The 124,208-nt window shown below is 42.3% G+C and overlaps 11 protein-coding genes and 2 long non-coding RNA genes across 19 annotated transcripts in view; 10 read left to right on the top strand and 3 right to left on the bottom strand.

The window, feature by feature from the left end:
* The window catches only part of LOC148404014 (uncharacterized), a 7,834-nt gene extending 2,534 nt beyond the window's left edge, over positions 1-5,300 (top strand). Inside the window, exons 2-4 of one of the 3 annotated variants that reach the window (XR_015853490.1) lie at positions 1,441-1,530; positions 3,203-3,312; positions 4,608-5,300. This is a non-coding gene — a long non-coding RNA (uncharacterized LOC148404014). Of the gene's footprint in view, positions 1,531-3,202; positions 3,313-4,607 lie in introns of all 3 variants that reach the window. The other 2 variants (XR_015853484.1, XR_015853494.1) reach the window with 2 other exon arrangements.
* Positions 5,301-16,887: 11,587 nt separating this feature from the next.
* On the bottom strand, positions 16,888-20,853 carry rhogd (ras homolog gene family, member Gd). Its single transcript, XM_088358294.1, has 2 exons — positions 20,771-20,853; positions 16,888-20,191 (listed from the first exon to the last, which is right to left on the bottom strand). Exon 2 carries the CDS (start codon positions 20,160-20,162, stop codon positions 19,587-19,589), a length of 576 nt encoding a protein of 191 aa, XP_088214420.1. The 5' UTR covers positions 20,163-20,191; positions 20,771-20,853; the 3' UTR covers positions 16,888-19,586.
* A 1,367-nt stretch (positions 20,854-22,220) lies between these two features.
* fhdc2 (FH2 domain containing 2) lies at positions 22,221-30,256 on the bottom strand. Its single transcript, XM_088358085.1, has 12 exons — positions 30,054-30,256; positions 28,711-29,192; positions 28,155-28,216; positions 26,555-26,657; positions 26,288-26,373; positions 25,951-26,051; positions 25,669-25,739; positions 25,481-25,588; positions 25,239-25,309; positions 24,926-25,043; positions 24,686-24,850; positions 22,221-24,612 (listed from the first exon to the last, which is right to left on the bottom strand). Exons 2-12 carry the CDS (start codon positions 29,146-29,148, stop codon positions 22,741-22,743), a joined length of 3,195 nt encoding a protein of 1,064 aa, XP_088214211.1. The 5' UTR covers positions 29,149-29,192; positions 30,054-30,256; the 3' UTR covers positions 22,221-22,740.
* An 8,903-nt stretch (positions 30,257-39,159) lies between these two features.
* On the top strand, positions 39,160-41,244 carry LOC148404011 (uncharacterized). The gene is made up of 2 exons (XR_015862042.1): positions 39,160-40,082; positions 40,981-41,244. It is a non-coding gene; the product is annotated as an uncharacterized LOC148404011 (long non-coding RNA).
* A 4,165-nt stretch (positions 41,245-45,409) lies between these two features.
* Positions 45,410-57,222, top strand: ogt.1 (O-linked N-acetylglucosamine (GlcNAc) transferase, tandem duplicate 1). 3 transcript variants are annotated; one of them, XM_088356499.1, is made up of 22 exons: positions 45,410-45,789; positions 46,550-46,700; positions 47,841-48,084; positions 48,202-48,270; positions 51,493-51,609; positions 51,695-51,774; positions 51,905-52,100; positions 52,205-52,345; positions 52,432-52,532; positions 52,666-52,819; positions 53,055-53,156; positions 53,266-53,445; positions 53,672-53,830; positions 53,953-54,042; positions 54,142-54,267; positions 54,374-54,544; positions 54,640-54,756; positions 54,934-55,104; positions 55,383-55,535; positions 55,626-55,878; positions 55,980-56,103; positions 56,193-57,222. In XM_088356499.1, the coding sequence occupies exons 1-22, from the start codon at positions 45,753-45,755 to the stop codon at positions 56,371-56,373; spliced, it is 3,117 nt and encodes a 1,038-aa protein (XP_088212625.1). In that variant the 5' UTR covers positions 45,410-45,752; the 3' UTR covers positions 56,374-57,222. The 3 variants fall into 3 exon arrangements, with proteins under 3 accessions (XP_088212625.1, XP_088212546.1, XP_088212697.1); XM_088356420.1 differs by having other exon boundaries at positions 46,520-46,700; XM_088356571.1 differs by lacking the exons at positions 45,410-45,789; positions 46,550-46,700; positions 47,841-48,084; positions 48,202-48,270 and adding an exon at positions 48,337-50,185.
* Positions 57,223-57,894: 672 nt separating this feature from the next.
* atp5po (ATP synthase peripheral stalk subunit OSCP) lies at positions 57,895-59,882 on the top strand. The gene is made up of 7 exons (XM_088356690.1): positions 57,895-58,002; positions 58,277-58,327; positions 58,423-58,533; positions 58,608-58,737; positions 58,814-58,926; positions 59,021-59,107; positions 59,614-59,882. Exons 1-7 carry the CDS (start codon positions 57,934-57,936, stop codon positions 59,722-59,724), a joined length of 672 nt encoding a protein of 223 aa, XP_088212816.1. The 5' UTR covers positions 57,895-57,933; the 3' UTR covers positions 59,725-59,882.
* A 436-nt stretch (positions 59,883-60,318) lies between these two features.
* On the top strand, positions 60,319-62,211 carry LOC148404008 (uncharacterized). The gene is made up of 2 exons (XM_088356805.1): positions 60,319-60,516; positions 60,698-62,211. Exon 2 carries the CDS (start codon positions 60,701-60,703, stop codon positions 61,367-61,369), a length of 669 nt encoding a protein of 222 aa, XP_088212931.1. The 5' UTR covers positions 60,319-60,516; positions 60,698-60,700; the 3' UTR covers positions 61,370-62,211.
* A 145-nt stretch (positions 62,212-62,356) lies between these two features.
* Positions 62,357-76,332, top strand: LOC148404007 (histone-lysine N-methyltransferase, H3 lysine-36 specific-like). Of its 2 annotated transcripts, none has more exons than XM_088401450.1 (24): positions 62,357-62,521; positions 63,238-63,396; positions 64,461-65,218; positions 66,622-66,763; positions 66,848-67,020; positions 67,207-68,821; positions 68,899-69,023; positions 69,536-69,767; positions 69,845-69,936; positions 70,385-70,477; positions 70,548-70,736; positions 70,816-70,908; positions 71,010-71,133; positions 71,214-71,414; positions 71,721-71,900; positions 72,107-72,263; positions 72,476-72,681; positions 72,754-72,866; positions 72,989-73,258; positions 73,346-73,462; positions 73,791-73,932; positions 73,993-74,099; positions 74,394-74,592; positions 75,074-76,332. In XM_088401450.1, exons 3-24 carry the CDS (start codon positions 64,478-64,480, stop codon positions 75,844-75,846), a joined length of 6,084 nt encoding a protein of 2,027 aa, XP_088257576.1. In that variant the 5' UTR covers positions 62,357-62,521; positions 63,238-63,396; positions 64,461-64,477; the 3' UTR covers positions 75,847-76,332. The 2 variants fall into 2 exon arrangements, with proteins under 2 accessions (XP_088257576.1, XP_088212450.1); XM_088356324.1 differs by lacking the exon at positions 62,357-62,521 and adding an exon at positions 62,550-62,691.
* A 239-nt stretch (positions 76,333-76,571) lies between these two features.
* On the top strand, positions 76,572-80,971 carry slu7 (SLU7 homolog, splicing factor). Its single transcript, XM_088388671.1, has 15 exons — positions 76,572-76,709; positions 76,869-77,031; positions 77,250-77,403; positions 77,474-77,554; positions 77,645-77,809; positions 78,443-78,508; positions 78,602-78,733; positions 78,808-78,905; positions 79,011-79,078; positions 79,217-79,356; positions 79,565-79,726; positions 79,803-79,904; positions 79,997-80,074; positions 80,305-80,451; positions 80,521-80,971. Exons 2-15 carry the CDS (start codon positions 76,877-76,879, stop codon positions 80,698-80,700), a joined length of 1,728 nt encoding a protein of 575 aa, XP_088244797.1. The 5' UTR covers positions 76,572-76,709; positions 76,869-76,876; the 3' UTR covers positions 80,701-80,971.
* Positions 80,972-81,116: 145 nt separating this feature from the next.
* Positions 81,117-84,234, top strand: c1qtnf2 (C1q and TNF related 2). 2 transcript variants are annotated; one of them, XM_088388691.1, is made up of 3 exons: positions 81,117-81,980; positions 82,238-82,371; positions 82,587-84,234. In XM_088388691.1, the coding sequence occupies exons 2-3, from the start codon at positions 82,296-82,298 to the stop codon at positions 83,210-83,212; spliced, it is 702 nt and encodes a 233-aa protein (XP_088244817.1). In that variant the 5' UTR covers positions 81,117-81,980; positions 82,238-82,295; the 3' UTR covers positions 83,213-84,234. The 2 variants fall into 2 exon arrangements, with proteins under 2 accessions (XP_088244817.1, XP_088244810.1); XM_088388684.1 differs by having other exon boundaries at positions 82,114-82,371.
* A 157-nt stretch (positions 84,235-84,391) lies between these two features.
* On the top strand, positions 84,392-98,725 carry ccnjl (cyclin J-like). Its single transcript, XM_088390694.1, has 6 exons — positions 84,392-84,698; positions 85,171-85,279; positions 90,012-90,222; positions 95,411-95,710; positions 95,779-95,938; positions 96,209-98,725. Exons 2-6 carry the CDS (start codon positions 85,211-85,213, stop codon positions 96,726-96,728), a joined length of 1,260 nt encoding a protein of 419 aa, XP_088246820.1. The 5' UTR covers positions 84,392-84,698; positions 85,171-85,210; the 3' UTR covers positions 96,729-98,725.
* A 589-nt stretch (positions 98,726-99,314) lies between these two features.
* On the top strand, positions 99,315-100,048 carry LOC148404003 (gastrotropin-like). Its single transcript, XM_088384582.1, has 4 exons — positions 99,315-99,474; positions 99,545-99,705; positions 99,772-99,861; positions 99,935-100,048. The coding sequence occupies exons 1-4, from the start codon at positions 99,357-99,359 to the stop codon at positions 99,992-99,994; spliced, it is 429 nt and encodes a 142-aa protein (XP_088240708.1). The 5' UTR covers positions 99,315-99,356; the 3' UTR covers positions 99,995-100,048.
* Positions 100,049-101,834: 1,786 nt separating this feature from the next.
* Positions 101,835-103,136, bottom strand: LOC148404002 (gastrotropin-like). The gene is made up of 4 exons (XM_088391678.1): positions 102,982-103,136; positions 102,740-102,900; positions 102,534-102,623; positions 101,835-102,449 (listed from the first exon to the last, which is right to left on the bottom strand). Exons 1-4 carry the CDS (start codon positions 103,046-103,048, stop codon positions 102,366-102,368), a joined length of 402 nt encoding a protein of 133 aa, XP_088247804.1. The 5' UTR covers positions 103,049-103,136; the 3' UTR covers positions 101,835-102,365.
* Between the last annotated feature and the right edge of the window lie 21,072 nt (positions 103,137-124,208).

Raw genomic sequence — 124,208 nt, 5'->3', positions numbered from 1 at the left:
AACACCGCTCCATAAACAGAACTGAAAAAGTCTTTAGGTACTAAACAGAAACTCTCCAGGGTACGCACATTAGAAAACTTCTCATCTTTACTTTTGCGCTTTTGTTGGTAATAAGACAGCAAATCACAACCAGTAGGTAAAGTGAGAGTGATGATAATAGCATTGTAAAAATCCATAAGAGCTAGCAATACTCATTAAACGCTCTGGACAGAAATGTCCACAGCAGTTAAGCATGTCCTTGGGACTGTTTATATCACATTTACAGGTTCAAAGTGTACAAATGTAGGACAATTTACCAGTATGTTGCATGGTCTTCTGCTTAGCAAATGTTGTTGTGTTCTAATAAACCCTTCTAGGTCATTCGACTAAAGCAGAGCGATTGCAATCCAAGATAAATGGTTTGATTTGAGTGTTTTCTGTTTTACAGCTAGTTTGAATTTACAGTAGAAGCCCGGAACCCGACGCTAATTTGGTCCAGAAGGAGCGTCGAGAAGCGAAGCAGTTGAATTCCAAAGCAATTTGTCTAAAACAGTACATAAAACTAAAAAAACAACGAAAATACAATACAGCAAAAGCTTGGAGCCCAGCTTAAAGTTAAAGTCCCAATGATTGTCACACACACAACTGGGTGCGGTGAAATTTGTCTCTGCATTTAACCCATTCCCGAAGGGCGCAGTGAGCAGCAGCGGTGCCGCGCCCGGTAATCATTTGGTGATCTAACCCCCCAATTCCAACCCTTAATGCTGAGTGCCAAGCAGGGAGGCAATGGGTCCCATTTTTATAGTCTTTGGTATGACCCGGCCAGGGTTTGAACCCACAACCTTCCAGTCTCAGGGCGGACACTCTACCACTAGGCCACTGAGCCTGGGTCATCCCCAGGGTCTCCTACCGGTGGGACATGTCCGGAACACCTCCCCAGGGAGGCGTCCAGGAGGCATCCGGATGAGATGCCCGAGCCACCTCATCTGGCTCCTCTCAACGTGGAGGAGTAGCGACTCTACTCCGAGTCTCTCCCGGCTGACCGAGCTTCTCATCCTATCTCTAAGGGAGAGCCCCTTCAAATCAGACGAGTAAAAACTGATCAAATATTTTAAAAAAAGATACTATTAAAAGTGAAGAAAAGTTGAGATTCTAGTAATGACACACAAATTTGATGCACAATTTGTCTTCGCGAGCCACATAAAATGATGTGGCGGGCCGTATCTGGCCCCCGGGCCTTGCGTTTGACACGTGTGATATAAAGGCTTGTAAATGAGGCTCGCCCAAGTGCTTCTTTTTGGTGGCTAATGCTTTTTTGATTTATTGCCATGTTCTTAGTTTGTTTGGTTTTGATTTGGACTTTGGGTTGTTTACCTTGTCCCTTCCTTGTGTTTCTTTTTTTTGTCTTTGTCTGTTGGCACCTGGTCTTGTTTGCCCCGCCCCTTTGTGTCTTCCAATCAGCTTCCTCGGCCACTTGCGTCTTGTCCAGGTGCTCCTCATTGTTGCATCAGTTTGTCTGTATTTAGTTCCCTCCTTTCCGTTCAGTCTCAGGTAAGTCATTGTCCTATGTACTGTGTGTGTTAAGCTGTGCAGTGTGCTGACCTTGTATTATACTCACAACCAAGTTTGTTTTGCGACTGCTTGCATCTACTGTTTCTTTAGTTTTTCCATGACCTGTTGTGCCTTGCTTACCTTTTATTTCATTTAGTAAATCAAATCTTTTGCAATGGACCCCACTTCTTGGCTTCCATGCACTCGGGTCCTATTCCCCATGAAACCTGACATTTACAACCACAAGGTTATATTACATGGCCTTTTCCCCCATGATCTAAGACAGCAATGAAGTTGATAGTCCAGTCCCTAAACACAGCAGCCATCCCAGTCTACTCAACCTTACGGATAGTGTAGCTTTGTTTTCGCATGAGCACCATTTTGCCAGACCACATGCTATTAGCTGTCTCTCAAAATCATCCAAGCTTATAGAGAAAGGAATAACTGCTTTAAAATTGATTGCGAGAGGAACAATGCACTTCAGAGCGTACCACCCGCGCATCATCCATTATGTAGAGGTTCTCACGTGCCTTAGATGTACTTGTGGTCTTGCTGTATTCTTCTCCAAGACCCTTGTGAAGTCTTTATTCTGGCATGTGGATGTGTCTCCAACACATCAAGGTGAGTGGAGAGGCGGGGAGGGGGTGCATACACCCCTGCAGCCACTGCTTTTTCAATGAACGGACAGAATTTAATTAAAAACACCACTAACAGAACATGCTGGAGTTATTCAGATTTAATCAGACTGTCGCACTGGAACTCTCACTGGATGAATGCAAGCAATTAATGTGGCGCTGAAAGAGACGGTGGGGAAAAAAAACGAATTCCTCGCTTCTACCCCCTATGTTTTTTTCAGCATGAGAGTTTTTGTATTGGTGCTAACGGAATGAAAAATGTCTTTGTAATAAAAGAGCAACATTTAATAATACAAATTGTGAAATTCATTTGTTGATTTTTGTAGTTTGATTGCTCAAGTTTTGATTGCGGAATAAAATATTATGAGGGCATTTATTGACTCGACTGCAAAGAGGACCAAGCAGCAATCGGGGAAGATAAGATTATCTTTCAGCGCTTGTTTCCAACATGTGTATGGCAGCCAGAAAGATTTCACACACTTTTTATTAGGTGCTGCTGTTTTTGCTTCAGTATTTTTCTACATCTGAAAAAAAAAAAGTACTGACGTAATTGCATTTACAACCTATATTTTGTTTTCCTGAATGGAGAAAAGCAGGTATTGATTTTGAGAGCCCCTCGTTTGTTTCAAGTACACGACCCACTTAGCGATTAATAGCGACACCAGGAGAGTGTAGGCCGCTACTCGAAGAAATGAAACGCTGTATCGGGGCATGCCTATAAGTGTTTGTTTACAAAGTTATCTGATTACCCTTCATCTCAAATCAGTCAATCTATATTTCAAAATGCTTGTTGTATAATGTCACTCCTTTCAGTATTACATTTATCCTTTGGGTTTTAGGGATGACCTCCGAGTAATTACGTTTCCTAACCTCAGACTGTCAACACCCCCTCGGACGTACAGGGAAATGAAAATTTTACTCGATTAGTAAATCAATACAAACCACCCCCTGATGTGCAGAGAGAAGGAGGTGCAGTCAAACAATTAACCTACTGCAAGAATTGATTCAACTCAACTTCTTTCTTTTGGCAATGTCAGGCTTTTGCAGAGAGACTGGGTGGATGCAACATTCATCTTTGCTTGGAAAGATGACAACATGCCGTGATCAGCACAGATTTTCATCTTCGCCCAGGCAATTATCTGCTTTGGTAATCAATGCACAACTGCTGTCTAATAGTCAACGGAATCGTCCCCTCGGCAGGCCGTCCAAATTACAGTGATTCATCAAGGCAGCGTGGTGCACTCACTGCCATTGATGCTGAATCAATTCACAGATGCACGGACGGACACACACATTAAGGTTTTCATTAAGCTATTTGCGAACCAACTGTTTACCTGCTTAGTCAAGGGGAATGGTTGGGCAGTTCAGTCAACAAGCAGACACCTAAAAGGCGGCCATTCATTCTCATTATGGGGGAGAGGGTGATTAATATTTCAAATTAGGGTTTTAAATCAGGTTTCAAATTGGGATTTTAAAATAAGGTTAGTGGTTCAAAATTGTGTTTGGAACTAGAGTTAGGGTTTCAAATTGGGGTTTAAAACTGGGGCAAGGTTTTCAAATTAGGGTTTTAAATCGAGGTAATGGTTTCAAATTGGGATTTTAAACTCATTTTAGGGTTTCATTTAAAACTTTCATATTAGGGTTTTAAACTGGAGTAAGTTTATTTTCTTAATTTTTGATGTCTTATTCAGGCCAGTGGCTGGGGTACAGCCAATGACTTAAATCATGCAGCAGAATCTTGAAACCTTACAAAGCCTCAAGGGTGGACCTCAGAGTCGAATCAAAGTACCAATTTCTGCCATATTTATGGTTGGCTTTTTTTTTCAGGTCAATGGCTTCCTTGAAGCATTGAAAACCTACAGCCCAAATGCCGCTTTCATTTTGGGCCATTTTTTATCTTTTGAAAATACCGTTTACTGCCAGCACTGCAAGGGCTACAAATCATTCATACTGGCCCTAAAAACTTTCAAAGGTGTTGTCGAGGACCTCTGAGCATGCAGAGATAGCATTAAATCCAAGATATTGTTATTGTTATTTAGCAAAACATGCTAAGCACCATGAACAGCAACCATCATTTGAAATCCAATAGTAGGACTCCATAATAAAATCATGAATAGAAATAATATTGCTCCGTTTTGTTACACGCTAGATATTACTTTAGCTATATGTATATTAATGTACTCTTGTAGTTATATGCTGAGAGCTTTGTCTAATTGAATTAGCCCATTTAGTTACACTGAGAAGGGCCAAAAGTTTGACACAACGTTCAGTACAAAACAATGCAGTCTAGTATTTGGGATCTTACATTGCAGTGGGCGAGGATAAATCCCTCAGAGTCCATGTTCAACCCTTCTTGAATCCAAATCACAGATTGAGGATTACAGACTCTGTCACTCAGCTCAGGAGTTGCAGTGAATGTTTGTGTCATATTTTGTGTTACAGAATGAAAAGCAGCGCTGACATCTCCCATCAAACAAGAGAAAAGCTGAAGGTCAAAGCAGCTCCCAGCGCTCACTCGAGACTGATGCACTGTTTACATACACTCCGAGGGGCTCCGTCGTTGTTGAAATGCGGATTTCCACTCGGAAGATGTACTCCATTGCACATGCCTGGCCAAACACTCTCTGCTATGATAACATTTACTTTGCCACAGGTGGCGTGTTAGGCAAATGCTGTTTGATGAGCATGCACGGCAACAGTTTTCCAAGCAGATGAACACCTCATGTTCCTGATAAGATGCGAGTTAATGGAACATTTTGTTATCACGTCACGTTCAGGTGGCTCTGAGAGACTTTTCTTTAAAGCCCACTGTAGTCTCATCCTGTAAACACGTGTTTGCAGAGCCCCAGGGGCTGTGCAGGGATGGAGAACATCAATGGTTCGGTCGGAAATCAAAGAAACAATCACTCCTGAGTTCTGTCACATCAGCTCTTCTTATAAACATTTCATTTATCTACTACCCTCTCGCCTGGCTTGACAGGATGCCTTGAATATAAGATTTCTTAACATTAGTATTGGTAGCAGACAGAAGGTGAGTGAAGGAAATGTTTACAGGTCGCAAGATTAGAATATTTACTGCAATGGCCTTTGCCGAACAAAATAAAGTCAGATGAGGCATAAGCAATGGGCCGAATATTTAAACATGTCTTCAATGAATATGTGCAATTTGACTTGTTTCCATGAGGTGGAATCTTTTGCCTTGATGGGACTTTCTACATTTCTTTTGCCCCTTTCCACAAGGTAAAGTCTGTCACACTTAGATGGGTTTATTATGGAAGTATTTGACGACACTGATCTCCACATCAGTTTTCCAACACTATTTTGTTTGTGTTGAGTGTGTGTAGTATACGTTTAAATTGTATTTGTTCGACCGGAATCTCTTCATCTCACTTTCTGCCATGTCAGCATTTCTGGATGTGCTAGTTATTGTTTGACAAAAGATGCTTTTCTTTTTCTCGCTTGACATCCACCAGAATGAGTACAAAGATGTAGCATTTCAAGAAATTGAGACACTTTGCTTCTCCATAAAATATTTACTCAGATTGTGCAGAACAAACGTGAGTCAGCGAGCTTTATCCAGACAAAATACTTGTGGGTAGTATTAAAGCCATATAGGTGACAGAAGCTGCTTCCTGTCTGGGTTGGAGAGTATACATTGTGCTGTCGTGATTAAAAATACATTAGCAGGAGCGGCACTCCTCCGTCTTTTCTTCATACACTCTGTCAGTCCATTTGTTTTTGTCGGTTGCAGGTAGGAAGCCGTTCCCGTGAGAGGTCTGCTAACGACCTGGGAGGAAAGTGTGTACGAGCAGCTCGGGGATTAAAGGAGGGAAGGTAATCAAAAGATAATTTGTCTTTCCGATTTATGCAGTGCCTTGTTTATAGTATGGTGGAGCTTCATTTGCATGCATCGTGTGTGATCGTGAGTGTTATTACTGACGGAAAGATTGTAAGCTGTTGGAAATGTTGCAAATGTTAAAAACAGAAACGACAATAATTAGTTCTCAGAAAAAGAGATGCGTCTAGGATGAAATGAGTTTTCACATCATTATTCAAGGAAAAGGGCAAAAATGATTGTTTGAGTTTATATACTAAAAGCCAGTGCGCAGTTGCAATGAAGTCAATTTGACACAAGTTTGACATGAAATATGCAAAAAATAAACACTACTCAGATTTCATCAAGTGTAATTTGGCATTTTTCGCTGAAGATCTGCATCCATAACAGGATAACAGCTAAATGCTCCTTCACCATGTTTGCTTTGAAACCTTCCATCCATAAAATCCCAGGCACCACTCATTGACACAAGTGTTCAGATTTTAGAGCCCTATTGGTTCTATATTCCACAAGCAGCTGACTGGGAGCCAGTGTAAGGCCTCTTAGTTCCAGATCAGAACTTGAGCTGCAGCATTCTGAATGAGCTGCAGCTGTTTTATGCTCTTTTTGGGGCAATCCAACCAGAAGACTTATCTTAATCAAGTCAATCAAGCATGGATAATTACAATCTCCTTGGAGCAGGCAACCCGTCAGTCGAGATGTTTTATTCACATATGAATTAATCAGTTGTTTTGATTTGTTTCTATGCCTCTTTGTCAAAATATATTTTGACATAAAACGGTCCGGAGTGCATCTAAGGTTGTGGGCTGCTGTACTTTGTACGATTTGACGATTAATCGACTATAACACGACTTTGCTCATATTATGGTCAACTGGAAAAATGTTATTTATTCACCACATGTTAAATAAGTCACTTTATGGCATTATCTAAATATGTACCAACATAAACATAGACCCACTTGCCGTTCATCCCTACAGATGTATCCAAATAATTCTGGCATATTCTTCTTCTCTCTGTTGGTGTCCGATCATTTTCTCTTCCCTCCGAATTGTTCCATTGATCTTGTCCAATACCTTCATCCTCTGGCAGGTCACCTCTAACATACTCTCCAATAGCAACTTCCAGGGGACCACGCAGATGCTTACCCCCAGGGTTGGTCTCATCTAACCTTCTCATTATAGATCATCCAGTTTCCTGTGAGCTCATTTGCTACCCCCAACCACACAAACACACACAGATGCACATACAATGGCGGAATCCTGATCCCTTGCCATCTTTTTCCCTCTTCTCCTTTCCTCGGTCTCATCAATAATTCAAAGTTTACTGATGGCAGCCCCCAAGCAGGGTGAGGAGCTAGAGGCTTTGAACGGAAGGTCAAACCTCTATGGGGGCTTCTGGGATGACATTAATTAAGACACTTGCAGGTGTCCGGCCCCCCAAAACAAACAAACACATCCTGTCGTTGCGCTCATTAGCCTTCCCTTCGCAGCAGGGCCTGAACATTCATCCACAACTCACTGCATTCAGGCCCTTAACCGCTCACCTGAGATGAGATGAGATGAGCACCTCCATGCCCTCTTTGGCATCCAACACACACACACATTCGATCTGTTATGAGTGGCCCCCTACCATCCCTGGTGGCTATTTCTATCCATAGCCAATAACACCGTGTTTATGCCACACCATGGTCTCCCCTTAGAGATCTGTCCACCTGACGTGACCTCTGATGGGCTTCTGCCGCCCACTCGCCGACTTTTACGTTTCCACCACCTCATCACAAGAGTGATGGCTCACTCACACTCGCCACCATGTTGTGCCGCCTCCACCATGAGACGAGCCCATCCATCTCTCCGACAAAAGGCAGCGGAAGGAGGAGGACGCTAAATCAGTTATAATGAAGGACAGCATGGGTGTTGGCTACGCATTTGTTTTAGTTCCTTTCTTTCAGCGAATGGCAGAGATGCAGTCATTTTGGACCGGTTAATACATAATTTCTAAATACGTTTGAGATTACGTTCAGACATACTTGTAGGCTAAATGCTAAAAACCCTATTTAATGCCCTGGTGCATTATTTATACCCAAGCAAAAAAAAAAAAAAAAAAGTGTATACGTTGGTTTGAATTGTTTACTTTGGCAAGTACACAACACATTTGTTCCAGTTCACATTTGTTTATAAATTAAGCTTGTAAACATTGTCAATACCCCGTGACATTATTTCTAAATATTTCTTCTTGATCACTTGCTGCAAACAGAGCGAGAGTCACAAACAAGTGGACGTGGTTGTAGTGAAGGCCCGGTATGAAATAAATCTCCAGGGAAGAAACTCAGATGTATATGATGTCCAGACTTCCTTAACTGCAAAGTCATATATATTTAGAAACTTTTAAATGTAAGATTTTAACAGTTTTTACTTTGCAGCAAAATTCTACAACTCACCTCCCATTTTTGTATCCCTTTTTCTGAAATCCCTCTTTTAATTGTTTTCCATAAATAAGGCGGATTTGCGGATCAATAGTAAACTAGCTCCCTAACCTAACCTTTGCGGTATAATTCTAATTTGCTGCTTTAACGAGTTAATTCCCCTTGAGTGCGATCAATAAAGTCTTATATTGTCACATAAATAATCTGCACCGAGACATTTATACTAAACTATTAAATTCCTTGAGACTGCTCGAAACAGTTTTTGCATCCTAATTTCTTCAGTTACAGACCAAAAAATCCCCACACGAGTTTTGAAATGATAACAATTGGATGTTGAACAGTGTCCCCCATGGAGTCATATTTGACTTTAATCATGATGTCAAACCACTGTGCGGCCAATTTGACAAAATCCAGTATTCTAGTCGAAAGACAGCCTGGTCGCAATTTGCCTTGAGGGATTCCTTGAGCTTGTCTTTCCCCCATGATAAAGGATGAACGGCTTGTCTTGCCTCCCCATATAGAGTTGGATTTAAAGAGGAAACAGAGACTCTGCTCCCTCCCCAGCTGCCTGTGCTATTGATTGAAGACTAGCAGGGGCAATGAATCATTGCATCTCTATTGGTTGGGCCAGACAGCATGCTCAAGATTGAAATAGTGTCTCTCCTATAGCACCTGAGGCCTGTGGCATACTAAAAAGCTCTCAAATATGCAAAGGGTAATGGTGCGCTAAACTTGTGTGCTCCTTATTTGAGCTCTGTTCACAGAAGGGTTCTCTCATCACTGTCTTTCAAAGCTTACTCATCTATCTTTGACCTCAAGTAGACAATGTCACGCCAAATATTGGTTTTCATGAGCCATCCGAGAGAAAAGCCAAACCGAAGCTGAGGTAATTGGATATCAACCGTGCTCCGTTCAATTTGTTGAGTTATAGACTTGCACACGTTTGTTGGTGGGCCTGAATTCTCATGCGGGCGGACGGGTGGACACCATGTGGGTCGGTGCATAATAAATATATTTTAGAATCAGAATGGCGTCACGTGTACATATTGCAGTCATCTGTATCGGTGGCACTGGCCACAGCAAAGCACAGGTTGATCGTAAAACACAAAAAATTCTTAGTAGGACCTTACATCTGAAATTTTAGCATAATAAGCTGTCCCTAAATAGCAAAGGTAAATGCCATAAATCAATCAGATTGATACACACTAAACTGAGCAAAGTTAGGAGTCATAAAAACATTGACTGAAATAAAGTTAACAAAAGTGCAGAACAAAAAAAAAACTTGAGAATTGGATTTGCTGCTGCAGGAAGTGGGTGTTAAAGGTTTTGAATTATTTAGTGGTGTCACTGTTGTTTATGAGAGTGCACGTAAAAAAGGGTGAAGGAAAGGTTCCTTTTGGGCTAAGGTGAAATAATATGCTGTACTGCATATATATAGGATTGGAGATATTCACTGCAGTCAAGGAGTGACTTCGATGTACTCTCACGGAAGGGACATATCTTGACTTGCCAGATCATGACCAATTAAACCGTGTTTTAGGTTTCTGTTTAATCCATTCAGAGGATAATAGAGTTAGACAATTTTTCTATCCAGGTCTCCCTGATATAACTTGAGTCATAAAAAAGAAAGGACATCATGCTAGAGAACTGGTCTCATGGTTGATTTTTGACAGGCAATTTGAGCGGCTCGCCGGAGGTCAATATGTAGGGCCTTGGCACTGCTACTCCTGCACTACTAATGTGCTGGGACGTCTCTCTCTGCATCTCCTCCTCACTTTGACATTATGCTGTGAGGCAGAGAAAACAGCCATCATTTGTATTCCATTTATTGTACCAATGCGTATGGATGTGTCCTGCCGAATATCGCTGCAATCGTTTTTTTTATTGATTTTTTACAGTACAGCTTCTGAATTTAGAGTTGCCTTTAGTGTAGTACCACATTGTGCCACAACATGCAGAGCAGCACTGAGCGCTACTGAATACGTAACACTGATAAAGCAATGAAACCTAATTAATAATCACAAAAAGAGGTAGAGAAGGTTCCAGAGAATCCACTGTCATGATGAACAATGTAGACAGGCAAAAAGTGCAAACGTTGGATTTAAGAAGCTGCTGAATAAGGCCCATTGTCAGCTTTGAGATCTGCCCATTTGTTTATCAGCGGGACAAGTTTGTCAATAATGCTATCTCTGAACAATCGACGGTCTGCTTTGACAGCAGTGTGTTCTTTCGCCACTACACAACATTTCTTGTCAAGTATTGACTTGCTACATCTTGTTTATTCTTAGTCTTACTGTAAACTGTTCCATTAAGGCACACTTAACAGGAAAACCTTACTCAACTGAGGTCCAATAGATGAATATCGCCTCCTTTTATAGACACAGTTTCGACTGATTGTTTACTAACAAAGCAAGCGTGTTATGTTCTTACAGCCAAGGTGGCTTCAATTAATCCAATGGCGCCATACAAAATCTATTACATGCCCGCAGCCTTCACGTGATGGTTGTGATGGATCCCTTCGTCGACGTATGTCATTATTTCCTGTGCCGACATGGGGCTGTCCTCTGAAAACGGCGTGGGAAAAAGCAATAACTCAGAGGGCCGCAGAGGAGAAATGCGCAGTTGACCTTCCTTCTGTGTGCAGCAATGCATTAGCAAATAGCGTGTACGTGTCTGAGCAACTCTTCCGTGCATGTTGGGCTTATCGTGGTGTCCTGTGGAGGTGTGTATTTACATTTTAGTGAGGCCATTTAGCGTATGCTTGATGTAAAAGGGCGTTCAGTCACGGCACTGTTGGCCCACAATGTCACAGATGCTATCAACTACCCTGTTATATTATACGATGGACTTGGATGTCCAATTTGTTTGGATCTTCTAAGTCAACAACTCAAACTTCCAACTTTCTTACCCGTCATTGAAACACCTTCCTTCAGGGCTCTTGGTGTTCGGGGGTTTGTTTTATGTCAACCTATCAGACTTCTTTGCGAGGAAGGGTTAGATTTTGAATATTGAAATGAGTCATGCACAAAGCAGCAACAAATAAGCCAAAGAAAGTAAAGCGCTCGCTAAATAGAGGTCTTTCCCTCGTGAAAGCTTCAGGGGCATCACAGGTTACACTGTATTACATTTAGTCTCTCCGGATGTGTAGTTTAAGTGACTCATATTGACCTTCATTATGGCCCGACAGGGTGAAGGCAGGCAGGCAGGGGTCAGCCGCACTCCGCTGGGTGCTGGTGAGGTTATTAGTGATTAGCGCGCTGCCCCAAGGGGAAGCGGCTCCAATTACTGCACACAGCTTGCTTTGAAACCATGGAGGGAGCATAACAGCCCATTGCTAAACTGCACATATCACATCTGGAGGAAATGTCTCTTTTATTGGGAACGCTAGAGCCTTGATAGCACTCAATGGAGTGGAAGGGGGTGGAATTCCATGGTAGGTTGTCGTTTGTACCCGGGGTGCAGCATGGAGGACAATTCCTTTCATCTCTTCATTTTTTTTTCCATGAAGAAGACAAGATTCAAAACCCGAACCTCAGAACTATGAGTCAGACATGTTAGACATAATCCCACAGTGGGAGGATAAACGACAACAAAAACAAATAGGCGATCCTTTCGTGTAAACACAAATCTCTTCCTTTTGTATTGTACACCTCATCTGCCTCCCAGCTCCTCTCTTCAGTTGCTCTCTTCAGGATGTCAGCCAGTAGATTAGCGTAGCAATTGAACAGGCTAATTTGCAGTTTCCATGGTCACAGAGGAAGCTGTCAGTCGCCGTCTGTCAGATGTTATGAAAGCAAACCGCATATTACAACACGTCTTACTTGCACATCACTGTGCTCACACATTTTGGTCACTTGAGCTTAATGCACACATTTTGACTCGGTATTTCAACAGATGTTCTTTAATCATGCATTATGCAATAATACATTGCAAACATATGCTTTTTGCTCAGCTCTGTTTATGGTTGGAATCTTCATTTCTGGCCATTTTTTTAGAGTTTGCATGGTCACCTCCTGCTTGCATGGTTTTCTCCCAAAAGAATAAATAAAATGAAAAAATCTTGAGTTGCCTTTCCCCCTGACGGCAATTTGTTTTACAACCTTAGTGCCTGAACAACTTCAACAAAGTCAGAGAGAAGGTCTTTGAATAAATAAAATGTTTATAGTATCTACAGTTGTCTCAAGAGAATCTAAAGAATAGACCCCCATCTGTCCATACCTGGATACCTTGATCAACACAAGGAGCCTTTCTCATGATGCAAAGCACAGTGTTGAATATGTTACAAGACCTTTACCACTCCAATTAGTCAAAGTAGTCAAATCGTCAACATTTAATGACAACCTGTTGATAACAGCAACAACATTGTAACGTGTCTTTCTTTTGTGGAATCAACTTGATATTAGGTGGATTTTTGTTGTCGTTGTTGTCTTTTTGTGCTGTGGGCCAAGGGCAACATTCTTCACGCCGATGACGTTTTCACTGGCTCAACCGCAGACTGACCTCTACGCAGTCCATAAACATCTCAGACATAAACAAGCATCTATAAGCCTCTACTGATCCTAAGCCCCTACTTTCACAGTGGGCTCAAGGAGGTTGGCTTACGTTTTGGAATGTAAGAACTTTTTCCTCACCAGGTCACAGCACCTGCATGCCCCATAATAGTGGCAACCTTTTTAACTACAAAGCCACAACAAGGGAAACCAGTGGTGAGAATTAAATGTGCCTTTCAAAGAGCTGCGCTCAGAGGAAGAAAAGGGAGTGCCATGTGAATACAAAAACAAAAGACCATATAGAAAGAAAATCCAGTTCCAACCTCTGCTGTGAACATTCCAAGCATCGACCTTGATGTGAGCACGGCCGTTACAGCTGCCGCTTCACGATCAAGACAGTTGAAACGAAAGGCAATAAAGCAGCAGTATTGGTGGACTTTCTTTCAAACATAGTGGCCCAACACTGTACATGGTGATCATGGTGTTTTTTTTTTTTTTTATTTATTCAACCTGAGTGGCTGGATATTATTCCACAGCAATTCCTTACTAATGTGAGTCTCTGGTTGTTGCAGTACCAAGACAGGCCGGCGAGACACTGTGGTGCCACAGAGCACCCAGACATCTTGAAAATACAAAGAAGAAAAAACGTAACTATTCAACCTTTATCGTTCACAATTGTCAGCTCTGACTGTATTCTGAACAGATCATGATGGGGAAAAAAAATCACTCTTCACAGTTCACACCAAAAAAATGTTAGTCAGGATAATCTAAAATATCAGAAAATCAGGTGTTTGCCAACTTTGATACTGTTTTTAATGTTGATTTTAATATTTTTATTCCCTTATTTAGCTATCCGTGACGAACAACTTTAGAAAATACACCACATTACGACAACACCAATAAACATGTATGAATTAGCTTATATATTTTGTAAAGATGCATTCTTGTGCCTAATTATCTGTTGAGTGTATTTTCCTTTACTTTCCTTCTTTTCTCTAACTCCTCAGAGAGGTTATGCAAAGGTCATAGGCAAAAGGCTCCCCCACTGAGGTGATGGAGAAATCAAGCGATAGCACTGTTTGAACAGCCTCTTGTGGCTTTAGAGAAATTGCGCATCAACGCTGAGCCGACATCCAATCAGCCGGTCCGACTCTCCAGATTGTTTTTCACAGAGATGCTCTAACTTTAGTCACCCGTAAAGGTAGGTAAAGGTTTCCCTGCATCTCGCTACACGCTTGCACACAAATCAGCATATGATTACAAAATGCAACACATTTATCTTCAAAGTCCAATAATGTGAAGGTTAGCAGCGGCAGCGGAAAAGTTTCTCTCGCAGAAGAAGCCATAAAGTGATTCAAGGTGGCACACTAACATCACTAGCTGATACACTTTCATTAAAGGTATCGTCATTAATTACATAATTAAACAAACTCACATTTTGGTTACAGTCCAATGGACATTGTGCTACAAAAATGCAATATAATACAAAATACAAATGTCCGTTGCTAAGAGTTCTAATACAGAAATGAAAATGCTACTATTTGTTAGCCCCCCTATGGTATTTTGCATTGTTTGTTAGCATTAAGCTAAACAAACAATATTAGTGATACGTCTTCGAATTGAGTGTGCATATGCACTTAATGTTCTGCCACTCTCATGTGTAGATAGATATCAAGCACGCTGTGAATTCTGCAACCTTCGCCGTGGTCCGTGACAGTTTTCGCTTCCTGAATATTTGCCCTAAATTATTCCACCCAGCCTTCCCCTCAGCCGAAGCTCAGCCAATTTCCTTCACACCCTTCTGTGTTGCTTTGAAATCTCATTTCTCTCTTTCTACAGCACTGGAACGCTTTTGATGTGAATATGTTTTGCGACTCTTCCCAGTCCCTCGGCTTGCCCATCTTGCTTGTGTTCTTTCATCCATACAGACAAAGAACATGTGGAATAGCTTCTGATTCTTCGTGGCTTCACACATGACCTAAGACATCAACATGACCATCATGATGGTGAGATCAAAGTTTCCTCTCGTTCCTCACTGATGACTCCCTGAAATGAGGCCTTTACCAGTAGCACTGCTTTATCAAAAAAAAGGGGAAAACACAGCATGGGCACTGTGTGTTCCGCTTGAGTTGTGTGATTTTTGTTTTCTTAAATTGCCCACCTGATTACTCAGTTGTTAAGACTATAAAGCACAAACAATGGTAAAGTCCAGCGGTCCCCAACCACCGGGCCGCGGACCGGTACTGGTCCGCGGGTCACTTGGTACAGGGCCGCCAAGCCGCACCGCAATTTTTTTTACTTATTTATTCATTCTATCGACGATCAATTAATTCAGGTCAAGACGCTCGTCCCGGTCACTTGACGTTTCCCCAGTCGAGCCCGCAAAGCTAGCAAAAATGAGTAAGAATTTATTTTGATAAATATTTTAAAAAATTGGCGATTCTCTCCCAATTACATCCGTCGGTTCAGGTGAAGGCGCTTGTCTCGGTCACGTGACATGTCCCCCGAATCGAGCCTGCGAAGCAAGCAAAAATGAGCAAGAAATGTTTGGAAAGCTTCTTCGGAAAGGGAAAAAAGCCCAATGAGGAGACGGAAAATAGGATATATTATAGAAGATAGGAGGAATTAATATTGTTATTTTACATTTTGTTATGTGCAGTTTATCAAATACTGTATTGTATTATATTATTATTATTATTATTATTATTATTATTATCATTATTATTATTATCTATTCTACACTCTGGGTCAAAAGTAACCTTGGTTTGTGTGTGCCTAGGAGTGAACTCCAAAGCCATAATCTGAGGCTTATGGACATGTTCAGGTGTAGACATACATATGCTGTATTTGACTGTGACCTTTGCAGTGGAGGTCTTCCAAAGAGATTCAAGAGGTGTGTTATAATGCAGTCCCCTACCCTAGAAATGGATCACCTCAAGTGGCCCACATCTCGTTAAGCCGCTTGCCGTACATAAGCGTATTGCAAAGAATAACCTCTGCTCATCCTGTCTCATCTTCTGCTTTCATCACTCCAAGACACTTTGCCCCTTCACAATAACAATACATCAGGCACCAGCAAAAGGTCTAAACACACCACAATCGGCACTGTCGCGATTGTAAAGCAGACAGGCATGTTGCCTGGGAACGGAAATGGGTTTTAAATATTGCACCAGTGCTTTTCTAATGAGCTTGAGGTGAAGCGCAACACATCTGTCATCTCTCAGAGCCACCACCTAAAGGTCAAGGGGATTTTTCAAAGTAAACAGCTTGCAGAGTATTCTGTGCCCACCCGCTGCTGATTGAAGCAGTTGGGTGTCTGCTAAGATGATTGATGGATCTGGAAACGTTTGGGGAATACGCCATTAACTCTTTTTGTAACGCCAAGGAAAATGGTTTTGAAGAATGGCCTCATTAGTGAATGGCTGGACTTCCTGTCTGCTGTGGACATCTAGTGGCCACATAGAGTATCAGCCTCCTGTTGCTACACGCTGTTTCCAGGACAGTAGTATAGTGGTACCCAACCCCCGGACCGCGGACCGGTACTGCAGAATTCAGAATAACTCGCATTGTTTCCATTTCATTTGAGTGTGAACAATCTTTTTTATTTTTAAATGGAACAAATTCTCTCCTAAACCTCGGTGACGTAAACCTAACATTACTGATGTTATGCTGGCACGATGTTATGAGGACGAGTAAAGCTGCATAGGAGTACACAGTGGATTCACATTTATTATTATAGTATACCATTGGTTTGGTATCATTTTATTTTGTTGTATTTATCCGCCACACCTTAAAAGCCGCTCCGTGAAAATATCGTCTGCCAATAATCTGGTCCTTGGTGCTAAAAAGGTAGGGGACCGTTGCCGGAGAGTACAGTGAACCCCCGTTTAATGAAGGGGATATTTTAAGAACTCAAAAACAAATCAAGATTCATTTAAAAACAATATAATGAGGGACACTGACAATACCCAAGCTGGTTTGAATGACCATTTTATTTAGCATAATTTAAAATCATCTCACTGTTAGTTCATTTATACAAATATGCTTTGTTATATATATAACAATTACAGATCTCTACAAATCAAGTTCCCAGTGTAAAAGCGTAGTACCACGCGCGCCGTAGCAAACAGCTCTGGGACGCAGACGACAGAGAGCCCACAGGTGCATGTTCCACTTCCATCATATTATTTGAATGAAATCTGGACATCCGGTTAAAGGGGAATACAAAATATATATTTAAGGAAAAAAAAAAAAAGCTGACCACAGTTATTCTAATTGTGCACTTACATTCAACACAATGATTTTACTTAAATTTCAGCCCTTTTGCTGTTATTGCGCTTAGGTTGTTACAGAGCACAACAAACCAGTTTAATACAATTAACTCCACAGTTGAAACAGTTATTGATGCTAAAAGAAAGCAACCGCTTATTCTAACGATAAACACAAATCTTTAAACTGACAAGGCACCTTCCACTAATGCAGTTATTGCTGCACCACATCCACCAATGCAGGCATATAAACCACAGTGAGTTGGAAAAAAAAAAAAAAAAAAAAGTGTGGTTGTGGCGCACTGAGATGTCACTTCTGCAGCTGTTTTATAGAGCGCTGCAGTGTGCTTACTGGCAGGAAGAAAGTAAGGCTTCAATGACCAAATATGAAAGTCATAGCATGACGGCTTGGAGCTCTTTGCGGCATTAAAATGACAAACTTTGTCAAAGAAGCCCCACTGTGGCTTTTGGTTTGGATAAGGCATCCTGACCGCACCAACACTCCTACCATCAATCATGACAGTTTGCGTGCTGCAACATGCTGCAAAAAATGCACACCGCAGCAGTAATAGCCCTTTTTCAGTAATGAAATTATTTTAAGATAAGAAATATATATTGCAATACTGCTCACATACAATGGAACCTGTAAAGTCAGATAGCCCAAAATTAACACGAGGATGGCGGAAATGTGGGTTAATATGATGATCACCCAAACCAGAAATGCAACTTTGGGAGCAAGTTTTTGTATGCTGTTCAGCATGAAAACTATGAGCAGCATGTAGCTGGTAAAAAAAAAAAAAAAAAAAAGACAGCTAAAGACTAGCATGAAAATGGTAAAAGGCTCACCAATAATTTGTCTCCATTACCGATCTAGCTGGCATCTAGGGATGTTTGACTGCACACTTTTTCAGACTAATACTAGTGCGCATATTCAGTCTTGAGTACTCACAGTAACGATATCTCTAGCAGTTTGCATTCATGAAATTTCATTTGCGACCTTATTTTCTGACCCAGATGATGATCCTGCAATGTGTTAAATTGCCACAGTATAGCAACAACTACTGGTGAAGAGGACTTAATGTTTGATTTTGCTTTGCCTTAGTTGGTTGAGATCAGCAGCAAAAAAATAGGGCTGGTAGCAGCACGATACCGGTAGGAATGTTAAAATGTTACTTGAAACAATTGCTCCAGAGTTAAGAATTACTGACAGCGACAGCTTGACTCTGGAATACATTAATTCAGCTTACAAAGGGAGATTTTTTTTTTCTAAATTGGAAAAACTAACAGAAATTGTTCAACGTTGCAGGTTCCATTGTATTTCGGTATTTGCGGGGTAATTCATAGTCGTCTGCTAGCATTTCATGCATGGAGGCAGTCATGATGCAAGTGTGGGTTTTACCACCTTTAAGATCCAATAAACATAAGTGATTACAAAAATATATATTCCACTTTGGCCACTTAAAAACATTTGAGGAGGAACTTCAACATGTTCAGAAAATAGTTTCTGTAAATATGAAGCAAGAAGGGCATACAAAATCCATTGGCTAGCAAAAGAGGCAATATGGAGTGCATTACTTGGCTGCAACCAGCAGAGGCGCCGTTGCTGTCTGAAAGACTGAAATGCCGTTGACTATGTAAAGCTAGCTAGCTACATCTGCACTTGGCCACCACCTCCCAGCGCTGCCAAAGAAACAGGAGTTCGGAACATTCTGAGAAAACTGATCAAGGAAATGGGGTCAAAGGCCCATCTTATTCCAAGTGTCAAGGGTCATTCTTAGGCACATTTCTGAAGGAGAAGAGACCCAAGAGGGCCGTGCTACGACCTGAAGTTCTCTTTTCAACACCCCAGACTCAGCACATCTGCGCCTACTGGTAATTGACTCTCATCTAGACTTCATTCTGCCCTTTTCTGGACTCAAGTTGTTTGAATTGGGAAAAAAGGCTGCTCAGCCGTGTCGCCTAATTAATAGCCCGGGTCAAAATGCAGTTGCTTGAGACTCACGAGATGCAACCTAAGTTTAGAGTATGAGGTAGTCACTAGTTCTCCACCTAAACAACAGTAGATCTCTTCTCTCCAGTCAAATAGGGCAGCTTGGTTTAGATGGCTTGTGACAACCATGATCAGCATTTGTTTAGAAAGGCAAAGCAGGGACGCTATAAATCTAGAACAAGTGTAACGTGAAGAACGGGTAAATATCAAAATTTTAAATGCAAGAAAAATACAAGATCCACTTTTTTGCCCCCGTTTCGTCAAAGTCACTTTGGTGATGATGGCGTCGTAAGGATGAAGCCCTCCCGAAGATGAAAAAGGAGCTGAAAAGAAGTGAGCAAACTGCTCGATGTGGCATGGAAGCAGCCATCGTTCGCATCTGTGGATCTCCACAATCCAAATCCAGGAAGCGTTATTACAAGAGCACACATTTCTTGGTGTTCTTTTTCGTGACGGGATACAACACTGCTCTGACGGCCTCCGCAAACACCTCCCTGACGCCTTCCTGCAGCAGCGCCGAACATTCCATGTACTTGACGGCCCCGATTTGCTTGGCGAGGGCGTTTCCCTGCTGATGGGTGGTGGGAGCCAAACCCTGCTCCTTCAGCTTCTTCACTGTTTCCGCATCACCCCTCAGGTCCCTCTTGGTGCCCACCAGCAGGATGGGCACATTGGGGCAGTGGTGAGACACCTCGGGGTGCCACTTGTGCCTGACGTTGGCGTGGGAGGAGGGGCTGCCGATGGAGAAGCAGATGATGAAGACGTTGGTCTGAGGATAGGAAAGAGTACGCAGGCGGTCGTACTCCTCCTGGCCGGCCGTGTCCCACAAGTTGAGGCTGACGGTGCGGCCGTCCACGCTCATCTGGGCGCTATAATTGTCAAACACCGTTGGAATGTATTCTTCAGGGAAGGCATTAGTGGTGTATGAGATAAGAAGGCAAGTTTTCCCCACTGCCCCATCGCCAACCACCACACATTTTATGGTCTGCATCCTGCCAACGACCACTGGGGCTGCAGCACCTAAAGGCAAAGGACACCCGGGTAAGCCAAAATTGCTAGTTTTAATTTGATTGTCCTAAATACTGCTCGAAACCCCTAAACCTTGATGCTGACACCGCCCAACGTGTACTTCAGTCAAGCATTAATAACCCAGAACACAACCGGGCTAGCCAGGGCTAAATTAGCTAATGTCGTAATTTGGGTTGAGCATTGAAAATGGAGGACAGATTCACGCATCCAACAATTAATGACCTCTGAAGGAAAAACACAAGCAGGAATGGAAAAGCACTGAGGCGAAAGTCAGACTGTGAACTTGTGGTTATTCTCGCTCGGGGATCTTGGTAAGTACGGGCTAGGCGTTCCCCACTGGCGGGTAGCATCTGGCTAAGGAACTAGCGCTAAGGAACTAGCGCGTACGATAGCAGCTATCCACTTAGCAAACAACTTGAATGAATTTATATCACGCTACTGATTCAAAACGTCTTTTTATTAGCTGAAAACTCCCTCACGGCCGTAATGTAATATTTTCCGTATCCTAACACTTGTTTTCGACGCCAACATGAGCTTCAACGATGACATTTTAAGCATTTTGTCACTTACCGCCACTTAGCTAGCGTTCTCTTCTGCTTGGTACAGTCAATCACAGCCGCATCCGGGGAGCTGCCCAATACGTAATAGGTGACGTAAGAGAATGGTGCAAGCTGGGAAATGTAGTATAGGATTTTTGATAGTTGTTTTGCTTGACGCTAGATGGTAGTGTAGTTACTCGTAAATCGAGAGACGAGTTGAACTTTTAGGTTTGTACGGCCTAAAAAGTCTTTGTGTCGCTCACAAACAGCAGTTCTGTAGCGGAAAAAAAAAATCATATCTTACTTCACTGGTTTCTTTTATATCAAACAAATTGTTTATAAAAGAAACCAGTGAAGTGATTAAATAAAGAAAAAACAAGATGAATTTAATACAATTAAATCGTATCTTAATTAATCACTGGAGCATTGCGATAAAAATGTTCTGTGTTACTGTGGTTAGGAAGTCAGTCAAAAACAGCTTTAGTCATTAATGGTGTACGTACAGTGGTACTTTTTCCTAACTCGGGCGGTATGGGTCCAATTTTTACTCAGTTTTGTGGGAGAGTGGATGTTTCTATATGTACCCCGTGTTTGATATTTCAACAAGGTGAACTGCATGATCTGAATGTTTGAAATTCAAATGGGGATGATGGAATAAATGGGAAAAGTGTATGCTGCAAGGTGTGAATATTTGGAATTTGTAATGATGTAAAGGCCTACACAGCCTTCACATAATAATTCATCATCAATTTTATAATCCGATATATAATATATATATAATCAATCCATATATAAAGAATCAAGTACGCAACCAAATGTATTCAAATGCCGTACTCGATATTTATGGGCTTGACAAACAAAAGGAACATGAGGCATCAGGTTCTGTTCAAACCAATGAACAATAAACAAAAGCAACTAAAAGAGGGATCACTCTGTCTTGGACCACTGGACACCCACTGATGATGTCACTTTGACACACTGAGGTTAAGAGGCTAGTCCTTTGCGACACACCGGACACTCAAGAACAAAAAGTGGCACCACTTTATCGCCCTTCCCAAAAGCCTTTGGCGTCACTGCGGCCTGTGAAGAGAGAGTTCCCACTGGGACTTTAACACCCGCAGTCATGCTCTGCCTCAACCCTTTTGCCCCCTTGTTTGGCAGAAGAATCCCGTAACGTCTAAGGCATCGCCATGACGACAGCCGTCTACGTAATTGGGGCTACAGAATTGTGTTGGGATGCAACAATGAAGTGCAATTTAGAAGAAATAATGATGGCAAAATGGCAAGAGGATGATGGCAAGGTGCAGAAACATATAGTTCAGGATTCCCCAAACGGTGGTGGTAGCATCCAAAGAATAGATTTTTGGCAATTAATGGATAAACATTCACCGGGCAAATATTTGAATTTTGATGGTAAATGTAGGTTACTGCTTAATGCAGTAATGTCTGGTTTGAGAGCTACCGCCAACCAACAGCAATGAGAAACACATTTGTCCATATCGCCTTCTTTATTCATCCTATTTACATATCACATAATACAGTGAACAGCAAATGCTGTTGAATAAAGTTACGTATTCTTTTGATACAAAATATGGGGGGGGGTGTCTCCATCCTGCCTCTTCAGTTTGTGCACAATAGAAGGATACAAAGTTTGTACCAAGATGGGATGAGAACAATGTATTTTCTTCCAGCAGAGGCCTAGCTCACAGTGTACGAAATAGAAAATGTAATACACTTTAACAAGAGCACAAACTGGTCTGATTGGGCACATTGTGGTAATTGAGTTGTATCCTATTGCCTGCAAAGGATACACATGGCAAGACGAGGTAGGGCTTAAGAGGATTTACTCTTCTACTTGTGCATGAGACACATCACTTAATGTGTTGCAATTGATATCAAAATAGATCAGCTACAAACACAAGTCGAAGGTCATGGAACCGATCGTGTACAGAGATAACCAGCTCTGCATAGACTGAGACAAATGCATCAAATATACTCTTTTCACTTCCACAGTGGCTGAGTTGTACTAGTTGCTCGAAGCATTTTGGAACCAGGAATTCGTGAAGGGGTTTTCGAGGTAGGACAGGTGCCTGTGTTTGTGGTTTTAGTGTTTTTATTCCGGGCTACGGACATGACGGTTGTACGTATGGTCTTAGCTGTGGCAGAAGATGGACTGTGGGCCGGGAGAGCCTTGGCGGTAGTCTGAGTCTCAGAGTTCGGAGCGACTCGTTTTGACACGCGGAGAGGACTTCCTCTGACGAACGCCGACTGGGTCTTGCCTGAGACATTCTCTGTTGTCGGTCTCTCCGAGGTCCTACGGGTCAGGAGAGAATTTGCAGAAGTCCGTGGCTCATTTGCAGTCTGCGGTCTCTCTCGGGCACTGCCACTTCTTTTGACATCTGAATGAAGTGAGGCAGGCTGCGTGATAGGAGATGAACGCATGGACAAACGTGAGCTCTCTGGGGGGCTTGCGGACGCTATTGGGGGCCTAGTTGGAGCCTCAGTTTTGGGGCGTACTCTCGGAACACCTGCGCCATTGGAAGTTTCTGCACGTGACCCGGGTCCTCTCTTAGCCCTGATGCCACCACGTACAGGAACCTTCAAGGCGCGCCTCTCTTCCTTTGACGACGGAGAAGCTGACGTTTGCGGCTCGACCTCCCTCTCTTTTCTCCACTTGGAGCAAAGGCTCGGCCCTGGTCGCGGGCTGGGGGATGTTGGCGGCGAAAGTGCGTCGTAGGATCGGAGACCTTTCACAAGAGTGTGGCACTCTAGAGTTTCCCCCACACGGGAGTACGACCTCGCGAGCTCCTGCTCAGGCACATCCGAACTTTCCTCAGGGTGTGACTGGCTGAACTCCGGCAGGCTGGGCGGCATCCAGTTCTCCCCGACAGGTGTCAGCAACCCTTCTGTGTTTAACTGCTTCCTCAAACACTCCTCAGGCTTAGACGTAGCAGCACTTGCGTTGATCCCTCCGTTTAATGACTGCAACTCCACTTTACCTGTAGCTTTTACAGATAAAGGTGATTCTTTCTCAGTTCTCCGATTTCTCAGTGATGTGGCGCGGTTGTCACTATGAAGTATTCCACTCTTAGGCGCGGACTGAGGTTCAGAGCCACCAACTCGACAACCGTTTAATTTATTTTGAAGCAAATTATTCTTCTCAGCTTGGCGCATTCCAAAACTATGTGTCTGACCGGAGTTCTGACTTTTAGCACAGAGGGAAGGGGTATCTGCGTTTATAGCAGAAGAATTCCGAGAGAACTCACTGTTCTTGCTGGCCTTCTCCTTACACATCGCATCCTCTTTTGTTCGTCCACTCGTTTCCGATACCTGCATTTGAAGTGAAATACTCTCGGACCCGTGTCGCCCAACCGTGAACTCGGGTCCATGTTGCGAATACGATCCAACCAGAGATTCTTGAACGACCTCCATACACCGACTGATTGCCTGGTATTGGCATGACTGACTCTTGTCGCTTTCCAAAAAACTTTCTTGACCAACTGGAGAACAAAAGCCATCCGTTTCTGGAGAGCTACAAAGCACAGTGGACGTCTCGTGGTCGGACGAGCTGTTTGAGTAGCAGCTGACGGCCGTCGGGCTGCTGCCCAGCTCCGGGAAGCTCTTGTCGCTGTGCAGGTAGTGAGAGTGCCTGCGCGTGTCAGAACTTCTCAGGCTGCGACGGCTCCAGGTGTAGCTCAAGTTCTTCTCGAGAAGTCTCTCCAGCTCATCTTGGTTTTCCTGACTGTGACGGTCTCTTGCCAGGGTGTGGCTCAGGTCCAGACCAGTGCAGACAGCCACTGAGCGACGCTTTTCCACCATCTCCCTCTGACGTTCCAGACGTTTCTGCTCCTTCAACTCGCGCTCTGCATTCTCCTATAACAAAAGAGGGAAGTGTGTGGTTAAGTTTGGGACTACTTCCATAGGATAACACATTTGTGGAACTAACCTTGACAGCTTTTTGGAAGCGCTGGCAAAATAAGTCAAAGACCTTGCAGGCCTCCTCTAGTTTAAATGTGCTGTCATCCTCACAGAAAAAATCCACCAATGCTCGACTTGACATCTTCATACCCTCAACCTCATCCTCTGCCTCCTTTAGACGTTCCTCTGTCACCTGCGAGCACAAATAATCGATTTGGGGAAAACTATTGGGTGCTCTGTAATGAGGGCATCAATCAGTGAGTTTTACCTCTAAGAAAGATTGCGCATGCTGCAAAATCTCTCTCTCCGTCAGGACATTTGCTTTCAGCGCCAGGACTCGGCTTTTTAACTTGGATAAATCCTCCAACACAGACTCCTCACATAACCTGCATTTTCAACAAAGAACATTAAACAGCGTTTTACACCCTAAACCTGACTATCACGATTGACACGGTTATCTTAACCAGCAGGGTCCATGTTCAGAAAGATTTGAAGAACACCTAAATCGATCCTACGTATTACTCAAATCTTAGAATATTCATATTCATTCATTTGGATCCATGATTTGGGAAGAGACTGACCTAGAGGCGGAGCCAACGTGGCCCAGTTGACTAGGAAATGACAGTAAACTCTGATCCTTCTTCACAGCTTCCTGTGGAGACAAACAATTATTGTTTCAAATAAAATGTAATTAGTAAATGCTGAAATGCTCCCAAAACCATACACGCTGCAAACTACATATACATATGTGGGTATATATTAGGACGAGGAGTTTGGAAAATGGTTGGACGGATCCTGTTTATATGAAAAGACAAACTCTTACCATCGCTACAAAATGAAGCAGATTCATGCCTGGTTTGTTTGCTTTGGTGTCAGCTAGTTTCAGCAGTGATGAAATTCGGAATCCTGCTGCATTCCCCGAGTATCCACCCTGAGGAACCACACACAAGGTCAGATAAAAATGCAAATGCACAACTCGTGTCAGTTGAAATAAAAAAGAGGGCCACCCACAGCATTCATGTAGTTCCCTGCTTTAAGGACCAAACGGAGGATGGAGTGTAACTCAGGACAGCTCAGCAGTTCTAAGGGAGACATAAAAGAGCAAACTTCTTTTAATAAGCAAATGAGTCTTTAGAATATTCTTGAATATTCTCTTAAAACAAGATCATCTGCATTGTACGTTCTCTACTTACCACCCTGAACTAATTCTATATGGGAGTGTTCAAAAAGGGACCAAGACAAAGATCTTTATAGCGCTAGGCTCGAGTACATAACTCCCCGCTGTTACTTTACCTCTGGCCGCCTCCCTCAGACATCTGGCTGCCACACACAGAGAGGTCAGAGCTGGGTCAAACTCTTGCTGTAGGATCATGGCATCCAAACGAAGGCGAAAACTAATGGAAGGGGAGCAAAACAGTGTAGGGGGGGTGCGGATGAGTGAATAGGCACGGATGAGTGATGATGAAGACAAGAAGGCACTCCTAGTCATCACTTAAATAAACACACGTCATTTTAAGAGGAAGCACGTGAGTCACCAGCTACTCAAAACAACCAAAAAAAAGCACATTGGTGTAAGGGGGGCATGCTAGGTTTGAGAATCCAAAGCGGGGCTCAGGTGGAGGGAACGTACCTGGGGACTTCCACCAGCAGGAGCATGAAAAGATCAGGCTCTCCAAGCCAGCGACGTTCCCCGCTGAAGCTCCTCAGGCGAGATTCCTGAAAGAGAACAGATGTTGAGAAGAATCCAGCGAACCAGATTGCTGTTTAACGGTCGATCCCAATTTCTTTCACCATCATTAGACCACATCATACGATTCGGTGTAACAGTAAACTTTTTGATCATCCTAACCAGAGCCAGATGATGAGTAGTGTGTGAAGGGGGGGGGGATGACAATACCTCCTCATTGTCGGGGAGCAGCTTGCTGAGCTCCGTCAGTTTCTCTGCTCCGTAACGGTCCCCGGCTCCGTGCCTGATATCCTCAACTATCTCCTTCGCCGGCCTGTGGAAAAAATAACACAGCAAATGCGCTATGAGTATGACATCATGCAGGCAATGGGCCAACCAGACTTGCAACGGTTTCATTCTCCAACGCCCTCCTCTTTGTTTTTCACATCATCACGAGATAATGAGGCTTTTCCATTTTCTTATCAGTCAACGTTTGGGGGAGGGAGGCCGTTGGGTGACGCCAAACTGCAAACGTGTGTGTCTATCGTGCATAATGTGTCTGGAGTTTCTGAAGAAATTGATCTTCTTGACTTGTGGCTGTCTCACCCAAGTGGCACAGCTCATCTTTTCCTCTAGAAGTTTTCCGCTTACCCTCATTTTACAGCCAATCACATACTGCAACAGTCAGCACTGGTTTGATTTCAAATATTTGCCATATAAGCTTGACATTTTATAACACAGTTCACCACACAAATTCATATACTTTACAAAGATCACAATTATATTTTAGTGAGGATTTGGAGAAAGTCGAGGCAGTGTGCACATGACCCAAAATTGCCACTTTCTCATGTAGGCCAACTTGTTGAGAGCACTTCACATCTGTTCCAGTTATTTTCCATTTGTGGTACAGAAGCTTTTGGTGTGCATAACATTTGCTGATTCCGAAAAATGCCTCAGGACTTGGCTCATAGTCTTCTTATCTAATGAGATATTTTTTTATATCTAACTTTAGTACATGTGCCAATGAGAATAAGATATCAAAAGTTGTTCTTTGTCAAGAATCATTATTTATAGTTCTTTTTCATCTCATTAGATACTGCCTTAGGTGCACTTGGAGTGTATTTGGGTGACGTTTGCTCCCAGGCACTCAAAACAAACAAACTGGCAAACTCTAGGTGATGCCGTATTTCAAAGAAGCTTCATCTCCAATGACAAGTCAAGAAAGATCTGGATCAGACAAATGGGTTAGCATAAAGAAGCTCTTTTCTCATTTGGGATCATCAACATGTCTCGACAAATCCAGGTTCGAATTGACATGTTGCTTCGTCTACTCTACAGAAAGTCAACTTTTGTACAAAAACTGTATTATAACCCCCCCCCCCCCACGCAAAACATAAGGACCATAGATGTCTTATGAGGTCTCTCATAGTCTGGGGTCATCTTAACAGGAGAGCCTCTGGAGGGGCCTGAGCAGGTGTCAACTCTGACTCCCAAGCGTTAAACGTGGACACTTAAGGACATCCAGTCCATCTGTTAGGATAGGAGCACCTGTGCCCCTGCAATATCTATCGACAGGAACACACCCATGACGCTCACACCGCCCCCTCTCCCTTCAATCATCTGACACCAACGCCATGCTGTTTGATTTATGACTGTGCAAGTCAAGTGTTGTTCCCCTTGGGCGCAATTGAACATGTCTGTTTCCTGCACTACTTTCTCGTGACTAGATTGGACTAGACCTTAAGTAAAGGATGTAGTTTTAGTAGCATACTGCAGACACAGAAGAAACTATACATGAGTTCTGGTTCTAGGTAAGAAGAAAAGGGCTTACATTTTGAACTGGCGAAGAAATATCCCAATGTTCATACTGCGTTTAGAGTCCAGTAAGGAGATCTGTAAATTGCAAGTCGTGGTAAAATGAACACAATCATGCAATAAAAATCTTAGTTGCCGGAACACATGTTGGGTTGTGTTCCTGGTTCACTTGGTGGGTTAGCTGTGGATTCTGGCCAGATTAGGTTACTTTTACTCAAGGTTGGGTTGAATATTTTGACCCAGCTGATTGGCTTGAAGATTGAATTTGGGGATGTTAAAAATCTGAAGCTGGTTGCCATTTCTGACATTGTTGTGAATTGAAGGAAATTGAATGTGACATTTTGATACAGGGGTCAGGGTTCAAATGTTGTAATTTTTTTCCACCACAGCTGTACTTACAAAATTGTATTGGTATAGTTAGTTACCCCTGTTTGAATTAAATCTTTGCCCAACATGCTGGGTCAAATCCTCAACCCAATGCGGTGGGCAACCCAGCATTGGTTCTGCCCCATTTGAGTTTTGGATGACTTTGGGTTACTTTTGACCTAGCTTTTAAGAGTAAATGCACTGACCTCTTCTGGGCTGTCCTGAGGAGTTCTACAGCGAAATAGACCAGACCGTCGTCTCAAAGTGTTGCTCCTGTCCTCGGGCTTACTGTCCTTCTGGCCAAACAGCTCGTCCAGAGAATGCAGATCTATGGGGAACTCGTCCTCTCCCGGGCCTGCACCACTCCACACGCTCTTCCTCCCCTCTACCTTCTCTTTGGGGATACGCTCCCAGTTGAGCTTCCTCAGCCGGCTTCGACGAGCACTGTCCGTCCGGCTGAAATGCGATGAGGAGGCGGGTGGAGGCGGCGGAGGAGGCGGAGGGGGAGGTGGCGGTGGAGGTGCCGGGACAGGCACCGCCACCGTGCATGAATCCATGACTTTCACTGGATCGTCCAGGATAGGAGGCAGTGTTCCATGAAAGGCACGAGATTCCTTGACGGTGAGAGTCAGGTTGATAAGCATCTAATTGGTTGGAGATGTCTTTCCAAATTCGAAGGTCCACCTGCCTACACAAAAACAACAAAAATTACATCTCAGGCAATATTGAGTGCATAAATAAAAGGGAAAGCCATCAGAAGCCACAAATGACCTCAACTCACTACGAACTCATCCTCCCTTCCATTAATACTTTGGACTTGAATCACAACCTCTGCTTCAACTTTCCATGCAAATTTGTGACTTATTTAAGGCAGGGAAAGTTTATGCTGATATGACTTCTGCACAATAAGCTGTTTGAACTGCTTGTCCCGTCCTGTTCTACTCACACGCATCATGCTTACACACCCCCAGCGTGCACCGATCCCTTCTAATTAGAATAGATGAAGACACTACAGGGATGGAGAGTGATGTAATTCTAACCACACAAAATAAAAGCACAGGGTGTAGACTTGACTTTTTATTTTTTTCCGCCTCGTTATGAGAGGTTAACGGCGCAAAACTGGCTGCACACACTTGTACCGGCAGGTTTAAGCAGGATTAGTAATGCAATTAAGGTATGACTCAGAAGTTTCAGCAAGCTGGTTCAAAGACGACGTCTTAATCACAACGCGGAGTTTGGACATAAATGCTGCGGGATATTTTAATTTGAAAGAAAATGAGAACTTATGGGAAACTTTTTAAGTCTTCCACCACCTCAGCTCATTGTGCGAAGATTCTCGCTCTGTAATTTAATTTATACATGAACACAATTAATAACGTACGCACACTCCAAATGGTGTAATGACACATTTGTGAGTAATTTGAAAGCGCATTGTATATTTCTGCTATTTAAACTTCCCCCACCAAGTTTATTCTGGGATGAAATGCAGTGATAAAAATATTCCGATATTAGGATGCGTTATTGCGAGCCCAGTCAAGCGCTCACTTACCTGATATGATCGAGCGAGCAAACGACTCCAAGAGATGAATAAACACTTCAATTAAACATTTTACTCCCGCTTTTGTTTCTTCTTCGTCCCGGTGATCTAACAACAGTTCCACCCGCTGTAGTCAACTCGATAAGTAGGAGAACCGAAAAGTTGTCTTGGACGCGCAGGCGCGCTCACGCTCTGAAGCTGATGCCTTGATTGTGTCCTCCCATTCTTTCCCATGGGAGGCGGATTTAGGGGTTGTCAAGGTGGGAGTCAGTTCACTCAACTTTGGTCCACATCTACTGTTTTGTTTTTAAGTTTGGCAGTGATTTGAGCACTTGGTCAAAATCATACTGAAAGTCCATAAATTTTACTTATCCCCCCTCTAAAAAAACAGAGCTATCCTAGGGCAGCATTTATTCTGAAATTGTGGCAGGTTTGAGATCACTCCCAATGTGCAGGGGAAATCCGTTGAGCATTAAGGACCAAATAATATTTGAGTTGTTACCAGCCATCCATCCTGTTCTGCTGCTTATCCTGTGGTCATAAGTGGAGCCCATCCCAACTGACTGAGGCAAGAGGTGGAGTACATCCTGGACTTGTCACCAGTCAGTGGTAGGGCACATGTAGACAAGCAAGCAGTCACATTTACATTCACATCATTTAACCTATAAATCACACGTTTGGAATATGGTAAGAAGCCTCCGGGGGTTCAGGAGAAAACCCACAAAACACAGGGACGGCATGTAAACCCATTAAAAATCCAGAACTTTTTAAATGTGCTGATGACATATAGCATCAACATCCTTTTTCCCCTAAAAAAAACATATTTCAAAAATGTCACTGCTAATAAGAACAGAAAATATCACACCAGTTATGAATGTCAGCTGGGATTTGTACCTGTAATCGAGGACAAGCACTATAAAAAATGTAATGATACATGTCAATGGCAGTGAAAAGGCTTGATTCATTAATCGCCACCAAATCTGTGTCTATTTCAAATTTTATGTTCACTCTGCCTAAAATTTTGGAATGTAAGCGCAGGGTTAACAGACAAACCACCAATACTGTATAATGTATATCATGTTGACACTTAAGCCTCTACTGTCTCTGCAGCAGGACTGTGATCTCCACCCAGTGCCGAAGGCCTTGATCAAGCTACGAAACGTATCCTATTGAGAACCTGAGAGCAGCAGCGGATGGCTCTCAGACGAGACAAGCAATTTCCATACATCCGTCAGTTGGGGGAAAAAAAGATATCATGAGTGAAAGCCAAGAGGCTAGAAGTAGTACTGTGGTGCTGAAATGGCCCAGGTGCTGGCAGACCTGTTCCCACAATGACCTTTCGTCGGAGGTGCGACAGCATAGGTAGCCTCGTTCACAGGCACGCACTGACAAGTCGCTGTCATCGCCTCATGGTCCGCGGTAATTAGGAGGTTATGACCCCGCAGAACTGCCCATTGTTGTTGCTGTGCGCCAGGGCATGGTTGTAGCGTACCCATGCCAGAACAAACCTCTCTCAGGAAACTTCATTTTCTATTCACTCGCTCACATCCCAGCATACAGTGCAGTTCTCAGCATACAAGGAAATGCCGCTGTTGAGAGAGAACTGCTTTATAGTTCATGCAGGGCCTAAACAAGCCTGAGAATTTTTACTTTTCATGCCAGCACTCATTTAATTGACATGGTGGCAGAGATCAGCAGATATTGAGGGACTAACTTGGCATCCATCGCTTGTCTCACCAGGACGGTCCAAACTGCAGGAAGACGAAACAATCTGCAACGTGTTTTCAGGCCCTCTTTGCGTAACAGTCAGCTTCACTGCACGTGCTTCCATTATTTAGCTAATGGATGTGCATGAAGGTGTTCACGTGTGAGATTTCGATGGGAGTCTCACGTTTTTTGACCAATTCCAAGTCATTAAACTTTGGGAGCATTGTGGAGGCCCAGCTCTCGAAACTCCTGAAGTGCTGCACAAAAGAGAAACTATCACCTTTGTCCATGACTGTACTGTATACACTGGCGGAGCTTGAGGGGGGCCTAGGGGCACTGCCCCCCTGGAATATCCTTCAACCCCCCCCAGGTGTCAGGGATTTTTTCCCCCCTGTCCTTCATATGGCGCACATAAAGAATGTTTATCAGCATTTTCTGAAGAATTTTTGGTGTTTGTAAAAGGCAAAAATATGTTTGTGCGGACCTCCTGATATACCTTTGCCTCTCATGACCCCCAGTAGGAAAAAAAATCCCCGCCCCACCAGGGACTGCACACACACATTATCACAATACAAAATTTACTTTTCTATTGTGATGTCACACAAATACAATGCTGGAAACAACCAGGATGTGAAGAAATCCATTGATCATCAACCCCGGTGCCCCATTTACATGCGGTGTAAACGAGACTGTAAAATTGAAAGTATTGATATTGCAATATGTGATTATCATGCCTTCCAGGTTTTGTGGTAGCGTAAATAGGTCAGTGTAACTATGTTTGTGGGCTGCGGTATATTTTTAAACAGCTTGTATGAGAAAACACCCAACCACCTGGGTCTGATCTGGGACTGGGACGGTGAGTCTGGTGGTGGTGGGGGGTGTTCTTCTTAATCAAATCCAGATTCCTTAGATGTGCACTCACGTGCAGTTACGGTCTGACAACGATCTCTGGACTTGGTCTGACCACAAGCCTGAAAAAAAGGCAAGCAAGAGATACATAGACATTGAAGCGGGTCAGTTTTCGTTTCCTTTAATTCTACACTCCCACACAATAAATGTCTCTAAATCTCCAGAATTTACATGAGTCAACCCCCATGCTGCTAACTATACATGAAAACCTCAAGGCGACTTCTCACACTGTTTGCTGCTGTGCGGGGGTTCACAGACGATGATATAAACATCATGGAGACGGCGAGATTAGAGACCATGAGTCAGGATTTGAGACATCATAAAAAGCTTCCCTGCTACATATTTGTCTCAACCCTTGGTGTTTAATGTGAGGTACTTTGTCTCAGCCCCAGTGTTCCGGGAGAAGGCCGGAAAAGCAACGATGATTTCGAGAAGCTCTTGGCACTCACTCATCATCAAATCTTATTGTGCTGATGTCATCCCTATTCTGCTCTTAATCACTTGATAATTTACTAAAGGGGGTACATAACCTACCCATTTGTAATCATAACCGATTTTCAAGATGTGAGAGATACCGCAGATGAAATGGAAACTTCTTGGAATGTGCAACGCAGCACACCGCATCGGGCTTGCAATAGTTTAAGACTTTTCATAATACTTGGATTTTATTTGCTCAACACAAATATTTCAAAATTTTGGTTGGAGTTATTTGCTTAATATTCATTTACTGTAATAGATTGTAGTAGATACCAAGTCAGTATCGTGCCGCAGTACATCCATGCTGCTGGAAATAAACACAAAAAGTTTGGCTAAGTGTTTGCTTATTTTGTAACTACAAGGAAGTGCAATCTTTTCTCGTTATTTTTGCTGTGATGACAAACTGAGGAGGCAGAAAATTAATTTGCCTATTTGTGATTCTAAGGTCAATTGAGAAACCAGGATAAGGTTTCTTTCGTGGTTTTATCACCTGTCCCGAGTGACTATTTGATGCTTTGCCATATTACCCAAGTGTAGCATAGTATTTTAGCATTGGTTGTGAGGGAGTGGCTCTTGTCTTCCTTTTTGTTTTGCTTCAAAATGGGATTCCCCAAAGATGCCAGGGTACTTTTGGTCAGTTGTTCTTAGTTATTGTGTGTTGTTTGCGAGTTGAAATTGAACTCAGCGGGTGACAAGGACACAGAGGTGCTTGCGGTCAATTGTCCTTGGGGGTTGCTTTTGAGTGTTTGTCTTTGCACATCTGGCCACAAGGGCCACTTCCGACTCCAATTAGGATTTCCTGAGACTCAATAAAGAAGATTATTGGTCTGCAAAAACACCAGCTCAGACTCGGCCACCTTCCTGCCCCGGCTGCTACGCTCATTACACCAAAGAGGAAAACAGTTGCACTTCACTAGCAGCTTACAATGAGGCAAAGACACCCAGCAGCAGCAAATCAGCCACTTTTTCCTCACTTTTAGCAATTTGTTTGATGTGTGAATCGAAATGTTTCAACGACGTCAGTGAAGCATCGCTTCTACTACATTTCCATCACAGTGAATGACAATTGTGTGTATACTGAGCCATGGTTGGGCACAAAGCCTAGAAGCAAGCGGCAGGGGAGCCGGGCTGAGTTGATTGGGGGTCCAGAGAGCCTGCATGTGTGGCAAGAGTGATCACACAGTTAATATTCAAAGGACCCGGGTGGGTTGTAAAGAAGCGACTAAATAGAGGTTGACAAAGCGCATCGTGCAAATAAAGGCTTTTCCCGAGTAGGCTGTGTATGTAGTGCAAAGCGTATAGTGAACTGCAAGGCTTTGCTGGGGTGGTCATGTATGAAGTCGATTGTGAGTTCTTAAAACAGGTTCGCCTCCTTTCTCACCCGTTTGTAAAACCAGCCCACAGTCCCGTTACATGTTTGTAGTTTAAAAAAAGGTTTGTTGACCTGAAATGAAACCTGATTTAAGTTCATTTCCCCAAATACATGCCTCTGAGCCCTATTTATTGACCTCCACGATGATCGAAATGTACGTGCTTCATGTTGAGTAAATCGGTGCATATTCCGTGATGCATCGCACACAGTCATAGTTACTTCAACCATCTAAAACCTAATTATTCCCCCACGCTTCTTGATGCCAACCAGTGATGTCATCCACAGAAAGAGACAGTGGGAATACTGGCTGCATGCCCGAGGTCGGCTTTGCTCGCAGAGGAGAGGGGACCTTTTTGTTTTTAACCTTTCAACAAGCACTTTATTGGTTATGTGTCCTGGAAGTCACATTTGGGGTTTTAAAAACATATCTCAAAGAGGGTTAAACAACATATATTGAATTTAAAAAAAAAAAACGAATCTGTATTAAGTATAGAAAAAAAATCTTATTTTTAATTTTTAGATCTGCAAAGTAAAACAAAAATGAAGCATTTGGTCTTGGGAAAATTAACTTAACCGCTCTACTGAACATTACGCAACCTCCTCACTGCCCACCTGGCCAGCTTGACAGCATTTAGACTACATTTAGGCTAATAGCAGACAAACACAGAAGACGTGAGGGCCAAGGACTCCCTCCGGGATCCCCCTTGCCGCTCCACTCAGTCGCTCATTTCCACATGCATTCACTGGGCTCGCACTCAAACCTATTCATTCATACCAAATGTTGCATAACAATGCTGCCTGTCCTTTGCTAAAGCTTGGGGGGTACTAACATGGCACCCTTGCGTCCCCCAAACTAAAGACTCCAGAATATGGACTGAATGTGAGTGCTGAATAGGTGTTTCTTTTTAACACATGTGCTCTGGCTCCAGCGACCAGTCCAGGGCATACACACCTTTCACGCAAAGTCATTTGAGATAGGCTCTAGTACACCTCCAACTCTAATGAGGGCAAATTTCATAATAAAAGGACAAATGTATATTAAAACGATGCATATATTTACAAACATTTTATTTCTCCAAATACTTTTGAGCTCTAGGAAATCAAGGTAACATGTATTGATGACTACAAATCGTCAATACTATACATAGTTTAATGATAGACTGATTTTTTTTTCCTGATCCATTGTGATGTTGTACTTAGTAGATATATGGTTGTTGAAACAGAACAATCTATGAAACCCACTAATATCTTTGTGCACATATCCGGCTGTACCCTTTTTCTATTCTTCAATAAGATAACTTTCCTAGCTGCATCCTGCTGATATTCTGAGATGTCAGCCCTCTCTTGTTGGCAGGAGAGTGCACTTTCCAAACTTATTGGGCTCGTGTTTCAGTGACATATTTTGGAGAGCAAAATAATAAGTAAATGTAGGTCAGATAAATGGGAGGACAACACAAGCTTTTCTCTCTCTCTCTCTCTCTCTCTCTTTGGAACTGACGCACAAGACCATTCTCTGTCCCTTACACACAGGGCAATAACATGTTTGGCAGAGGAAAGGGGGGAAAAAAAACAAAAGGATGAGTGACAATTACAAAATTTTGATCGCCCTTTGAGCCGTTTGGTCCAAACGGGTGGGACGAATTGTTGCTAGACTGTGCGGAAAAAAAAAAGACAGCGCTCCATAGTCAAGCTTATTGAAACGAAGCAGGCCTCCACGCAGTTATACCACTTTACCGCTTTAGAAGCGCCTTCAATTAGCATTATTATCCACCATGACTTCCCATCACGCTCTCTGAGCCATTATGAACCACTCAACCTTGAGAGGATCTAAAGAACTCAACAAGAGGCTCAAGGAAAGCCTCAATAATAGTTGAGTGATGTTGACAAATTCAAAGCAAAAAAACGGTCTTGTGTATCATGTGCGACTGTAATTCAAAGCATGTTTATCAAGATGAAAACACAAATGAAAAGTTCAAATGAAGTCAATGTTTCCCATCATATCCTCAAAGCTTGCTTTTGATGTTAATAGTTATTCTTGATATTAAGTACTTTTATATCCTATTAGCACATGCGATATTTTCAATCTGTAAAGTATTTTAATGTGCCTTATCTTGTCATTGCCATCCGTTTATGTTTATTCTGTGTATGGGAGACTTGGGTACATACTAGACCTGAGAACCTCGAGGTTAAACAGAACAAGGTATTGATGTTTATTCCTCACATGTATGCCACAGCAGCCTCTGGCAAAGTGTTGTAAAAACTCTGGATGAGCTTGAAAGGAAACAGACTAAATGGATTATCTTGCATTGCCCCTGAAACACAACCAGAGAGAGGAGAACCAGATCCAGGACAAGACAGGGATACGGAAAGAAAGCAAACTAGATTAAGTAAAGAGAAACGCTCTAAAATATGCGCATTGAATCCCTAGAGGCCAATATTTTGTTTGAAAAGCCTTGATTGTTGAGGTCAAAGGTCTCAGGTTAGACTTGGAGGTTATCAGCGTTGGTTTGAGGTTAACTAAAGTCTGAGTAGATGGGCACTTCTTCAGTCAGATGGATTAACCCAGTGAAGGTATTCAGGTATTAAAACCGGTGACCAGTTGAACCCTCCAAATACAAACATGCGCATTTTTGTGTGCAACTTCAGTCGTATCTCTTGTTGCTGCAGGGTGGGGCTCGCCAGGGCGTGCGAGAGGAAGTCAGCGGGGAGCAGAGGTGTTGAAGCCCGTCATCCTGTTGTCACCACTCACACCTGTCTGCTGTTGACAGCAGAGTGTAAAGAGTTAAGTGGAACATGTTGATGTATATGTGTTTATTGAGTCGAACGGGCCCAGTTAATCACATCCTAACCAGATTAAAAAATGAAAATGAGTTATTTGTGACAGACCCTGATGAAGCGAGAGCAGATACTACAGTCCCCCCACACACACACACACCCATATGAATGGGAAAACTCGTGTTTGACGCCTCCCTCATTGAGCATGCTGGGGGTGGACTATGGCACATTCTAAATGTTCTTCCAACTGTGACCTGAGCAAGACATGGTGGAGGAGGGGATGCGGGGGTTGTGTTTAAAAGAAAACTTTCATCCCTCTCTGGCACATTTCCCAAAAAGTGTTTGCCTGGTATACTCGCCTTATTTTTGTGCAGGCAGCATGGGCTCTATCTTCTCTCAGTGACAGTCTGAATCGTTGTCTCGATCATACGAGACTCAAAATTTTCTTTGCAAAGCAATTTTACTCATCAATGAATTCATTTGAGAAGCAACTTTGAGAAGCAATTTTTCGAAAACTGAAGCAAGGGTTTTAGTAAATAATAAAAGTTGTAACATTAAGAATGTATTTTTATATGGTGCAATCAACAGTTTGATTTCTTAAATTCATATTGTACATAACTTTTGTCTCCGAACATTTTTGGTGGGGCAATGAAATTCTAAAAGCTAAATTGATTTTAAAAAAATACATAAGATCTTCTGCGACATAACATTTGTTGTGTAAACCTCAAAAATCAAAATCAGAGCTCAGGCCTCAAAAACAGACAGATAAAATTAAATTTAGCAATAACTCCTCCCGGTGATGCCTCGCTCTCACCAGGGATATGGTCAAGCATAAACAAAACACATTTTATTATTTGAATAGTGCCAATGTTGGCATCAAAATAGACTGGGAAGCTACTAAGTGGCACAACAGAGCTGGGTGGTCCTGGGGCATGGGCCCAGCACACTAGGGATTTTCCTGGCATGTATCATTTACCGACATATAATATAGATTTTTAAACTGGGTTGTATTTAAATATGCAATTGTGGGACGACGATGTCAAAGGTCAGGCCCTCGTCCACTCCCTCAATGACCCTCACTTCTGGATCTAGAACCTTTTATTGCTTTGTCTGCTTCCTGGATGGACCCTGGAGGGAATAATTCTTATGTGTGGACCTGCCAGTGCTTTTGAGGGGAAGCTGGAGCCCATCACGGTGTTTATTGTTTCCCCGCAACTTGTTAGAACATTTATTTATTGCAAATGCATGTTGATTTCAGTCATGCAGTAATTATACGGATAACCCCGTCTAAATCTTATCTAAGCATAGCTGAGCCAAGGGAAGTTCCTGAACTTGGACACAGTTTTGAGTTCACATTGTTTTCACTTTTCATTCATACAGTCAGCAAGACAAAAGTGTCCTCGGTTCCTGTAATTGTTTTCCCCAGAGATAGCACAGAAGGGATGTAATCGTGTGAATCTGCAAGATTGCAGGAATCCAAACAAAAATCTGCAAGGTAACTTTCTAGATGTTGCAACATGGATAGAACTGTCAAATGGGCTTTAACACAAAGTAACATAAGAGAGCCTGCATGGACTAAATGGCAATAACCTCTGCTGGCTTCCTATGACCCCAATGACCTAAGCACCGGACAGCTGTGCTTGAATGCAATCCCGCGCTCTGCCCCCCCCCCCCCCCCCCCCCCCCCCCCAACACCACCACCACGCCCGTTTGTGTAATCACTATTTGAGTCCAGACAAAAGCATAATGCACACTAAAAGTCAATCTTGCCTTACTCCGTCTCACAAAGAAAAAGTATCAGCCAAAGTTATAAATTAATCCAAAATTCCTATTTGGCGTTGTATGTACTGCCATGAATTATTGCTGCACTTTGCTATACACTCCATTATGAGTATGTTGCGTCTATTGCCTCTTGTTTTATTGCCCCCACTGCCGAGAGGAGGGGATGTAGTGGTCAACTGGCTGCAGTCACACCTTTTCCTCCCAATTCCTTCCCTGTTCCTTTCACAGTCACTGTGGTCCGGCCCATTTCCGATTTGGCCACTTATGCGCAGATAACGAACAACTCCATTTGCCCTGATATGACCTCAGGTCAAATTTTGGGGTTAAAATTTTCAATCGCTTTCACAATATTTTATCGACATTTAAAATATGAGAAAAACTAGTGTGCAAATGGACTCAAGGCAAGTCCCAATTTCCGCTGTATTTCTGTGACTGTGTGAATCATATAAACAGGATACCTGGAAAGGAAAAGAACTGGGTGGGAAAAGACAGATATGATTTAAACTGTTCAAACAACTGCATGAGTAAATAATTGTACAGTATAACAATTGTCCAGAGGAACAAGCAAATGATTTTGTAAGCCTGTTGATGTCCGCTTCAGTTGCTACAACCGATGATAGTGAATGACAGAATTAAGTTAGTTATAAAACACCAAAGATAGAAAAACAACTCTGGGCCACTTATGATCCATAAAGCTTATCTTTTCAAAGAAGTCCTAATCCTTTAGTGTGACATAGTGTGCTGTTATATAACTTGAGCCTGCATCAATAAGACAGGAAGAGAATAGTTCTCACACGAACACGAAGACCGTAACTAATTACTTTTGATGTAAGAACTGTCAACCTGTAGCCTACTGAGATTGACGTAGCTCAACCACACCTTCTTCTTTGCAAGTGGTTTTAGGATGATACAGCAGTGTACTGTAGTCGCAGTCCAATAAGATCCTGTTGAGTTTCTACTCTCTGGTGGTGACCTTCTTTCCAGACAAAAAGTTCCCCTCACCATGACTGACTCACAAGGTAGGGCCTATTATGCAACCCGTGGGCGGAGAGGGGCACCAGGAGGGGAGTGGGGTGAGTGACGGATGATCCATTTTTCTGGATAAACGGCTCCACAAAGTGTTTTCCCCTCATGCAACACTAGTCCTATTTGCTCAGGGCTGGCCGTGGTTCAATTACTGTAGGCTGGTGGGGAAGGCCACTTGAAAACTAAGTGTGATGGGCAGAAGGCGAGCACTGCAAAGTGCGACTGATTGTTTTGGTGGAAGAGGGCCGAGCCCAACAAGGAAACATCTTTTTAACTCCCAGTACAGTATGACGGACAGCATGTTCCCTGAACATACTGTTTACAGTATAATTATTCACGTAAAACTGAATATTTCATAAGTGTTTTTATTTCAAGAACTGTTCCACTTCCATTATGATATGATGTCATATGTTTGCTCTTGCAATTTTAAAACATCTATCTAATAACATGTATTTGAGTATCAGTCAATTTGGAGGAAACAACATTCTGATTGACTCAAACATAATCTTGAGCATTTTGTCATTATTATTGCTTCAAACAACTAAAGTTATTTTCCCCTGTGCCATTGTCATTTTGTCCTGCAATTTTTTTAAAAACAATAAACATAAACCCGAAGATTGGCCTGGGTTGCGACCGACTGTGCTGCTATGAACAACAAAATTTAAACAACATGGAATTAGGCCTACAAATAAAAACAGACTTCAAAATACAATAAGCACATGAAATAGACATGGAATCAACTTCCACAATGTCCTTCATAAAGCAAGTCTATTGTGCAACAGAATTAAAGCTTGATGAATAGATTAAACTACAAGTTGATGAAAAAGCATAAGCAACCAATAATCAGGAAAAAAAAAAAGTCTAATCAAATGATTCTTGTGTTTTGACCAGTGTACAACGTACCCCCATAAAGGAACACGAGGAATACTCCATCCTGCCTGGGGGACTTGATCTACTTTAATCCCCCCTACCCCAGACACACCGTCTCCGGGATTGTACGCCACCTAAATGCTCCCTCGGGTGGATCTAAATGAGATCTGGCAAAGTGCGGATAAGTCGACTTTTCTACCTGAAGAAAATATTCTACATGTGAGATAGAATCTTATCCCCGTTGGGGGAGGCCACTGTTTCCATTAAAACGCTGCCCTAAGTAAGCATGTCTGTGGTTAGGATATTATTCCAAAACAGGGAGTGTGTGTGTGTGACGCATTGCTTTCCAGGAGCCGGAAGCTGCAAAAAAGGCCAACTCAGACATCAGTGCTGTCATAGCCGGAAGACATTCTACCGTAAGAGTGAAAAGAGCACGTTTGGAGAGTCATGTCAATCATTTGGTGTAATTGATAGCAGAGGCTTAAGAGCTGCTGTCACCATTAGTGTCACTAGGTCCTCCTCGATCTTCCAAAACAGAAGAGAGGGAGAAAAGCGAAGCAACAAGGTTCATGAAGGCATGATGAATGACACGAGATGGAATGTTGAGATTTACAGAAACAGCAGACAGACCTCGACACCTCTGAACTGAAATTTGACCTATTCTGCTTTTGTTGACAGACACTGAGTTAAAATGGTCACTGGCCCATGGAAGGTTAAAGGAGCTGTATCAAGCTATTTTAAGCTTCCCACTGTTGATTATTGTCATATAGATATGCTTGTGTATTAACTTTGGCAAAATGGCAATTTCTAATGATTTTTTTTATTATTTTGGTGGCTATTTTTCTTATCTAGCAGTAAAACGCCTTGTTCACTAAAACCTCTCCTCCCCTGCAGCCTACTGACAGTTTGTCGATAGAATCAAGGTGCGGTCAATGACGCTCATAAAGTAGGACCTTTCAAAAGTAAAAAAATAACTAATTTTATGCACTGTATAGCAACAACTCATACTTGAGCACACTGCAGGCACGTCACCACCAGCATGAGTGCCACACTTTCTGATATAAGAAATCAGATCTCACAAATCAGGTACCATAAAGGAATATTTTTCATAAAGCATAAATAATGGGAAAGTCCCACAAATTTCAACACAAATCTGTGTTCTTTTTTTTTACCCAAACTTCAAATAGTCGAGCTGTTTACAGGGGTGCATAGTTTTTACGTTCTAACACGACTTCTAAGGACAAAATATGCAGCTGTAAAACATCAGTGCAGCTGACAAATGTTTCAAATAAAGGCCCAGAACTTGAATCAAACCGCTACAGATGATTAACATGTTTGGGAGACATCAAATTATTCTGAAAGAAAGTCTTGCCAAAATAAGTCTGAAATGCAAACAAACATAAGCACTATTGAACTGCATGTTGATGTGCACCACTATTAGAAGCTCTGCTGATTTAGTCTATTGAGCAACACAAAGTTGAGCAGACCTCACACCAGCATTGCAACTTTAAAACAGGCAGGCAGATACACAGATAGTTTTTTTTTTTAATTTAGAATTTTTCTTGATGAGTCCGCATCATTTGCAGTGCTGCCACACAGCTGTCATTGCTCAGTAGCCTACGACAGTACTAAGAGTACCCTTACATTGTGTAAAGACTGTCTGTACTTATGTTACGTTCTAAATGTTCTTTTTGTTATAATTTCCTTATTACTGCAAAATTGGTGTGGTTCATATTTCTGGAGACAAATTCCTGGTGTATTTTGACATACTTAGGCAATAAAGATGATTCAGATTCTGTTCAAAAAAATTATTCGATATCTAGCTTGATATAAGGTGTATGGGTACAATTCAAGAATTTTATGTACCACTTCTAGAGCATGATTCGGAGCCTCTCCGAGCTGACTTGAGGTGAGACGTACTGGACTGGTCGTCATATGCTACCACAAGCAAAAAAAATATTTTTTGAGAACAGGTTCATCAATCATGAATACCTGACCCCCAAACGTCTTTGTAAATTAAGACGAATTAGTGAATAGACCCAATTTTATGTCATATGAGTCTCCATGGTGTAATATATCTAAGGAACAAACTCAACTCTCAAGCCACTGTATTCACATATCAATTAAAGCAGTTTTAAATAATGTGGGTCATCATGCTGTTTTTGGTCTCTATCTAATGAGTTGAAATTAAGGCCACCCTTTGAGCAGCAGCAATTAAGCGCTTGAGATTTTCAGACAATGTTATGAACGATGTTATTTTAATAACAACCAGTTTAAAGTGACCAGTGAGCTACTGAACTACTTGCTCTCACGTGTTTCCAAAAATAGCCCGTGTGAAAGAAAGTAGGGTTTGTTGCGGAGAGCTCTCACCGACCCTTTAGATGGGATCACCCCCTCGATTCCTTGCACAAAGATAAAGCACGTCAGATGCAATCGTCACATACAGTCCACATGACATCATCGGGTGAGAGCAAAAGAGAGGAACGTGTGGAAAGAGTACACAATCCCCCGAAGCCTTCGCATGCTTTGAGCTCACACAGCAAATTCAATGGGGATAATGATGTCTGCTACTTTCCCACTGGGGAACAATGTGGGAAAAATGGGGTGCAGAAAGCAGAAACCCCTTTTGAAAATATACAAGGAAGAATGACTGCACGTGTCTTATGTCTGACACTTACTTACATGTGAGTTGAAGAAAAACTGAAGTGAAGCAAGGATCAAATAAATGTCAGCATTTAGGGTTGTAGTTGACTTAAATGCAGAAGTCTTCAGAGTTGGGGTGAACTTTACACGTGAACTTGTTTGACCTCTTAATGTTTGAACATTTTGCACATTTGTTCCAGTAATTTTTCACACTTTGCACAGGTGCCCAATCCATGAAAATTCCAAAGGATGTCTTTTTGTCTCTTTCAGTATCTTTTGCAAACTGCTGATGGAACTTTGTGACAATCAGATCAGTGGCCTCATCCCTCCTTTTAGAAATCTTGTAATGGTGAGTTACTGTTGACAATTTCTTCAGTTTCCCTTTGGTCTCATTGTGCCAAAATGCAGGATGAAGAAAACTACTTTCATAATTCTTGTTTAACCAGTTATTGGTCCATTCATAGAGCAAACAAGGAGCCGAATGGCAAAACTCACAACAGATCATATTAATATCCATTGATCTGAAGCAATACTCACTTCACTGGTTTCTTTTATATCAAACAAATTGTTTTAGGTTCTTTACCTGACATGTTTCGGCGTGATTAAAACAAGGAAAAACAAGATGAACTTAGTACAATTATTATGAAGCAATACTGTACAATGGGTTTTCTGTCCCGACATGGAAAGGTTAGAAGGTAAATATGATCTTCTCAAGAAGGGACACTTTTGTGGTATTGTTTTATGGCATAACGTGTGTTTCGTGTAAATGCTTACTGTCATTGCGACATTAATTATTTCATGAACCGTGCACAATAAAGTAGTTGCAGATGATTCAGGAATTTCATGACTTATGTGGCAGGCCACTCACTTATTATCATATTTACTGTTTTTCCTTTTAGTGTTTTAAATTTGTGGTATAGGCGTGTTTTTCATACAAATATTTACTTCCAATTTATGGACAAATTCGTACTAGTCGTAAGGAAGGAACTTCATCATAAAGCGAGGAATCCCCCCCCAGATCTCCGGGAGGGTTTTCTTCCAATTCGTTCACAGAGGTTGCCCCCTATTGACCATAATGTTGTACTTCACTCCAACCAAACAACCTTGAAACAATTATTTAAAGCTTTTATTCATTCGTTTCGATAATAACTATGGCTGTGATCTTTTGTAGTTGAATAACTCCCATGGATTAATAAATTAACTTGAATAAAGGAGACCTTTGGTATGATTCGAGTCAATATGTTCAATCACAATAATATATTGTCACGTGTGGACAATTATGTCCATGAAAATTAGTGTTACAGAAACGACTGCGTATTCTAAGATTTACATAGATAAGTTATGAATTTCACATGTATTATGGTTGGTGGGAAATAATTAAGATAATCGCCAACTCGTAATGTTACAGAAATAATTGTGTATTCTAAGGTTTGTATAGATAAGTTATGAATTTTACATGAATTGGTGGGAAATAAATAATAGAGTCGCAAACTCGTAATATCTGCACAGATCCGACAGTATTTTAGGCTGTCACGTGATCACTTTGCGCAACGGTTTTAGTCACCATGACTGTCCTTATCATTACTGCGCAAACATATACTTCCGCGCATAATAGTGCGCCACTGGTTTTTGATTTTTTTTTTTTTACAGAGAAGCCCGTTAGATTTGCGACTAGTTTACAAATAATGTAAAAATTCTACATACAAGTAATAAATCTTAAGTGAATAAAATAGTATTCGATGTTATAAGCGCTTTTTGCGTCGAATTGTCAAGAAGCGGAACTACTTTCTGCCTAAAATTTGGTTACACCCACTTCGCCATTTTCTACTCGTTGAGTGCATTGTCACGAAGCTATAGCTAGCTTTAGCTTGAGGCGAAAAAACAAATTTAATGTCACTCCGAATACCTATCGTGTAACGACTTTAATTGTTTGGGTATTTTTCAACCTGGTACGAGCTGCAACGTTAAGGTAACAGCGCGTGGCGTGACGAAAATCAAAGGTGTAACGGTTTTTCCGTTTGGCTGGCAACGTGCTTGCTGCTCGTTGTGGGACAAAGACGACTGCCGGGTCGGACCTCTTTTCTTTTTAAACTGTAAACCTGACGGCTGACACATTGACGTCCAACGCGCAAGACTCGAAGACCGAGGAGATGACGAGCTCCGTGGGGAACGTGGCTGACAGCACAGGTTGGTTTCGTTTTAAAAGAAAATGGCGTAAGAAGTGCGTGGAGGGCGCACGAGAAACGGGCCATCATTTTGATTTTTGATGTGATTGAGGTGTTACATAGTCAATATTAAATTCTACGTCATGTATCGTAGTAGTTTCAAACAGACAACACCGTATCGTCAGATTTTAGATTATTTATGTCATATACACTTGTATCATATGCAAGCTTGCTGTGGTTGGTGTGAATTAGATGTCTGGGGGATTAATACAAAAGCAATACTTTGGCATTGATGCCTTGTTGTAAATAAATGCTGTTATGCTGCTCCCCTGCCATATTTGTTTTTCACCCCATGCATGTGTTTCGTCGTCATATCGAAGTGAAGCAGTTGGCAGCATGCACTTTTTAAGTAAAATCATTTCCTTAACTTCTTGTACTGCTTAATGTTGACGTTTCTCATGCATGGAAAAATGCCCCTCTCTACAGAATGGCTAATTTAAAAAGTGGTTTTTAATTTCAGTTTTACCCACTTCTATTGAAATATGTTACTGTAACTCTCGAACTTTTTATCCACCTTCTTATGTTGAATGAAAAATTTCCATCTTTTCTGTTTAGTTTATGTAATTATTATATTTTATGAATATTTATGATTTATTTTTCATTTGTCTGCCATTTTCCATCCATCACATCTAATGTCTTGTTTCCCCCACCCCACCCCTCCCCCTGCTCCTTGGACTGTGTTGGTGCTCCAGAACCGACAAAACGTATTCTTTCCTTCCAAGGGTTGGCTGAGCTGGCACATCGTGAATATCAGTCGGGGGACTTTGAAGCAGCAGAGCGCCACTGCATGCAGCTGTGGCGCCAAGAGCCTGATAACACAGGCGTGCTGCTGCTTCTGTCCTCCATTCACTTCCAGTGCCGAAGGCTTGACAGGTGAGGTGGGCTCGTCAACGGTCCGATGCATCACGAGTCACAATTTCTTCTGTCGTCAGGAAATCATATTCTGGGATATTTGCTTGCTCATCAATTAAATAGCAGTTGTTGGTGGCTTGCGTTGTAACAGGTTTCATCATGAACTAATTGTCCAACATGTTGCAGGTTGAATTTTTGAACTTTGAGAATGTAAGTCTATTTGACCGTAATGTGGTCAGTGTACTCGTGTAGATTTTCAGTTTGAGATCAGATATTTGTGGACCAAATGGTGGTTTGCAAAATTTTGAAAAGTTTACTGTATGTGGAGTTCTTCTGTTGTAGCATGCCGGTAGACGTGCAGTGCTCAAATCACTTGGTGTGGGGTGAAAAGTTGTCAATCGCAATTTGTTTTTGCAATGGACCACTGCAGTCTGTGTCTGCTGCGTCACTCTGGATACAAGATTACATGCAATACAAGATTACATGCAATCACAGCGTCAATATGACATAGTGTGTTTTGTCGGGAGAGCTGGAGAAGTGTTTTGTTCTAGAACTTACTTGAAGTTGATACATTACAGGATGTGCCATCAAGTTAAGCAGGTGGCTTATTTTTTTCCTCCTCGGGAAATCCAAACCGATAGATAGTGATGTTTCTTCAGCTTAGACATGCCACCATCTTCTAAGGAAATAACGTGCTGTTCTTTCAGCTTATGCATGCAATCATTCACACAGGAACATCAAATGGTTGGTTGATGAGCCCATTTAAACTCTAAACAGTCAGAAGTACATAAACTGGCTCACATTAATTGTCAAGACTTGCTTTGTTTTCTACTTAGTTTTAATGATGCTGTTATAAGGTGAGCATTCCAGGAGGCCTATGTGCGCACTCCGCAAACTTAAATGCATCATTTGCATTACATTGAAGCGTGTGCAGTCAGATTAGTTCTGTCCATTCCGCTTTACTTTTTGCTTTTCTCCCTAAAAATGTAATCTGAAGTAACCTTGTTTGCAGTTGAGTAAAAAAGTGTCCAAGGCCGTGTGGATAAATATATGCTGCAGATTTCCTGTCATATACTGCTATTGCTCCTTTTCACCATGCGCCTTGGTGCTAAATAGTCACTTACCAACTTTGATTCATTCGTCCCGTTTCTGACCCAACAGGTCAGCTCACTTCAGTACGCTGGCCATTAAACAGAACCCGATGCTGGCCGAGGCCTACTCCAATCTGGGGAACGTGTACAAGGAGCGAGGGCAACTGCAGGAAGCCATTGAACATTACCGCCATGCTCTGCGACTGAAGCCCGACTTCATCGATGGCTACATCAACTTGGCGGCAGCTCTGGTCGCTGCAGGGGACATGGAAGGAGCGGTGCAGGCTTATGTGTCTGCATTACAGTATAACCCCGTAAGTCGAATGCTGCGCGCTGAACTCAGACCGAGCCACCAGTAGCCAGAGCAAGCAAAAGTAAGCTTCGAAACAGTTGTTTGAAAAATATTAAAGTGAGTTGTTTGTCTTTGCCAGGATCTTTACTGTGTGCGCAGTGACTTGGGCAACTTACTTAAAGCACTTGGGCGCTTGGAAGAGGCCAAGGTACGTTATCCTGGTCTGGTGTTCGAAATGATGTGGTGTTTTGATGTGTGCTTTTAGTGTCACTTCTCTTTCTGAAGCCATTCTATATCAACTGACTTTTGTTTTTGTTTTTTTGAACAAAAAGAAAAAGCCCATTATACAATATCTCAGAAAACAGGCCTAGTTCCTCCCAGTAGAATTGTGCCTTGCATACTTGGAGTTTTGGACCATAAATTGTCTAAAGCCCATGTGAGTAAACCTAAATAAAATCTTTTTTTTATGCTAAAACGTTTTCCATCAAATTTTACAAAAACGATTATAGTTCCCCACAATATTGTAGACTTCTTATATGCCTTCAACCTCATAAATTATCATTTGTCTCAATTCCTTTTGGTTTAGCTTGACCTTATACAAGAGGTCAACCCCCCCTTCCCCCTCTCTCCCCCTTTAGGAAGAAAGGCTCTAATAAGTGAAAACACTTGACACTCAATATTGTTTTCCATGCATTTGATAGTGTGACTGTGGGGGGAAAATACTGGCTCGGTCTGTGAAGAATATATGAACTGATAAGTCATTAGTTTATATTTGCAGTGCTAAAGATAAGATGGTTTGTAACCTAGCCACTGTACGTTAGTATTATCTCCAGTGAATGGACATTACACTTGTTACCTCCACCCCCACTCCCCCCTCCCCCCCATTCACACTGACCTTTTTTAGGCTCCTATTTGCCACTTCAGTTCTTTACTGCTTCTATTTGCCACTTCAATTCTCTCCCGACTACATGGGGCTCCCTTCCCGGGGTTGGGTCAAATCTGGAGGTGTGCAGTTGTCACAGTGGTTACAGGCCCTCTTATTTTATGCTAGATGGGGGTGGTGTGTTCCAGAAGTGGGGATGGAGTATGAGGGAGTGTCAAGCTCCTCTGCTCTGTCGCTCCACCCCCGCGCGCTTGCTAAGGATTGGTGGAGTGTGCGCGCCTAGAGCTGCCTTCCTGACCTATCACCCTTCCCCCAAAAGTGCCGGAGAGCTCTTCCAATAGTGCTTTTCATGCGCCCGATCTTGTTTTTAGTTAACTCTGTCTCACTATGCCATGTATTTTGTTATACCATGAAATAGTCAACCATGTGGTTGCAAAAGCTTAATGACGGTAAACTCAGGTTCCTTTCAGTGGTGCCTTCCATTGGTGTCAGGCAGTCAGCTCCCAATCTATACTCCACCTCCTGCGTCAGATGCGGCTCCAAAAGGACAGGCGTGCGCAGCAACGGCGATGTCTTCTTCATTTCAGAGCTGTGGAGGCTTCTAGATCCAAATAAACCACAGACTTTTCTCCCTACCCTATTGGCCAGGATTCAAGAGAGCAGGCCAGGACAAAGCATTCTAAGCATTAAAATATTTCCTGAAAATGCTATAAGGCAGAAAATCAACAATTTAATTCTTCTTCCATTTTGCTTCAGTATGTAATATCCCCCAAGCAATGGGATCAGTTCATTATGTTTAAGGTCAAGCCAGTAGCTGCCCTCCTGTCATGGCAACTAAACAAAATTCATACAACTGATAGAACTTGAAAGTATGAACACGCAAAGCCTTTCTTCCCCCTCTCTTCCCCCAAGCATTTTTGGGGTTTTCTTTTGAACGCAACATTTTTTGCATGAAAGAATACTAAATATAGTCGGTTTATGTTTGTTGTGTGTTTTGGAAGAACCTGCTACATTTCCATATTGAAAGACAAATGCATTGTTGATCCAATTTACTAACAATGTTGTTTCTGATTCTGTCTCTTTTGGTTTTTTCCTCAACTGAAATTGTTGTATAGAAGGTTTCAGGTGGGTGACACTATACCTGCGTAGGTGCCCGGCGGAAAGGAACACTAGGGGCAGCCTCAGTCTTCTCTTCTTCCAGCCAGCCGCGGCCACCACTCTGACAAAGTCCAAAAATATGGTAACGGGTTTGTAACAGCCAGCAAAAGAAAAACCACCTCACTTCATGCTTGAGCTCCTCTCTTGTGGCATCTCTTGAAGAGCAAATGAAAAAGAGTAGCAAAAGAAATGACAGTAAGCATTTTTAAGATATGCTTATACTAATGACTGAGTTTTAGATTAAGTACATAAAGAAACTTGGATTTGGAAGCAGTAATGGTGAAAAACAACTAAGAACGCTCTAACTCCTACATAACTCTTTATTACTTTCCAGTTTTGTTTTATGTTTCCCTTCTTTGTTGAGTTGCAGCGCTGTGATGATACCGATATTGCGCTGTGAGTCTACAGTAGCGCAGGGGCTGCGCAGCGATGCCCTCCAGGCAACTAAAAATGCACAGCGCGCCAGCATGCGACCCCCTACCCCAATCCCTGTGGCCTCTTGGTTGCAGACCACTCCACCCTTGAAACCAGCCTCGCCCCCAAATGCCCCAATTTCTCTGAAGTTTGGCCATCCCTATATTTCGCCCCCAACAGTCCCTGCGGACTTGAAATCATTTTCAAATCATAGCATTGCATTATAACCTTGCTCTGCTAATGTTTTCTCAATGACAAGAGAGAATGGCGGCTGTGAGTCTGTGCCAGTCTGGTGTGGCAGGTTCTCTGCCTGAGGGGGTGGTGTGTGGCTGTTGCACCAAGACGGTTGGCAAGCGAAGCAGCAAAGCGATGGCCTCTGCCACAAGCAAGGCTGCGCAAGCGTGGCGCATTGTGGTGGTGGTGGCGGCAAATAGTCCACCTCGCGCACCTGCGTGATTTTGTCGCGCAAGCATTTCAGGGACCATCACCTGCACAATCAGGTCACCATCGCAGGTTGTGAGATGTCGTACCTTCAGAAGTTCAAGTAAATTGTTTTGTTTAGTTAGATAATAGTGTAGCAGTTTGGGGTTGTAGCGCTTTTTAAGTGCACTGTAAGATTTATATTAATTTTGCCACCGGGCTTTTAAAATGGTGGCCATAACTGCGTGATGGTGGTCGATGTGTAGGTGTTGGTTGGATCAGCGCAGCGTAGGAAGAAGCAGTGCAGCTTCGCGCAGCAGACTTTGGCGCAAGCGAGCCCATGCTGTAGACTCACTTTTTGTTTTCCTGGAGACAAGTCACTAATTTTGCATTCTCTGCCCTTTTCTGTTTGTTTGTTTTTTTTTTTTTTTTTGCTTTTTATTCTCAACCTTTTTTTGTTTGTTTGTTTTTTTACAACCCCTTGTCCTCCCCCCTCCACACTATTCCCTTTCTATCTGTTTCCTTTCCTCTCTCTTTTTCCATTGGGAACTCAAGGCTTGCTACCTGAAAGCCATTGAGACTCAGCCTAACTTTGCTGTGGCGTGGAGCAACCTGGGCTGTGTGTTCAATGCCCAGGGGGAGATATGGTTGGCCATACACCATTTTGAAAAGGTCTGTTGCTATATTTTCCAAACACCTGGTAGAAAAATGTTGAAGTATCGTTTGTTAATCCCATATGTGTGTGTGTGTAATGAAGGCGGTGACTCTGGACCCAAATTTCCTTGATGCCTACATTAATTTAGGAAACGTTTTGAAGGAAGCCCGAATCTTTGATAGGTCAGTTATCTCAATCCTGACATGTATGCCTTACGCATCCTGTATAAAATAACTGAATCAGGTTAAAAAAAATAATAAAGTTTTGATGATGCGGTTGCATGCAATTCAGTGTCGTTGGTTGTGTTTCCAGAGCTGTGGCGGGATATTTGCGAGCCCTGAGTCTAAGTCCGAACCATGCAGTTGTTCATGGAAACCTGGCCTGCGTCTACTACGAACAAGGCCTCATTGACCTGGCTATCGACACATACCGCCGAGCCATTGAGCTGCAGCCTCACTTTCCAGATGCCTACTGCAATTTGGCAAATGCACTGAAGGAGAAAGGCAATGTAAGGCAACTACTGAGAGCATGGATTTGTACAATTGACACCAGGAGTTTGGAGGGTCTGTCACTTCATTTGACACTTATGTCTATTGGCCAATGTCTTTCCAGGTGTCCGAGGCGGAAGAGTGCTACAACACAGCTTTGCGTTTGTGCCCGACACATGCAGACTCCCTTAACAACTTGGCGAACATCAAACGTGAACAGGGCAACATTGAGGAGGCGGTTCAGCTTTACAGGAAAGCACTAGAGGTACAACTTGAAAAGCGTTTACAATTGGGCAAAATGTCAGTTCAAGAGAACGATTAAAATGGTTTCTATTAATGAAACGTTACCAGGTGTTCCCTGAGTTTGCTGCAGCTCACTCCAACCTGGCCAGTGTCCTGCAGCAGCAGGGGAAACTCCAGGAGGCCCTCATGCACTACAAGGAAGCCATCAGGTTTGCATTTGTACAATAATATACCATTTGGACATTTATTCTTGTGCAGCAGAACATGACGTTTTAAGTGTAAACAAGAATCATGCTGTTCACTGATGACACAAGGAGATAACACATTTGTCGTGATTTACAGAATCAGCCCCACATTTGCGGACGCCTACTCAAACATGGGCAACACGCTGAAGGAAATGCAAGATGTGCAAGGAGCGCTCCAGTGCTACACTCGTGCCATCCAGATCAATCCTGCTTTTGCTGACGCTCATAGCAATTTGGCTTCAATACACAAAGTATGTATTGTGACTTTTCTTCTGGTTGTAGCAGCACTTATTTTTTTGACATTTTATTCTATCAATCTAGCTCTGTTATTACAAGAATTGTTAGTAGCTGTAACTGTAGGATTACCCTTGCTACCGTTATGGGAATCGAAAAGGACAAAACGTTTGTACAATAATGCCATGGGTGAGTATTATTTATAATAAGAATGTATTATGCCTCTAATGTATGGGGATTTTGCTTTGTTAGGATTCTGGAAACATCCCAGAGGCCATTGCATCTTACCGCACTGCCTTGAAACTCAAGCCTGATTTCCCTGACGCTTACTGTAACCTGGCACATTGCTTGCAGGTTTGTGTTTTTTAGATTAGATTCTCACCATTTACATATTTGTTTATACGGATGGTGTTACGTGACAGTGTTTTATTTTTAAGTCATGGAATTTTTCCCTGTTTTTCAGATTGTGTGCGACTGGACGGATTATGATGAGCGCATGAAAAAACTAGTGAGCATTGTTGCTGACCAACTGGAGAAGAACCGCTTACCATCGGTGCACCCTCACCATAGCATGTTATATCCGCTCTCTCACGGCTTTCGAAAGGCCATTGCTGAGCGCCATGGAAACCTTTGCCTGGACAAGGTACGCTCTTGTCAAAGAAACATTTGAGTTGGGTTTGGGATGGTGGGCTCTGGTGGAAGTGACAGGTGCCACTGGGTTGTTGTCAGAAGTTTGGCTAGTGGATGTGAGGGTACCCTCAATCGTGACGTTGTTTTCGATTGATGTTCAAAATTCAACTTTGCAACTCTCCTACTGTAAAATGATCCCCTCTGACACTGTTACATGTACACATTTGTTTATTGAGCAGATTAATGCATTGCACAAACCTGCCTACGAGCATCCAAAAGATCTGACGGCCAGCGGTGGACGTCTGCGTGTTGGTTATGTCAGCTCAGACTTTGGCAACCACCCGACTTCCCACTTGATGCAATCCATTCCTGGGATGCATAATCCTGAGAAATTTGAGGTGAGTCACCGTCACTGTAAACCCTTCTTCTTTTGACTGCCCCCGTCAGGGCTCGCCACAGCAGAGAGAGGGTTTGAATAGAAGTATCTAATCGTGTATATTCTTTGCTCTTTTTCCCCAAGGTGTTTTGCTACGCACTAAGCCCCGATGACAGTACAAACTTCAGAGTGAAAGTCGTGGCAGAGGCTCATAATTTCACAGACCTCTCACAGGTAACCTACTGTGTTTTCTACTGATAATTGAAGCTACAAGTAAATGTGTCAATTTTTTATTAAAAGGGATTTTACTGATACTGGTACCATTACTTTTAGATTCCTTGTAATGGCAAGGCAGCCGATCGCATTCACCAAGATGGGGTTCACATTCTGGTCAACATGAATGGCTACACTAAAGGGGCTCGAAATGAGCTGTTTGCCCTCCGACCTGCTCCTATACAGGTAAGATAAAAACATTGACTCTTATTTCAAGCTTTATCTTTGGCCTTGTCTCAGAGTCAATCTTGTATGGACTGTTTAAACAACCTTTTTCCTTTCCCCACGTTAGGCTATGTGGCTAGGTTACCCTGGAACCAGCGGCGCTCCTTTCATGGACTACATCATCACTGACAAAGAGACATCGCCTGCCGAAGTAGTTGAGCAATATTCGGAGAAGGTTGCCTTCATGCCACATACCTTTTTCATTGGAGATCATGCCAACATGTTTCCTCATCTCAAGGTTTGTCCTGTCTCCATGTGCTGTCATTAATTTTCAGATAGTTATTTTTCTTAGTAGAGTCTCAAAATTGTGTCAATATTATTTTGTACCCACAGAAAAAGGCCGTGATTGATTTCAAATCAAATGGACACATCTTTGACAACCGCATCGTTCTCAATGGTATAGATTTGAAGGCCTTCTTGGACAGTCTGCCAGATGTCAAAGTGATAAAGGTAGGTAACATTTTTGAAGGTTGAACAAAAGTGGTATGAGTGATTAAACAAGACTAAAATGAGCACAAGTTTAGCTGACTAAGGATGACTTTTATTTTCATTTATTTCTTTGGCAATTTTGATCAGATTTGTTGAACATACAACTCAAACTTGAGTGAAATCTATTTTGTTGGCCAGATGAAATGTGACAGCAATCAGGAACCTGCTGCCGACACAAATGGAGCCTTGTCGATGCCTGTGATCCCCATGAACACGGCTGCAGAAGCAATCATCAATATGGTCAACCAAGGCCAAATACAGGTCACCATCAACAGCTTCACCGTCAGCAACGGTCTTGCCACCACACAGGTAGGCAGTACACAAAGATGATTGTTTTCCACACATTTCTAATTAGCCAGTGCTAATTGACATTCAAGCGATAGCTCTGCGCCTGATATAAATGTTAAGTTCGTTTGATGGTTCATGGAGATAAAACTTCAGTCTGAAAAATACCCAATTAACTAGCGGCTTACCGTTGGTTAGTGTAAATGCTCACATACGTGCTACGTGTTGATGTGGAGAACCCCTACTTGCCTTGTTTTGGCGTGCTCTGTTTATACACATGGTTATTTTCACCCCCTTTTCAGATCAACAACAAAGCTGCCACAGGGGAGGAGGTGCCACGCACAATTGTTGTGACAACCCGTTCTCAGTATGGTCTTCCAGAGGACTCCATTGTTTACTGCAACTTCAACCAGCTCTACAAAATTGACCCCCCAACTCTTCAAATGTGGGCCAATGTAAGTCAGAGCCTCTTCACTACACCTTAATAGTTTGTTGTTCTTTTTACACTTGTATTTGAAATGTTTTGCAACTCTTCCTCCCTACAGATCCTAAAACGTGTGCAGAACAGTGTCTTGTGGCTCCTTCGGTTCCCCGCTGTGGGTGAGCCCAACATCCAGCAGTACGCTCAAAACATGGGACTGCCAGCTTCCCGCATCATCTTCTCACCTGTGGCCCCTAAAGAAGAACATGTCAGGAGGGGTCAGCTGGCTGACGTGTGCTTAGACACGCCTCTATGCAACGGTCACACCACAGGCATGGATGTTCTGTGGGCTGGTACTCCCATGGTTACTATGCCAGGTGACGTTTTGGTTATTTTACTATAAAACACACTATTTTTAATGACTGTGTGAACTATCAATTGACTTGATTGTTCTCCATGAACATCATTCTCACAAAAGGTGAAACCCTTGCCTCACGAGTAGCTGCTTCACAACTCAACTGCCTTGGCTGTCCGGAACTCATCGCCCATAGTCGACAGGAGTATGAGGACATCGCGGTCAAACTGGGCTCTGACATGGAATAGTAGGAAGAAATTCATACTACCTTGATTAAACCATTGACATGTTTGACAAGCTTGTGGCTGATTGATTCTTTATTTTTCTCTCTCTCAGCCTGAAGATGATTCGGGCACGTGTTTGGAAGCAGCGCATCTGTAGTCCTCTCTTCAACACCAAGCAGTACACAATAGACCTGGAGAGGCTCTACTTACAGATGTGGGAGCACCACAGCAAGGGCAACAAGCCGGAACACATGTTTCACGTCCACGCAGTAGAAACTGGTGACAGCGCCTGAACTGGAAGCCCTCCTGGAGACAAATTATAAAAATACCAGTGTTTTCCTCCCCAACATCTTTATTCCAAACCATGATGAGCGTCCTAGTTTGGATGGTTTACTCACAGCCACCCCTCTCCTCTGTGAATGATTGTGTTGCACGCTCTCTTCTAAGTGGGGCCCAGTGTCATGAGCACAGACACATTTATCCCCGCTCGATCCTTATCACATTTTGTATCGTGAGGGACACTACAGTAGAGGAAACTGAGACATTTGAGTGACCACTGAACACACTGAAGTACTTGGATCAGTCGTTGTACTCTGCTGTTTGCGTGTGTGTGTGCGTGTGGATGTACAGGACTAATTGAAGCTTGGGGTGCAAATACCACCCTTATAGATGTTGTATTTATAAAAGGATCCATGGCTTGTTTTGTTGTATGAGAAGGCCGCTCCAAGGAAATTGTAAGTCTTACACAAGTTCTTTCAGCTTTAAACACTTCATTTTAGCGGAGATTGCAGCCAGTTTCTCCAAAGATGTTATTTTACGACAAAAAGGAGTTGATGTGCAAAATTGTTTGGGTAAAGATAAACTCTCCTTACCAAATCTGCAATCTCTACCCCGTCTCATCTTGATGTTATACTGATAACTAACATTAATGGTAATTTGGCTAAAGATGTTCAAGATTTAAATTGCAGAATAGCTGAAAGAACAAATTTAACTTGTTTTAAATCACACTGAAGGAACAGCCTAGGTAAGTATTTTCTGAGCCGATTTGTTTTTGTATAGTCTTTGTTTATGCTGTCAGTTATGCTTTGCTCTAGACATGGGGAAAATAAAGATGGCAATTTGTGGGGGGAAAAAAAGTCAAAGGTTTTTCTGTGGATTAGTTTAACGAAGTGACTCGGTGGGGCATTAATATAAAGCACAGTTGGTTTGGCTATGGGAGGATTGATGAAAGTATGCACAAATACAATGCCTCTACGCAGAGTTTCCGGCCAAGCAAGATCATTTCCGTTTGTTCATTGTCATGCAGTTTGATCCACACATTTATGAAAGAAGCTTGCTTAAACCCTCAGTCTTTGGACTATTTTAATGTTGAGCCACAGGGGCATGGATTCGGTTTATACGTTACATTTATGTTACCATAATGCAATCCTACTGAGACAATTCATTTTGACGAGGTGCAGGATACTTCCACACTCTACTTGTACTGGCATGCTCACTTCAGTATCGTTAAAACACTCGACCTTTATACTATAAGCAATGCACAAACCAACTACAACAACACAAAATTTGAGGTTTTTAAATAACTGTAAACTCCACTTATCTAATATAAACAAACGCACACACGACACAGCGTTCACTTTCGTTCCATTTCGAAGAGTGGTGGCCTCCGACTACCTGAAGCATGTCCTAGCTCGAAAAAGGCAAACAATCTTCTACTTAACATTAACAAGATAAATGATTTATAATTAAATGCGGTAAAATGAGGAATGGTAATTGTGTTTATTTGTATTAATGGCCACACTCGATTTAAAGGACTACAACCCCCATGAATAAACACGACGTCTTGATTGCACATGCGCAGTCCTTGCTTCCAGTCCGGACAGCTGGAGGAGAAAATGGCAGCACTCGTTTTAGGACAGCAGGTAAGACGTTCAATGATTTTACACAATTGATTGATTTTACACTAGCTCAAACTCGGTATTCGTGTATTTACAAGTTATTCTACGCACTATAAACTTGGCGAAGTCGTACTGTTGATTTTAAATGTCAAATAATTTACACGACGCTTTGCACTTGAATGACTGCTAAAGTGCTAGCCTACGCGTTAGCTGCAATAGACAGTATGTGCGGTAATGTGTATACACCCATGTTCGTGGCATCGTTGATGTTAGAATTTTGCTACTTGTGTTCGTGCAGGCTCGCCAGTTTAGCACATCAGCCATTAGGCCTGTATCCAAACTGGTGAAGGTAAATATTAATGACAGAACATGCTGCGTGGCCGAACGCTCATATGAAAGAACTTTGTGTTTTGTTTTGAATCTCATTTTGAATTCCCCCTTAAGCCACCCATCCAGGTTTATGGAGTGGAAGGTCGCTATGCCACTGCTCTGTTTTCTGCTGCCAGCAAGCAGAAAAAACTGGACCAAGTGGAGCAGGAGCTGAGCAAAGTGAACGTAAGTAAAGAGGGTTTTATGAATCCAAGCATATTTGAAAGATTGATCTGCTTAAAGGCTGCTTTTCCCCACAGGCCCTCATCAAGGACCCCAAAATTTCAAGTATTGTCATGAACCCTCACGTGAAGCGCAGCCTCAAGCAGAAGACCTTCCATGATGCCCTTGCAAAGGCAAAAGTCTCTCCTATCACAACAAACCTCATCAGTGAGTTGCCACTTTTTTTTTTAATGTTGTCTGCATTGTCTCTATAGCTTTGGCTATAATATACTTGTTTCTGCAGATGTTCTGTCTGACAATGGTCGTCTGACTCTAACCGGTGATGTCATCGCTGCTTTTGGCAAAATGATGAGTGCACATCGCGGAGAGGTGATCTGCTCAGTAACTACTGCTCAGGTAGGTCGCACAAATGCTTCTGCCTATCATGTTGTCAACAAGTATTTATTGTAGCTAAACATACACACACCTCATCAATATATAATCATTTCAGCCTTTGGATCCAGCCAATCTCACTGAGCTGAAAACCGCACTTAATGGATTTCTTCAGAAGGGTGAAACGATCAAGCTGGAAACCAAGGTACAATTTTAATCAACAATTAATTTTCCTTCCATCCTGTTTTGTGATCAATGGTACTGTATCATAAGCTACCAGGGCCAAAGCAGACATGGGTGTCGCCATATTATAATGCATTCTTGCTAACTACATAACAGTTTGATAACGTTTCATTGAGCAGACTACTTTGATTATTGTTTTAGACTTAGACCCAATTTTAGTCATCCCTTGAGATTACTCTTTAGGGAAATTCTGGTTCCAATAGCTTATACATTAATAGGTGCTTTTTCCTACGAATAACCAAGGAATGTGTGAATTTGCAAATTCTGAACTGAGAATAGGGTCTATTGAATCTCTATTTATTACGGATACATGAGAATGTTATCTACCTTATTTTATTATTATTTATTTCCATTAAAACCTTTTAACTCCCCATTTATTGTAACTGTGTGCAGTATAATCTAACTGTACCACTAGGATTGTGCAGTGAGAATAACAAAATGTGACTTAAAATGTTCTCCTCTTTCCAGTCCGATCCTTCAATCTTGGGTGGCATGATCGTCAGTATCGGGGACAAGTACGTGGACATGTCCACAAAGACAAAGATTCAGAAACTGACCAAGATCATGAGAGACTCCTAAGTCCCGTGGACTTCATCTTGCATCTGTTTTAGAAATGACCATCAAGTGAACAAGTGCTGATACATGTAAATTGTTACCTGTTTGGCATTGCAGTTGCGCCAGAAATCAGTGTCTGTCCTGAAATTCATTTGGATGTCAATAAACCTCCCAATAATATACTTCTGTGTGTGTGGATATGTTTCAATTCTTAGTCCACTGACTGGTGACATCTTGCAGAAACGCAAATCATATGAGATCCAGTAGAACTAGTACTAATTCAGACATTACTAGACATAGGCATTGTTGGTGTATCAACACAATTATTTAATGTCGTATTTGATCGTGGTTGTGTTGGGAAGAAAAAATGACTCAATCTTACTGAAGGCCACTACCGTACATGACCACGTTTTCTTTGTCTTGTTCAGTTTTCAGCACGGCGAACACATTTAAGCGCGACATGAATTATAATGACTCCAAAATGTTAGCGTTGTGTAATTTAAAAGAAACAAAAATATTACTGCTTGGATGAGCATTCTACTTGTCCATGTCAACGTTTCATTCTCCAAAACATGACGTTTTTCCCGGAAGTACGACATCGTTAAACCCGCGCATGCGCAGTGATTCCATCTTGCTACATATTTTTTTTCAGGAAAAAATGGCTTCCTGTCTCATCTCGCCTACTGTCTGAAGGATTAATAAAAAGATGAAACCACTACTTCCTTTTATTTTCGCACATCAAGGCGTACTTGACAGACATGACCATTGTTAACGACACAATATTAACATTTGGTCGTATGTCATCCCAAGACTGAGGTAAGTGAGGCCCTCCAATCTAGGTTAGCATTTTTTTAAACTTCGCTACTTGCATGCTACGCTTCCTTGTCTTGTCGAGATTAAATGTGCGCAGCGATCAAATTTATCTTATTTATATGATTGCGTGATTAACATGAGTTAGTGTTATTTTGGTGTGCCCCCCCCCCCCCCCCCCCAACAGAAAATGATGCATCAAGTGACCTGTAGCAGCAGCAGCAGTGACTTCTGTATGAGTGGACCTGCAGAAGACTGCCATCCGGCAAGCCGTTTTGACTTATGCAGCCTCCAATCTCACAAGTTCTACCCATGCTCCCCCACAAACTCTGGCTTGCACCTATCATTCACAGGCCTGGCTCCTTTGCCACAGAACATGCACAAGGTGATGGCGGGTACGACGCAGGAGACCCAGAATACTTTTCAGCCTCTGCCACTAACAACTATCAATAGTGGAGGGGTTGCAGGGCCTGACGGCACCAAAAAAAATACAGGCAAAGTGAAGTCTGGGAGGAGAGGCCGACCACTGGGGACCACCAAGTTAGCTGGTTACCGCACAAGTACTGGACGTCCACGTGGGACCACAAGAGCTGCTGGTTTTAAAACCAGTCCTGGGAGGCCCCTCGGTACCACCAAAGCAGCCGGCTATAAGGTGAGCCCTGGCAGGCCCCCCGGTAGTGTCAAGAGTCCGGCGAGGCTCAAGGAACAGCAAAGTGGCGGTGATGCTCCCAAGAAACTCGAATTTAGTCCGAGCAAACTGGACTTCACCAGCTGTGATCTTCCATTGCTTGCCTATGCCATGATGGAGAAGAGAAACTTGTGCGAGCCTCTCGTGAAAGCCGATGAAACCGGTTCATAACATCAGAGCGCAGAAGAAAAAAAAAAACCATGACAGCCAAGCACTCAACTTCCTGACTCTATTTCAGTGTACAGTCTTAGCTACATCAACAAATTCCCTTTTACCAAGATGCACTTGGCAGGGAAGTTTGCATGTTATCATTTTGGTGGTAAGAAATTGAGTCTTTTGTCATAATGTGATCCCTCCTTGAACACATAGGACCAGTATCTTGTACAATTTTCTAGATAAGTATTTTGTGATAAACAGCCAATCACAACACCACCATCTGAACTTCTGTAAATGTGTTATCCACTTCTTGAAATACTCTTGCTTGTTTTCTGGTCAATTCCAGATTTTTGGGACAGCCGGTTCAAGTGTTAAATAGTGTTGTTTATGATATATGTACAGTATCATAAACCAGTATTCCCAACCTTTGTTTAGCCAAAGTTTTACATGGAGGGGAAAAAAAATCCCTGAAAACCACCAAACAAAAATGGCACAATGGTTCATTGTTTTTTTTATTAAACTACTGCTATCTTGTCAAAGAGCATTTAAATGCTTTAGCTGTCATTATATGTCGGTGGCATAGATAGTGACATCGTTTGTAGTAAATAATCTTGGGACCAAGTAAGTCAAGTTGGAGGGTGGCATGCCTCACTTGTCACACAGGTTGGAAATTTCTGATACAAATTTTTAATACATTGTGTTGGGAACGCCATTGTTACCATGTTTGTCTGACTGACGGTGTTAAACGCCCCCACGTACTTTTCACTATGTCTTGTAACCATATTACTTACAAATCCACAGCATGTTGTTCCAGTTTGTTGGGGAAAAAAATCCAAATAAAATGTTTTTTGCTCATAGCTTATTGTTAAATGGAAGGTGTGATTCCGTCTGCGTACGCCAGAGGCCCCCCGTCTCTAAATAGAACGATTAACCTGTAAAATGACGAATATGTTAACGTTATGTTAAATTAATTGGTGTAACAATTGTAGTAGCACGCTTCGCTTGTCTTGAGGTGAAAAGGAATTTAATAAAGGGTGACACTGCGTGTTTTTAAACGGTGCTGCAGCGAGGAGAGTGAACAAGTTCTTGTGTTCCCAGATGACATTTCAACTAAAACTTGACTAAAATTGCCCGCTTTGGGGTGTAAAACCTCAATTGTAAGACGAGGTAAGTACATTTGCTGCCAACACTCCGTGAACAGCGGCCGAGGCTGTCTTTTGTCTCATCCTGTGGCCCGCAGCCTTTTGTACTTCAAAGTTGGAAGCGTCGTCCACCGGCCGCTGCGTGAAGACAAACTGAAAGGCGAACATCTTAATCGGTCTAAACATTTTTAATTTGTGAGTGTTTACTGTCGTTTCGTTGTCGCTTATTTTTTTTGCCCAAGCGGCCTCGCTCCTTTTGCCGATGGGCAAAGCAAGCAACATGGCCGCCGCTGTTTGCACTATTGTACTGTATTCCACTCGCACGGGGCCCTCCGCTGTGCGAACACGCGTTGAGTTAAATGGCCATTCGAGAATTTATTGACTCGTGCGGATTTTGTCTGAATAGTGAACCTTGTTGCGCGTGCGCGAGGCAACCGTATGCGGGCGTGCGCGCTTCGGGAGAATTGGGTGTCACGGCCTGTGCTGCAAGCAGGCAGGCAGACTGACTGACTGACTGACTGGGGGGTTGGGTGGCGGTGCCGATTGGCTGCAGCTCACCAACACACTCGCTCGCTCTCTGGGCTTGTTTTAACACAAACCGGAGGCCAACCAGGCGCGATCATGTAGTCAATAAGCTAGCAGGAGTGCCAGAGGGGGGACCGCCGTTGACTCGCTGAGACGAGCCGGTCGTTATGGAGCTCGCTTTGTGTTTCTCAGAAGTGCTACTTTGTGTTTCTCCAGTGGCAGTTCGCGAAGAGGGCCGGCGCAGAGAATGAGCGCCTTGCCTCGGCCTACTCGAGGAGCCGCTGCTGGGATTGTGCACATCTGCGCATTAACACTTGCTTTTTGCCTCATAATCACGCGTCCGCTGTTGGTTTCACAGTGACCGACCAGCACATGGTGAGTTTTTCTCGCCTTCCACGCGTGCTTGATTTTTCTAGGTTGTTTGTAGCTTGCCTTGTCTGTTCCTGTGTATGTGTTTGTGTGCTGGTTCAGTGTCACCACCTCCTCTTCCTGCACAGCCTCCTCCATTGACTCCTCCGCCATAGCAATGGCCCCCAGCAGTCAGTCCAAGTAGCTTTGTTGTGCTGGATTTTTATGAATGAAATTTGTCACGCTCAAGTTAGGTTTTGTTATGACCCACCTCCTGTGTAGAAGCCATGCAATGACAAGTTTTCTCAAAATCATACTTTCCAATTCAATAACAAGTCCTCTGGCAGCTATGGGTAAACACATGAATTATTATTTAACTATTAATTTCAGTACTTTTCCCCCATACTGCTCTTCCTTATTAGGGTGGCACATGTGTGAGTGGAACCTATACTAGATGATTTTGGACAGGCGGCGGGGTACACCCCTAAACTGGTCGCCAACCAATCGCACGGCACAAATAGCTCAATATTTATACTTGTGTACAATTTGAATTAACCTCACATGAATGCTTTTGGGTAAGGATATTTGATACTACTGTTTCAGGCGATACCTGTATGAGTGCTCACTCTTTGATTACTTACCAATACTGTGTACAGAAACCACTATGACTTTTGATATTTAAAAATTAAGTATCAGCACCCCCAAGTCCCTGATGATCCATACATGATCCAATACGATACTTGGTGTGATTTTGTATTACATTATGCACATTTCTCAAAAATAAACCCCAAAATGGTAACTTATTAAGTCATGTATCAGGACTGATTTTGCTTCGCATGCTACACACATGCTTAGGCTCTAAAATTACACATATACAGTGCAATTAAGGTCAAATCACATATCATAGATCAAATATACCACTACTATTGGCGAGGGGGATACAATTGAAAGGAAACAGCTTTTACCAGGTTCTTCGGATGCAGCCAAAACCATAATTAATGCCATTGTTGATATTTTTCTAGCATAATAATTCAGGTGATTTTACTCTTACTGCTTTTACTGTTGCTCAGCATCTTTCCTTTCCTTGACAGGGGCGAGCCATGACAACATGAGTCAGTCATACAGATCGGCTTTCCGCTCAGCGTTTGGCTCCAGCAGCCAGCCGGAGCCGAGGCCCTGCAATGGCTTCTTGGACGCCTCCTATCGAAGTCAGTGCGGCATGGGGAAGCGCGGGTCGGAGCAGCCGTCAGCGTCCAACTGTTACGGCCCGCTGCATGACTTCAGCGCTGTGGTCAAGAAGGTTGACCTCCATGCGAGGAACCGCCTGCACCCTTCAAGCCCAGTCGGGAACGATGAGGAGTTTGAGCCACCGTCTGTCCTTTTGCCTCCCTCGCCGTGCAACACATCATTTGAATCTCTGCCAGCCTTCAACAGGAATGGCTTCCCTCATCACAGTCCGGACAGCCAAGACTGTTGTTCTCCCATCTCAAACGGCTACCTGCATTTTGGCACTTCATTGTTTGACAGCAGTGACACAAAGCAGAAACACCACGATCACGTTGTGTACAAACGGAACGAGGCCTTCAACCCTTATCACCAGACTTGGGAGCACGCTGTTACCGGCTCTCCAGCCTCAAACATTTCAGGCTCAGACCAGAGGACATACAAACCTACTGTTTTTAACCTGATGTCTAAAACTATCTCGGAACTCAACCCCATGCTGAGCCCCAGCGCACTGCCAGACATCACCATGAGGGACGGGTGGAGCGTGGACGAGGAACTGGAAAGTGATGGGGAACTTGCCGCTACTGAGCCTAGGCTAATTTCACCATCCGGCGGCAACTCTGATGTGAGTTGCAAACACTGCAGATTCTTTGTTTGGCACATCAGGAAAACCACAGCTTTGTCTCAGTGTTTTTGGATTGTACAACTCCAGATATTTTTCAGGCACTCTGTCTCTAAGTCAGTACGGCTCAATTAACACACGTGATAAGCAAAAAGGAGTTTGATTCAGTAGAGAAGTAGAGGTTGTCAATACCACATTAGGTGTGTATCAAATGTTTACATAGTAAAGTGATTGCAGACAGTGGAGTAATATGGAGGTTAGCCATATTTAAAACTTTGAGGGCAGGAGTCAACCCTGGTCAACTAAACTTTTTTTTTTTTTTTTTAAACTTAATATTTGTGGTCAATGCAATTTGGCCTTCTATGCATGCAGGTCATTTTATTTGTCCTGTCAGTGTAAGCAGCCATATGTGTCACTTGAAATGTACAGGCTGCCAAAAAAAAGAATCAGTTTTAAATTGAAACTGAGCAGTACATTGGGGTTGTCGTCTTATACAAATTCCAAGTATTTCAAAAATATATTGGTAGGTGGCATTGTGGGTCTCGAATTATGACAGTTGTCTGGTTGTTTGCCTTTTTGTCAGTTCTGTGATTGACAGATAATTTGTCAATATTCTCTCTGAGCCTGAGCAGGAAATGTGTGGATGGAAAAAGTTTTAACTGCATTTTTATCCCAAGCTAATGGGGCCCATCCCGTTTAAACCTCAACACAGAATCATAACTAATACTGACTGTTTAGTTTTCAGGCATAGAAGTAACATAGTCGCTTTAATTTACAGTGGTGTGGAACTGCACTCCATCATATTATTGAACATATTTTGATCACCTCATGGATACATCTAATTTTGGATCTCATTAGTTTGAGGAAACTGTCTTAGCTGGAAAAACTAAGACTAAGTCCAGGCAACTCAGACAATGGTACTCTGTGCCAATTGTGCCGCTGTCCGTTTTGGCATCAGTGCAGGCCTCTCAGTGGTTCTTGGCCTCTGACCCCTCTAATTTAATCAGGCCTCCCAACTTACGTGGTCTATTTTTGCTAACGTCTTCACTGTTTGCGGGGGCAGTTAACTCTACTCCTCATGCACAAGCTTATCCACTACATAAGCTTGTTCAACTCTGCACCTTTGTGATGAATTAGCAACATCAATCCAAAGCAATAGCAGCATGCAAACTCTTTCTAAAAACAGACTATAGTGATCTAGATAGAAATAAGCTTGTATGAATATGGAAGCCTAAAGACTAAAAAGAGCTTTCAGCCATGTGTACGAAAAGTTCTCAAACTGGATTTACAAAAGATATATTGCAAACCTAAAAGACAAAGTATGAGATTTCCCTTTAAACGTGTTCCGGACAATCGACATGTTAGATAATTATATTTGAAAAGGTTTTATTCTCTCTCTCTCTCAGTCCAAGAGTCCAAAAACAAGGCCTCCTCCATCAGTGCAACATGTAGAAGGCGAGTTGGTGTGGGCAAAGTTCAACAGGCGGCCCTGGTGGCCCTGCCGAGTTCTCTGCGACCCTCAGTTGGGCCTCCACACCAAGATGAAACGTAAGCTTTCCGTCACACTAGCCGACCGCAATTGACCTGAAGGTAATCTTTAATGTGATCGTCGTTTGATTTGTTATGTTCAAGTGCCCAGTCCGCGCCCCTGTCGCTTGTACTTCCTGAAGACGATTGGCGAGATGGTCGAGTGCGCCTGGGTCCCGGGGAACGCCATTTTTCCTTTCAAAGGCGGCTATCAGTTTGATGACCTGCCCATGCTCAGACCGAGAGGGAAGCAGAAGGAGAAAGATTACAAGTACACGGTAAATTACACACATGACTTGGATGAATGTGTAACAACAAATATGGGAATTCAATATAACCAAACTGCATATTTGGGAAAAAGAAAACAAATCTTGTGGCCTCTCTTTCCCTTTCCTGTTTTTCTTTTTTTTTGGTGGCAATTTTCATCGTGAGTCGCTATCAAATGTTGCTTCTTTTTTCTGCAGGTACCCAAAAGTTTGCAATCTGCCTGGGCGGTCAGTGTAAGGGAAGCTGAACATATGCTCTCCGTGCGACAACAGAACGCCAAGTGTTTGCCCGCAGTGTCTCTCAACGGAGAGGAGTCCGTACAACACGTCCCCAATCAGGAGACCCCCTCTTTTTACGAAGATGCTCGTCAACTCGCATCGCCCGATACTGTTACCGGTAGGATCGAGCAACACGTAATCAAAAACCCAGCAGGATCTCTGTCCAATCACAGCAAAACTTACAAAAAGAAAAAGAAATGTCTGTCAGACATATTTGGGCACATTATCGGTGGTTCGGCAGGATCATCGGTCACCACTGACACACCAGACCTTCGTGCAGCGAGCCAGGCACTGAAAAAAGAACCAGAAGACTCACTATATGTGGATCTGCAAACACTTCCTATATTACATTGTTCCGAACAGTTAACAATGTCTCCAGTACGTGAACTAGAAAAGCCCTTCACACAAGAAAAAACAGTTCTCACTGAAGCAGTCCAGCATTCTGCTGATTCACATCATTCTGCCAGCACCTTTTTGGACTTTTTGGACTGTACCAATCAGAGATTAAGGGACGATGAGGAAAGATCTCACAGTCCGATGGCCGCAAGCCAAATCTCAGCCCACTCTGATGATTATCGTCCGGATGAATCAAGTGACAATGTTCCTTTAAAAACTGAAACGTCTCCTTGTTGGGAATCAATCACCGATGCGTCATCCTGTGTAGATCACAGCACTCCGAAGAAGCGTGCGAAGAAGCCTCCCAAGAAAACAAACAGTGTTGGCACCTTCATAAATTCTCCTCGTGTGGACCAAAGGGATTCCTTTGCGGATCCTGTTCAAATCAAGACGGAGAATGTTAGTCCTGTTAGCTCATCATCTTCCTCCCACTGCCCCTCTTCATCACTGTGTCCCATGGATGCTTTCCTGGATGTGAAGGAAGTCACGTTTAAGTCCCTTGTTGGCGAGAATAGCGACTCCCAGGTGGCCACGTTTCGGCCTGATTCTAATTATAAATTCAGTACCTTCCTCATGCTCCTCAAAGACATTCATGACACGAGAGCCAAGGAGGGGAAGCCTCTGCTTATCCCACCGTCACCCGTGCTGATCAAGGAGGAGCCCTTAGTCATTCCTTCTCCTTCCTTTGGTGATCCATTGAGGGGGTCTCAAGAAATTCAAACAGAGGTTGAACCATCGAGAACGTTCTCAAGAGTGAAAACCAAGTGGAGGACTAAAGCTATCATGTCAGCAGACACCGACCACTGTTTGATTGAGCACTCCGACAAACAACGGCGAAAACAGCGACTTCCAGCCAAACTGAAACCTTCCTTACCTGGCCTTTCCTCCAACATGGCCGATTTGGCTTTCGGCAGGGAATTTGTCACTGGCCACGGCGATTTAGCCCAATCTGATCATCCTATTCCCTATGAACCTGCTGCCAACTACCTCGACAAGCGTTCTGAATCTCCCATTGCCCCAAAAAAGCGCTGGCAAATGGTCGAGGAGAGCGAGACCAACGGCTCTTACCCAATGAGAGCATCTCCAGATGACAGCTTGTCAGACAATAACTCGTTCTCCGAGGAAAGCAGTGCAGCCCGTAAGACGAGCCCCGTCGGTCGGTACTGCTTGGTTTGTTCAAAATAACTCCAAGAGGCTTTTTGTGTGTTCACGCAGGTCATTCAGAAAACAAACGTCTCCGGAAACCAACTAAACGACTCCTGGAGTCTATAGAGGAATATGAAAAAATATTCGCCCCAAAAAGGAAATACACGAAACACATCTTAGACTCAGCCGATACGGTAATATGCTCGTTGCACTTGCATACAGTACATCACAATCAATTTACTCACCTTCCTCAGGTGCATTCATTCTTATTCTGAAGGTATTTTCTATAACTATCAATGGATTGATTTCTAAATCTGCCTGAAAAAGAGAGAAACTGATTCTAAACCGTAAAACAGCAGTTGCTGCTCTGCTTAGAATATTCCAGCTCTACAGTCTAAAGCACTGGTGTCAAACTCAAGGCCCGGGGGCCAGATAAGGCCCACCACGTCATTTTATGGAGCCCGTAAAGACAAATTGTAGTGGGTGTATTGTGTGTGCATGTGCATTTTGTCACTGCTTCTACTTCTAAAGTCTCTCTTCTGCGACATTCTTTGTAGTGGATTTAACTTGACAATCACTTCCATAAATCACACAAAAAGCTTGCAATGGTCGCATTTCCAAGGATTTGATCTTGTTTTCTCTGTGTTGCTTGAGGTAGATAAATATCAGAGAGCATCTTGATCTTGATGCTATGTGTACCTCTCAGACTCTTAGTGATACCAGTGAAACTGTGTCGCCGGTCCTGGATCTCAGCATACCATCGGAAACACTTGGCTCACCGTCGGTCTCCGTAGCGCCCCTTACGTCTCTGGTTTCAGAGGCACATGGTCACTCTCAGGGTCTCTTTCCCCGTGAACAGCCCCCCACCTCCCCAACACCAACTCAGCCCCCTCAAGGCATGGTCACAGAAGATGATGATGATCTCCCTCTAAAATCTGGTATTTTAATGTCTGAACAATCCCATGTGTCCTTCCTGGATATTACATGATGATGATCATTTTGCTTCTGGTTACAGATTCCACAGCGGAAAGAAAAAGGCCTCGGAAGCTGTCACATAAGGTTTTGGATTGTAACAGTGATGAATTTTCAGCCCTTCCAAAGAAAGAGGTAAGTAGCTACTACTAAGCCACGACTGGACTGGACATTTTTTTTGTCACAGAATTCTGCTGTCAAGATTGATCACTTTTAACTCTTTCATTCCCAGAGATGTATTTTTATGTCTTTTAAGAATCCAGACATTCAATCCCAAGTGCTGTATGTATTTTGTATGTGTACATTTGTTTTCACGTGGCTGGCATTGGGTCTCTTACAGGGAGTTTACTGTATTTTGAGGCCACACGTAAATGACAGAGTTCAGACTTGGGAACAACCAGTACAACATAAAATCTAGTCATTAAATCAACAGAAGCCGACAAGCTTAACTAACTCTTGAACAAGTCATGTCATACACAGAGGATAATATTGAATATATTACTTTTTTTATGGCCAGGACCATTCTTTGAATTTCTGTTCTGATTGTGCGATCCTTTTTAAATATTGCTCTATTTTCACACAGGAGCCAAAATATCCTCCAAACCTTATCCCTGAAGTAAAAGTGTTGGTTAAGCAAACTGTGATACCTCAGAAGCTCAAACATAAGGAACATATGGTCAGTGTTCGGCTCAACAACTACCAAAATTGTTGTGATGATAAATTAATCTTTTAAAAATTATTTCCAGCTCACACCAGTAAAGAAAGAGAAATCTAATCCCAGCACATCTTCCATCCCTGTTGCTACCACTCCCCCCTTTGAGGCTGAGGATGTCAAGTTTGTCACTCCGACCAAGTCCCCTGAGCAAAAGGCCATGTTGATGCCCTGCAGCATGGAAGAGAAACAAAACACAGATTCTGACACTCCCAAATCTGAGGTGATCACATATGGCCTTTCCTCATTTTCAGTTAGAGAGTTATGTAGCAAAGACGAATGTTCTTTCTTGATTTTTGCAGGTGCTTGATGCCAATTTGTTGGACAGCCCATCTTCCCAAATGGATGTTAAAGTGAAAATAGGTGCTACTTCCTTTAAGGAGAACATCTGCCAGGTAAGATGGAAAACTGTGTTAACAAAGAACCCCCGTCCGTCCACCTCACAATGTGTTAGGCTTCAGAAACAGAATTGTCGTTTTATGATGTTTGGGTGTAGATTTGTGAGAGAACAGGAGATGTCCTGGTTTGTGACGGCCATTGTTATGGAGCCTTTCACCCTCAGTGTATTGGTTTGTCCGCGCCACCCAAAGGAAAATTTCATTGCCAGCAATGCACCTCCGGTGAGTGACACTGCCGTCTACGATGCCTTGTGTTGCCATCAATGAACTAAATTCAAATTGTTCCTTTGCTGCTATTTCAGGCATTCATACGTGCTTTGTGTGTAAGAAGTCTGGCAATGGCGTGAAGCGATGCATAATCCCACTGTGTGGAAAGTTCTATCACACCGATTGCATCATGGCCTTCTCGGCCACGCAGCGACATAACAAAAGCTTCCGCTGCCCCTTACACGTTTGTCTGTCGTGCCACATCGCCGATCCTCTCAATGCTTGCAGCTCCAAAGGTAAGACGCTTCATATATTGTGTCGACTAGACAATTTCATTAATCGGTTGCAAACTTTCCATGGGAGGTTTTGTGAGGGACTATAACTTGCAATAATAAAATGTGACTATTGTGTGCAAGTATAATAATTTAGTTTAAACAGACATCCGTGAAATATTAGTATTTTGAATTAGTATGTGCAATTGTTAAAAAAAATAGTTGCAATGAGTTTTGTAGTTGAATAAAATGAATGTTGTTGGAGCCAGCCGACCTTAATCAGATGAAAAATCCATTCATGTAAGTGTGGCTTTTGTTCTCGCTGCGCAGGACGTTTGGCTCGCTGTGTGCGCTGCCCCGTGGCTTATCACGCTAATGACAACTGCATGGCAGCCGGCAGCGTGGTGCTGGCCAACAACGGCTTTCTCTGTCCAAACCACTTCACTCCTCGGAAAGGCTGCAAGAACCATGAGCACATCAATGTTAGCTGGTGCTTTGTGTGCTCGGAAGGTAATTTCATTTTTGAAGTCTCCTCTAGTGTTTATGGATTGACTTAGATTTGCCCAGCGGGATATGTCCATGCTGTTCGTCTTTTAATATTCCTCAAATACGTAAGCGAAAAGACCAAAGTCATCAAAAGCCGTCGTGATTAAAAAAAAAAGAAAAAAATGCAACAGTCCTTCAGTGCTTTGAATGCTTTTGCTATAATTTTGCAGGAGGCAGCCTGCTTTGCTGTGAAGCCTGTCCTGCTGCTTTTCATCAGGAATGTCTCAATATGGAGATGCCTCAAGGCAGCTGGTTCTGTAATGATTGCAAGGCGGGAAAGAGGCCACGGATCAAGGACATACTCTGGGTCAAATGGGGGCGCTTCAGGTAAGGTTCTGTATTTGGATGCAAGTTTTCAAACGTTATATATATAGACAGGTGTTTCTGCATCAGTTTGGAAAATCGGCTCACTCCATCTTGACCAAGTTTGAATGAGCTGTCGGGCAACAAATTATGTAATGTGTATCCGACAGTGTACTCGTAAAAGCGTAATTATCTTAAACTGATTCGAATGTATGAATGTATATCTAACTCTGTAGGTGGTGGCCTGCTGAAGTGTGTCTGGCCAAAGATGTCCCAAATAATATCTTGAGGATGAAACATGAGGTCGGGGAGTTCCCGGTGCAGTTTTTTGGCTCCAAGGATTTTGTATGGACCTATCAAGCCCGCGTGTTCCCTTACATGGAGGGTGACACCCACAACATTGAGAAAATGGGCAAGGGGGCAGACGCCGTGTACAAAAAGGGTAAGCTGGGCCACAGTGCATTTCGAATATTCGTCTCGGACATTTTCTGTAAAATGGTTTCTTTGTTTGCAGCCCTGATTGAAGCAGCAGAGCGATTCAAAGAACTTCAGGCTGAAAAGGAAATGAGGCAGCTGCAGGAGGACAGAAAGATTCATAAGAAACCGCCGCCATACAAACATATTAAGGTGCTTTTTCTCAATGCGTGGTTTTTTTTCCGCCAGCACTTCATTGCAAATGAACTCTTGAAATGAAAGTGAAATCTTCAAGATTCAAGATTTTTTATTGAATGTTATATAAATCTTCTTAGGTCAACAAGCCAATTGGGAAGGTGCAGATCATCACGGCTGACCTATCGGAGATCCCGCGCTGCAACTGCAAGGCGTCGGACGAGAACCCGTGCGGCGTGGATTCCGAGTGCATTAACCGTATGCTGTTGTATGAGTGCCATCCTCAAGTTTGCGCTGCAGGCGAGCGATGTCAGAACCAGTCCTTCACAAAACGCCAGTACACCACTGTTGAGATATTTCGGACACTTTCGCGTGGCTGGGGTTTACGCAGCGTGTCTGATATTAAGAAGGTGGGTCTAAATGTCATGCCACAGCTCACAAGTTGATGTTTGTTCTGGGCACGCTTGCCGCCAATACGCTGTTGTGACTCTTCACAGGGAGCTTTTGTGAGTGAATATGTGGGGGAGGTGATAGATGAAGAAGAATGTCGGGCCCGAATCAAATATGCTCAGGAAAAAGGCATCTTTAACTTCTACATGCTGACACTAGACAAGGTAAAGTTCTGAAGAAGAAAATAAAAAGACTATTTTCTCAGTTTAGAGTTGTTCAAATGAATGGATTATCAAATCAATTGATGACTGGATGATGGAGTAATCACTTCGAATCTCTGTCCAAATCCTCTCTCAACAATATTTTTTCATTCATGAAGACAGACTCATAAGTTTTATCGTTTAATCAAAACAAGACATTTGAAAGCATCAGCTTTTTATTAAAAAAAAACAATAACCGCACCAGTAATTGAATCTGTTTCAACAGAGTTGCAAAGTGTACAAACATGAATCCCTCTTGTGTGATATTGCTCAATTGTTCTTTTAATTCCAGGACCGAATCATTGACGCAGGACCCAAAGGAAACCAGGCTCGCTTCATGAATCACAGCTGCCAGCCAAATTGCGAAACTCAGAAATGGACTGTGAATGGCGATACCCGCGTGGGACTTTTTGCTCTGCAAGACATCCCAAAAGGTTTGAGTTGCATTGTTGTTGTTTCCACGATACTGTACTGATAGAAGGTATGGCTTTTAGGTGTGGAGCTGACTTTTAACTACAACCTCGAGTGTCTTGGCAATGGCAAAACCGCCTGTAAATGCGGAGCACCCAACTGCAGCGGCTTCCTTGGCGTTCGACCCAAGGTAAAAATTCCAATTCTCTGATAACGCTTGTCCTTGATTTAGGAACACGCAGCTGCAAACTTAACACTGCAACACTATTTTTGCCATCTTTACTCCTCTCTTGAAGGAAGACTTCACTATAAAATCGTGTTCCACAAACCATCATGTCTCTACACCAAGGTTATTATAGTTCATGAAAACAAACAAAATAAACTAAAATTGAACATTTGTGTCAATAGAAAAAGATCCACAGCCCTATGTCACATCAAGGTCCATGATCAATGACCTGATATTGCTTTCTGCCATCTCGTTCAGAACCAGCCACCAGCTGAAAAAATTAAGGAAGGGAAGAGGCGAGGGGGCATGAAGAAGAAGACCAAGCAAGAGGTGACCAAAGAGAGGGAGGATGAATGTTTCAGCTGTGGTGACGGGGGCCAGATCGTGTCTTGCAAGAAGCCCGGTTGCCCGAAGGTCTACCACGCTGATTGCCTCAACCTGGCCAAAAGACCTGCAGGCAAGTAGGGTCTTCTTACCCCATCAAACGGGTTGGCTGTCGTCAACTATTCCTGCTATTCAAACCTGATCACATCAACCAGGGTTTGAGAAATAAAAATAGCCCTGTATTGTCAAAAAGTATAAAACCACTAAAGACAATTGTGCAATATATGCATTTAACGTGTATATTTTCCGTCCTCCACACAAATAATTAATTAACCCGTATAACGATAGACAATATCAGATTTATTGTACATGTTTTGGTCTAATAGTTTGGCTTACCTTAAAATAAAGGCAAGTTTCTTTGGAGGGGGGGGGGCTTTAGTATAACTGACTGGTATCAGCAGCCTCCATGAGAATTTGCTATCTGGATCGGTACTCGCCCATTCTTTACCCTAAATTTTCAGCCCACAATACAAACCAAAATATCGTTCTATGTAGTAGATATTCGACTATTCAATTACTAAATAAAGTATAAATGACCATACTATAATTTCCAGGGCGATGGGAGTGTCCGTGGCACCAGTGTGACATCTGCGGTATAGAGGCAGCTTCTTTTTGTGAGATGTGCCCCAGCTCATTCTGCAAAGCACATCTCGATGGCATGCTCTTCATCTCCAAACTGGACGGCAAGCTGTCTTGCAGTGACCACGACCCCTGTGGGCCCGACCCTCTGGAACCAGGCGAGATCCGCGAATACGTGCCCAACGCGGCTGCCTTGAATCCTTTTGCTGTGCCACCTGCTTCCTGTGAAGCTTCGGGATCTGAAGATTCTTCCCCTGCCACCTGGCACGGCGGTCGGGCTGGCCCGGCCACTCTCAATCCTCCTCCCCCTCTTCCTCCTCGTCTGTACATAAACACAAAGACGTCTACCTCAAGCTTCATCCCCTCGAGCGGGTCTTGCCTCACAGACGAGCTTGAAGAAAAAGCATTCTCCAGCCCGACGTCCTCCAAGGGTCAGAGCGATGATGGTGAAATTGAAGAAGGAGAGGTGTGTGGTATCGAGGTAGACCTGGACGACGACAATGATGATGATGACGATGATGATGATGACGACGACGATGATCTCGAGGAAGAGGAAGAGGAGGAGGAGGAGGAGGAGGATGAAGAAGCAGATGATGACATGGGAGCGATAGAGTTAGTGGAAGATGAACCACTGTACAGAGGAGGCACCCTTGAGGAGGAGGAGGAGGAGGAGCCAAACTTTTATGGCAGTTGGGGTGATTACGTTGAAGAAGAAGCTGGCGATGAAGACGTCGAGGACGATGACTAGGGAAGATGGGAAGACCATGAATGGCAAGTGACCCTTAAAGTCACCTACTGTAAACAACTGCAACATTCCCTTCTCCCTGGTACAATATTGCCTTGTTATCCCAGACAGCTACACTAAGAGATGGGATGCGTTTTGGTGCTAAGACCCAACGGGCACGTTCACTCAGTTTCTTTTACTTCTGTTGATATTTGTTTGTTTATGTCTGGTGCATTTGGCTCCAGTTGTGCACTCTATTATACATTGTTTACATCGGACTTTTTTTAAGGACATATTTTTTTGAAAATAAAAAAAAAACAAGATTTTTTTTTATTATATTAATTTGACAAAACTGTAATCACAAGGGCATTTTGTTGTCACTGTCTTTGACAATGTCTTAGTGAAAAAAAGAAAAAAAAAACAAGAGTGGTCATTGGAATGCTCTTGCGCCATTGTTTCCATGTTATGTTTTGACCCAAATGCAAAAATAAACACACTGTAGTCACTGAAGCCTGGGACAAGCATATTTTATAAGTAAAACAAATCTAAATACTTATTTTTTTTTCAGTTTACATTCATAATAAATAGATTGATGACCGAGGCCATACATGAGTTTTATATCGAGACAGTTTCTAATTCTATTCACATTTGAGCAAATGGGGAACCATTCAAAATTCTACACACAGCGATCCACTACCTATTTATGTAATTCGCTTCTGATAGGTGTCGCTCTTTCACATTTTGCTACATTTGGACACCACAGATTAAGAAACTATGACGTAATTTCCTCGGCGCAAAATGGCGAACATTGTAAACTAATGCTGCATTTGTGTTAGGATTTTGGAAAGACGAATCTAATTCTGACATAATTACTGGATAAAGCCAAGGTAATCAATTTGATTTTCAAAGAGATATCAAATATTCCGGCAACGTCATTGAACTGCGACACAGCTGTGAACAAACGTATTTACGCGTTATTTGGACTGCAATGTGCAGACATCTCGGCTCCGCTTCTGAATGTTTTTAAAGGCTCATCCGTGTTGCAGGTTGAGTCATGGCTGAGCAGGACGACGGGAAGGCCGCTGTCGAGGGTGTTGTGGACCTGGATGAGCCCAAGAAGATGACCCGGGAGGACTGGAGGAAAAAGAAGGAACTCGAGGAACAGAGAAAGCTGGGAAACGCTCCAGCTGAGGTGGACGAGGAGGGCAAGTACGTAAACTCAAGTAAAATCTGCACATGTAATGTGTTTATCAGCAGTGTTTGTAATCTTCAATTGTGCAGCACACACTTGTAATTGCAATTTTTGTTGGTTGTTTATGCAGTCGATCGATGAACAACACACTCGCTTTTGTCCTTTGTGTCTAGTGTTACAACTATCCTTTGCTCCAGATTTTCATCACTTGTTCCTTATTTCACTACTTTCCTAGGGACATCAACCCGCATATCCCACAGTACATTTCCTCTGTGCCGTGGTATATTGACCCATCCAAAAGGCCCACACTTAAACATCAGAGACCACAGACAGAAATTCAAGAGAATTATTCTGCCATTGGAGAATGGTACAAGAGAGGAGTGCAAGAGGTGAGAAGAAATAAACCACTGAACAAATAGGACTTTGAAATGACTTAACTCATGTCAACGTTTTCAACAGAACACTGTTACTACTAAATTCCGCAAGGGTGCCTGTGAGAACTGTGGTGCAATGACACACAAGAAGAAAGACTGTTTGGAGGTAAAATGACTGAACAGCCCATCAGTCAAAGAAGAAGAGTGTAAATTGTTGCACTGTGACCTTTTCATTGATTACTTTTTTTGCTCTCAGCGACCCAGAAAAGTCGGGGCAAAGTTTACTGGCACCAGCATTGCGCCAGATGAACATTCGCAGGTGCAACTCAAACTGGATTATGACGGAAAGAGAGATCGTTGGAATGGCTACGACCCTGAGGAACACCAGCGCATAGTGGAGGAGTACGCCAAAGTGGATCTGGTAAGCAGTCTTATCAATTGACTGTGAATCAAGTTTAGCACGGTCGTGTGCTACATGTAGGCATAAACTGGTATTATATTCTGACTGTATGAGAACCATAAAAAAAAAACATATTGCGGCATTGAAATTAGTAAATCACAATGTCCCATCATTGGTGAGCTATTTTTAAAATAGTGTCCTTGGGGCCTAACAGCTCCTTAATCAAGGCAGCAAAAAGATGAAAAAGAATGAAATATACTACCTCTGTGTGCGTTGTGCTTCTACTACTATGCACCTCTCTGAGCAGCTGAGAAGAGGAAAACAAAAAGTGGCTGGGCTCTCGTCATTAAATTCAAAGAGGCTGGTCACTTTATCATCTCTGCAAGCAGCCGATCACATTGCAGTGGGACGTTGCCTCATTAGAATTTAAGACAAAGAAAGAAAAGAAAAACTCGTTAACTGCAACGGACAGTTTTAGCAGTTATTAAAACCTTGACATTTTAAAACTGCAGCAAACTGTCAAACATGTTATCAGCCCAAGCCTGGCAACTGTTTTTGAGTCACATTAGGTGGGCATGTTTTATCATCCGGCTACAAACTTAATCTGTTGATCTAAATGATTATATGATGATGTCCTCTATGTTCACTTCTCAGGCCAAAAGGACACTGAAGGCTCACAAGCTTCAGGATGAGTTGGCGTCAGGGAAGCTGGACCAATCGGTGAGCTTTTTGGACACTGAATAGGCTTGTCCCCCTGTCCTTTACCTCGAACTATGGAAAGCACTTTGGCGATGTGGTATCATTTCTCTGCAGGAACGGGAACATGACAGCGAGGATGAGGATGAAGATAAATACGCAGATGACATCGACATGCCCGGCCAGAATTTCGACTCCAAGAGACGAATCACTGTCAGGAATTTGCGTATTAGGGAAGACACAGCTAAAGTAAGAGGCGCCTGACCAAAGTGTGCGGTACTGCGTGTATATGTCCAGTAATATAAATATCTGTTTCCCCACAGTACTTGAGGAACCTGGATCCAAACTCTGCCTACTACGATCCAAAGACCCGAGCAATGAGAGAGAACCCATATTCCAGCACTGGCATGAACCCCGACGAGTAAGTTCCTGGAAGTAAAACGGCCGCCGCACAATGTTTGTGTGTGTGTGTTTGAAATGCCTCAAGTCGATTTCCATTCACATTCCGTTTGGGTTTTGCCTACAGAGTGGGATATGCTGGAGACAACTTTGCCCGCTATAGTGGTGACACCATCACCATGGCTCAAACACAAAGTAAGGCACTAAGAAACCGCTAACAATCAGGAGAACGTGAGCTATATTTGTATTAAAAGCTGCAACAGTGAGCGTTAAATTGATCCATAATACGCATATCTGCGACCTCTTGAAGTATTTAACACCTTTTCCTGTTAGTGTTTGCCTGGGAGGCCTACGAGAGGGGCTCGGAAGTGCATCTGCAGGCTGACCCCACCAAGTTGGAGCTGCTTCATCGTTCCTTTAAGGTCAAGAAGGAAGACTTCAAAGAGCAACAGAGGGAGAGCATTCTGGAGAAGGTACACTGCCTGTATTTTCCGAGCGCGACTGTTTTTTCAGTCCATAAAAGTGGTATTGATTGGCGCATCCTTTGTTTTCACCATGGAACATTTGCGAGAGGGCCACAAGCGCAAAATGAAGTGGTGGAGATCTTGCGTAACGTGTTTCAAACTTTGGAGAGTATGGCTTTAGAAGGTGTTGTCGCATAACTATTTGTGTTTTCAATAGTATGGAGGCCAGGAGCACTTGGACGCACCCCCTCGGGAGCTCCTATTGGCTCAAACTGAGGACTACGTGGAGTACTCCCGTCACGGCGCCGTCCTAAAAGGACTCGAGAAAGCCGTCGCTCGCTCCAAGTATGAGGAAGATGTACTCATCAACAATCACACCGTAAGGACGGCCGAGCGTGCTTCAACTGGTTGTGAATGGCTTCTGACTGTCCTGACCAAATTGTTGTGCTCCTCAGTGTATTTGGGGCTCCTACTGGAAGGATGGCTTCTGGGGATACAAGTGCTGCCACTCCATGGTTAAACAAAGTTATTGCACTGGAGATGCTGGCATTGGAATTGTGAGCGCTTATGGCACTTTGAGGCTTTTTGCGGTGCACATTGACCTTGTAACTCACGTCATCTTTTTTTTTTTTTTTTTCAAATCTTGAAGAGCAACTCTCAGTGTGTCCCGTTTGAGGATGGTGTCAATGAGCTACAAGAGGAAGAGCAGCCCAAGACTCTGCTGGAGGTAAGAGATATTAATGCATTGTAGGGCTGGGCTATTGATGTTAACGTAACATTGATTTCAGTTTTGATGTTTAAATGTAAAATGATCCTGTTTCATATGTTAGTTTGACACCAGAGACCTCTAGTGGTCTGAAGCAAGTACTGCACTTAGTTTTGCCTTCATCAGCAATCAATATCATAGAGCCAAATTCTTAATCTATCCTTCTTCATGTCACTGCTCGCAACCGTCAGATGCACCAAGAAAAGATGAAGGAGAAGAAAAAGAAAAAGAAGAAGTCCAACAGGAACAAGAACAAGAACAAAAAGGAGCAGCAGCACATCAGCAGTGACGACAGTGATTCAGAGGATGAAGAGAAAAAGAAAGAGAAGTTGAAGATGGTAAAGTGCCTGCTTGTGCTGTACTGCCCGTCACTTCCCACTCTTTGCTGACCCATTTCGTCCTCGCAGGCTCTGGAAGCAGAAGACAAGCGCGTGAAGAATGTGGAAGCAATGATGCAGCTGGACGAGAGGAAGAGGCCTTATCATAGCCTGCAGGAAGTGAAGGCCCCCACCGAGGAGGAGATCGAGGCCTTCCGCATGAAACGCTGCCGGCCCGACGATCCCATGGCTTCCTTTCTTGGACAGTGATCTCTCCCTCGTCCCTGTTGTCCCCGCAAAACTTTAGCCAAGGACTCTCCCAGAGCTCTTGCTCGGTGAAACAATGTCTCACTATGTCCTCGAGTTGAGTCTCACAAAGGACCACAGTCGATTAGACATTTCCAGTGCTACGGGAGAAATAGTGACAAATTCACAGTTTTCCACCCTTTTAAATACATTGCAGTCACACAAGACTGCCTACAAAGACAAATTAATTATTTGTTCATGCATTTTTTTATTAATAAAATTGCTTTGTGGTAAATATTTTACTTTTTTGTAAAGCTAACCTCACATGCGATGCTGACGGTGCACAAAATGCACAAGCATAAGTGAACTCAGATTCTGTTAATGCTTTGGTTCATCATGTGAACAAGGAGCAAAAATGTTGATACATTTTTTTCCAAATTATAAAAAAAATTCCAAACGTTTTATGTTGATCCAACACGGAAATAAGTCTCTTTGGATAAATCTGCAAATATTTACTGTTGCGAAACCAACATTCTGAAGATGTGGTCAATTGCAAATTAAGATAGGTCTTGCAATGATTAATTGGTTATCAAAAAGGATTATCGATTACTTTATTTGTCCATTTGTTGTTTCAGGTCTTGTTTACGTTCTGTTGTAAAGCGTCTGGGCCAGCGGTGAATACTCCATTAACAAAAAAAAACAAAAAAAAATATATATGTATATATTTTTTAAACTGGCTGCTTTTTTTAAGATAAAGGTGATCAATATTTTGATCCAATATTTGGTTTTATGTTCATATTTTGTTCTGAATTATCGATTAGTTTTCAAAAATTTATTCTGATCATGCTCTCACAATTTCTGTTCATATGGTTTAAGTTGAATGGGAATGCAGTAGTAACTGAACACACCCATTCCCCCAACAGCTGGACCATGTCTCAAAGTGACAAAAGCACCCGGAATCGTTTTTACACCGCTTTCCGACATTTCAACTACACTTTTTAGGTTTATAAATTTAACATTCAGGCAGCCCTTGCTCGTAAATCATAATTCAGCCGTGCAAAACGGTTTCTCTGACTTGAATTTAATGACATCATGGTGAAAACATTTGTTGTTGTTTGGGGGGGGCTGAGTAGCTGGGCGGATGTTATGGACTGCGAGTCACTGAGTTGCACATTTCCTTGCAGAGCTTCTCCAGAAGAATACACTGATTTGACTATTGACAAACAGCATGAAAGACCGATTGCTACCTGATGCAGAAGACAGCCACTGAGTGTGTTGAAAGAGCCCATCATCATTTTCAACTAGTGAGTTTCTTGTCGAATTGAATTGAATGTTGCCTCAGTTCCTTTTCTTTGTCTAAGCATGTTTCTAGAAGCTGCATCGGACAGCTGCATGGTCTTAAATTACATTCTCCTCCATCTTTTCCTGACTCCTCAGTGGCCGCTGTTCTTCATGTGTGTGTGACGACCTGTCTGCTCTCGGTGGTCCTCTGCCAGTCCATTTATTCCCCACCAAAGAAAGGACGCAACATCACTATCCACTCGTCTAATCTGGTTTGCAGCCTTCCAGGCCCGGTGGGACCTGCGGGGAATCCAGGAGCCCCTGGGTCACCTGGGGCAATGGGGCCAATAGGAGCGCCTGGGAAGGATGGTCCAGATGGGCAGGATGGAGAGAAAGGAGAAAAAGGAGATGAAGGTACTTGATAATAATCTCAATTTGGCCTCTTTTTTAGTGAGGAAATTCAAAAAAGATCTAGCTAAATCTTTTGGAACAACCTGTAGGTTTTTGTCGTTTCAGTTCACGTCAGCGCTCATTGTTTACAAACATTAACAGTTAAATATCTTACAACTATACACTTGTTCACCCCGGTGTGCATTTATAAAACACTCCAACTCTCATTTCTCACTCAGGTGATCAAGGCAGAGCCGGCAATCCAGGCAAACCGGGCTTAAAAGGCCGTGCGGGCTTCATTGGCAAGGCCGGACCTCGAGGACTAAAGGGCCAACGGGGGTCACCGGGGCCGGCTGGAAAAAGGGGGCAAAAAGGAGACGAGGGGGACGCCGGTCAGAGAGGAGAAGCGGGAGGCTGCGATTGCGGCGCCGCTGCCCGCTCCGCTTTCTCGGTGGCCGTGTCAAAGAGTTACCCCAAAGAACGCACGCCCATTCGCTTCGGCCGCATCTTGCTCAACGAGGGCAACCACTACAACGTGAGCAGTGGCAAGTTTGTCTGCGCCATCCCCGGAATCTATTACTTTGCCTACGACATCACTGTGGCCAATAAGCACCTGGCTATCGGGCTGGTGCACAACGGACAATACAAGATTAAGACGTTTGATGCAAATACAGGGAATCACGATGTGGCGTCCGGTTCCACTGTCCTCCACCTCCAGCATCTAGACCAGGTCTGGTTGCAGATCTTTTACTCGGAGCAGAATGGACTCTTCTTTGATCCCTTCTGGACTGACAGCACATTCACAGGTTTCCTTATCTACGCTGATCAGACTGATACAAAAGCTAATTTACAGGGTGACGCTTGATATTTTTTTGATAGTCTGATAGTTTCTCAATCTTTTTTTTTTTTTAAATATATATATCTCCTTGTTCTTTAGGAAAAAAATACATTTTGTGTGCCCTCACTTGTCTAAGTAATTTTAATAATAACAATGAAGCAGATAAAATTGCTCCAATACTAAAAATATTAGCTTTGATGGCCCCCTTCCTGATAAATCTGAATAAGTCTACCTCCTCTTGTACTATTGTAATGGATTGTTTTCAATGTGTTTGTTGAAGATGATGTGAGGCTCTCTGCCTTAGGTTTTCCAGTTTAGCTTGTGGCCTTTATGTGGAGGGAAAAAAGGTGTGAACATCCCTGGTTAAATGATCAAATACTGACACTAGATGGCGCTACAAACACTAAACAACTGAATAAATGTGAAGTAGCCTTTGGAATGGTTTGAATGCGCTTCAGCATATTACAAATTCCGAAGCCAAAATTTTGAATTTTTGTTCTTATCCCATCAATTTTTGCATAAGATTTCAGCGATCCAAACCATTACAAATAAACTCATTCAGCACACATCAAACTATTCACGTTCCCCAAAGTTCCACATCATCCATGATAAAATTTCACATGGAAGCAAACACACTGAACCTGTCCCCGGTACCCGCAGCTCCGATATTTTCACAATAAAACTTTGGTAAATTTTAAGGTTTATATAGGCCTACCTATTCATTCCACATTACTTGACCGATTCACACCATTCAAATTTTAAACTTTGTCTCATTCAGGAATCAGGATGTATGTGAAACTACAATCGTCCCTATGGATGCCTCCTCCTACAAGTAGATTCCCACCCCGTTGGCCTCCTCACGATCCTTCGCAGAATTGAGGAGGTAAAATAATAAATACTTCATCATACTAGGAAAATAAAAAATATATTGTTTTCATTATAACTATCCACCTTAACATGATATAGTTCTGCTGTGCAACTACCCAGTCGCAATCGTAATTTTATTGAATATTTGTTAAATATTTAATTCTCTGATATAGTCCATAAAACCCGAGCATTGTTATTTGGTGTAAATAAAATTCACCGAACAACAATAATGTCTGTATTGTGGGGATTACAAAAAGCGGGGCGGGGTGGAGTGGGGGGCTGGTCAGTTGACCAACGTTTTGTAGTCCTTTAACAGAAACGCATTGTAAAGGACTACATTTCCCGGTCCGCAGGAAGGGACTCCCTAGTCAAGCGCACGAGCCTCACGCCGCAACGGCGGCAGCTGGTGCAGCCGAGCAGGCGACTTTGTTACAACGGAGGCTTAAATCTCTCGGCAAAGTGTAAACACAGCACGCAAAACGGTCCGTGTCGGGATTCGAAGTCAGTGGCCTCTGAGCGAACCTGTTCCGAGTACTCGCCCGTTAAAGAGGGCTTTCTTCAAACTTGAGCCGAATTGGAGTTGTTTCATTCAGGATGTCGGACTGAGACAAAGGGGTCTGGTCTGGGGGGCATTCCCGTCGGAGCGGTGAGTTACACGTTGAACAAGGTCCGATATGCAAAGTTTCACCTTTTGTTGTCGAAATGAAATTAAACATGTCCAGGTCGAGAGGCGAAATGATATCACGACGTGCTGCTTACCGCTTTTTTTTTTTTTTTTACACGAGTATTGGGGGGCTCTTTAACTTGTGAGTAGCGTGTGGCGTTGCTAACGTGTTGGAACAGAAAACCCGAATGTGGATGCGACTTGTAGTTTATTTCCTGACTACTACAAAGGCTTGTCAGAAAGCGTCTTTGAAGCCTTTGATCGGACATTTAAATTCTCCATCAGCCGAAATGGGGCTCATTCGAATAGGATGTTTTGAAATCAAACAATTCTAATTTCTCACTCTTAAAGTCTTTTAGAATACCTTACTTGAGTCAATGTATTGAGGAAAAAGTGGTATCATAACCTAAGTCAGGTGGAAGTTTGATGTTTTGGAACACGTGTGTGACTCCAGGTCCAAGCAGATCCTGTAAGTCTCCTCTGGATGGGAAAAAATGGAAAGGGAGTTGCAATGGTGGAAAGGACAGCTCGCTGCAGACATCCATCAGTCCCTCCGCATCAAGGTGAGTTCACCTTGCTAAGCAGCTTTTATGTTGTTGACAGTAATGACACTGATGGAGCAACAGATAGCCATGCTTTTACCATTGCTAAACTGCCAGAGGCCAGTAAAGTGTTTCCTTGTGACCTACAGATGATCAGAAGCACTGACCTACATTTAGAAGCAAAATTCTAACATTTCATCAATGAAACTGTATTGTTATTTCCGTTTCCAACTGTCTGTTCTCTTATTTCTCATTAATGGCTGCGCTAATGTATAGTGGAACCTCGATTTGCAAACTTAATTGGTTCTTGAATGGGTTTGACAATTTTGAATTGTATTGTATATTGAATATTTTGTATATAGTTTTCCCATACAAGTAATGCAAATTTGAATAACACTGTTTTTTATACATTTTGGTACCAAGAAAATTTCAATGGTTTTCACGAATCAGTTTAGTTTGAATTGGCTCTAATATTATGGTATATTCCATATTTGTCTGTTTTTTATTTTTTAAAAAGTGCTAATAATATTTATTGTGATTTGGGTATTTGCTTTATGCTACAACTTTGATGAAGGTGTGTCTGAATTTTCAACATATCTACAGTATCCTTTCATCTTTGATGACATCATGAGAGGTGGCAATTGTTATCAGAGTCTTCTATATGCAAATCATCTTTCATGTTAAAATCAAGCAAAAATTCCGACGGTTACAAAAATAATTTCTTTAGCAAGGATCAAAGTGCATTTCATAAACTGTTCAAACATATTAATTAACAGTAAAAAGATAATCAGTTAATGTACCAATGTATTGGGATATTTTGTATTAGACCAATCCAATTCTGAACCCAAACTGGGTTATTTGTAACGTTTTCAAAGGTGTTCCACACTTGTAAGCAAGCCCTGTAGTTCGCAGCCCTGCTGATGTACCCCTCACAAATTGTCTTTTTTAAGTCCGCAGCGAGACGCACAACGAGCGAGAGAGCAATTAGCAGCTAAAATGATCGGCTTCACCAAAAATGGCTGTGCACAAAAAGGGATGAATGAAACATTTGTACACTGTGACAAGGTTCGAACCTTGGTTTGTAAATGGAATACTTTGAACACTGGGGTGTTCATGAATACAGTGTATTTGACGGTTGCGTGCTGCTATGGATTGTTTTTGTGCAGCATTGATGGTTTCTCTGATTGCAACTTGATAGTGGTGGTATTAAAGCTGGGGTGTGTATGCTAGAAACTACTAGTAAGATTGGAATGCAGTCTTACTTTACTCCACCCAAACCAACGACTCAGCTCACCCAGCCGTTGGGTCATTGCTCGTTTGCTCGTGATAGCAAAACAATATGTGGCGTCTTCTTTTTAACTTATGTTGATCAAGTGATTTGAATAATTGGCCAAGAAACTATAATCTCCTTTGTGAGAGGCTCTGTGTGTTCGCATGGGCCTCTGTGAGTGGCGATGCACGTGCGCAAATGATTGACACATCCCTCAGTCATGCCTTCTGTTCCTCCAATCTCTGCTTGACTTGTTTTATTTCCACCAGGATAAAGATAAAATAATTGAAAATTACATTAAAGGCATAAGATGGGGCCAAAGAAGGATGATTTTCGTTCCCCCAGAAAAACCTTTGTATGATATTCTACTGTTGGGTGATACAGCCAGTTTTAACATATGACAATTTTTTTTTTAAAAATCATTGTAAAGTCCACTTTTAAATAAAGCCCGACCAATTCATCGACCCTTTTTAAAATAATCAAATCAAATTTAAAAATCGTCACTTCACGTCTCTTAGGATGTTCCACGTTGGTAAACGTTGGAGGGAAAATATAATTACACGGCTCAGTTGCCTGTTTAAAATGATCTAAATAGGATTACATGGATGAGTTGAGACTCATTAATTGGGAATGTCTTAATTAACATTAAGCACGTGGTCATATGCGTATATTTCTTCCCCCATGCCACTTTAATGGTGACGTCTGTCACTCGACTGGCAGCTTCAAGTAAATGCCAACCTCACACTGAGACAGAAAATTATAGAGGCCTATTTCAGATATCCTGCTTGTGTCGAGTGAAGTGATGGCATCGGATTTTGGTTGAATTGTCTGTGGACACAAAAGTAGACATTTTCTTGCACAATCCTCTATTCAGAAATAGCGTGTGATTCAGAGTGAGCTGTCAGCGGGCCTGTATGTCCGTATGCAGACTGAGCTGCAAATAAAGCCTGATGTCCGAGATGGCCCCATCGGGATGTGGTGTTAGGCCGCTGTGGCTTCAGAGGCGCATCACACCCAAACAGTTGGGTGTGGAACACAGAATTTCCTTCAGCTCATGTCTAAGACACAGGATCCATGCAGCTATTTTGAAAGAGCAGACTGTTACACAAAACTATTTTCACACCGGCCTAAAATAATGCAGCGGCAAAGTTATCCAGCGCCTTCTGACAATCTGAAAACATCTTTTAGCTTGGCAGTTAAGGCGACACCTTCTTTATGCCCTTTGTTTTCTTTTATTTCTTGACTTAAGTGGATGTGTTACTATAAAGTTTGTGCAGTTTAACTATGTGCAGCATCTTTAAAGCAGCTTGAGGTAACATAAATTAGCAAGACTATGTTATATGTAGATAATTACTCATACTAAAAGTCCAAAGGTAGACAGAACAGGCATATTTGCTGCTGTTAATATATGTTTGATTAAAACACGCTACATTGTGAGACATCATCCATCAGAATGATACATATGATTGTGAATTGATTACATTATTTTAATTGAAAAAAGTCCAATGAGGTCGTGGATATGCATTTTTTTCAAATATATGTTTTAAAAATGAAATTCTTGTCATCCAGTCAGATTTTTAATTCATATCGTCAACACTCCTGCTGCTTGCGTGTTACTTCCAGTTGACAGAAACCTATTCAGTTCATCCAAAGAGATTTCAAAATCCAAAAGGTTTTGATTAATTTGAGATTTGCTGTATACCTCTGGAAAAGAACCTCAACCTGGAGCCTTCATGCTAATTTAAAATGGTCTTCCCGCCAACATATAGTACATCCAAGTCCGCCAGTATTTTCGGTTTGTCTTTTTATTTTGCTCACAAATACAGAAACATGCTCGGTTTTTGCAAAACAGTTTTTTGTAAGATACATTTTCCCCACAAAATAGGATTTGCATTTGTATGCCCATAACCTTTCTCTAGCAAGGTATGTTCATGCTGTGTCCAGTGGTCTTCAAACGCTTTATTTACAAATCAAATGCATGTCTATGTAATTGTACCTTTGATTTGTTGCTCACTCAGAGGAAATATTGTGATATACAATGACCATTTCACTTCTTATTTCATTAATGATGGCAACTTTGTAAGTTGTTGATTGCATATGGGTAGTTTCATGAGGAGGACCAATGAAAACAAATGATCCATATTGGAATTTGAAGAATTAAAACGCCATTGTGCAGTATTGTAGTTTCCTGCATGGTGCCCGGCCGGCTCCCCCACAGTCTGTTCCCAGCTTAATGACGGTTGCTGCGGTGTTAATGCCCTGATGTGGGAGATAGCGGCACTGCGGAGCATGTGGCAAATTATCAGACATGCAAATCAACCAGAGGCAGCTGTGGAATCCTTAATTATGGTGCAGGTCCTCCACAAAGGCACCTCGCTACTCTACCCCCCCCAAACTCTTAAGAGGCCCCACTCCCTGAAAACACACCCCAGATCTCCGGCACCCCTTGTACCCCCAGACAGACAGATGGACAGGAGCTGAAGCAGTGGGAGGAGAGTTTGGGGCGAACTGGATGGGATCGTGGATTCTGGCACTGGGGGTGGAGTTGCTTTATGTGGATTAGGGGGGTGGTAGCTGTTTATTTTTGGATTCCGTTGAAGAGTCACTCTGAAGATCAGTTTTTTTAATGGCCTTCGAGATAAACACTGCAGGTCACATTATGCGTAATCCTACCAATGTGCATTTTGCCTTCATAGCAATTTATGCGTTGCGTTCAGCCTAATGCAGGCTCGCTCGTAAGCAACTGCGCTGATGCGATTTTTCTCAAGACCCTTCACAATTTTCAAATAGGATTTCTCAGGCAATCCCTGATCTCCGAATAAATCCGAATCATAAGCCTTTGTTTTTACTGTATTTCGTAGAGAGCAAAACAATTTTGCAAGCACACATATTTTCTGCCACAAGAAGCTTAAGCAGGGCAAATGTAGCTCCTCCGTGAGTTTGCAAAATAGGCCTTTAATACTTTGGGGCAGCGACAGAAACCAGAGGCTTGTGCTTTCTGAGTTGATTTTTTTTTTTTCTGTGCCTGAGTGAGGAGACGCCGAGGCTGATTCAATGCTAATGCTCGGGAGGATCTTCCTTCCACTTTGAAACACATGCAGCTAATTGGACATGAATAGGAGATGTGCTAGGGGCGAAATCTAATCCTATGCACTCTGAGTAGCGCAAACCCCCACCCTCTCTCCTAAACCCACCCAACCACATACAAATGCATGCATGCACACACCCATGCCCAATACTCAGGGACCTCCTCAGTGACCTAAATTAGCTCCTCCTGTCTGCAACGAAGGAGAAATAAATGAAATTCAAATGACTTGACACCGTCGTCAAGATGTGATGGAAGCAGCGTTTTACGATTATTTTAACCCCATGGCACCTCTCCCGTGCCGTTTACTACTCCCCATAGCTCTCCGCCATTGCTTCCTGTCCACCCTTGTCACCCCCGCCTCTAACATTTACGTGTTCTTCCCCTCTCTTCTCCAGGAGCTGAAGTTACCCGTCTACCGAGCCCATTCGCCACAGATTGGCATGCGTCGCTACTTCGCAGACTTGTTGGCCATCCTGAGTAATCGCTACCAGTTATGTCCCACGGCACGCCACCTGGCCGTCTACCTGCTGGACCTCTTCATGGACCGCTACGACGTGGCCGTCAAGCAGCTCTATGTCATTGCCCTGTCCTGTCTGCTCTTAGCTAGTAAGTCCAACCGTAGCCCTGTAATCGATGTACAGTGTTCTCCCTCGATATCACAATTCACCGTTGCATCATTACTTCGATGCCCTCGCGTGTGTGTGTTTGTGTATGTGTGTGTGTGAGAGAGAGAGATAGCAGAATGCAACCTCTGTCATGATGGGTAATTAGACTAATGATGGTGTCTGGAACGAGGGCCACTCGCTCGTGAGGGTGCAGCCCATGTTTGTGTGCGAGCGAGTAATGATGCTCAGGCCAGTCTTTGCAATTAGTCTTCTATTTGCTAGGAAGGATTAGAATGAGACGAGAGACAGGTGAAAAGAAATGAGGGTGATTATAGATAATGTCAATCCAATCTGAACAGCCTTTATTCGCGCATTCTGTAATGGATGAGCCATTGTTTTTTTTAAACAGAATCTTTTGATGCATGGCAGTCAGTGTCCTGTGCTCCACTGTCTTCTCCAGGTTGTCTTCGCGTTGATTGATGAAGGCCTGAACGGGTGCTTGATTCAGAGTTGTCTTTACTTTTTATCTGCCTTGGAATCTGGCCTCATTATCAAACTGCCTCAGACAGCCACGTTCATTCTTAAAAATGTTCGGGTTAATTAATCGCTATCTCCTTTGTGCCTCCCAGTAGTCACAGTTTAATCCCGTTACTCCATTGTGTCTTTCTGGGTGGATGTTTGTTAATGGATGAGCTTCTTGTGCTGTATTAAGATTATCGGCTGATTTTCAGAACCCCCCCCCCTCCCCCCTCTGGGAATAATTGTTTTTGACTGTTGGAAGTATTTATTTAAGTACCCTGCTGTTTTCCTCAAACATCCCCGAGGCATGTCATGTTACTCCTTATCTGGAGGCTGCGATGTCCTGGAATGATTACGCATCCTTACTTCAATGTTTGCGTGCTGCAGACTACACAGACTGGCTACACCACTTTTGTAATCTAATAAATTCCATTTCCAATATATGTCAAAAGTAAAAACAACAAAACAAGTAAAGCGCTGATATTTATAAATGACCGATGAATGAGATTTGTTTTTGCCATGTTAGTTGACATTCGGTTGAGCGCTTTCAGATATACCGCTTCTTGAAATTAGTCGAAAATAAGAAGATATAGTCCTGAATTTCAAGTACTATAAGTAGTAAGTAATATTAGAAACAGAACCATTTACATTGTTAGATTGCTGCTCGTTACGTTCCTTTTACACTGAACCCGATTCCTGAACAGCAAACAAAACAAAAAAAGAGCATCCTGTGAAACTCTGGGGTATTGACTCTACACATTGCACCTCCACAGGCCTCTGAGCCCCGGGGCGGGGAGCAAGCGAGGGGCTGAGGGGCACCTGCCATATGCTCTCCGAGTCAGGCCTCAAACAAAAGCCTGTCAATGCAAGCAGGACATGCAGCCAGACCCTTCTCTGAGAGGGGGAGGGGAATGCAGACTGAGAGCAGGGAGAATGAGTGCTTGCCTGCCTGTGTGGCAGAGACTTAAAGCTAACATTGCTAAATGACATGTTGGTTGCTAAGGCAACCTTGTGAGCAGCTCGTATGGATTTAGAATCCGGATTGCCATTCCAGTAATATTGGTGTTAAAAAGGCTTTGAATTGCTGCCACGTAATTGGGCTGGCTGGTCCCTCGTGGTGTCCTTTTACCTTTTGGCCACTGCGTCTGTTTCCACTCGATTCCCTCACCTTGCCTCGGACCAGCATAGCAAGCCAGCCCTGGGACAAGGGCAGCCAGTAAAAGCAGCCCACCATCCTTGGGGCGGTTGGGAAATGAGCGGAGTGCTACTTCAAAGGCAAGTCAGCGGCTGATGTTAAACAGGGCGGCCTGCAAAGTGGGATTTGTCGGAACTCAACCACCCCGTGGAGACTCCCAAAATGTATATCAAAAGGAACCCACCTCCACTGTTCTGCATCCCTTTTGACAATGCTCACAGTGCAACTGTGCTCATAGTTCCATGTATCATTTGAACGTGTTAGTTTAATCGCGCCAAGTGCCATTTGAGAATAAATGAAGGGGTTTACTAATGCAGGTCGGGGTTTACATGCTTCGTAGCTGATCCAGAGCCCCCCAGCACACACACACACAGAGCTTCTTAGCTTTTTGGTGGCCACTTCACTAGCCATTAGCATCAAAGGTCAAGGGTCGACTTGGACCTGCTTTGTGAGAGCTGCCACAGCCAGGGGTGGCAACAAGGAGATTCTATGATGGAGCTGTGAGCAATTTCACACTCTTGATGAAAGATGAGGCCACAAATGAAAGGATTGGAGCAGGCAAAGAGAATTCCTCCATGGATGTCGGCAAAGAGGAAAAAAAAGAAAGGGGAATGAAGAACTGAAAGATAATTCCCCCCTTGCCCCCAAAACATTTGCGTTTTAAATTCAATGTTCTCATGAAGCCGTCATTCATGTAGCGCATGAACAATAGATTGATTGGACATTCTTGGATACTTGATTAATTACTGTGATCAATGCACTTCGAGCACCTTTGCAGTTTTGGTTCATCTACACTGCTGTCGATAAGTGTCTACTATACACCAACAGGTTTGTTTTGAAAATATGTGTTAATGTGCAGACACAAAAGAAACAGTGTGATAGTCATTTAATTCTGACAAATTAAGTTAAGGTATAGCAAAACTACTTTAAAATTAGTAACCCACAAGAATTCACAGGTGAGTCCGTAGTCTATCATTAGAATTGAGAAAAAAATGTTTGTGACATCTCACCCGGGGTAAGAATTGCTCTCGTTGAAGAGCACTGTTTCTTCTTCAGAGTAACTGCCCGCTCTCTCCTGCTGAGCAGCGCTCGGGTTTCTAATCCCACCTCTTCTCCGAACCGCACACCTGGGATGGGGCCCCGCATCCTGGTCTTGCCCTATCCTAACCCCTGACCTTTAACCCCACTCTGTTTACCTGGCCTGTTCTCATCTTTGCCATCACCTGTGGATGTGGTGAGAATGATAAAGAAGAGGTGTCCTCTCCTTCAAGTGGTTGAACATTTCGAAATCAGACGGCATCCCCTAGCCGCGGACTTCAGATAGGATCATCTTGTCGCCTGCGTTCCAGGTTGGCTGAACTAACTGGCGAGGAATGCAACAGTCCTATCGCAGCAAAACAAAGCTGGCCTTTGTCTTGCTAAACCATCTGCTTTACAAGCTGTGCGTAGCTTTTTATAATGTAGAAAGAATGAGCTATTATTGTAGCCTGTACACTTCAGTGTATCTTGAGCTCATCTTCTCTGGTTTTATGATGGACTGAGCAGCAAGAGATGGTCAAGATAGATTTTCCAGTGGCTCAAAATTGTATTGAACATATCTTTATTTGGATGTCAGAGTGAAAGGGCAGTACAACAATGTTGCCTTGAAGCCATTTGGCATTTTGATGCTGAATCCTTATCGACTGAGGCCCTGCCACCCCAAAGTATGCATAATCACTTTTGGTTGCACAAGACTTTATCGACAGAGTATTGCCAAGAATATGCGCAATACAAAAAAATATAACATGCCTCTTTAGATTGGCGGAAATAGGTAGAAAAAGATTTTTGAGTGGGGAAACCATAAATAATGTTGCACAGTCAAGTTGCTTTGAGGCTTTCATTATCTAGTCGCTTCCCCAAAACAGGAGACCAGGATACAAAGAGCACAATAGGAAGATGCACTTGGTGCTGTCTCTTAAGATCAAAGAGGCTGCGGCCATGGGGAGATTGGGGGTATTGATGCCTTTTTATGGCTCCGTCTGTGTGGACATAGCAGTCCGACAGCAGACGGCTTGCTTCCCTGCGAGGGTGACAGAATGCGGCGAGTGGAACGAGCGCCGCCGAGTGTAAACAGCCTCGTTTTGCCGCGCTTCCTGTTCTGCCGGAGAGACGCCATTACTGCCTTGCCGCTAATTACCCCTATGGCCAGTTGAGCTGCCGTCCCTCCCTCACCCAGTCTGCTCCGGCTCGCTGGCTCTCGCACCCCATACCCTACCCCCACTTAACAGTAGCTCAGTGCTAAAATTCACACTTGGTAGGAAGGAGCAGTACTCCCTTGGTTGATGGTAAATGAGGTCCATCAAACATGTTGCTTTGCATTTTGTAATGTTTTAACCAAGGCAGTGGCCTCAGGTTTCCAATGTTTCTCCGTCATACCTGCGCATGCAGTGTCTCATCGCCACAATGTCTATGCACGCTCATGGTAAAGTTTGACCTTAAAGCATGCTCATTTCATTTAGACTGAGTCGTCCGTCCTCATTGGCCACGCAGACCCCTGAGGCTTTGGGCAGTTGCTATGGAAATGGGACATGGGGGGGTGTCTCTGGTTGGGCAGGGTGCTCCCCATGATGGCACTGCTGTAATGTCTGCAAGGCTATAGGAAGCTGAGAACAATGCAGAAGAAGCTGAAGTTGACTTACTCATGGACAGCGTCAAGTTTGTGTAATCCATCGTGAGCATCATCCTGATGCTTCCTCGACTTGCTAGCTTAATAGCTTTGCTTCCCAGATAAATGTTCGATGCCGGTCATCTTATCCCCGCTCACGTTAAGTAGGCGCGTGCTTTGTGATAGCTGGCTTTTGGCTTTTTTAGGGATGATCCAAAGCCTGTAGCAAATGAGGTCCGGTGTTGTAGCTGTTAATTGCTTCTTTAATGTCTCTTACAACGGAATGCTCTGTCAACGTGGGCCTATCAAGATGATGCATGTACTTAGTAAGCTACTTGGTTCATTTGCTCATTGTAGTGATGGGAAAACGAGGCCATCTAGAGGACTGAAAAAATACAACTGGTCCATGAAGGACGCAAGATGGATTTTCTTAATTTACTGACAACTCTGCCAAAATTGCTTGCTGTTGACACGCTGAAATCATTTCGCCACCATCTTTTCTATCGGATAGGCCGTCTTTCGTCACAGTGACACTGCGCCTATACAATAGCTTGGTTGATGACGCGCTGTGCTAAGTGCAGCGTGAAAAGTCCTTGACAGGCTTGAAAATGTGTCAACGATGGTAAATTAAAAAGATTTTTTCCATATGGAATTTCTTGTCATAATGGAGTTAAAGAGATGAGTGAATCATCTTTTGATTGATTTTTACATGCTTCGAGTCTTGTTACTATGTAGCTGATTGATACAACGCCAATACATAAAAGCAGATCCAAGTTGGCACCATAATTCTTTCTTTCTGTGATTGTGATGTAGCTATGTGTTTCTTGTCAGGCAAATTTGAAGAGAAGGAGGACAGAGTACCCAAACTGGAGCAACTGAACTCATTGGGATTCATGTGTAATTTAAACATGGTTCTCAACAAGAAGGATCTGATCAAAATGGAACTTCTGCTGATGGAGACCTTTAGCTGGAATCTGTGCATGCCCACACCGGCCCACTTCATCGACTACTACCTCAACGCCTCGGTGCAAGAGGGAGATCTGTACAATGGCTGGCCCCTGTCCTCCCTCTCTAAAACCAAGGCTTTCATGGACAAATACACTCACTACTTCCTGGAAGTCTCACTACAAGGTGGGTCCGATTGTAACGGGCTCTTTTGGACTGGCAGCTGACCACACTTTCTGTTTGTATTGTTTCAGATCACACGTTCCTTAGTTTCCGACCGTCCCAAGTTGCTGCCGCGTGCGTGGCAGCGTCGCGCATTTGCCTGCAGATTTCCCCGAGCTGGACTACTGCGCTGCATCTACTGACCGGCTACACGTGGGACCACCTGACCCAGTGTATTGAACTCATGCTGCTGTAAGACACACACCAATATACTCAGATTTGCAGATTTTGTTTTTTTAACATTTCAGGTTTTTTTCCCTTTCTTCCCGCTTTACTTTTCCTGCTTCATGGGAAACCAGTATTGAATGTTGATCACCTATTAATTAATTAATTTATTTTTTACAAGAATTGTTTAGGTTAGTTAAAAAAAGTTTTAATGAATCAAGGGGCCGCTCCAGGACCAGTTTGTTTTGTTTTTCCTGACTCTAGAAATTGACACAGGTGTGCCTCTCCCCTCCACAGTGCTCACGACAACGACGTGAGAGAGGCCAACAAAACAAAGTGCGCCCCTTCGCACCGAGCTTCCCCTCTGCAATCTCAGGGCCAAACTTCTCACCTCTCTCCGGTGTCTGCCATTCAGAGATCGCCGTCTTCATCGTCCACCTCCGCCACGCCACAGCTGCTCTTTCAGCCAGACCACTTCCCAAACCTCTCCCAACATTCCCCCTCCCTGTCTCAGCTGCAAACGCTCGCCGACGCTCAGGCTCTGGCGCCTGTGGTCAACGTGTCTCAGGATTTTTTTCAGAGCCACAGAATGGGGCTCCTGAGCGGGGCATCTTGCCTGAGCGCTGGGGCCGGCTTCCCTTCCTACTCAAGTCTGGCCTCAGGCCTCCAGGCGGGGGCTCGCGCGCTGCCGCTCCAGGGTCCTATATCTGTTCAGATGGCCCTCGCCGGAGAGGCGCACCACTGCCTAAGCGTGGCCTACACCGGGGGCTACCTGGGGGCCCATCACACTTTCGCAGCCGGCTGCTTCGACAGGTGACGCCAGGAGACGGAGAGAGAACGGCGGCGGGAGAGCGCCGCGACGCTCCAGTCCCCGCTGCCTTTCGCAGATCTGTCCTCTCTCTCCGTCAGCACGGCGACACCTTCGGCGCGTCCCGCGCACCCACCCCTCTCACAGAGACATCTCAAACGCAAGCAGAGGTCCAAAGACAAAAGAGACCCAGTGGAAGTCATCACTCTGACGTGACCAATGTCTCCGTAGACCGCTTGTCACCACTGCGGCTGAGCTGAAAGCAGTGCCAAATTTGTAAAAGTGCAACAAAAACAACAAAGCTGTGAAAAGGATATTTTGCCGTTTGGATTATATGATATATTTTTTTAAAAGACTAATTCTACCAAAATCACATTTTTTTGTGAGGGAAAACAAATTTTGCGTAGGAGCCACCTTTGGGAAGCTGTTTCTGTTTTCACTCAGTGCCATGTATAGGAAATGCGTACGCGTCTTATGTCTGCAAGCATTGATTAAACAAGTGTAGGCCGCGTCAAGCCTGAAGCGGCCCCTTTGGGAATTCCACACTGCATTAGTCCTCGAGGGGCGGAAGAATTCCTTGCTTAGTGCACAGCAGGTGAGGTTTAGGGGGGAAAAAAAGCCTGCACTGGCCCGCTTTACTCCCCCCGCCGCTCCTCCCAGCTTCCAAAGTCGAGCCTTGCAGCAAGTAGGGTCAAGCAAGTTTTAAATGCGGCGTCAAAGATTTCATGTGACTGGACCAGCATGGGGAAGCAGACCCAGAAGTGGTTGACTGTACATAGGAAATGCTGCTGCTGCTGCTGCTGCTGCTGCCTTGTAGTGAACTGCTGGTTCTGTCTGTGTTAATGATGTTTACGTGAACCACTTAAGTATCAGGGACTTGAACACGATTACTTGAATATTACATCGGAACATGCCATAGCTTTTATTTATAAACTTTGGTTTGATTTATTGGTTTCTTTTTTTTCTTTTTTCAAAACCGACCTAGAAAGTCACCCTTGTTGTCATCCTGGCTCAGGTTACAGGCTAAAACTAGCCTTTATACTGTGCTATAATGCTTTAGGTCAGGGTTGGCAAACCTGCCAGTCATGCGTTTCTGAAAACAAAATTCCAGAGTGGCGGTTATAAAATGCCGTCAACTAACTACTACAACTAGCTATCTGCTGAATCATTCCGTTTCATACTAAAGCCCAACGTGGCAATGTTGGGGGGGCAGAAAGTGTACTGTACTCCCTTTAAAGAGGGTGTTTGTCAAATCTGCATAAAAGAACGAGCTGGTAGTTGTCGTTTGCCTCACAAACATCTGCATCCAGTCGCGCGTAATTGCGTTCCACCTTTGTAGCGCCCAATTTTCCACTTCCTGTTCATTTAAACGCATCCAGATTCTGTGTGCCAGTCTTAGAGGGAATACCTCAAAATGGGTAGTCGGCCACTCGGCCTCCAGCTCGTGTTCTACTTTCGACCCAGCTGTTGTGGAAGGACCTGACCTTATTGTTTTCATTTGCTTATGTAAAGTTTTACAGCTTTTTTGTGGTTTGAACTTTTTGAAAATCTCATGCCATGGAGATGTTAACTTGCTCATTCCTCATGACTTCTTGATCAACTTCCCACAAAGGTGCAATATTTTTTTTTTCCTTGTCTGAACCGAATACTGCAATACTGTGTTGGTGGTCAATCGCGACCTGACTTGCAGTTCGCCTCATTTCCTCTAGAAGGCAGCGGTCGCTACAAAAAATGACTATGTTGCATATTGCAGCCACCACATTTGAGTGAGGTGCTACTGGAAGCATTTGTCTTTAGATTAGCGCTTTACCACGCGTTTTATTTTCCTCCCATGCTGTTTTGACTCACGCAGAAGTACACTGACAAACCACAAATTTCTAAGTTGATTTTTTAATGTTTTTTTTTTTAATTTACCAAGTTCCAACTAATAGTTTTGCTTTGTTACACTGAATGGTAAAATGGTGTGTTTTTGTCATGCTCCATGGAAAAATAAACATGTAAACTGATTTTTTTTCTTTTGTTCTCTTTTTATTTCCCTTTTATTTGATCACATTAGAACAGGGGTCAGTAACCATTTTGAAAAGAGCCTCTTACTGTATGTACTGAGTAATGAGGTCTTCCCGTTTGATACACACGTCTGAAATAAAGTTTGCTCAAAATATCTTGAGCTATTTGTGAGTAATTATTAATCTAAAAGAAGACACTGATCATGTTAATGATTTGTCACAATGACATTTAACGTTAGAAAACCGATTGGAGTAAATATAAATATGCATTAGATTGTGCATTCGTATCTATTACTGTGACCTGTAAATAGAAATCTGCCTCTCAGATCCTTATTTTTTTCATACTCTTGCTTGGAAGCTATGTTGGAATATTCCATCCCAAAGCCCTGCTGCACTAAAGTTCTACAGAATACTGGCTGTTTTTCAATTCATGGCACGGAACTTGCCTTTAGTCTTTTGATGTTTCATGTGATGGTTAGAAAACCAGTTTGCGATTTATTTATTTATAACTGAACACAATTGATTAACATAACCATAATTGGATGATTTTCATGTATTTGGGTGTAGCAGTTAGGACCAACCCAGTTGTTTGCATGAAGGTTCACGAACCTCATGACAGTGAAGTATAAAAATGCCAGCAGTAGGCTTGTGGACAACAGTCAACGGTGCGCTAGTCTTCATCATGTCTTTCACAGGCAAATATGTGCTGGAGAGTCAGGAGAATTACCGAGAGTTCCTGCAGGCTATTGGTAAGGAACATGCGAATGCAGACTCCAAAGAAAGAAAAAAAACTGAATCCTCATGTACCTTTCTGTGCAGGGGTATCCCAGATGGAGATACCAAATGAAGACATGGTAACAGACCTATATGAGGGTGCTTACTACAGGATTACCAAGTATTTTGGGAGTCAAACTCAGTCAAACACATTCTTGCTCGGCAGGGACGCTGAACTGGTAGATCTGGATGGCACAACCTTCCAGGTAAAATTTCATCACCTCTTATTTCGTTTGCCTTCTACACCTTAACTTGTTCTCTGTCATTGCTAGACCACCGTCAATAAGGAGGGAAATAAAATCAAGATCCAGTTCCCCAAATATGTGTATACTGCTGAGCTATCTGGTGATGCACTCATCGAGGTGAGCATGCACACGGTTACACGCCAGTATTTTTTATTGCAGACCGGACCTTAATGTCTGTTCTTTACTCCAGGTCAATTCCATTCCAGGTGGGATTACCAACAAGATGGTTAGCAAGAGGCAACGAGATTAATCTGGAAAGAAGTCTTGCAAACTGCCTTTAAACCTAATAAACAACCTAATTCAACATGTTTCTCTGCTTGTGTTATTGTATGTTTATTCATATGTTTTACAAGTTACATCTCTCTCTCTCTCTCTCTCTCTCTCTCTCTACCCGCCCCCCCCCCCCCCCCCCCCCCCCCGCCTCCTTCCCTCAATGTATATCGAGGCGCGTAGATCCCGTTGTGAATCAGCAGAAAGCGAGAGCGCCTCTTTGTGGTATTGACTGGGTAATGCAGCTCCCTTGAACGATATTATTATTATTATTTATGTCATTGTGTTATTTGTTCGGTGTACCTAATGGAGTGTCTGTGTGATGTCACAGATCAACCAGCCAATCAGGAGGTGGGGGTGAGGGCGGGTGTGGCACTTTTCACTTTGAGTTAAGCTTTGGCCATGACTTTTTCCCTAATGAAGTGGCCTCAGGGGTGACCTCGTTAAGTGCACCTGCGTGAAAAGTTTTAGCTCCTGCAGAACGTGAAAATGACCAAAAACTTTTCACGCAGGTGCGCTTAACGAGGGTATCTTGGAAAACATGTTGGAATGCGGCCCCGAGGACTAGAGCTTGACACCTGTGACCTTTGACCATATTTCCCCAATAAAGTGGCGTGTTATTAGGTACACTTGAAATTGGCGGTGTACCTAATAGAGTGTCCATGTGACTCCCTCGTTAAGTGCACCTGCGTGAAAAGTTTTGGCTCCTGCGGAACGTGAAAATGACCAAAAACTTTTCACGCAGGTGCGCTTAACGAGGGAATCTTGGGAAACATGTTGGAATACGGCCCCGAGGACTAGAGCTTGACACCTGTGACCTTCGACCATATTTCCCTAATAAAGTGGCTTGTTATTAGGTACACTTGAAATTGGCGGTGTACCTAATGGAGTGTCCATGTGACTCCCTCGTTAAGTGCACCTGCGTGAAAAGTTTTGGCTCCTGCGGAACGTGAAAATGACCAAAAACTTTTCACGCAGGTGCGCTTAACGAGGGAATCTTGGAAAACATGTTGGAATGCGGCCCCGAGGACTAGAGCTTGACACCTGTGACCTTTGACCATGATATTTCCCTAATAAAGTGGCCTGTTATTAGGTACACTTGAAAATTGTGGTGTACCTAATGGAGTGTTGGTGTGACGTCACCGATCAACCAGCCAATCAGAATGTGGGGGTTAGGGCGGGTGTGGCACTTTTCACGTTCATTTAAGCTTTGACCATGATTTTTCCCTAATGAATTGGCCTGTTATTAGGAACACCTGAAAATGGCTGTGTACCTAATTGAGTGTCCAAGTGATGTCACAGATCAACCAGCCATTCAGAAAGTGGGGGTGAGGGTGGGTGTGGCACTTATGACTTGGGGGTGGGGTCACCTCATGTATTAACACATAAATACTTACATTTGTTTGCAAATGCATAATTCTAAAAGCTCATTTAGGTATAAGCTCCCACCTGGGATCGAACCAGCTCCTTACCGAGCAAAAGCCCGTGTCACTAACCAGTCGGCTATTTCGACCTGGCAAGACTAATATCCGCATTCCTTTGTACTAGTGATGTGCAGTCCAGTTCTTAAGTGAACTGAATCTTTAGGATCGGTTCACTCAAAAGATTTGTTCAAAAGAATCGTTCACCGAATCGTTCGCTATACTTTCTTATTTATTTATTCTTTTTTTTCTTTTTACCTCGTGTAGTGTACCTATTGAAGTTTTTGAGTGGCAGGGTTCCTGCCACCGTCCTCAACGATTTTATGTGTCAGTAAAAGGAATACAAACACCACCAAGGCATCACAACGGTACCATTAGTAGTAAATCAATGTTTCATCATAAGAGTTATGAAAACATTTAATGAAGGTCCAAATCCTGTCAAGTGCTCCTTCAAGGAATGTCAAAGAGACACATGCATAAAAACAGATGGGTTTCACAGCAGACCCACGTTTCATTACATTTAATAACTCTGAGAGACAAATGCAATGTAAGTGTGGAGAGAATGCGATGATATCACACAGTATGCAAAGGACTTTGGAACATTCAGAATTTGCTTTGGGAGATCAAAAACTGCCTACAGGCAATTGGAAAATTTTCATGTATTTGGGTGTAGCAGTTAGGACCAACCCGATGGTTTGCATGAAGGTTCATGAACCTCATGACGGTGGAGTATAAAAATGCTAGCAGTAGGCTTGTGGACAGCAGTTAACGGCTTCATCATGTCTTTCACGTATGTGCGTGTAGACAAAGGTGACATATTTTTCCTCCATCGAAAGTCAAAAGGAGTGAAGTATTTTTAATTGAAACAAATGCTGGTGTTACAGTCTTGTGTTGTACTGAAATGTCAAACTACATTTGTGCACCATCCGTTCAAGCGTGCTGGGTCTTGCAGTCGGATGTCCTCTTACTCACTCTTGTGAAAGTCACACCCTTCTCTCCCGGGGTGATGCAATTCTATAAAGCACATTGGGCAAGCAATATTAGTTTCAGGATTGGGATAGATTTTGCTGCCTGAAAACACATGAATGACACACTCACCATGACCAACTTATCGTTCACCATCTCAGCTGTGAAGAGGTATTGTGGAAAATTGACAGAAATCTTCCCACCTTCCATACTGACAAGGGCCTGTAACAACCACTGAAGCTGTTACCATGCAAATATAAACTCCTTAAAGAGGAAAAGAGATTTTCCTGATTCCTTCTCACTCACCCTCCCACCTCCCACAAGGGATCTGGACTCACCTTGAATTTGGACTTTGTCATCGTCTCTAGCTCACATTCCTGACCAATGGTGAACTTGTTAGACCAAGTCCAGTTGGGGATGGTTTGAGTCCACGTGAAGTCATTCCCATTCTGAAGAACTTCTGTGTAGACTTTGCTGTCAGTCTTTGCACCAAGAAGTCCTTTGGCAAAAAAAAAATCAAAATACGGACATTTACTAGAAATTACTGTCTGACATCACGAACATCTGTGGATGAAAATACCGATTGCTTTGAGGAATTCTTCGTAGTTTTCTTGACTCTCCAGCTCGTATTTGCCAGTGAAAGACATGATGGTGAAAGAAAAGAGGTGTCACGAGGGAGTTCACGAGACAAATCAAAACAGGAGTGGCCTTCTAAAGAAATGAAGAAATTCTCTCTCCCTCCCCCTCTCTCCCTCTCTCTCTCTCTCTCTCTCTCTCTCTCTCTCTCTCTCTCTCTCTCTCTCTCTCTCTCTCTCTCTCTCTTTCGATGTAGGGTTTCAGATAGGGTTAAAGTTCCAAACAAGACTTAGGGTTAGGGTTAGGGTTAGTAGGGTTTTACATGAAGGCTAAGGTTTTAAGTATGGTTTCAAATTAGGGTTAGGATAGCGTAGGGTTACAATCCAGGGTTATGGTTTAAAACTAGGGTTTCAAACTAGGTTTAGATAGTGTATTTCCTAATTAAGTTCCAGACCTTTTCATTTAAAATGGCATCTGTCTTCACTGCCGAACAAGCAACAGTAAACAGGAAAAGTATTTCCTGATGTCTTGCCAGATACCAATCATTTTTCCAACAACAGAAAGAACAATCATTTTAAGGCTTGTCTGGTTATAAATAAGCAGGGATCCATTTGCAATATGCATCCGAACCGACCCGCAACTGGTTGAATTAGATCATGTATGTATACAGGAACTCAGTAATGAAAAATATCTATAATTATGTAACTGCATGTTATTAGAAGCGGGCACCAGCGGCACTAGCGGCACCCGCCACGGCAATTCATGTACAATTTCTCTCATAAACACATGAGCGTCATTTTCACTTCATTGTACTTTAAATCTACAGGCCAGAACAGCATTGCGCTCACTCAAGTCTAAGTATCTAATAGCTGTAGTGCAGAGTTGATACACAGGAGGGCGCTGTTGGCTTTTGTTTGACATAGCAAGTGGCTGTACCGGCATTGCGCGGAAAGCATTCTCCACTCATCCTATGCTTATACCAGACCACACGCACAAAAAAATGCTAAAAACAAAAAGTGCTTTATCCACACCATATGGTTGCCAAAGCGCTTTACAATGTGAGAAATCCTGCAGGCTGCCATAATGGACATTTCAGACGGCTTCACATGGTCCCTAACGCGACAGACAGTCAGACAGATCGACAGACCGACCAACCGATAGCGTTGTCAAGGATTCCCATAATTTAGGTAGCGCTCCTAATAATTAGGTTTCATGTTCCAAAATGCCAGCCTGCGAGCCTCCAATGGTGTCTTCTATTGCTTTTTTGTGGTGCAAGGAAATATTTTGCATAGTACTGTGCATCTTAACATCACAATTTAACAACTATCTTTCAATCTAAATGTTTATACAAGATGTATTGCGGCTTTATAATAGATATTGGAGCTTAGACAACATTCTAGATAATTTGAAAGCTAATTGAATCAGTTCATAAATAACCAGAACCTTTTGCCAGCTTTTACATGGACCAATTTTATAATTCATATTATAATGTGGGATGTGAGCTTAACCTGGTGGCCTTTTCTGTGATATTTCTTCTGTCTTGAAATGCTTTGTCCTTGGTTCATTGTATGGAACGAGACATTTTAAAATGTGTCTTTTCTTTTGTTTCTAGGTTGTTTTTATTAAAAGGCAGATTACTTTTGATTAGCCTTTGTTCATAAAACTTCCCGAATAGAGGGATAAAGGGTAACGTGATAATTGTACGCATATGCTAATTGGGAAAAAAACCAAAAACTAATTTTCTTTCACAGTGTGAGACCTCACATGCCCTGGAGGTGATTTTGAGGTTCAGGGCATTTATCATTGCAACTTTTATCTTGTTAACTTACAGAGTCAAAAAGTTCATTTATTAAAGAGTGGAAGAAACTTGGAAAAAATAAGAAATTTTGAAAATGAAACAGATGCACCACCTGACCTTTTGCCATCACAGAGAGCAAGATAACTGGACAACAACAAAATGACTTATTGCTACAAATAAAATTTCCTGATTCCTCAAATAAACATATTTATGTTGTATAATATTTCTTGACACCATTCTCTTATCCTATGCTGTCATCCTATGCTGTACGTTTTGTGTGGGAACTCAATATGGTACACGTACTAACTAAATATGAATACATGAACCAGGTCAGTCATTACCATACACCAAATCGCTACCAGAACTGATGCTCTGAAATGTGATCATCTGACCATCCACGATCCATCAGTTGATTCAATCAGCCCCACTCAGCAGGAAAAGTTTGAATGTGTAAAAATTACCTGCAAGTGCTTTCCAAGATTTATCTGCTTGTCAAGACAGCACCAAACGAAGCAAGAAGAGGTATGACACGAAAGGTCCCGTCTGACAGAGGAGGACGGACCTACAATCTCTGATATGTGAGACAGGCAAAGAGATGAGCAAACGGTGCTCGCACTACGGTGACCTCAAGTCGGCTGACATCTCTATGAGTGACACCTGTCAGTAGTCCTAAAAACAGTTGGCTGTTAGGTTGTGGTGAATTCAAAACAAAAATAATGAGTCGTCCATTTTTATTCTTATTATTTATTTTGCTAAGGAAATGAAAATCCATTGTCAAAAATTAATAGTACCTTTTACCGCTTTATTAGGACATCTTGTCAATCATGATATTGTTACATCGTTCATCAGAACTGGGTCAAAAAGGAACAGATTGAGACTGTAACATTCTCTTTTTTGGCTTTCTCTGTGCATTGTCTCTCTAGCTTTGACCCATCATGCTCCCAAAGCAGTTCTCAGAGGCTGCTTGTCACATTAGATGGATGAGGCCATCAGCAGACAGGCTGTGGTTGACACTGGTGTTACTTATGATGAAGGTTCACAACAAGAAAATGTGAAATCAACACTTCAAACTACCGACTTTCGTCCCTACTTTGTCCTTGTAAAAACTATTTTTTGTTGTTGTTACTGACAAAAATGGAACATTGGAAGCAACTGTGATGACTAGCGCCACTTGTTGGTTGGACTTTATGCATCTTGTTTCAAAGCTGTCATGCATCTCTAGCTCTGTTTAATCAAGCCTGGCAGCCAGTCCAGTCCACTATTAGGTCAGCTGCTATCTTAGATGGATGGAGCCATCAGATGCTTTGACCTTTTCCACCCAAATTATACACTGTTTATGGACTTCAGTCTTCCATCTTGTTTTTTTTTTCCGGAATCATTTGATACAACGGGCAGCACAGTGCCCTAGTGGTTGGTTAATTATGACTAATTTAGCACATCATTTTTAATTTCAATATTGCATTTATGTTATAAGTGTAACCCAATAGAAAACCTGTTTGAAAACATCAATCATTTTCCGTTCCTTCCGCACAATTTCAAGCAATCCATGCACAAAATACGAAAACATGCACTCTTTGTGTAAATTATGCAAACAGATAAACTAAAGGCTGTTTATTTTGACTTTTATCTGACTTTATTGTGAGCTCACAAAGAGAACACATTACAATGTAACTAGAGTTGCTGAGCGATATTGTTCAAGCACTTTATGGTTACAAAGGAAGATATGTGGCTTGGAAAATTTGTTATTTTTTTGTTTGTAAACTGAGGGAAAATAAACTGTGTGGCACATTTCACAGTGGTGCCTTACACGAGGAAGGTTGCCATAAAGATTTGAGTATCTTATGAGGCCTTTATTTTTCCTGGCTTGTGTGGGCTCTCTCCTCTAACTCAGAATCTTCCACTCCCCACATGTACTGGATATAACTGAAGGTGTTAGACGGAATTGCTGCAAAGGATAATTGTGATTGCGCTCTGTGTCAGCCTTGCGATTAATCAGTGTGAGATGTAGCCTGCCACTCGCCTCGAGATAGTTGAGATCAGAACCAGCTTCTCTGTGACCTTGATCAAGATAATAAGCATTATAGAAAATAGATAATGGTTTCCTGAAGATCCAATCTGAAGTTGGTTGTTGTGCAACTGCACAAGAAACATTGCATGTAATAGTTTTTTTTTTCCCATCATTGGTAATAATAAAAACAAGATCATCTAGAGCATTTTTATTTTGTGATTCATTTGTGCTCACTATTTATGGTGACTTTTGGGTCTATTCTGTCAAAAAAAAAGATTTGCTTTTAAATTGGTTTGCTTTGAGGTGCCACTCTTTGTCATAAAAAAGGCTAATGGTCAAGTGCTGTGTTGTAAGGAAAGGAAGCCATCTCCACATGAAGTCTGACAGCCGGCTGGGAAATTAACACAAATCTGAGACGCATGAACCTTTTCAAATGCAACCAGATTGGTACTGAAAGAATATTCAAGAAATACACCATTTTCATCTTTGTAATTACACTTATTCTCCCACCCCCCCATCTGTTTTGTTTCAAGCCTTAAACTAAAGCAAATTATTTTCTGGTGACTTCAGAAATAACTGATCTCAGTAAGATTCTAATAAAACTGTCTTTGATGTCAAAATAGCTTGTTTTATGTTAAATCCATGATTGTTTAGAAAAATTGTTTTGACCAATGTATACAGTTTTGCATTTTATAGTTTTTTTTTTGTAAATTGGATCACCAAGATCATAGTTACAACTTATTACACACACTGTTGTGATCATTGCCCAGAGGTGTGTGAATTTGAGTGTAAATTGACTGCTGCCCAGTATAATTTTCAAAACAGTCTCTTTTTAATGGCATTTAAAATATCTTTTACATAGACTTCAAAGTTTGAAAAAAGGACACATATATTTATTCATAACAGGTAGCTTTTGGCCCCATTAGTCCATTATGCCAAAGTTTCACTACATTAAAATTCTGGGACTATATTAGAAATGAATTTTCTTTCTCAGACCAATCATATGGCAAAGAATGCAATCTAAAGTTATACTTCAGCCTTTCACACCAGACACTTGGCATCTAACCCACACGGCAGAGTGGTCTGCAATACCAGATTTTAACTAACCTCAAACTCTTGTCAGGAGTGGGACAAAATAAGGGCCGGTCATCTCTGACCGGGCACAATTTCTTTGCAGTCTTTGCTAAGAAAGAGTATCAGCCAAAGTAATGGCATGAAAAGCAGGGCGTTAGAGATTCTACAGATGTCTATCATTTATCAATTATTTTCATTACAAATGATAACAGATTGCTGTGGCACTATATCATATTTTTATTACCAAAATCTTAGAATTCAGCGCAACAAGAAAAAATTTGAGTTACATGATAACATGATCGTGTGCTGATAAGTCGGTGTATAACAGAGCAAGCAAGGAATCATCACAAGACCTTTAAAAGAAATATGGTAAGGAATTTGTTTTGAGACGAGTTCTTGACTTGCACCAAATCTTACAGAATGATTAAAAGCCAATAATGTTAGTCTGTCCTGCTCATCCGTCTGTGAAATAAGCTCCAACACAATTTACTCCTGTGAAAGACAAACCTTGAAAAACGCTACGAAGTAGTCATTTAATGCAAATGTTTCTCTTACTTTCAAACATTATTCCAACCGCAAACTAAACTAAGCGTTCAGCACTTTGTGCTGTATAATTACTTTTCATTTGATTGTGTGCACTTACCATTTGTTCCTATTGTATCTCTGAACAGCCCCTTTAAGAGCAAGAAGACAAACGCACATTTATTTAAAAAAATAAATAATAATAATCTGTATATGAGACCAGGGGCTAACAATCAGTTAGCTAATTGTTTGACCTGCTGAGTTTTTAAACAGCTTAAATCAGACAAAAGAAGAAGAAAAGCTTTGATTTGATGACATTTGACATACTTATTTAGCTGCTAACTGCAATTAAGCCTTAAAATGGTGTGTGTTCATCACAGAAGGAGCCCAAATGCGGCCAGTATTTTCTAAAGAACCTAATTAACTGTGTCCTCATGTCAGACAGGTCAAAGCAGGGCACCCCAGAAGAATCAAAAAGTACTTAGCCAACAATGTGACCCTGGTCTGTTGGCCATAAGGCTTTCCAAGCAGTTTAAGCGGTCACCTGTCATGGGGATGGTGCACCTGCCGGGCGAGCATCTGTCTATTTGACACACACACACGTACACACACACACACAGATATTCTATCGAGACAAAACTGATGCTTTGTCCCCCCTCCAGTCTAACCTCCAGCACCTGTCCTTTCTTGTCCACAGTAGTAAAGTCCAACGGCCTGAAGTGCTGCACAGATGGGAGCTGACTCCTCAACTCACCTCCTGACACTCCCGTGTACTAATTTAGCCTCAAGGCACCTTTGCCTACATTAGCATGCAATTACCTTACGCTGCCGTTACAAATATTCAAATGAACCCACAAAACCGAACCTGTGATAATATATTCTTCATTAATTAGTGTGTCCGGTACATACACTTGTCAAGGAAAGGTTTGGCTCTTCACTGTTTTGCGTTATGAGCTGGACACCTGTGGTTGAATTGACCAGAAATCACAGTAAAAGTTAAAAAGAAGGTAACATTGATTGAAACTTTAGGTGTGTGTGTGTGTACGCATGTGTGTACTTTAGCACATTTTCAATAGTTAAAGGAATAGCACACTTATTTAGCCAATTTCTGCAGGAAAGAGATAATACAATTAATTTGATAAGCATTATTATATGTTGAGGGCTCAAGTAACAACCAATCATGGTTCAGCTTGCAAATATCACATGACCACACACAGGAAACAAGTGAGCCGTGATTCATTGTTTTTCCTGCCACATGAGCAAAACTGACAAACAAACAAACAAACAAACAAAACAAACAAACAAACAAAAACAGCTAAACCTCACACTTGCTTTCTGATCTATAGATTTTTTTTTTGACAGCTGCTGTCAAATTCACTCGGCAGATCCCCAATACTGCATTGCGAAGGCAGGCACCTTTACGTCAAGAAGATTTGTTGTTGCGAAGTACGTGAACTCTAATTTCCACTCTGCTGCAACGCCTTCAAATATGCAGTAAGGGTTACATCATTTGAATCGATCCGTTTGCCCATTCCTTTTTCCACTAAGTCACACGGATACTCCCAAGGTTTTTGAGGCCAGTAAATGCATTTCTGAACATCCGAAAATGTAGTTGAAAGATGGTGGGATAAAACAAAACTAGAAAGACCATCCGTCCATTTCCTGCATTGTCTTTTTTTTCTCAGGATCACAGGGCGAGCTGAAGTCTTTGTGAGAGGTGGGTTACCCCTCTTAGTCAAATGCTAGAGTCAGGACGGGTAATTGAGGTCAAACAAGGTCGATGTGCTAAAAACAATAAATATTAAAGAAAAATCCTGCATCTTATTGTCCAGACCTCTGAATAATTCTGTGAATATGCCTCGTTTGTATTGCTCACTAACTACTACAGCAATTTTCTTAAGTAACTAAAATGTGATTGGTCTTAACAACAGGTGAAGCTAAATGAGCCATGATGGTTTAATGGTTTTCTTGGAGCGAACCTGTTAAAAAGCTATTAGACACACAATCCATGCTACTATTGATAAAAGCGTACACGAGACTAGCAATTTGAAAACCAATTGATTTTTTTTTTTTTTTTTTTTTACACTTAAGAGGTGCTGTGAAATGACTTGCTAGACATAATATTTTTCTCTACTTCCAATTACATTTGTTAGTGAGAATGTACGCATTATCTAGTGACCGACTGCCGGGACGATTGAATCTGGCCAATTTATCGGAATATCTGTACCCCGCTGTTCAACCTTGTTGGAAGCAAGCTTCGCTTTCCATCAATCAACTGTGTTCTTCAGTCGTTGGTGCTTTGAACCATTTAGTCCCACTGGACCCGCATGAATGAATCTGGATTTGTTAGCGGACATTTCATTTTCACCACCTGTTTTTTTCTCTGCACCTTGTGATAGCTGACAGTGATAAATGTTTGGTGTCCAATTCATGAACTTCATTTCTTGCTGCAGTCTTGCATTCAAAAAAGCACTTTCTTGGATTAATTCATATCTGTTATATACTACCTGCTTTCTTCCAAGACAGCGCTATGCATGAGTGAGATTCAAACTACCTCTTTATAGAAGTCTAATTACCAGATTCTACTCCTCCGCCCCCCCACACTCGATTGCCCTTTCCCAGTATAGCTGTCCTTTTGTCTCTTCCTGTCTCCCCTTGCATACGCCGCCTTGCACAACAGAAAAGCCAAATCAATACATCTGAGACGATTAATGCGCTGGCGGTGGCGATGTACGTATAAAAAAAAGCTTTCACGGACCACTGAAGGATGAAATCACCCTATGAGTGCTGGGATCTTAAACAAAAAAAAAAAAATCAGAGTTGCTGGAACATAAGATGGGGATGAAAATGATTTATACCAGTTTGAACATGTAGAGGAGAAATGCATAATCACTGATTGGGGTATTGGATCCTCTCGAACAACCAAGATGAGGAACGGTATGGGTCAGATAAAAAGCAGAGTGAACAAGACCATAGCAGCGTCAAATCATATCAGCATTTTTAAAGTGTGTCAATAATAATCCATTAGAAATCAGAACGTAAAAATAAATTGCATTTAAATGTTAGTCTACTTGTGTATATCTAGAAATAAACAAACAAGTGCCACCGATTGGAATTTCTTTTCAAACTTCTACGTTTTAATGACACGGAGATTGGCGAGAACCGTAACGGCTGGCGTCCGTATCAAATGGCTGACAAGGAGAGAGGGGAAAGATGTATGGATTAGATTAGCCTGAGAGAGATGGATGGGGTGTATATACACAAACACAAACATTCACAAACGCACACACACACAAACAAACATGTTTCATTTATATTGATGTGGTCCTTGGTAGATAACATCTGTGTGTTCATGCTTAAAATTAATACTTAACTTCATTCTGTTTTCGATATGCCATCTGTTTTCCTTCTTGCAAAGCCGCAGCGACTGAATTGTAAGGACGGGAGCGTTTTCAGGGAGGACTACCTCATCGAAGAATTGTCATTTAATCCTGGATGATTTTGACGAAATTTGGTTTAAAAGTTGCAGAGGGCAAAAAAACAAAACATTGACCTTGTGTCATCTTTTCCAAGACAAATCCCTGAGCTTATATGCATAGAGAGAGAATGACCTTACATTAACTATTCTGACCCAGCTCTATTTTCTGAACACAATGTAAGGCTTTAATCGTGCTTTAAGAAGATTAAATTGGCTCCGTACTACCTTTAAGGTAGTGAAAGCGTTTTTACAATATTGCCTCATTCCTGCAGTCATCACATGCATGCCATGTGGAACTTGCATGAGTCATCTTATCTTGGTAGTGTTAAACAATACTTCATGTGATAACGATATTCAAGATCCAGCAGGTGCCCTGGTGCCCATGCACACACATGAAAATACGAGTTACGTCAGGAAAATACCAGGACTTCTGAGTTCCAAGCAATCTCCCAGAGTGAGTTCCACTTTCTCTGCCATCATGAACTTTCAAAAGAATTCTTCCCGGAGTCTCTGCAGGTTGACGTCATCCCTGTCTTTAAAACGGGTTCCTTTGATTTTCACAGACAACTCAGCCATTTTCAAAACAAGTGTTTATGTTTTAATAACTGTAACACTATATTCAACTGAATGTCTGACCTTTGTTTTCAAAGTCAGACATTCACCAGGAAATTAAGTTTTTTAATCCTTCTATCGTTTAAAAATTAATTGGCTGATTAAATAGGTATTTTGATTTCATTCTGCCAAATATTGGAATCGGCATTGGCCTAAAAAAAAAAAAAGGCTTGCACAGGTCTTGCCTCTCAGTCAGAGCCCTTCAAAAAGGTTTTCCACTTAAAAATGAGCTGAAAAGAGTTCAGCAGACAAAAGTACAAATCTTTAGTGAACCGGGCATGAAGACTTTTGGGATTTAGTCACAAAGGTGAATCTAGAAAATGTGATGATTTAAATGATGTGGAGCTATATTTTAAGTGCTCCATTTCGGGACTCACTTGGATCAGTGCTTCTACCTGCAGCGCTTCAACTGTGTCTTTCAGCGCAGTTTATGCAAAGGTTTGCATTTAAAAAGTATCCCGCAATTTCCGTACTGGAATTAAAATGGGCTCCCGTGAATTTGTATTCAAGCAGACTATAATTGCGATTCAACAGTTTAGCACGTCTTCATAGTCAAGAAGTTGACACCGGCGCACTATAATGTTTTGCTTTCAAATTTGTCAATATCTAGCATGCAAAAATTTTTCATTGTTCTCTAGTTGGGTTTTAAAAAGAGCAAGAGAGAAAATGCCCCTCTGGTTACACCTTTCAGATTTTACAAACTGTAGAGAAAAGCTTTTATCACTGCCGATAACCCCGAAACGTTGTCATGCTTTATGTGACCTCTTAACAGCACTGACTCTCAGCTTTAGCTTCGTGAATGAATAGAGTTTCATGGTCATGGCACAGCCTCTGCTCATTCAGTCGTGTATAAGCATCTTTGGATTTGTCCAATGGATTGTATAGATTCACTATTGGCATGTTGACTGCCTGCCTGCATGGTCTACTTGCTTTTTGCATTTTCTCAAAGGCTTTGTGGTTGGGAGATTGGCCACAGTGCAGACATTTTTCACATTCATGCTTCATGTTTTTATTCATTGCTTATACGAATCAGGTTCAGTTTAATTACTTTGAGTTTGAATGCGGGCAGCACGGTGATGCCTTTGGCCAGCACTCATAGCAACGATGTGGAAATCTTGGTTTTGCAAGTTGAAAATGAATGAATAAATCAAGGGACCTCAGTAATTAAAATGTGTAAAACACTATATAAGGCCCATGACTGTTTAGAAAAGGGGATTTGTGTGCCACCATTGTCACAAAAAAACCCCAATGTCATCAACATAAAAAACAAAGCCAAAAGAAAAATACGTTTGGCGGAAAGATGTGACAGTTGTGACAAAAGAGGCTTGCCAAAAGAAGTTGGACGATGTCATGAGGAGGCGTGACATGAGATGGGCAGCTTCTCTCGTGAAAAATGGCCAAGTTTCACAGCCGCTGCAGAGAACATTGTGAGCAGTGCAGAAAAGGATAAATGGCTTGCAGGAGTCAAGGGTCTTGGCACCCTCACAAGTTAGGATTGGGGTCTTGTCAGCAGAGATGTATACAGGGATAAGTTTCCCTTGGAGGAAGAGAAGCTATATCTTGTCAAGGCTGAGCTCAAGGCAATGTCCTCTCAACTAACACTGATGTCTGTCGGAAGCGGAGATCCTTCTCTCTATCTGTGAGTCGAAGCGTTAGAGGTCAGATTCAGCTTGGTGTGCAGACAAGTCATGAGTGCACGCGGCGGACGAGGGATTTCGTAAAAAGGGGAAATTCAAATTACATTTAGACCTAGACATGAGCGTAACAGAGATGGGAGGGAGGGGGCGAGGCACCTGGTTGACGAACTTGGCTTCTTTTAATAGTTTTAATGGCTTAGAAAACAGAAGAGGAGTGTGTGAGCATAATTCCACCTGATTGATAAAATCATGATCGGGAATAAGTACATAGAGATGTGAAAGGCATTAAGATGGATGGGTTGAATGAAAAGGACCTTCCTTTTGTGAGAGTCCTTTTGGTGAACATGACTCAGGCATTAGGTGCTAATTTAATGTGTTAGATAATGGTGGTAGGCTACTGGCCCTTGACTTTGCGATGTACATTATCTTTTCTTTTTAATGTTATGGTTGTCTTATGTGGTCAAGGTCTGAGCAAACATGCTGTTCCATTTTGCTCTCAATATACTGTGTAATGAGAAAGTAAGTGCAGGTAAGTGCGAATAAGGTGCTGATACCGTATAAAACATTCAATGCCAAGGGAGTTTTTGTACGTCTTCCAGCATTCAATGCCAGGTATGTTTTCATATTTTCCCGATGTGGCAGGGTAAAGGAAGCTCTGAAATTTTTACTACGCTTCCTCCTTAATTCAAAGTAACTATTATTTTGACAGTAGCATTTCAATGTGACCTATAACCAGCTTTTAAGTGTCAAGACAAAGGATGGGCAGGTACTCATGATTAATAAGTACAAGAGTCAACTTTATAGCGTTGTCTTGATATGCTGAAGCCAGTCGAGGGATGAAATATTCTCATCAGATATGTGTGAAAGTCGTTTTACCTTTGAGCATTTATGGAAACAGTTTAAGCATCACGAATGATTGTTCCGGACTTTGGACAAAACTATAAAGACTGTGGTGAAAGGATGCTTTTAACACTCCCAAAAATGTGCCCTTTCCCTGTCACAGCCCAATAGAATGTCTTTTTTTTTGTCACTCCTTCACACTTTCTGACAATGACATTCACTCCTATTGCTAGCCCACCCAGAGTGAAATGGGGCCCAATTTGACTTGTCTCCCAAACTCGGTACCCTATTGTGTTCACTCTATTACTTGGCAAAACTTAAGCTGTCAGATCATATAATTTCAGCTGGAGAATTGCTTTTCTCCGAGAGCCAGCATGCCTCTTCGTGCAATTCACAATCCTGCTGTGTCTTCATCAGCGTTTGCAAAGATAGGGCTTGAAAGCCCTCCAGCCACCACACTACCTACTAAGATTCAAATAAATGTCTGGTGTCATCACTCTGACCTGAGTACTGTTCCAAACTAGAATTTAAATTGAGGAATATACTCGCCTTCTCCCCCCCACCTTGTTGCCAGTCTTTTAATCCCTTTTGATAGAAGGGGAAAAAAGTGAATCACAGAACTGCACTTTACTGGAGATGAGTAGGAAACTGCGCAGATGGCACTAAGGACTTGAAATATGCATTTCGGGCAACAGGTGATTCCCACAGGTGAGCAGAGCTTCTCTGCACAATTTGCGTCGAGCGGCTCTCCAATGAGTCAATGCCGCCTTCAAAACTGATTCGTTGATAAATGTAAGAGCGTCATTCTTGGTGGCGAACCGCATTGCATAGGCTGTCATTCAATATTGGTAAAAAAAAAAACCTATGGATTCACGTTAATAATAATAATAATAATAATAATAATTTGCAATGATAGCGGCTCAAAGCCCCCGGTTACTATTATTATTATTAGTAGTAGTAGTATTGTTTTTTAAATGAACTTTTAGAGGCTAAACTGGACTACGATTCTTGATAAAAGTCAAAACAGTAATGAAGTTTGATGCAATATATTTTAATAAATGGCCAAATTTAATGGTCATTATGTCTTAGGAGGGCATTTCAGGAATTGACGGTATTGCCGCAGTGCTTAGCAGGTATCAGACTTTAACTACCTTCTTATCTAATTAGACCATGCTTTGTAGTTGTCTTTTCAGCATAAGAGGAGTACTAATTCATCTATAGGTTGGAGGTTATCTTGAATGGCGTCATCGTTTTTTTTTTTTTTTTTTTTTTTGCAAATCAGTCATCCCCAAGGACCTGCAAGGTCAAGGATATATTATATTTGATTCGTTCCGGGTATTGTAGACCATCACAGTTTCTCATGGCTATTATCATGCATTATCTTACAAGACTGGCTCCTGAAAATGGTTACTTCCACACCATAATGTCTTTCAAAAAGGTGTGAAAGTACCTTTTTCCAAGGTTATAACAAGAACGATGTTCTTAAAAGTTTGTTTATAACTGCCTCTTTCCTACCCTTTCTTATTATAAGGAGTGAGAATATTAATTAGTCAAGTATTCATGCGGCAGTATAATGGCATCCCGCTGTGGTGTGCGTGCGTGCGTGTCGCAGAGCCAGATGCTACCTTAGCAGATGCGCTGTTCCCTGACAGGTGACAACCAGTCGACGTGAATACCGTATGGCCAACAAACCGGGGTCACATTGTTAGTTAAATAGTTTGTTTGACCCTGGGACTTAACGCTTTAACCTGCCTGACAAACCTTCCGGTGAGCCCAACTGGCCTCGCTGCTCGGAAACAACAGGGGGTTCATTTTGTGAAAAAGAGTCTGACACCACATTTAGAGGGGGAAACTTTGTTGGAGGGTTTTACTTGGTAACATTCTCCCTGCGGTTATGGTAGGCCAAAAATATTTATAGGTGTCAATGATTGGCTCTGTGTGTCAGTCTTTTGACCCGGAAGAAGAGTTCTGGTAACGGACAGTATGTTGGTCTTGGAGCATGCAAGTTTGGTGATAGACTTGCTTTTTTTTTTTTTTTTGTTCATGTTCTTTTTTCCAATAACTGTGCTCCTTATTTTCATAATTGGCCTGTTCCAAAACAAATACTGGCAAGTGAGATCATTTAAGTTCACTGTGCCTCTTGCTAGTTTGTTGTGCGCAATATGAAAATGACAAACATTTCTTCAGTTCTTCATTAATAATGAAGCTGCAGTAGTTCTTGAGTCTGTTGGACAAGTTTTTTGCCATCTTGGCACTCACGCTAACTGTTGTTTGAAAACACAACAACTTGCAATAGGAAGTCTTGAGAGGATAACAAGACATTTTAGAGCAATGACTGTGCATTTTTCCTTGCAACTATTCTCTAAACTCCCACTTAATGCAATGATGACTGAACCAGTTCTGTATTTTTTGAAGCGACTAGACATCCCCTCTCATTTTATTACTCAATCCTTTACTATCTGACCCATCATTTTTCCTTCTTCATAATGCCCATCAAGAGCCATCCAGCAGATGTTGTTTGACTGTAAATTAAATAATTGCTCCACAGTGTCACAGACTCACAATGTTTGAGATTTTGAAAAGTGCCAACTGCCAAATGCATTGCGCCATTAATCTAAATTCCCTTTGCAGTAGTTTTGTGTTTATAGTTGTTTCAGTCTGTTTATTTTACTATTATTTTTACATTATTGTTTTTATTAGCAAATACCCAGAGAGCAGGGATTGTCAACTGGTGGTCCGTGGCGGAACTCCAGTTGGTCCGCAAAATTGGAAAAGTAAAATAATTGTAACATTTTTAAATATAGAATTGATTTATTATTTAGACTTGATTTATTTTCCCAGCTAATTTTGTGAATCATTCACCCATCCAAATTATGTCAAATGTAGCTGAGATTAGATAGATAGCCTATATAGGTCTATCCTCTTTTGGTGCATAATAAAATAATATTCCACCAAAGCAGTGGTCCCCAAGTTACTTCTTGGTTATAATGGTGGTCCCTTGGACAAAACCAGTTGAAAACCCCTGCCCTCGAGCAGTCAAATTAAAATATACAATTTGTTATCAGCATATGAATACATATTTTATGTGTACACATATAATATTTATTCTCTGGGCAGGTGTGTGGAGCGTTAAATGGTTTGAAGTTGTTTTGTTTATGCATATAATCAACATCTGTCTTAGACTGATCTCACTCTGCAACTTGGTAACAATTAATGGCCTTAACAGAGGCAGAACAAACCTACTCAGTGAACCTACCTGGAACATCAGAAATGAAATGTGTTGTAACATTGTTTGATGAACGGTTCATTGAAGATTAGGGTCTTAAAATAGGACACTATTATCTTATTACTTGCATTACAATTTAGTTGGAGGCTGACAGACTTAAATTTGGCATAATTACTGGGAAAATAATCTTTGACAACAGCAGAACATATTCAGGCAATGTTGACGTCATAATATAAGCACATGTGCCTTCTAACAGATTTTTGGTATTTCTTTTTTTTTTTCAAACTGGTAAACAGTAGTAATGTTGAAAGTGGATCATGGTTACTTATACACTACAGTGGGGTTGATGTGATTTGTTGGGGACTATGTTTGATTTTCATTCTGAAATTCTGTATATACAATGTAATATTCAATCTTATTAAGTAAAGCAATAAATGGAAAAATACTGAAACAATAATAATGATGAAAGAGTTGGTGGGTGAATGGCTTCTTCTTTTCACATCCATTATCAATGAGGAGATCCTGACAGAATTCTTGAGAAACTTGATCATCAAGTGGATAAATAAGTAGTCTGGTTTATGAAAGGCAAAATCTAAACAGAGAGCGGACAACAATCCCCACATATTCACCGACATATTATTCACCAATGTGTCCATTACACACATTTTTAAAAGAATGCGGTGTGACAATCTGGCAGCAAAATTAAGGGGGAATCACAGCTGCATACAAAACAGTGCAGCATACATAATCATCATCAGGGCAGGAACACAAAGACACAGGCTCGGAAGAATAAACGTCATTATGTATCATTGGGTGTCCTCATCATTGCCGTTACGAAACATCATCTGTTTTCTTAGGAACAGTAACATCTTTTTAATTATGTGATGGCGTCATTGCTTGATGAGAAGCTGTGCTTGTTCCACACGCAACTCTTCGTAATCACAAAATTCTCAATCACATCAGTGAGATGCACCCGGAGAAAGGTTATCATGTAATTTTGATGGGATCGGTTACATCTATCACTGTGCTTGTTGTAAACAAATGCACTGCAACCACAGTTACCAAGGTAACTGAAGGTTGACAGCTCCAAAGTTAAAAGTAGAACATCCCTCAACGATGCAAACTTGCTACCTCAATCCATTTACAAAGCAGCAATACACAATGTCATCTGGGGCAGATGAATATATCACTGAGGCGTTGCTCTAATACATCTCCAAGTGCTGGATGCGAACGTCAGACACGCCATTGTTTATGAAGATAGAGAAGGAAAACAGCATTTCAAGCAGCTGTGCAGTGTTGGCACAATCTAGCTAACTAACAAATGAACACAAACCTACTAAATGGGGTGAAAACAATCATCTTGCCTTTGCGATTTCCCATTTGCTGGAAGTAATTAGTTAAATGTGCTTCCCCACTCGAGGGTGGTGATTAGTTAAATGCTAAGGAGGAGAACTTAAAGGAACATTCTCTGAAATTGACAATCAATATTGTTCCGAAATGAATGAGCCTCATAATCATTAGCACCGCAAGGTAGCAACAAATTATAAACTAAATAACAATGTCTCAACAGGCATTTTTTGACTAACTAGCCATTTTTGTACAGCCACAAATTAAAATGCAATCATAAAGCCTTAAGTAGTCCTGTGCCTTGCCACGTCCTCCGCAGCAATGTCATCGATTTGGTTTGAGCGGAACTTCAGTTTACAACAGAATTGATGACACATACAAACTATAATCACAACCAATTAGTGTTACTATAAAGTCGGACGTCAAACCCTCCTTGATTGTGTTGCAAGCTCCTTTAACAGAAGCCTAAGGTAGCTAAGCCCGAGCAGAAAAAAGCTTGGCATTTCCGTTCATTGCATACGACGACATACTTTTCGACTTAATTTCTCTGAATAAATTTCACGCTGTCTGTCATGTCCAAACATTCTAGACATGAAGTACAACAAAATATAAAGATTGTACAGTTGGGTATTTGAAAGTTTTTGTTTGCGAACTTAACCCAGTTTGACATTTTGTCTTAAAAAAAAAATCCTAATTGGAACCCAATTCAAAGCGGCAAAACCTCTGACAGTATTTTGCTTTGACATGCAAGTCACCTCCGGAAGTAAATGCCAACAGTAACTGGGATTTTCAGTCCGTAACCAAGGAGACGAAGAGGGCGGAACAATGATGGTAATTGGTAGTCGAGACAAATAGGAGTTTGAAGCATTTATATTTTGTGTCAAAAATAAAAGTTTCGACTTGCCACTTTGCTCAGAGCTTTTAGCTATCCAGGCATCATAACAATAACCAATTGTGTGATGATGGTGTCTGCAAGTTCACACTGTTTTGAGAAGGCGGATGAGCAGATAGAAAATCAAACTAAAGAATAACCAAATATCTGACTGGGTAATCTATTTGAACCTCATGATGTTAAGCAATTATAATCATAGCACATTTATTTCTGGAGCGCACCTCTGGCAATCACCGTTTTTATGTTTTTTTTTTTTTGTATTTTCCTTTTCAATAGAAGGTCCTCCAATATACAGAATATTTGCTTAGCAATTACTATAGCTAACTGATGATGGGTGCCTCAATGTTCACCTTGAATGTGCCGCTACTGTAGCTTGGAAAAGATTCTCTCAAAAAGGGTCTCGCCTTGTGCACTTTGAGTCACCAACACAGCTGAACGGCACAATTTAAGCTCCACTGATTTCCGCTTATTTCTTCCAGTCACAATATCGCTGTTGCTGGCCTCGGCAACACCTCATTTGTATGCTGTCAAATGTAGCAGTTCTGTCTCAATCTCCCCCACGCTGTCATTCAATATCACTCTGTGACCTGCCTGTTGCCGGTCCTTCACCATACCTGCATCGGCACTCATTGCTCTGAATGACAGTCCATCGGTATGCACTATATTGGAGTCAGAATTTCAAACTGTATAATCCGTTGCAGGGCTCGACAACATTGTGCACAGACTGAATACATGCAGTTGACCCTGATCCTCCCTCTCAAACATGAAACACTTCTGGAATAGATTGTAAGGCAGGATCTCTCACTCAACATCAATTCCCCATTTCAAAAATTTCTCTTATGGATGAATGAAAAAAAAAATTCCCATGGATACAGATCCAAATCGTTGCACAAGGCTTTACATTGACTTTTTCATTGGCGGCACTAGTGCGGCTAACTGAAATTTTCTTGATCGCAACCTTTCTTGGGCACTCCAAGACCATACATGCAGATTCATTTTTATAAAAAATACTATATTCCAACTTCTGTGTGTCTAAACTTTTCCATTTGCTGCAGCAGCACTCGACATTTAGCTATTTGAACACAAAGGATGGAGCAATACATGTAGACAGACAGTTTCACAATATTAACAAGTTCATTATCCTCTGTGAAAAACACCTTTTATTGTAACTGACAAAATCCCAGAGAATATTTGTGTCTCTTGTTCGCGTCTGTATGACAAGTCATATTATAGAGTGCTATTTTTCTTTTTTATTGAACACAATATCCAATTGGATTTTTTTTTTTTCATGTGGAAGGCTAGAACAGTCAAATGTCATTACCATTCATGTAACTGAACAAAGCTGATCCAAAGTACAAATGTTCAGGGTTATTAGTATGGTCACGGAAATAATTAAACTTGTATCCCAAGGGACTATTATGTGTGCTCTGTGAATGTCTGGCAAGCATTCTAGCCGCTGTACCTCATCTCTTGCCCAAAGTCAGCTAGGACAGCCTGCAGCTCATCCACCAACCTCACGAGGACAAACGATATAGAAAATGGATTGATGAATGGTCACATTTGCGGTATTGCCTTTTTGCTGACATCGCCCATTAGGAACAAAGCATGTATACCCATTTAGGTCCATTTATACAGTCTTTTAAACGCGTACAGATTCAGACATGAAAAATGATGCTTCTCAGGAGGGACGTGGACATAGGACACGTAGGACAGATGACAAGCAGAAGGATCAGAGAGCCTTTATGATGCTTTCCAACATCTGACTTGTGAACATGCCAGGTAATCAAGATACAGACAACTAAGACAAATTACAGGGATTGCTGACTCTGTACACCCATACATCATCATGACGCGCAAAGACAAACACACACACGAAAACGGGCTTGACTTCAGTAACAGAGGTGTGAAGGAGGCAACAGAATGAATCACGTTGGTGTGCTCATGCAGCCAAATAATGAACCTCCTTGTTTGTATTTAAAAAAAAAAAAAAGAGATTAAGATGCATGAAAAGCATCAACTGCAAGGAAAACGGTATTGATACTTCCAGTCTGACTTTTTTTGTGTGAAGAAAATGACTCATCTCCTGGTGTTGCTTCCTAATTGGCAACGCCTCCAAGGCATAATCGACTACAAGATTTTGTAAAGTAAGTTTGTGGCTAACCGGCTTTGAGCGGCTTCAGCTCAACTCCTGCACTAGGCCGGCGCGGACACTTAAGTCCACTAGGCTGGAAAAGAAGTATCCCTCTCGAATGAGTGTGCTCCTTAGCCTATCTCAAAGTGTCAGGCCAGATACCCTGCGGAGGAAACTTATTTCTACTGCTTGGATTAGTGACCTTGTACGTTTATTCACAGCCCAGTGCTTGTGACTGGAAGTGAGAGTGGAATTTTGATGGACCTAGAAATTGATCTGCCGAGCAAACCAAATATGTGTATTTCAGAAAAACAATATTTGCATTAAAAAATAGAAACAAAGTGCAATCTATGGGAAAATAACTGTGCAAATTCCCCAAATGACATACACAAATATGGACCACAAGCTTGAAATATCATCAAATCACATAAACTGTAAGTTTGGATCCGGCGATCTGGGCTGTGTCAATTGATGATAGCATATTTTTCCCTCAATACAGGGAGCTAGAAAAAAAATCAACCAGCGGGTGGATCCGAGTCCACAGTGATGGAAAGACAAAAACATTTTACCATGAAATTCTGTATAACTGATTAAATGTGCAACGGATTGCACAAAGGAAAAGGAAAAAGCTATCTAAAGATATTCTTGTTCGTCGCTATTTTGTATTTTATGCACATACGTATCCACTCCTAGTCACTCACGCTTGCTTGTTTGTCACCAGGCAACTTGCAAAGCTCTCCATTATATAACCTCAACCAGCAGAAATAAAGGCTGACCTTCAACATGTACCAGTAGACAATCAAAGCGTTTATTTTTTGGAGATACTCTGTGTTGGGTAGGGGTGGGGCAGCAGAAGAAATAAATGCAAGTCACAGGAGAGGGATGATGTGCCGACAGGCCACTGGCCCGCTGCCCCTCTGCACGGAGAGGCAATGAGGCGAAAGATCTCTCAGATGGCGAAGCAACCCAACACTGGATGACTGATATGTTCTGTTCTCACAGGTCACAGACAGACTGTAGCTCATACTTGCTTCACCCCAGTATTCCTTGACAGTGAACAACATTTTAAACCTGCATGATGTCATTTACATGGGAAATGAGTCGAGCTGACAACCATGAACTCAATCGTCAATGAAAAAGCTCAGTGCTAAACCAATCAGACCAAGGCCAGCAATTCCATATTATGGCTAGTGATAGCTTGAACAAAAAGTATTTACCACTTTACAGACAACAGTGGTCTTAAACTGCACATCCCAAGTCAATAAAGTTCATCTTTGCAATGATGCTTTCAGCCACTGGGAGCAGTCTTTCCATCGCTGATTCTTTGAATCAAGTGTCTGGTGTGGACGGTGTCTAATTTGTGAAAAGAAAGTGGCAGTTTTTAAGAGTATAGACAACTGCCACATAACTGGTTTGGTATTCAGAAATATTTGCCGATTTTTCTTGTGGGAGACCTATCCACCATTATTTTCTCACAAACTTGTTTACAGTATTTGCCCTTTTGCTTTCAAGGGAAAGCACTAATAATATTTCTTTTGGACCATGTTGTGAATTGTTTGTGGTGTTGTAAGATTTAATTCATTGACGGTGTTATTTTTCTCTCTACCTGACTTTTTATTTTAGTGGTCCTTGAATGCACCTTGTGCAAAGCCAAACTGAAATAGGT

This window comes from Syngnathus floridae, chromosome 1, assembly GCF_059516105.1.
Source record: "Syngnathus floridae isolate MCC-2025c chromosome 1, RoL_Sflo_1.0, whole genome shotgun sequence".
NCBI classification, from domain to species: Eukaryota; Metazoa; Chordata; class Actinopteri; order Syngnathiformes; family Syngnathidae; genus Syngnathus; species Syngnathus floridae.
The sequence above is the reverse complement of the archived record's forward strand: the minus strand, read 5'-3'. Positions and strand labels throughout refer to the sequence as shown.

Coding starts and splice junctions, on each gene's coding strand:
- rhogd (XM_088358294.1), bottom strand. CDS start 20,162: ATGCAGACCATAAAATGTGTGGTGGTTGGCGATGGGGCAGTGGGGAAA.
- fhdc2 (XM_088358085.1), bottom strand. CDS start 29,148: ATGCTTATCAACCTGACTCTCACCGTCAAGGAATCTCGTGCCTTTCAT. Junction 26,052..26,287: donor CTGCTGGTGGAAGTCCCCAG/GTACGTTCCCTC, acceptor CCCTTCCATTAG/TTTTCGCCTTCGTTTGGATG. Junction 24,851..24,925: donor ATGCGCAATCTTTCTTAGAG/GTAAAACTCACT, acceptor TTGTGCTCGCAG/GTGACAGAGGAACGTCTAAA.
- ogt.1 (XM_088356420.1), top strand. CDS start 45,753: ATGACGAGCTCCGTGGGGAACGTGGCTGACAGCACAG. Junction 52,346..52,431: donor TTTACAGGAAAGCACTAGAG/GTACAACTTGAA, acceptor AAACGTTACCAG/GTGTTCCCTGAGTTTGCTGC. Junction 53,831..53,952: donor ATAATCCTGAGAAATTTGAG/GTGAGTCACCGT, acceptor TTTTTCCCCAAG/GTGTTTTGCTACGCACTAAG.
- atp5po (XM_088356690.1), top strand. CDS start 57,934: ATGCGCAGTCCTTGCTTCCAGTCCGGACAGCTGGAGGAGAAAATGGCA. Junction 58,738..58,813: donor TATCACAACAAACCTCATCA/GTGAGTTGCCAC, acceptor TTGTTTCTGCAG/ATGTTCTGTCTGACAATGGT. Junction 58,927..59,020: donor GCTCAGTAACTACTGCTCAG/GTAGGTCGCACA, acceptor TAATCATTTCAG/CCTTTGGATCCAGCCAATCT.
- LOC148404008 (XM_088356805.1), top strand. CDS start 60,701: ATGATGCATCAAGTGACCTGTAGCAGCAGCAGCAGTGACTTCTGTATG.
- LOC148404007 (XM_088401450.1), top strand. CDS start 64,478: ATGAGTCAGTCATACAGATCGGCTTTCCGCTCAGCGTTTGGCTCCAGC. Junction 71,134..71,213: donor TTGCCAGCAATGCACCTCCG/GTGAGTGACACT, acceptor CTGCTATTTCAG/GCATTCATACGTGCTTTGTG. Junction 73,933..73,992: donor TCTGCAAGACATCCCAAAAG/GTTTGAGTTGCA, acceptor TATGGCTTTTAG/GTGTGGAGCTGACTTTTAAC.
- slu7 (XM_088388671.1), top strand. CDS start 76,877: ATGGCTGAGCAGGACGACGGGAAGGCCGCTGTCGAGGGTGTTGTGGAC. Junction 78,734..78,807: donor TTAGGGAAGACACAGCTAAA/GTAAGAGGCGCC, acceptor GTTTCCCCACAG/TACTTGAGGAACCTGGATCC. Junction 78,906..79,010: donor ACTGGCATGAACCCCGACGA/GTAAGTTCCTGG, acceptor TTTTGCCTACAG/AGTGGGATATGCTGGAGACA.
- c1qtnf2 (XM_088388684.1), top strand. Junction 82,372..82,586: donor AGGAGAAAAAGGAGATGAAG/GTACTTGATAAT, acceptor TTTCTCACTCAG/GTGATCAAGGCAGAGCCGGC.
- ccnjl (XM_088390694.1), top strand. CDS start 85,211: ATGGAAAGGGAGTTGCAATGGTGGAAAGGACAGCTCGCTGCAGACATC. Junction 85,280..90,011: donor ATCAGTCCCTCCGCATCAAG/GTGAGTTCACCT, acceptor TCTCTTCTCCAG/GAGCTGAAGTTACCCGTCTA. Junction 90,223..95,410: donor GTCCTGTCTGCTCTTAGCTA/GTAAGTCCAACC, acceptor GTTTCTTGTCAG/GCAAATTTGAAGAGAAGGAG.
- LOC148404003 (XM_088384582.1), top strand. CDS start 99,357: ATGCCAGCAGTAGGCTTGTGGACAACAGTCAACGGTGCGCTAGTCTTC. Junction 99,475..99,544: donor AGAGTTCCTGCAGGCTATTG/GTAAGGAACATG, acceptor CTTTCTGTGCAG/GGGTATCCCAGATGGAGATA. Junction 99,862..99,934: donor CTGGTGATGCACTCATCGAG/GTGAGCATGCAC, acceptor TCTTTACTCCAG/GTCAATTCCATTCCAGGTGG.
- LOC148404002 (XM_088391678.1), bottom strand. CDS start 103,048: ATGTCTTTCACTGGCAAATACGAGCTGGAGAGTCAAGAAAACTACGAA. Junction 102,901..102,981: donor AGAATTCCTCAAAGCAATCG/GTATTTTCATCC, acceptor TTTTTGCCAAAG/GACTTCTTGGTGCAAAGACT. Junction 102,450..102,533: donor TGAACGATAAGTTGGTCATG/GTGAGTGTGTCA, acceptor TGTGCTTTATAG/AATTGCATCACCCCGGGAGA.